Raw genomic sequence first — 144,179 nt, forward strand, 5'->3', positions numbered from 1 at the left:
TGGGAACTGTCAAAGGAAGCAGTTGGAAGAGGCTTTGGAAGAATCCCTGTGACATGCAGGTGAACCAGGATGGTGACACATGCTTCCTATAAATGCAAAATGGGTTGTTAGTGAGGTATGGAAAAGGCAAGCACAGGCATCTTCTGCAAGCTGCTTCTGGAAAAAGTCTGCACCAGGTCAGAAAAGATAGGGGCCCAGGTATGGAGGGCAGGCAAATCTGCCCAGACATGACTTTCACTGCAGGAATAGAGTGCTTTAAAAAAAAACAATCTGGGGACTGGAGAGATGGCTCAGCAGTTAAAGCACTTACGGTTCTTACAGATGATGTGGGTTCAATTCCCAGTCTCTACCTTGGGTGGTTAGTTCTAGTTCCAGAGGATTCAACACACTCTTCTAGCTTCTGTGAGCACTGAACACGTGTGGTACACACACAAGCAGGCACACAAATGCACATGAATAAGAAAATAAATTGAAGTGTTTGGTCTGGAGAGAGAGCTTAGTGGTTAAGAGCACTGGCTGCTCCAGAGGACCCAGGTTCAGTTCGCAGCACCCACATGGCAGCTCACAAGCACATGGCACCCACATGGAGCTCCAAGCTCCAATTCCAGGGGATCTGGCACCTTCACAGACATACACACAGGCAAAACACAAATGCACATAAAATTAAGAAGAAAAATCTGAAATCATCAATTGTATCCTTCTAAATTCCAACAGTGCTTGCTGTGGAAAGAAGTTTCTGAAGGGCCAACTTTTGGGCACTGGTTCTCTCCTTCCATTTTAGGTTCTAGGGACTAGACCAGGCTTACACAGAAAGTGCTTCTGTCCGGGGAGCCACCTCCATGGCCTTGAAGTTTGAATATCTAGGGAGGCGAGTTAGACGTGCAACCAGGAAGTGGCTTGTTCTAATCCTTACACCATCACATCTGGACCTCAACCTTCAGTCTTTCTTTCTATATTCTATATTCTGTCTTGTGGTATGAGGCCCAGGACCTTCTCTTTCGCCAGTGGGCTTCCTGTGAGTTCTGTCTAGGGAGGATTCTTAAATTGGCTTCTCCAGAGAAAAAGAACCAGTCAGCTATATAAAGCAACACATGCTAGCCTTTGTTAGGGAACTTCGCTCGTGCTTGTGGAGGTTTGGTGTTAAACAAACTGTGTTGGCTGAAGAACTTGCTACACCAGTAGCCTGCTCAGTGCAAATTCACAGGTGTTTAATAAACATGGGAGCTGAAGGGACAGCTCTCACCGAAGGCCTGAGAACTCTGTGAGAAGCTGATTGAGTCTTAGATCCAAAAGGACAGAGAGCTGAGGACATTTCCTTTTTCCTTTTTTCCTCCCTGCCTTTTGCCAGCTGGATGGTACCTGGCCACATGGAGGACACATGTTCTCTGTGTACTCCACTCAAATGTACGAACTAACTTCTTCACAAAAAACATGCACTCATGCTTCACCAAGTTTCTAGGAGTTTCTACATCCAGTGAGTAGGATATGTAAACACTGTGACTTCCCTGTTGTGCACGCCATTTTAATCTTCACAGTATACAAATGAACAGGGTGACAGGCGACAGTCCCACCAAATATGATGCACCTGTTCCAACCATCAAAGTGAACTAATCTCACCCCCCAGAACAGGAGATAGAGTCTTGGGGTGATGTTTACTGTTGCTTGATACCTAATGACTTAAATGTTAATTATATAAATTAATAATGCCTAAATATTGATAGGAAGTCCATCCACCTTATGTTATAAGAATTAAAAGCAGAGGGAATGCAAAGGGAGTTGCATAACATACATATATGGATGCATTCTTAACAAAATATAGAGGAAATATTCGTGATAGTCCTCATTTCTGTAACTGGTTATGTGCCCATAGCTCATATTTATAAATAAAATTTTCAACTATCCATTCTAATTCTCTGCCTACAGCAAGCATCCTGGCTCATCACTGTTAGTTACCTTGAAAGATGACCCAAACCTTCATTTCTGAAGTGTCTCTATGCCCTAGCAGTTCAGTGTAAACTGGTTTGTTATTGTTTCCCACTGGAAGTAATCAGCAAATATGGGATATTAAGGGGCATCCTATGAAATAATTTGTACTCTAAACATACTCTCTTATATTCACTGTGGGGTAGTAGAGTAGCTAGCTCTAAGTAGCCTGGATCAGTTACCCCAGACAACACACTATTCCTTTAGCCTAGAAAGGATAAGGATCCCTAGGTTGCCTTGACTTCCAGCTCAATGAAAGTTCAATATGTTTCCTAGACGACGAATTCTTCCCTCTGGGCTAGGACATATGTGGGGAACTATCCCACCCCCACTTTTCCCCAGGGTACTCTTGAGCAGGAGCAGCAGGAAATATTAGATAGAAGTATAGAGGGGGAGAGAAACAGAAAATACAGGATAGCCTCGAGAGGGCCTGGATCCTAATCCATCGGGTCCTAACTGTATCTACCAAAGGGCTTTTAAAGGAATGCCAAGGAGTGGAGCAAAAGACCTCCCCCCAGCACAGCCAAGTGCAGACCATTTCAGACACCTGCACTCAGGCCTGTGGTCCTAATCATCCTCTATGCAGACCTGCTGGGTAAAGCCACTAGGAAACCTAAATGGGCTCCAACAGACATATAGGTCATCAAAGCAATTAAGCCATAGGAGCTGGAATCAAAACTTCTACTAATAGGTCATTGGGGTAAAGTTCAGTGATAGTGTTTCTAGAAACACACACACACACACACACACACACACACACACACACACACACACAAGCAGTTTTTAGTGGATAATGGTGGCAGAGCTTCCAAAAATTTCAAGTACCTATGCTGTACGCCTGCCAAAACCTCCAAGTAGCATTCCTATCTACCAAGATGCTTTCAAAACCCATTGAATTTACTGGACCATATTTCTCAAGTGGCAGAGCATCCTGCACAGCCATAGGAATCTACTTTGGAGCCTTCCTTCTGTTCTAGGCCTCACTCAAAGCCAGCAGCTTAGGTCACTTGTAGTTGGGGCAGATGAAAATGCTACAACATTCCGAAATCCAAAGAGGCCTACCGGGTATTATCTCTCTTTCTTGACTGTTGTGCAATAATCTTTTTGTATGCTGTGAAGATGTGTCTTTGCCAAGGCACCTTCCGATTGGTTTAATAGAGAGCTGAATGGCCAACAGCTAGACAAGAAGAGGTTAGGCAGGACTTCCAGGCAGAGAGAGGAGAGATGAGTTGAGGTATGGGAAAAGAAGACACAGAGAAGAAACAGGAGGTACAAGATGGAAGAGAGGTAAAAAAGCCACCAGGCAAAACATAGATTAGTATAAATGGGTTAATTTAAATTACAAGAGCTAGTGGAACAAGTCTAAGCTATAGGCTGAGCTTTTAATAATAATTAACAATATTTTCTTTTTTTTTTATGAGCTGGTGGCCCAAAGAAAAATCCATCTACACTTGGTTTTCTTGTCAGATGCAACAATGAATCCTCTACCTTACAAGATATATCTTCCCATAGCTACACCACTGGATCCTAGAAATTTTATTGAGTGAAAAAGACCCTGCTTATTCCGTAGCTTCTGATATAACAAAATCTCACCAAAATCCAGAATAATCATCACTTTTTATCACTAAGTCTCAGTGCCATAAGGTAATTGATATAATAGAACAGTGTGCTATCTTGTGGAAGAGAAGAGTGTTCAAGATATAAGCAAACCGAATAGTGCATAGGGATGTAAAGTTGATGCAATATTATTACACTGTATTCCTGGTCCCAACTACTGGAAGCAAGCTGCTTTGGATGGGTCTCGTGGAAAGGGATGAAAAAAAGGCATTGTCCAGGTCAATGGCTGCCGATCAGTTGCCAGTAAATGTGTTGATGTACTGAAGTAATGAAAATATATCAACTAGTAGGCCCCCAGAAGCCATGATAGAAACACCATAGAACCTAGTCAGAGCAGGAACAAAGACCTAATCCATCAAAGACCTAGTTCACACTTCCAGAATCCAAGAAAGTCCTTAAATGTACTAACCTTGCTTTGGGGCTTCTGTAGTTTTATTTCTGTAGTGTTCTCGCTAACCGAAGTGTGTCAACCAGGATGTGGTATTTTATTTTTGTCTTTGTTTTGTGATAAAAGACAAAGAACAGTGAGGCTTGGAGCTGCATGATTTGGGGAAATTCCCATTGCAGTTGCTGGCCGGCAATACAGACTTTCTATTCAGCTTTAAGAGTGTTCGTAGGTGTTCTCCGGTGGACTCACCTTGCAACAGTATAGCACTTGTATTGGAATTCTTTCTCTCTCTCTCTTTTTTTTTTGGTTTTAAAGACAGGGTTTCTCTGTGTAGCTTTGCACCTTTCCTGGAACTCACTCTGTAGCCCAGGCTGGCCTTGAACTCACAGAGATCCACCTGGCTCTGCCTCCCGAGTGCTGGGATTAAAGGCATGCGCCACGACCTCCTGGCTTGAAATTATCTCTTGATTAAGTTTAGGATAACCCATTGTCATTCTCCAGTCCCCATCCGTTTTTTGGCATATGCAAAGTAGGAGAGCAGGAAGATGTCCAGAGGAGCTCTTATCCACCTCCAGTCCTGAAATGCCTTTAGGGATAGGTTTTGTTGTTGTTCGCTCCCCTAGCTGTAGGAAACTCTGCTGGTTCCCATTTGGTTCTGCTTATCATAGCCCCAATCCACAGTCCATGTTATAAATGTTAATATTTTTCTTTTCTTTTCTTTTTGGTAATTGTTAACATTTATTGCTATCTTGAAAGGGTCTAAATGCCCAGGGGATAAGCCGCTGGACAATCTGTAAGAAATTATCTAGATTAGATTAACTGAAGCAGAAAGTCCCACTCTAGCATGGTGGCACCGTTCCATGGACTGGGGTCCAGGACTGACTACAAATGAGAAAGTGAGCTGAGCACTAGAGGTCATCTCCCTCTGCCTCCTGACTGTAGATGCAATGTGACCAGCTGCCTCAAGCTCCTGCCGCCATGCTTTCCCCCATGATGGACTGTGCCCTCAAATGGTGAACCAGAATCAACCCTTCTTTCCTCAAATGGATTTTGTCAGGTATTTTGTTACAACAATGAGAAAAGTAAATTATCCAGACCAGGAAACCAGTGTAGGGTTCTGCCATCTGCTAAGCAAGCATGTTTCAATTATGCGTTCTGAATTGGGACTACCAAATGGAGTTGGGGCTCTTGTGAACACACCGCACTGTGAGTCAGACTTGAGCTAATACTGCAGGTATTAACTCGTTCCTGATTGGTTAGACACACTGGCTTGTTGGTCTCCCGGAATCAGTGTCAGCTCAGAGGCATAGTCCAGTAATCTCCTAAGTGTAGCTAGAGTTTTCCTGCCTGGCCCACAGTCAGGACAAATCTCTCTCACCTGCCAGTCCCAGAGCCACTCAGATCCAACCAAGTAAACACAGAGACTTATATTGGTTACAAACTCTATGGCCGTGGCAGGCTTCTTGCTAACTGTTCCTACAGCTCAAATTAATCCATCTCTATAAATCTATACCTTGCCACATGGCTCGTGGCTTACCGGCATCTTCACATGCTGTTTGTCATCGTGGCGGCTGGCAGTGTCTCTCTGACTCAGCTTTCCACTTCCCAGCTTTATTCTCCTCCTTGTCCTGCCTATACTTAATGCCTGGCCACTGGCCAATCAGTGATTTATTTATTGACCAATCAGCAACACACTTGACATACAGACCATCCCACAGCACCTAAGGTTTAATTGTTCCCCTTTCTATGAACAAGTATCCTGACAAAAGGCTGTAGGCCTCTTTGGGAAAAGAAGTGGGAGAAAGATTAACAGTGTATTTTTTTCAGTGATATTCTGGAGCTCTTGGTGTAGACCCAGACTTGTCTTTATTCATGGGATTGGAGGTCTATAAAGTGCTCAAATCTTGGAAGCTCTAATGGTTTACACTTAGCCCTTCCCATCATAATAGACCTCTCTCTCCATAGCTCAGGGAACCAATATAAAGGTTCTGCTACATGCCAAGTTTGTCTGTTCTGGAACTGGATAAGTGAGCACTGGGTGTCTGTTTTTTTATGAGTGCTGTTGAATGTGTATAATGTATATTCATTTAACCCGAAAGCTTTGTATAGATCTGCCAAGAATTTAGTAGGATGGATTTCTATCTTGGAATACCATGATGGACCAGATAAAGCTATAAATATCCATGGTCCAGATCAGTTTGATTGCTGCCCCTTTGTCTTTGAGTGTTGAGTACTTCCACTTGTCAATGCCATCAGGGCATCAAATTATACCTGTTGCATTTAACCCTTCCAGTTGAATCCCTATGGCACCCTCTGTAAGTTGTTGACTATGGAGAAGAGAAACCAGAGACTTTAACAATGCTGGGGCCCCCAACAATCTACTTCCCAATGGATAGGTGAAAGGCATGTTCCAGATCTTCCTGCTATGGGTAGGTATGTTTTATGTGATGATAGTCCAGTCTCTCATGCCAATTCCCTGAGGCTTTTGCATCTCTTCTTTATAGTAAAGGAAAGGGAATTAGGCATCTCCAATTTGCTTGTGCTGGGCCATCCTTTGATCCATATTGCAGTTAGTTAAACAGATGAATGAGTGAAGGAATGAACAAAGCTGTTAGTACATTACCTAACTCTCCAAGCTAGAATAGTGAATTCAGAATCTGCCTGAGTGGGCCCATACCACTGGGTTTTGCCTGAAGTAGCTTTGCAGTCTTTCCATTACTATTCTCTACCATTAACATTCATTTTCACATTTCCCTGGATTTCTGCTTGTATTAATTAGAAAACTCAAGTAGATTTCTTGTGATGTAATATAGTTATAAGTTTAGAAGCAGAGAAGGAGGTAGTAGTGGATCCTGAGAAGACCCAAAATTCTCTTTCTTGGCAACTGCCTCAGTGAAGGACATTCAGTGTCTTCAGGCAGAGGAAGAAAGGCCTGTGCCATGACAGGAGAGATGTCTGTATGAGAGGTTACTTCAGACAAGGAAGACTCATTAGACGGTAGGAACATAATATCCACGGCCCTGTCTGGTCTTCCCACCCATGCCCATCACAACTTGTAGGATCTCTTTCTTTTCCAGCCAAGTCCAAGTCTGTTTACTTGGACCTCAAAAGGACAACAGAGAACAAGTTGCTGGGCCAGGAAAAAGAATTCATCTGGTAATCCAGCAAAATTGAGAAGATGGTAGATTAGCATTCTGAAAAGACCACTTTAACTCAGCATGAAGTTTTAAAAAAGATTTATTTACTTTACTTTCATGAGTATTTTCCTGCATGTGCATAAATATGTGCAGGTCTGGTGCCTGCAGACACCAGAAGGGGGCATGGAATCCCCTACAATTGGAGTTATGGATGGTTAAGAACACCATGGATGCTGTGAACTGAACACAGGTCCTCTGCAAGAATAAGTGCTTTTAACCAACGAGCAGTTCCTCCAGCCCTTCAGCATAAAGTTTAAGCTCCTTTATCTTTAAGCAAAGATGAAGAGACGGTATAAGGTTAAGAAAGATTGATGGGGGGAAACTTGTCAAGTATCACTGGTGGTTTAGAATAGGTTGATGTGAAATTTTGATGGTTGGCATTCATTTATCAAAAGGTCATGATGCATCTGAAAATATTTATTTATCCCCATCTCTATGTCATCAGTCTAGAAAGGGAAAAAGAGATTAGAGAAACTTTGAGTATATCCATATTGCACCATCAGTTCTGAACCAATATTTGTGTCTATATGCAGAATGGAGAGAGGACAATCCAACCCAAAGCTTAGGGAAGTAAAGGGTCAGAGACAACATGAAGGCAGAGATGTCAAGATTTAGGAGTGACTAGAAACCAAACTCGATTCTTTTTAGTTGTCTGTTGGATCTCCTTCTCTTCCTTTTCCCTCTGTGCCCCCCTGTGTCCCTCCCTCTCCTCAGTGTCTTCCCATTCTCCTTGAGACAGGGCTCAGTATACTGCCCAGGCCGATCCAATAGTCTTCCACTTCTGGGCTCAGTTGATCTGCCGCCCCCCGCCCCCCAGCCTCAGTCTCCTGAGTATTTGAGACTATAGGTATGTGCCACTACACTAGGCTCTTTCATGTTTGGGGAAGACCCACAAACATTGCACATTGCCATTGCCCGGGCTCACTGTCAGATGCCTGTTGAGACTCAGATGATATGGCTGTGTGCATGGCTGTCACCCCAGCCCTTTGGAAGCAGAGTCAGAAGCATCCCTGGGACTTCCTGTTCAGCAACCTCATTCCAAGTTCAGTGAAAGATCTTGTATCAAAGGAATAAGACAGAGAGTGACAGAGAAGGACACCTGTCATCTTCCTCTGTCTTCTGAACTAACGCAAGGATACATGTAGTCACACACATATGTGCATACAACAATACACACTTAAATGTAAAAAAATTTTATGTTAAAAATTTCTCAGGTTGTTTATGTGGATTTAGGGCTAGATAATATCCTGAACAATCCTTTTCTTTAACCATTTAGCCAGTGACAGATGCTAGGAACAACCAGCCAACATCATCTTTCTTGTTTCTAGAAGTGTTCAAAAGTGTCACATATAGTTACCAACCTGCTTATCTCCTAAATAGTGGATTAGGAGAAAGAAATTCAAAAGCCATTAGAAACAAAATGCTGACACTTGGGTGTACCCTGCCAAAGAAGGTAAATAAAGCTAGGAGGTTAAAGGATCTTATGTGTGAGTGCCTTGATGCTGGAACCACAAGTCTTTGGAGAGGCCACCTCAGTCACATGCTGTTTCGAACACAGCCTAGCAGCTGTGTTCAGCCTCAGAGTGACATTGTTCATTGCTAATTACTGTGGCCAAGAATCACTATTCCAGAACACCTGATGTGATCTTCCTTATTTTTGGCATGTTTAATGCCCCTCTTTTCACCCTCCTTGACTGGGCCTTTAATTACTGTGGATGCACGTTCTCACTGTAATGTTTTGCTTTACCATCCTTTCCCCCAAAATGAACATCATTCTTTAGAAAAATCACTCTCTGATCTTTTAAACTTTAAGGCTGATATCTACAAACAGTTCATGACATGGATAGGGCTCTCAGACCTTCTAGAAGTAGAATCTTCAGTATTTTCTGGTCTAATAAGATAAAGCTAATTCCACAAAGCCCCATGTGGATTAGGCAAGCTCAGCCTTAGAGCTCTGTTCTTTAAGTATGATTTCTGGTTCCCAAATCTGTATTATTTGGTGCTCTCCAGAGACACATAGCTGGTAAGATACCTGTCAAACAGATACAGACATAGACAAAGTCACAACTATGGGGCAGGGGATTCACTAGAGAATTGGCTCCCACAATTATGGGCTCCCACAAAGGTGGTTTGCAGGCTAAGAACTTGGCTTGCTGGAAGCATGTCTCAGTGCATTTCTGAGGCCTTGGAACCAGAGAAGCCAACACAGCAACTCTTAGCTTGAGGCTCAAAGCTTGAGAACCTGGTCTGGGGGTGGCTGGCATAAGCTCTGGGGTCTAGGGTTGATAGACTAGAAAGCTAGGGGCAGGAGAAGAGGTGTATGACAGCTCTGGGAGATAGACTGATTTCCTCCTACTCCCCTTCTTCTTCCCCTCCTTTGCCCACTCTCTCTATTTCCTACAGTTGTTTCTTCTAGCCTTCTGCCCCTGACTGACTGGCTGGCCCCATATGCAGTGACATGGATATTCTTCATTCAATCATTTCTGACTCACATGACCACTGCCTCTGGAATCACTCTGATGGACATGTCCCAAACAAGCCTTGCCAAATTGCTAGGTCTTCTTTAAGTTGACATCTAAACTTCTCCACCATAGAGCAAATCAAACTACAGAAAAATGACATTTCAACTCAGAATGGCTATTGCAAAAAAAAAAAAAAGACAAAATTATGGAGAACATGAATTAGTACACCCATTATGAAAAATAGGATATTCCTCAAAAATTTCCAAAAATTAGGACCAGCCCATGTTTCAGCAATCCCAGTTCTGGTGTGCATCCAAGCGATATGAAAGTATTGTAGATAGTCCTACTTGCAGGAAGAATCTAAAAGTCAGACTGAGAAGCAGGAGTAGGAAAGTGTTTTTCAGTGGTTCGAGGGTATGCTGGAGGAATGGAGAGATGATGACCAGAGGATACAAACTTTCCTTTGTAAGATGAATACTGTCTGGGGATCTAATGCACAGTATGGCAAGTAGTTACTAATACTGTAATTGTATATTTGAATATATACTAAGATCTTATGTAACTTTACCCCACACATGGCTTGCACGCACAATACTAAACTACATGAGTACAAGGTTGATAGAGTAATGAGCCTGATTGTGGTCATTTCACAATGAGTGCATATACCAAATCATCTTATTGTATCTATCAAAGTTACAGTCTTCATTGAATTATAACTTCAGTTAAAAAAAAAGTACCATTTTCTTGAAGGGAGGAAAAAAAAGAAAATACATTGGCCAGGTGGCTTAGTATTGTGGCTAATAAGGTAATGGCTTCATCTGTCAACATAGTTCTCAGTATCCCTACAGATATTATTGTATGTGAGGGGGTACAGTAAAGAAACTACTGTCATGAATGCTCCATTATTAGGGGGGAAGGTTTTCATTGTGAATATGAGAGAGAAAATATCCAGAGGCATCTGGAGGAGTCACGAGCAGAAAGAGAAAGAGAAAGCAGACTAGACATGGCCAGGGCTAGGGAAGCATATGGGAGAGAATAGTTGAGACAGTGAGATAGCAAGAGAATAGCTTGACAGTAAGAGGACAGCAAGGGGGAGAGAGAGAGAGAGAGAGAGAGAGAGAGAGAGAGAGAGAGAGAGAGAGAGAGAGAGAGAGAGAGAGAGAGAGAGAGGAGAGAGAACTAAAGACAGAGTTAGCGTATATCAAGAGGGAGAGTATAGCAAGAGATTGAGAGAGGGGTGAACAGGGTGGAAAAATCATGTGGACTATACAGAGGACAAGTAACTGGGGGGTTGGAGGGGCCTAGATACTAGTGTAGAGTCTGAAATCTCTAACAGGTACTTGTGGGACTGAGGGAGCCTAGAGGCCAGTGTGGGCTTTGATATGCCAATATCACATATGTATATGTCAATGGAGAATCAAGAACCATTTCACAAATTTCCGAGGAATACTGGCTTTTATCTAACCTCCAAAAATCACATAGTCCAGCTTGAGCTCATTTCTGGACATAAGGACAGCTTGTGATGTAACAATTATAAACAAATTAAATTGTATTAGGACACTAGTGAGTTTAGAAAGCTCTGCCCTGAACAAAGTTTGTATGCACACACACACACACACCATTTTTTTTTTTTTTTAAACTTGTTTGACACCGGGTTTCTCTGTGTAGCCTTAGCTGTCCTGGAACTCACTTTGTAGACCAGGCTGGCCTTAAATTCAGAGAGATCCACCTGCCTCTGCCTCATGAGTGCTGGGATTAAAGGTGTGTGGTTCTCTCCGCAGCCCCCTCCCCCGGAAATGTTTCTTTAGCTGAGGAGTGACTAATGTACTGGCTAATTTCATATCTACTTTTTACAAGCAAGTCATCAGAGATGAGGGAGCCTCAATTGAGAGAATGCCTCCATAAGATCTGGCTGTAAAGCATTTTCTTACTATCAATGTGAGAGGGCCCAGACCACTGTGAGTGGTGCCATCTGGTGGTCCTGGGTTCTGTTGGAAAGCAGGTTTAGCAAGCCGTGGGAAACAAGCAAGTAAGCAGCATCCCACCATGGCTTCTGCATCACCTTGTCTCCAAGATCCTGCCCTGACTTCCTTTGATAATGAGCAGTGATATGGAAGCATAAGCCAAATGGATTACTATTCCCTCCTCAACTTGTTTTTTGGTCATGGTGTTTCACTGCAGCAATAGAAGCCCTAACTAAGACAAGTAGTAACAAGTGAATGGCTCAGAACATATAACATATTTTAATGGGATACCTAACTGGGGTAATTAACATAAATTAATGATGCCACATAATGCATAATACTCCAAAGTTAGAATATAGCATAGGGATGTATGCATGTATAGCAAAGTGAGGTGATAACACTTACCTGTGAGAGCTGTTGGGGGCGACTTTCTTCTTTGCTTGCCGATCTCTACATTTTTACAATTCAGACAAGACTTGATGGTAAGTATCATCACTTAACTGTTGACATTTTATAACATCTGCTTAAAAAAAAAGTCAAGAATATTGCAAGAGGACGAAAGAAAGTATCATAGTCCACTGTGGACACTAGTTGGGTGAAATGGAGGAAGCCCTGCACACAACAGAGATGATCTTGGCGCTAGACCCACTCATGCTTGCTTGTTCGTGTCCACAAGCAAGCTATTTGGTCACCATCCCGGTTCTTCCAACTGGAAAATTTGGATCTGAGAATCCTCCACAAAGGCTGCCGTGAGGCTCCGACTTCAGGGTTTCCAAGATGATACACAGTATTGATTTCCATGGATGTTGTTAAATTCCATGTATGTTGGGGAAGAACACTGGGTTAACCAGATTCTTCTTACGGTTAAAAAAAAAAAAAAGATTTATTTTTAATTATGTGTATCTGCTGTAAGTGAAGTGCTTGTAGAGGTCAGAGGCGTTGGGAGCTGCCTGGAGCTGGAGTTATAGGTGGTTGTGAGCGACCTGAGATGGGCACTGGGAACCGAATTCTAGTCCTTTGAAAAAGCCCATAGTCACTCTTGAGCACTGAGTCCTCCAGCCCCTGTCACATTTTGTTGTTGTTTTTGAAACAGGGTCTCTTTATGCAGTCCTGGCTTTCCTGTAACTCCCTATGTAGACCAGGCTGGCCTCAAACTCACAGATCTGCCTGTTTCTGCTTCTGAGTGCTAGCATTAAAGGCATATGCTATTACATGGAACTTCAAAGTGAAGGTACTCTTGAAAGCATTATCTCCTGGAACCAGTGTTTTATTTTCTGTCTCCTCCAGCAAATTTCTGAGAAGACGATGTGATAAACATGGTACCTTTGTCTCGTCTTCCCAGCTCAACTTCCAAAATGCTCTTTTCTATGGGTCCAAATTTGCTTGAAACATTCTAGACTTAAAACTTGAACTGCATGGTTGGCCAGGAGTTAGTCCTTTGCCCCCTGCTGTGTTCTGCAGATGTATCTGTATAGCAGTTGCGGCTTGTTGCCACTCCTTAAGCCTTGGGTTCACTTTGGAGTGTGCAAAGTCCTAGAAAGGCATCTACTCTCCAGAAAGGCAGTCTTGGTGGAAAGATGCCTGCTTTAACACTTCCTTATCCTGAGTACATTTGTGTAGGTTTCAAGATGATTGAGCAGTGATTTTTAGAAAATGTGATGTGTGCTTGTTGTCAGGATGAACAATACTTAAAAACAAAAGAAATCAAAGCAAACTTTTTTCGGTCTTTCTATCAGTTAATACTCTCTCCAAGGATCTCAAGTGGGTTGGGTTTCCATCTTTTGCAAAGATGAATGGAAGAAAGCTCTGCCACAGCTGGTCCTGAGGGGAGGGGGCATCTGCAGAAAGTTTAGCACCTCCTTTCTATGGGCAAAGGAAACAACCTTCTGGATTAGGGCTTGGAGATAAGTGTGGTTTCCAGTTTGCATCAGTTCACTATGAGAGATCCCACTAGGAGAGTGGTGCTCCCTGCTGGCCATTCCTACTTAGGGTGAATGTGACTAGGGTCAGCTATTCAGGAAGTCTGGATGGTGGGAGCTATATTTGAGAATCTGAGGAAAGAGTTCAGAAGCAGACATGGAGAATGGTGGTAGGTTAGGAGTAAGCAGGTGTCCTCTGTGGGCCACAGCATCCTGGCATCTTCAGTCATGGGGTTCTCCACTAACTGTGACTGATTATAGCTCTGTGATGGAGAAGCTGATGGATAAAGCTTCTGAAGAAGTGGGGTGGTGGCAACATTAAGGCCAAGAAAGTGACAGCTGTGTTTCATAGTGGGCTAGTAGGAGAAAGTCACAGGGATTTTGAGCTAGACATTGTTTTTTTAAAAAAATATTTATGTGTATGAGTGTTTTGCTTACATTTATGTATGTATGCATGTGCATCATGAGCATTCCCGGTGAATGAGCACCAGATCCCCTGGAACTGGAGTTATGGATGGATGGTGGTGATGGGACTTGGGGCTTCTGAAAGAGCAACAAGTAGTCTTAACTGCTGACCTGTCTCTCCAGCTCCTGAACCAGGTAGTCCTCAGGATTCTGGGATTACTAATGCAAATTAGGATATCTCATGTTCTGAGCTCCTCCATTTTGCTAAACACTTTCAGCATCAAATCACGACTAAGAACTGCTTCTTCATACCTGCAATATCTCCCATCCCCCAAGTTTGTTTATCTTCTCAATCTGGGCTTCAGAACCACTGGAAGTTACGAAGAGGTAGCTGACTACCCCACCAGAACATGCCTGATACAGTTCTACTGCTTGGTTCCACATTAGAAGGCAGCTTTTCCCCGAAGATCCAACTCAGTCCCCAGGCATCTCTAAACTAGTGAGTGCTGGCTTCACAATGAGATTGTGTTCAGGTGTGCACTGCTAATGACCCAATCAACTTAACATTGTTACTCTAGGAAGCAGGACTGCTGGAATCCAGTCTTACTTCTAACTATAAGTGGCTTTTAAGACACCAGGAAAAAAAATTCTTGTCACTCAAGTTTTAGGGAAACATTTTATAATTTATATATAAAATTTCAGTAAGAAACAATGTAAAATGACAAGAATATCCACCTTACATTAAGAGTCAAAACAATAAAATAAAACCCAAATTTAAAAAAAAGAAAAAAAAACCCAAAACAATGAAAAACCCACACAACAATGAATGTAAATTTTAATTATAAAACAAGACTATGAACAGAGCATTTAAAATGATCTCAATCATTTGGCAACTCATCATATCATTGCAAGAAACAGATCTGATCTTAAGAAAACGTTATTTTATGAAAAACTTAAGTTGGACAGTTTGTTCATTATGGGAGTTAAAACATGTTTAAAAAAGAACCTGGTGATAAAACCAGTTTCCTATCCTGAAATAACTGTATAAAAGAACATGACATCTTGAAGCTGAGTAGACTGGGGCAATCTCATCTTCACAGACAGGATGGAGACGGTGGCAGAGGCTTGGGAACAGCACAGAGAGGAATGGACCCCCAGAGGGTGTAGGATGCAGCTTTACCTGAACCAGTCATTTACGTTAATGGAGCTGGTGGTAAAGCCACAGAGCAAGGGTTATTGAAAAACAAGTTACATTCTTAGAAAACAGTCACGACTGTGGACGGAAAGCAGCGGAGTCCGTTCTTCACCTAAACTACTTTACTTGGATGCATGCGTGAATTTCTGCTTCCTGCCAGGCCATATGCAGATAGTTATAGGGCAGGCAGAGTCCTAGAACTCTTCTACTAATGACTGCATAGCATTTAAAACCCTCTTTTCATTAAAAAAAATAATAAAATAAAATAAACAGATATATAGTAAAGTTCACAGATAAGATTTCTCTGTAAAATAAATAAAGTGTTCATTGATTAGCATCATACATTGAGTAAAATACAGCCTATTTTTACATGTTTATATACTATACACAGATCCCCAGGGGGCAGCCTGGTGTCTGATGGGCTGGAAGGATTGCATTAGTGATGTGTCACATTGGGGAACCCCAATTTCCACTGTTAAAATATACACCTACTTTGCTGAGTTCAGATACAAAGTAAACTTATTTTCCTGTATCTGAAGTGACTGTACATAATACCGTCTATGAACAATGGTTTATAAAGCTGTTTAAAACATAATAAGAACAAGCTTGCACCTAGGAACTTACAGCACATGCAAATCCTTTTCTGGTTTTAAAAAAGAAAAAGCCCATGGGGCGAGGCTTGTCCCTTTTCTCTCCACTGGGTTGTTCTTCAGGAAGCCAGGGCCAGGGCAGTCAGCATTACCGCTTCGCCTTTTTCAGAGGGGTTTCGTCCACTTTCTGCTGGCCTCTTGTTCGAGCTCCAGGAGGGCTGACTTCTCTCTTGCGCTTGACAGAAGGAGAGAGCTGCACCTTTGATCTGCATTTAACAAAAGCCAAGACAATGAGGAGAGTTCAAATAGGTTGCTTCAAATAACTTGGGAGTTCTTTAAAACATGACACCGGTATTTAATACTAGAAGTGCCTGGAACGGTCTGGTTCTTTACCAACCTTAAGCAGAGCACATATGGGGCTCTGTAAGAGCACAGAAGCCTGCACTCTGTCCCAGCCCTACCACCCTGAGGTGCTGACCTTGGTCTTGTCACCATCCTTTCCTAGACCCTTGTTCTACTGATATACACAGTCCCCACTTGAAACAATGAGCAGGAACATAGCAGGATGTCAACCTAGCATCCGACAGTTTAAACCATACTGCACAGGGTAGTACTAGGGAAGCCAGCTGGCATGGTAGGGGGTTTCAAGGAGCATGGTAACTGAACTCAATCATGCCACCATCCTCAGACATGTACAGCTCTTGTTGGCTCTCGGAAGCTTTGAGGAAAAAGCAATCCAGTGCCCAGTGCATGTCTTCACACAGACAGCTCTCTATTTTGAGCACTCCAGACTGCAGTGCTGTCCAAGCACTGCTATGCTCAAACAAATAACTCATCTTTCTCCATGTTTTGACAAGTGATTTCTTTTTCCTTTTTGAGATAAAGTGTCATGTAGCCTAGGCAGGCCTTGAACTCCCTATGTAGCATAGGAAGCATAAGATGACTTTGAACTTATGATCTCCCAGCTTCTGATGGTGATGTGATTACATGCATGCACCATTATGCCCAGTTTATGCAGTGCTGGGAATCCAACCCAGGACTTCATGCCCTCTAGGCAAGCCAAGCACTCTACCAACTGAGCCACATGCCCATTTCTTCCCTTTTTCTTATTAGTCTATACAACCCACCTGACCAAATTTCTTTTTTTTCAACTCCAGTTCAAAAGCCCTCCTCTGGGAAGCCTTCCACAGTACAGAGCCACAACACAAGCAGCTTCCTCCCTAGAAACTATACAGTGCTTTGGACTTTTACCATAGCACTAGCCATTATAACTCATCTCCTATGCTTTTTCAGACTGTAGGTTACAATCAATAGTTATAGCAATGTGGTAGTAGAGGATGACAGAAAATGCCACTGTCACCATACCTATAAAATTCTACTAGTGAGCATTTGTCTGTTACAGTAGCTAAAATCTGAGCACCAGCTGCACTGTGACACATTAACTGTGGGTTGCAATCAAAACTTTGAAAGTCTTACACACATTCATTTCTGTCATTAGAAAAGACATTTCTCTGGGCAGCTGCTAATATTAAACATGTTATCTAACCAGACTGCCAGTATCTGCTCATCATATGGTAAGCAAGCAGCAAAATTTTATAGACAAATTAAAGAATTGGAAAAACTAAAGGTGCAGGATAGGAAGAAATGCATGTTTATTGCTGAGAAGACATGCTTGTTGTTCTTCTGACAGCAAAAGAAAACATATTGAGTTGGATGGTGTTGCAATGAATGGTTCTTACAGGTTATCTATGAATGATCTGAGTACAGCTAAGGAAGATGTCCGTTAATAACCCATTACAAGTTGTGATATGGGAAGCCACTGGCCACAAGGAACACTAAGTTACTGTAGAGCTGCTGTGCAACAGAAGCCAGTGTTGTGTTGTGAGTTGTTAGCAGGGAGCAGAATCTCTAGTCAGGCTCCTTCTCTCCATTTGTGGGAGCTGGTATGTTGATTAAGCCCTTTCCTTATACCCAGAAGCCTATTGGAAGTATAGGCTCACAGGCCCAATGCTTAACAGACACACTTGGCATGTCTACCATGTGATTTCTCTGCACACTCAATTCTGAGAAATGTTCATCCAGACTGTCCTGCTACTCTGACAAAATAAGGATGAATATTTCATCTCACCCAACAAGGATGAGAGAATTTTCTTCCTTTCTAAGACTGGTGGGGAAGAGTACACACATATTACAAGTGTGCTATGAGGATCAGACACTGTAAGAGAGTGCAGATCAATCTTTGTATTCATGGAATCATCTTTTGTTTATGAATGTTACCATATACAAAGAGCAAGACAAGTTCCCGACATCAAGGAAGAAATAACAGTTAAGGGGGAGAAGCAAAATTAGGCTACCTACACCATCGCCACCTGCCATTACCAACTGTTTAGTGCCGGCTGCAGATGCAATAGAAGATGAGAATGGGCTGCAGCAGAGAGGAGGCCCTGTAGGAGAGGGGCTTGAAAGGACGGACCTGACTCACCGAGGCAGGCAGTGAGCACCCACTGCCTTAGCACAGCAGAGGCAAAGAAGGAGGACTGTGGGAAGCAGAGGTGAACCAGGCTGCGGTGCAAGGTGCAAGCTGCAGGGAGCTGTTTGAGAGCGCTTTTGTTCTGTTATCTCTACAATACTCTAAACCTGAAATGACTCTAAGCTGTGACATGCTTCACCACACTGTGCAGACTGAACTAAGCATTCAGACATGCAATCACTTGAGAAGAAACATGCCTGACTTCAGTCTCTATATAGGAGAGTTGGCCAGTAAGGCTCACAAGAGTCAAGGACAAACCTGTATGGCTGGGCTACATGGCAAAGCCACTGATGGCACTTTTATTTTAGGCCTTCCTATTTCTGGAAACCCATGATCCCCCAAGACAGCTATCTGGTGAGACAGATACTCTTAGGAAAATAGGAAAAGTGTTACTTGGGAGTTAACAACTTGAAGCGCAGGCAGGGACTTACCTTCCTAATGGGGGAGATTTACTAACTTTTTCGATGGTAGGTAACTTCTCTTTTGCTAAGTTTTGGCGATTTCTAGGAGAAACTGTTTCTGGGATGCCAAGTTTGGATGTTGCACGTGTAGATGGCTTGCTATGATGCTTTCTGAAACACATTATAGAGACACTGGGCAATGGTAGCACTGGATTCTCTAGGCCATGGACTACTGGAAAGGAAGAGACTTCTCACAGGCAAGACAGCTATGGATACTCAAAGAATCAAAGGGACAGGGTCTCTTGATCATTGCTAGTAAAGACTTCAATGCCAGCCAGGACTAACTCTACCTTCAGGGCACTGTCTCTGCTTTTCCTTTGCATATTTTACCATAATTTAGAAGATGACTCTGAAAATAGCAAACATATTGGCAGACAAGGGCACCAAAGAGCTCATTAAAACAGAGTAAGACCTTGAAGTTATTGAAAGCATGGCACACAGCACTAAATGCTGATGCTCCAAGTAGTCAGTTATACAAGAAAGAAATCAGATTAGAAAGAGCTGACTTTCCAGAGAAAAGGAAGAAAATGGATTTACTTAGTATACAAACTAAGAACTAGAAACTCCAATTTGGATGCATACTGAAATCAGTATCTATAAGATCAGAAGAAGCCTTCTGGATTATTTGGTCCACACCTGGTGTAGAGCATTTGTTTCTTAGAGAGAGATAGACTAGAGAGCAAACAATGATAAGATGACAAGGAAGCTCAGGACAAGAAGAAGGCCTGGAAACTGCCCTAAATATGTAAGGGGAATCATTACGAGGGACAAAGATGAACTTGAAACAAGAAGTCACAGGGAGGCTGGCTTCTATAGTGCACAGGAAGAGAAGGCCAGGGAGGAAGAGGTTCGACTGCCCCTGAGGTCTGTGCAAGAGCAGGACCAACACAGAGGAGCTGCTGTGGCTTAGGAGCCCAAGGTTAGCAGTACTAGAGGATCAGAGTGTAGATCCCACACTGAAGACCCAGGAAACCACAAAGATACCAGAGCTCTGGGACCAACCAACAGATGTTGAGAAATTTAAACCAAACAGAAAAGCATCTGTTAGTAAATCTCATGTTCCTAAAGAACATTGACAACACTGATAACTCATGATCACTAACCTATAAATTACATGACTTATTCTTTTAGAAATGTATTTTCCTTATTCTTAAAACAATACCATACATGTATATAATGCAATTTGGCTATTGTTTTGAAGGCAAACCTGCTAGAGATTGTTGGATATAGTCTGGAAGACAGAAAGTCTAAGCAACGCTCTGTAGTTGAGCCCACTACACTGAAGGACATCTAGGATTGTGTAAGAGGGAAGCAGAGGTACTAATGAGATAGGGTGCTGCACTCCGGCATGTTCACTCTCTCAGCAGAACTCTTGGTTCAGTGACTCCTATTCATGTCAGCTGTCCCTTCTCTGCAACCCCTCTCCCTCCAAAAGCCCAAACATTAGGCTATTTTAACTTTAGTCATATGAGCTCCTTGACTTTTGTCTTTTGTCTTTAATTAATCTCACTCTTTTGAGAAATCAAACCATGTTGCTAAAGGCTAATAATGTCTAAGTTTGGATGCTTTAGAAATGGGATGAATTTAAATCTTTTTGTTATTTTATTATTATGGGGACAGATGTTAATGGTAAATCTTCAAAGTAAATATTTCCGACCTTTTTGATTAGTTTTGGAGAACAAAATTACAGAAGACTGTGCCAAGGTCAACAGTGTGTGAATGACAGTAAAACTGGAATACTCCTGCTCTGGCAACAGTGGTGAACACTAGGGAGAACTATGCAGTGCAGCCACACATTATCTCTCAAAGAATGCAGTAGGAAGGGGCACTGCTGGTGTTAATAGGTGCAGTGGCAGGGAGGAGCTAGGGATGAGGCTTGTGGGCAAATACTACAACAGGTTTCCTTCCTTTAGGACCTTGTCAAGCCTAAAATAATTCATTTTATTTCATATCCTTTAACTTAGAAGAAGCAGAGAGAACTCACTGGCTTCTTCAAACTCATGTGACCACATGCTGGGTCCTCCCTCCCCACCCCCAAAGTTTTGTGACTCTACTAGGGTTTGAGAGAACATACTTTAGGGGAACACACAAACTCAGGCAGTTCATCAGGGTCAGCACAGGTGATGGCTGTGTGTGGGCCTCTGGGCTCCCTCATGGTCCTCAGCACAGTGTCTGAGAAAGCAGATGCTTAAAAATGTCTGGAGAGAATTGACAGGTTTCATCAAACAAGCTCTTAAACCAGGCAAAGACTTTGAAGTAATCTCCCAGCAACTGAGACAGAAAACACATTCTCCATGAGATGATACAGTAGAGACGAGAACACGGAAAGGAAACGGCTTCAACAGAGTCCCATGACACCCAGAGCTGCTTCCAGACAGAGCAGCTGCTGAAGGCTCTGGAGGCTCTTGGTTGTTCCCATTACCTCTGGGCCTCTGATCTAGTGGTAGATCTCGTGGTGGCTCCCAAGGGCTCATCCTCCTCCTCTTCTTCCTCTTCCTCATCAGACTCCTGATCTTTTTTATCCTCAGATGTTTCAGAAACTGACTTCTGGCGCTTTCTTTCTGGCTCTGAGGATTCTGTTCAGACAGAAGGGTAACACCTGGACTATACAATTCCCAAAGACGCTTCCCCAGGACAGTCATGGAGTAGAACTCAGGGTCTTAGCAACTTGGAAGCAGAAGAAGTGCTTTTCCACTTCCTTTTGGTCTCAGTACTTGCAATTCACAACTGTTTACCTTAATCTCAAACACATTTGGGATAGTTTACTTATGCAGCTCACAGCCAGCATTTGCAAAAACTTCACACGAACTCAGGAAAGCATCTGGCTGTGCCATTTCTGGCAGGGATTAGAGCCATTTCACACACATTTATGCAACATTAATTCTAGTTGCATCCGGCGTGATTTTTCATCTAAAAAGTACTTTTTAAAAAAGTGTAATTTTTGAAAAAATAAGACTGTAATTAACAATGTATAGATGTATCTATTTCTTGTGCTTTTTGTTTTTTCCTCTATTTACTTTGTTCCATTTTTCACAATAAACCTATCTATCTATCTATGTCTGTCTGTCTGTCTATCTGTCTGTCTAACATCCTGGCCACAGTTTCCTCTTTCTCCTCTTCTCCCAGTACCCTTCCCCCTGCCTTCCTTCTCTGCAATCTACTCCTCCTCTGTTTCTGTTTAGGAAAGGGCAGGTCTCCCATGAGTATCAGCAAAACATAGTATATAAGTTGCAGTAAGACTAAGCACCTCCCCCATTTCTTTTTCTTTCTTTCTTTCTTTTTTTTTTTTTAATTGGCCTGTTTTCTAAAGAGAGAGAGAAAGAGAATTAGACTTATACCAGCATCATCTGATGAAGTCAATGAGCGTTTGGGCTTTCTTCCTCTCCGCCGCATACTTGCTATTTTTTCTTCATTATCATCCTAGAAACACCATATTAAAGTTGAAAGGGTGGTTAGGTGAGCATTTATTAAGTTTATTTCTACAAGAGACACTTTAATTAGAAAACTAGCACTTACATTGCTTGTACTTCTTTCTTGTAGGCTGGCTGTTTCTTTATTGGTCTCATCTTTAAAAAAACAGAAATTAAATTTCAGCAGTAGGTCTGACCTGTTTTATCTGTCATTATTCCAGCTAATACACTGTTACACAATTAGTTATTTTGGATTTTTAACCCCAGATTTGGGAATATCAGAAAATACCATAAAGAAAGATCTTAGGAAGGTGACCCACATGTAAAGATAAAATTCGGGGTTTGGGAGGTAGCTAGCTCAGTCAGTGCAACGCCTGCCTTGAAAGCATGAGGACCCGATTTCAGACCCTCGAACCAACATGCTGGTGAGGTGGAGGGAATGCCTGTGGCTCGTGGCCAGCCAGTCTACCCTAACTGGTGATTTCCAAGCATATGACATTCTTGACGATGACACTTGAGGCTTTCCTCCAATCTCCATGTGCAGGTGCAGACATACATGCACACAAGTACATCACCCTGCCCTACTCTCACACATACATATTAAAAAAAATATAAAATGCACTTATATTTCCTATATACCTCATCCACGTGGCTAGAAGGTAATATTATGCAGTATTTTTAGTGTGTCTGTATTCTGAGAGCAATCCACAGGGCAGCTATGGAAATTTCCACTTTATCATGTCAACACCGGAAAAGTTTTGGATTCTGAAGCATTTCAGATTTTTGAATAGAGATGCTTCTTCTAAATCTCAGTACTGCTCTATAAATACTTCAACCTCAGTTTACAGTTTGGAAAAAGAGGCTTGAATAACTTGGTTTCTATAACTTGTTCAGTCATGCAATTCATGAGTAGAGTGGTATTTGGACTCTTTTCACTCCAGATACACACATCACGGAAACAAACAAAGCAATAAATGCATTATAAGTCTGTTGGGAGACTATACTTTATTCTTTAAACATCTGTCTTATGTAGATGTTACAATTTTCTGAGAACACATTATGGTAAGGAAAAAAAAAGATAATGTAGTATATTATTTCAATATAAAATTATGGGCTAGTACTCAAAAACTCAAGAGTATTTTTTGGGGGATGGGGATAGTGTCTAATTTTGTAGCCTAGGCCACCACTCTGGTCTTCAAAGGGTCTATTCCTCATAGATGAAGAGTGTTTTCTCTTTTCTGAAGGTTCATTACACTAAGGAACATGGAAAAGTTAACCCAATAAGATCAAAGAAGTCTGTCCTAAGCTGGTCATTATTACCCAGACTCAGAAAATAACAAAAAAGCAAAATCACCACATAATCACATAGATCACAATCTTTATAATGAGTCCAAGGTATGAAGACTTCTCCTACGGATTTAAATACTATAATAAAAGCAGGTTACAAACTAAACAGAAGCAGATTGTTCCTCTCTTAGCAAAACAAAAATAAAAACAACAACAAAAGCAAAAACCCACAAAAAACAGAAAACCCAAACAACAGAACCTTCATTTACCAAGAGACAAGAAAAAACACGAAGCATGATCAAAGCTTATAGATAAGTAGGTGTGTAAAACCTGTATACAGGCTTATGTACTTGCTGTATCTTGATGACCAGACTGTAAGCTTTCCCAAGTTACACAAACAGCTGCCATATTCACCCCTTTTCATATTATCAACCTTAAGCCCACTGACAGTTTTTTCTTTCATTTAAAAATCCTTATGCTAGGAGATTAAAATGTACAACCCACTAAAAAATCTGAACAAGGCAGACTAAATAATAAGGAATGCTTCTATTTCTATTAGCCTCCCATCCAGGGGCAAGCAGTATCAATATTTTGTAATATTTTTCTTCCCTTTGGAATGAGGACAAAATACTTGAAATGATTTCATCTTTTTAAGATCTCAAGTCTGTAGGGTACAGAGGGTTCTTTCAGACATTATTATTCCTCTGAGCTTAGTTTCTTGGGATGTGCCTCTGCTTCCATGGTAACAGTGCTCCAAAGAGCTACTTCTTCCATTTCACCTCAATCTACAGCTTGGCCACTGCAGTGATTTCTCTTCAGCCTTCCTTCACTATTTTGCTTTCTACAGTCTTGCCCTTTTGTGATGACAATGCCCCAGACTAAAATTCCGACTAAAGAAAAAAAAAGTAAGTATATGTAACTTTCTTTTTTAACCAAAAGTCAACTCATTTCATGGAGAAACAACAAAATCTCCCCTAACATCCAGGCTTGATTCCCTGCTCAATTAGGAAAAACCTCTTATTTAGAAAACTACTCTGAACAGTCCTTGTGCATGAACTGAAAACATAGTAGCTCCTTAGATCATAGGCTGAGGAATTCTTGGTACATACCTGCTTGGCTGGCTTTCAGTTTGCTGCTAGGTGGAGATTGTTCTACCTAAGTTTAAATGAGTAAAAATTAAAACGAACAGTTTGTCATTATCATATAGGAAGGCAACCAGTAAATTTTAAGACATTTACTTAATACATTATCAGAAAAATGGGGACCTATTTCTTGTGGCTGGTCCAGCAGAGCTGGCACGTATGGGTGCCCATGTTTCCGAATAATCTCTGACGAGTATACTCCCACCACTGTGCTGCAACTCTGGAGACTGCCAGAATAGTGAAATGTCCAAACTGTCAGTTTTCCCTGAGGCCAACAAGCGCTTTCACGTGTGGTTCTCGCACTCTGCAGTCTTAGATACTATGAGAGAAGTACTTTAGGTACTACAGCACTGTGCTTCTTCATAGCCAAGAAAGCAGTCTTGAAGGCTTACATGACTGGCTGCAGGCCACAGGTCTGGGAGGAAGTGACAAAGCTGAGGTTTAAATCCAAAGTGATGTTTTCTAGGCACTACTCACTGCCATTCAAGTACATGGAATGAAATCCTCATATAATGATTTCACCGGGTATGTTCTTCAGAGTCAAAGAGAAGAACATTCAAAGATAAAGTAGCAGTACTGGGAGATGGTTGACTTAATAAAATGCCTGCTCTATAGGTTGGGATCCTAGCACCTGTGTAAAGAGCTGGGTGCAGTGATGAACATTTGTAATCCAGAGTTAGTGGGAGAGGCAGGTGGATCCAGGGAGTTCACTGGTCAGCCAACCTATCTGAATCATGAGCTATAGGATAATGGAGAGACCCTGCCTCAAAAAACAAGATGGGAGTTGTAAGGAAGACACCTGATGTCAATCTCTGGCCTTCATGTGCACATGCACATGCATGCATTCACATATGTGTGCTCCCACATGAACACACACTATACCCATACCCACACAAATAGCATTAATAATTCCCCTGCTCTAAAATCAGTGTATATTCAGTCTAAAAACAATTCAAGAGAAAATCATAAGGCAGCAAAAGTCATCAGAAACTTCCCATGGAAAGTCACTACTCAAAACCACACAAAACAGTGAACTTCTGTATTTTAACCAAGGCTCTCTAATTTTACATAACTGAGCTTCTAGGAATTGATGGAACAGGCTTAATAATGGCTATTAAAACTCTGTCCATAGGAAGATACTACTAATCAAGGCATCATCTGAATGGCTAGCCCACCTTTTAAGAAAGTCTTTTGAAGTACTTAAAGTAGTTTACAACACTAGATGTTCACAGGCCAAGAGCACATATTTGAATGTTTTTTTTTTTTTTTTTTCTCATCTTTTGCAATTACTTACAGAGGTAATGCCAGTCTCTGTTTTGGAATCTTCTTCTAAAATAATAATAATAAAAAAAAATTACTTAGATGGTCAGTTCAGAAAGTTCTTGTGTATGACTTGAAAATGAGCCAAACACCTACTCGTTTTCAAGGCTGTTTCTGTCGGGTATTTTCGAGGTCTTCCTCTTCTCCTTTTAATAATTATCGGCTGATCGTCCTAAGAGAGACATGAGAAAAAACCCCCAGTAGTAAAAGAATAACTTACTCCCCACTGTATCAATTCAGAGTTCCGTTACTAACAGGAATAAAACCCAGCTTAGACAGGATGTTGAAGGTCTTGCATTTACTCTCACTGCAGTCCCCCTGCTTAGTGAGTGTGACAGTCCTATGAGTCCAGAGTCCCACAGGAGTAACAAGAGCTTAGTGAGTGTTGTCCCAGACAAGAACTATGTATGTCCATTTAAACTGGGATTTGGTTCAAGCTACTTGTGGTCAAATGCTATCTCCTACAGGAAAAAAAAAAAAAAATCTAGTGAGTTTCTCACAAGGAACTGTTAAAGAGTTGGTAAACTAGCAATGGCTAGTCTGGACTTAGAGGGCTCTCTCAGGCCACTGTCATTCTCTGACCCAGAAGCTCCCTGTGAATGACTAGGCTGGAAGCAGGCACGGCTGGCACAGACTTGGTGAAGACAGCCTCCTGTGAACCCGTGACTTTGCCTCACCATGCTGGGTCTCCTTGGCCCTCCTCCTGCTGCTCCCATTTCCCCATTTGCTCCTGCAGTGCTAAGCTGCTAGGCCAGGAACCTGACAGTGTCCCTGTAGAGTATTGGACTGACCCTATGTAATGATGACATAAGTAGGTTTCACATAAACGCTTTGATGAAATCAGACAAAAAGAACACAATTAATCAGAATGACATTAATAAAGCATACTGTTGGAACAGTGTCCTACTGCACTAAAACTGGCTGAAAAGTACTTATGAAAAACTCATGTAGAGGCACAGGACACATTTGGATGTCATTTTGGAGAGAATCAATAGGAAAACCAATTCTCACCTCCTGTGACTTGATATCATCTTCATTCAGCTCAATCTTTTCGCCTGTACCCTCACTGCCGCTAAGGTCATCTGGGGGAAAAGGCAGAGCTCAATGCAATGCTGGTAACCAGATAAGCTTTCATCACACCCCAGAGGATCTGCACAGTCTCAGACACATACATGTGCACACGAGATGCACATACACACACATACTTCATTTGCATACCTTCATTATTAAAACTAATAAGCCTGATTATAGTTATTTAAGAAACAGTCCAAAAAAAAAAATAGCCGGGCGGTGGTGGCGCACGCCTTTAATCCCAGCACTCGGGAGGCAGAGCCAGGCGGATCTCTGTGAGTTCGAGGCCAGCCTGGGCTACCAAGTGAGTTCCAGGAAAAGGCGCAAAGCTACACAGAGAAACCCTGTCTCGAAAAACCAAAAAAAAAAAAAAAAAGAAACAGCATACTTTGAGAAGAAGATTCAAATTAAAATGATCCCCAACTTTACAAACTTAAGCCTAAGATACTGTACTATCTGGGGGGGAGCAAATGGGCAAAAGGACATCCCAGCAGTTCTCCCAACCCCACAATTCTCCAGAGTTTTCTTGAGTGAGAGCAGCAGGAAATATTAGATAGAAGGATTTAGAATGTGGAGATAAACAGACAGAAAATACAGGATAGCCTCAAGAGGGCCTGGAACCTATTCCAACCAGCCCTGACTGTTTTTGCCCCAGGGTATTTACAGAAATGCCAAGGGGTGGAGCAAAAGACTTCCCCCAGCACAGTCAAGTGCACACCATCTCAGACACCTGCACTCAGGCCCGTGGTCTAATCATCCCCTCTATGTGGACCTGCTGGGTAAAGCCACTAGGAACCTGAAAATGGGCTCCCACAGTGATGTTTAGCATTGGCTGAGCCCCCAGCACCCACAAGCAGGACTTTCACCCACCTCTGTCGTCCAGGGCAGTACTGGTTTTTTTTGAACTTGTTTTAGAGAATTCCTCCAGATCCCCAGAGTTCTCTTCCTGTGGAGAAGTTGAACAAGACCAGAGACTTCATTTTCAAATTTAACTTTGTCTCCATTCATACTCCCCTGAGTCTCTCTCAACAACAATGTCCTAGTTGTCATGTAGAATAGTTTGATAAATGTTTTTAAAAACATAACCATTATTGCAGTTAGTGCAACTGTTAAAAAGAGATTAAAAAAACTGAAGGCAGAAAAGCAAGTTTAGATACAAAATACCCAGGTCAGGGTTAGTTTTATTTTCTTCCTCTAAAATGTACTTTTTCTTTTTAAGAGAAACTTCAAAGGAAGAATTATTATAAATTACAATTCCTTATGGAGTGGTAGAGGAGAAAGGTATAGGGAAGGAGTAAGGGAATATGCCAAAAAGAACATCTGGGGATTCAGATGAGCTAATTTAGAGTAGTAATCCCTAACAGTTAACTTATTCACGTTTAATTGAAATAAGTTTTGAGCATGAAACATCAAGTGAACCCTGCCAGCTACAACAATGACCGGCCATAAGTTGCAACAGTGGCATAAACATCACAGAAGCAACCAACCACCTTCTGATTAAAGTCCCACTCCATATGACAAAACTCATACCTGGACTATTGCCGGGCCAAGAACTTGTGACTAGAGAACCTACTACTATTTTTGCTAAATGGACACAGTATTAAACTGACTCTTAATGACTTATTTATTATACCCATAGATGCACCTCTTAACCCTCATCAGAGAAGCTTCTATTTGTAGTAGATAGAGAGCAACACAGAGATCTACAACTGGCCAAGGTGCAGAGAATAAAAGACTGTTGACTGCTTAGCCCTCAATGGGACATCTACATCATATCCCCTCCTCCCAAGGCTCAGGGATCGTCACAGAAGAAGGGGCAGAAAGATTGTAAGAGCCAGAGGTGGTGGATCGCTATAGGGAAACAGTGTACTTCGGACACAGCAGGGAAGCACCACATATGAAATTATAAGCCCTGTGGTGCAATCTCAGGCCAAATAAAATCCCAGCATGGAGAGGGAAGACAGATCTGAAGTCCAACTATTGGCAACTAATAGCTACTGGGAGAGGGAGAGTCAGTTTTCTTTGAAGTGTTTCCCCTGGTAGGTTTATCATGCTCCAGTGGAAGGCCATGCATTCAAGAATATATGGGTAGTACAAATTGAACTTGATGGGTTAAAAAAAAAAAGCTGTTTCTGTTGAGTAGGAAAGGGATGAGAACAACAACAAATCTATTTCTGGCATGTGTTTTGAAAATGTCTTTTGATTAGTCAAGTATTACTAAGTAATAGGAAGATCAGTTCTGGTGTTCTACACAGCAACACGGCACAGATAGTGGCAATGTATTATATTAAAAACGGGAAGACAGAATGCTGAGTGTTTTCTACCACAATGAAGCAATAATATTTAAAGAAACAAATAAGCTCATTTTTATTTGAACACTGCACTTATATATGTACCACGCTGCAACACGGTATCTTACCATACATACACTCACACACACACACACACACTCTCTCTCTCACACACACACACACACATACAGTTTTTATGTCAACTAAAACCTAAGTTACTGTTTAAACAAAACAAAACAAAACTCCACAAAATGTTGACAGCACTAACATGCTCAAAAAAGTAGCCAAAGTAGGAGGAGATCAAGATTAAAAAATTCAAGTTTCAATTTTACTGCTTTAATGGTCTTTTATATAACTGTAAGTAATTTCCATTATTTTAAATTTGAATTACTTTTTGAATGACCCATTATTATCCTCATTTCTTTCCTTTCTTTTTTCTTTGTGGCACTGGAGGGTCGAGGATTGCCTTACATCCCTCCCTTCACAAAGGCAGTGTCACCAGGTGTTTTATGTTATTTATTTTTTGCATGTGCTTAAGTGCACACATGGCACATGTATGGAGGTCAGAGTCACTTCCCCCCTTGCACTGTGTGGGTCTTGGGATTTGAATTCAGGCTATCAGACTGGACAGCAGTGCCTTTACCCACTAAGCCATCTTGCTGGCCCACTTTTCAGAAACTTAAGGAGGTATAAATACAAAGCAAAAATATCCACATTATACCATACTTAAGGCTTTCTAAACATTGGAGTTTCTGGCCTACTTTGAGGCAGATCCCTTCTCCCTAGTAATAAGGAAGACAAGGAGCTTGTGTTATCTCCTAGTGATAGCAGTGTGAGTTTAGGTGTTTCTCATTTGTCTGTGACTACATAATGAATGGCTTCTTTGTAGGAGCCCTAAGTATCCAGTGTGGAGGGTCATTCCTGTTAACACTAAGCTAACAGATCCTTAAGTTCTCTTAACTGATTACCTGTAAATTCTAATCACATGATGCTAAACGCAGATCATTCTCAAGTTCTCTCACCTGCGGAACTCCCAGCTTTCCCTAGGGTATCTTGAAAACACTACATGACCAGGACCAAGACAAGGAGTTACAGACCATGACTGACAATGTAGCTCAGTGACTGCAGACACCAGGGCTAGTTTCTGTATTATTCACAGAGAATTTTAGAATAATTTTAAACAGAAAGTAGAATTAAAAGCCGTTCTGTCATTTAATTAATATTCTAGAGTAGTGGTTCTCAACTTTCCTAATGCTGTGACCCTTTAATACAGTTCCTCATGTTGTGGTGACCCCCAACCACAAAATTATTTTCGTTGCTACTTCATAACCATAATTTTTTCTGATGGTCTTAGGCAACTGCTGTGAAGGGTTATTTGACGTCCCCAAAGGGGTCGCAACCCACAGGTTGGGAACAGCTGTTCTAGTGGCTTATCACTCTTTCAGCTTGGGAGGGCACAGGCTTAGAATATGGAAGTTCAGCCCACCTAAGAACGCCTAACAGCTGTCTCTAGAGCAAGCTATATAATTTGCCCTCATGTATCTATCTAGTGACTTCCAACCTTGACCCTTTTCAAGTGCTGAAAGGTGGAAGGACAGAGGTGTGTCTGTGTTAGTTGGTGTTTGCTCCAGTTCACATGTGGCTGAAGATGCTGTCCAGTTTTAGTGTCTAGGATAGACTATATATCCGGTTAGGGATGATTCTTACAGAACAAGCACTGGGTCCCTCAAGAATTCTGCCAGCTCCCAATGACATGCAGGAACTCATTTTTATTCTGTTTTCCATTTCCCCAGTGCCTGGAATTTTTCCAAATTAAATTTTTAACTTCTTTTAGTCTTGCTATACCAACTTGCCAATGACTTATTGCTTTTTTTTTTTTAAAGATTTATTTATTAATTATGTATACAATGTTCTGCCTGCGTGTACGCCTGCAAGCCAGAAGAGGGCACCAGATCTCATTACAGATGGTTGTGAGCCACCATGTGGTTGCTGGGAATTGAACTCAGGACCTCTGGAAGAACAACCAGTGCTCTTAACCTCTGAGCCATCTCTCCAGCCCCCGACTTATTGCTTCTAAAAGTGATACATCTTTATTTCATGAGCTGTCATAGGAAAGGTAAAATCACTCCCAACCTAGTAGACTAGTCTACAGATCAGCATTACTGTAAAATGAGACATTAAATAGCTTCTGAATATAGCTTCTGTGCAGGAAAATACCATTTCATAATATTGAAAATATTATCTATGGATGCTTTTTTATGTTGAAGGACTGAAGATAGAGTCCAGGGTCCTATACACTCTATGCAAATGCTTTCTCGCTGAACTATCAGATTTTACTTAAATTCATTATTTAAAAACTTATATGAAATTGGGGGGGGGGAATCTCCTTCAAACTGCTTCTCTATTAATTTAAAAGTATTACCTTATCATCTAGTTGTGAACAGGGCAATGAGGAATGAATTAAAAGCCTATTTCTTTTCTAGGTACACACCCACTGAAATTCATGGTACTATGCCACTTTTCCTTCTTTGGTTTTTAAGAGTCCTTTCTTTTTATTTAGTTCACCAGTTCTTGCAGACACAAGAATTCCTGTAGTGTGCTGGAAGTCAGCTGTTATATTTGCATAAAACTAGAACTAGGTGGAGAAAAATAACATGGGCAAGAGAGACAGAAGATATCACTCAAGAGGTCCCCAGCAGGAAATGTGCAAATCTGGGACAAGCAGGATGGGGAGCAGAGGGAAGGCAAGGACCCACAAGCTGCTCCTCTAAATCCCGACACAAATGTAAGAGCTATGGGAAAAGTGCAGATCCAGGGCTGCTGGACTTGAGGCAGAAAGTATTCAGAGGTAGCATATCAACATTTCTAAGTAACACATATCACCACTGGTGCAAGTACATCTATGCTAAAAGCACATCAGAGCTGGAAGAAAGCATCTGGAAATGCTGAGAAATAAGCAAGATCACTGAACAAAGTTATAAGTGAACATCAAATCTAACTGTCATATTACTACAATCTTGCAGTTTATGATTATAAAGTAGCAAATTTATATATCTTTTATAACAAGCTGGTTATTGTTTAGATACATGATGGAAGGATAATAGAATAAAAATTGTAAGTATTCACAGTGATGCAATTAGGCTACCTCCCTCCCTCCAAATTTAGAACTAATCAGTAGAAAAATACCTTTGTGTCATGTGGCTCAGTTTCAGAATACTGTCTCTGTGCTGTTTCTATTCTGGAAACCAGGACATCTGGGCTATCATCTGTAAATCACAAAAGAATCACAAAAGAACAAAAACTAACTGAAAATGAAATACAGTTCTATTTTAGGGCAGTTGCAGATTTTTTTTAGGTCTGTGATACACTAAAGCCAAAAGTTATTCTAAATATATTTAAAATGTTTGAGATTTGAGCACTCAGCAATGGTTGAACACTCAGCATTGGTCTTTGGCTTGCTGAAGAAAGGGAGTATAAAAAAATCTCCAAAAGTTATCAGGGCATGATAGTTTACCCCTGAACTCAGGAATGGAGGCAGGGAGGAGTATTGCCAGTCCAGGGCCAGTCTAGGCTAAATCTCAAGATCTTGTCTCAAAAACAAAAAACAGTCCCACCCTGAAGTCCACATGGTACCATGAGGTCTAGTAGGAAGGGCTGGGCACATGGAGTCCCAGGGACACTGGTACTTCACTTCCTTGAAAAAGCTCAACCCAAGAAGCATGGCCTTGAGCGGGACCTGGGCTGTGCGAGCAGGCTGCTTGGGGGAAGTAAAGGAAACCTCTCAGCTTTAGCCTATATTTACTAGATGCTATGAGGATAACCTGGGACTGCACATAAAGAACCATGTATAGTATCCGAATGTAAAATGTGAGTTATTTATTACTATAAAATAATCACATGCTTCTACTTAAAAAGGAGAAAATTCTATTTTCTCATATGTTCACTTAAGTATTTAATGAATTTCTACTCCGTGTCAGGCACTGTCTAACATGGCAGTCACTAGCAACATGTATTTCAGTCTTACTCTGTAGCTGCTAGGCCTGGACCTAATGTCCTGCTGCTCAGTCTCTTGAGAAGCTGAGCTTCCAGGTCCATGCCATCAGGCCCAGCATTAAGACAGAAAGCATCAAGGTGCTGTGCCATTATGTATTTAGATTTATTACTGTGGCCCATGCTAACTAATACACTGAAAAAAATATTAATGAAAAAAATTCAGTCTTTCATCCACACTGACCATATCCAAATGCCCACCATCCTCTAGTACCCACTAGCCATTATACAGATAAATAACTATGGGACAGCCACTAATGTAGCAAGTTCTATCATCTGGCTGTGTTACAGGCCATAACATCAACAAGGTGACACAGAGGCATTATCTCATGTGCCTTTGCTAAAATATCTCACTAGCTTTGCTTGGTATCTGCCCACAACAAAAATCATAGCATTCAGTGCCACTTACGTGCCCCTATAACAAAGATTTGTGACATGTCCTCAAGTTGGGTTTTCTCCCGGAAATAGCCTAATTTCTGGATCTATGTCTGAAAAGATCCTATTGGTGTCTCAAATTAGCCTCAAAAGTATTTATAAAGCAAAGTTACTATCTTCATGGATTGTTTTATTGTCCCACGTCATTAGCTATGAATATAACTTTTTGGACATCTAGTACAGAAGCTCACGTGAATACCTAGTTCATCTTCTGAGGAGGGGTAATCCTGCTTTCTGTTTCTTCCAGACATGTGTCTTTCTTCCTCTTCTTCAACCTGGAATTAACAATGGCCATGTTACAGGCAGCAGGATCTGCATCCAATCAGTTAAAGTAGGACACATAGTAATAATTTCTATCATTTGCAGTAAGTAGGTACATTAATTAAAAAAAATGTTATTAGAAATTCTGGCACCTGGTGGGTGGTGGTAGCGCATATCTTTAATCCCTGCACTTGGGAGGAAGAGGCAGGTGAATTTCTATGAGTTTGAGGTCAGCCTGGTCTATAGAGAGAGTTTCAGGACAGCCAAGGCTACACAGAGAAACCTGTCTCAATAAAGCAAAACAACAACAACAAAAAAAAAAGAAAGAAAAGAAAAAGAAATGTTGGCACCTTTACTTAGACTGAGGTAATCACGATGAAAGGTAGTGCAAACCAGTGCACTTTGAACACACAACAGGGACACAGCACCTAAGCATTACAACAGTGTAAGCAAGCACAAATGGTATGTGATACACACCACTCTAACATCCATTTAATTTATACAAAGAAATAATAATTGGGCAGCACAAATTGGTTTTGAAGAACTTTTAGGAGAAGACAGGTGGGCGGGAAAGAAGTGGGGAGGGCAAATACGATCAAAACATACATGAAACTTTCAAATAACTAATCAAAGTACAAACAAAACAAAAAGAAATAGAACCTTTCTTTTTTGAAATAAGAATCTCTCTAACACCTTTGCTCACACAGAGAGAAAACCCTACATACAACACACAAACACTTGAGTAAGCTATGCAACACACCTCTTCAAGATCTGCTTCAATGCTGCCACCGCTTAGGGCTTCCGTGCTGTCTTTTTGACCACTGAGCATTTCTGAATAGTAAATACAATTAGAAAAACCATCGTAAGTCTCAGAAATAAAACATTTGGGTGTTTGTGCATGTGGTTGGGAAAAACTGTCTAGTCATCCCTTTGTGTAGCAGTTGTGTACTAGGCACAGTGGACGACAGTTCAGGTGGTTTTTGAGGTATTCTCCCAAAAATGCTGTTAGGGAAGTTCCATTGTTTATCAGTGTTAAATGTGAATAAACAGGCCCAAGCAGGAACGGACTATGCCAGTGCCACAAAACTGAATTTTGCCCAGCAGACTTTCAAGGCCTTCCTTCAGCTTTGTAGCCAAACAGTGTTAGGAGTCTCCAAAGAATCCCCATGAAGTACTGCACAACAGCCATCAGATCAGCAAGCATCACAGCCTAACAAGGTCAGCACAACACAAGTGTGAAGTGACAACTAGGCCACTTGAAGAAAAGCTAGCATTCGGTATACTGAAGATATGCTCATAACCGAGCAAATCTAGAGACACAGGACACTGCTCATATTTTGAAGGACAGGGACATGCAAAGTCGTACTTTGTAACTAAGAAAAGCTGCAAAATATTGGAATGTTCACCAGTAACAGAAGCAAAAAAAAAATAAAATAAAATAACCATGGCATATTCATACAATGGAATACTAACTAGCATTACAGTAAAGTAACTGGACTTATGTACAATAAAGAGGACAGAACCTCAGAACATACTGCAAAGTAGGCAAATAGAAAGTGGAAATGGTTTATAAAATGTGGTTACCATTCACCTAAACCAGGCAACATATGCTATGTATTTTATGAAACTAAAACCATACCTAGTAAATGCAGAACAGTGGTTCCCTTTGTGTGGGATAAAAGAGAAAGAGATTGTGACTAGGAAATCCTACTATGGGGACTCACTACATCTGTAACATTTTAATAGGTGAGTGAGACAAATATGCTAAATCTTAAGGTATGATAAATGTGGTGATGTGCACGAGTGTCTATCAATCAACGTCACTGTTTTACTGTTATCTAAAATACAATTCAAGGCAATTATGAGAACTAAGTGTATAAAATATAAATCTTTCTCCAATCTTGGATTACAGAACCAACAAAATTAGCAGAAACCAACAAAACTTCACATGCTGGTTGAGAAAAAAATTCTCTCTTTGAGAGCTAGTGGCCTTCAAAGGTTATGTGTGACAAGGACTGACTCACATAAATGCAACTTCCTGATCTGTTGTTACATTAAGACAGTGAGAAGTTAATTAACAAATGCTCAGCCAGAAGTATGGCATAGCATTTCATATTTCTACCATAAAAATCACAGGAGACTATGTACTTTGCTCCAACACAGGACTGAACCCACTGTGAGGTTACTGGTAAAGGTCTTGTAGTTAGTTAAGGTCAAATACCACTTCTTAGTTGTATGGCCAAATTACTAAAGCTCTCTAAGCTATTTCCTTAACTATAAATGTGATGCTTAGTGTTCACTTTATTGAACTGCATAAACTACACAAGAACAACTGTGAAGTAAGAGCATAGAAGACTCTCAATAAATGATAATTATAATTAGTACTAAAATTACCACTGTGGAATTCATTAACTTACCTCCTTTGTTTCGAGATTCATAGTGAATTTCTTCATTGATCTTTGAGTCTGATTTTTCAACCTAAATATACAATAAAAGGATTCGTTATGGATAGTCTCAAGTAAACTTAACAGCAGATAAAAAGGCATGTGTGGAACCTGACTGTTTACGACAATACTGCCGTGTTTTCTTCAGTTTACCCAGAAACTCAAGGATACAGAGGGTCTTCTTTGTGAAAAAATTCTAACTTAGTAAGTTATCATGCTTTAATGTTTATTCTCATGGTCTTTAAAATGATTTTGGAAAAAGCAAAATAAGAAAGAAAAAATTAAAGTTCTGAATTCTCTTCCACTCAAAGAGCTCTCACAAGTCCTCTTTATCTTTAAAAACTCTTGAGCTGTGTGCAGTGCACACATGTGCAATCCTAGCACTCGGGAGGGTGAGGCAGAAGGATTGTCATAAGCTTGAGGCCAGCTGGTCTATATATCAAGTAACAGGTTATATAGCAAGATCGTGTCTCAAAAAGTTAGAAAATCTCAAACAACAGCAAGACCCATCAAAACTCTGAAGTGTTTTTTGGTCATAAAATTACCTATTTGGCAAATTTTGTCAACCATACTTTATTTTAAACTACACAGTCTCGATGTCCTACATTTTACAACCCTAGCTACAGACCCTCATGACTACTGGAGGTTGTACTCCGCTGAGGACTTGGGGTGATGGGGTGACACACACTGTCTGGTGCTGTAGGTTTCAGCTTGGAGGGCAAATCAGAGCCCCACCACAGGGGCTTCTCCTTTACAGCATAGTCTGTGAGCGTCTAGGTACAAAGCTAGGCAGTTTAATGAGTTCAGGTAAAGACTCCGATGACGTCACAGTGCCTAGAAGTAAGCAAAACTCTCCATTTCTTCCAGAATACATGGATGTTCTGGAAAGCATGGCTAAGGGAGATTTGTGAGCATTTTATCAAATGTTCGCCTCTGGTGTCATGTTCCCTACATATACACTGAGGCAAAACAAAAACAAAACTTTCAAGGGATTCAAAGCAATTATGAGAATTACAACTGGGAAAAATGTTTATTACAATCACAGTTCAATCTCTTCAGACAAGCTTTCTACCAGCATAAAGTGAAGTCTAACTCTCAAACTAAAAACTCTTTTGTCTATAGCCAGTAAGATTTAAGATATTACAACTGAATGTGCAATTCTATTGTAATAGAAAGCAGCAAGCTCAGAGTTCTTTAGCACAGCATGTAGGTGACTGTGGAAGAGGTCAAGGGAAAGCTGCTGTCTGCATGTGAACTTGAGTGGAGAACATGCTACCAGATGGCCTCGGGTACAGACTCCTCACATGCTAGTTCTCCTCTCTCCTCACCCTCAAACAAAAACGAACCATCAACAGACCAAACTTTTACAGTTACTTACATTTTGTGATTCACTCACCAATGAAGCTTCCTTCACCTGCTCACCTGTTCAAAAACAAGATGAGACACGAGGAAACAACACTGTGTTTGAAATGTGGAGCAACACATTTTATTAAAGAGTTCCAGAGCAGAGGAACTGAATAAGACAATGTCAAGTGACCTGTATTCTTGTGGATCATAAAACTCTAACCAATCAGTTTTTACAATCTGAGTTCTGCATATTATCAGAAAAACAGCTTGTGTTTTTATAATAATGTCTGTAGCCCATTAAGTCATGCAGTGACTTAACTATTTCAGTCATCTGGAGCTAAGGAAAAGGTGAAAGACCTTAATGTTATCTGCTAAGCTGCAGCTAACACTGGCTCATTTAAAAATAATGCCATCAGATGAAAGGTTAGAGCCTTTCCCCTCACACAGCAATGGTCTGTTTATAATCTTTGGAACTTGAAGTACAAAGCCTACTGTTTCTCCTCAACAATGACAGAATATACATTTTTTTTTAAACAGCTTCCTTCTAAGTAAATAGATCTCTTATTGAATTGTACCTAAACACAGTAAAACAGTCTAAAGCTAGCTATGGGAACCAAAGACTGAGAATGCACAAATATTTCCTTCTAGACAGTGAACATTATGCACTATTGAAACAGCCATACACACTGAACTAATTTATTCATGTTTTGGATTATTTAACTTCAGCATGAATGACTTAGCATCTGTTGTAGTCTTTGAGGATTATGTGAATTTCTGTTTAGAAGGCTCCTAAGGCCATTTCCTTTCTAATTCTGAGACTTTCCCCTAAAAGTATTGTGGCTTAGAACAGAGAGTGCTGTAGACTGAAAGGTGATGCAAGCTGAGAGTGGTTTTGTGTTGTTACTAGGGCAAAAGACAGAGTTCTAGGGCTGAGAGCCAAGGTGGTCAAGTGGGCACGTGATTGGTTGTTGGGAACACGCTGCAATAGTCCCCGGAAGGGCAGTAAGGGCATGGAGAAACATGCAGGAATAAAGCACCTGTCCCCTGACACGATTATTTGGAGAGGTCATATTTAAACAATAACCCTCCATAAAACAGGATGAGAAAAGTGTATGTTAAAAACGAAAGAATGTGTGTGGCTCAAGGGAGAGTTCAACAGTTATGTGGTGTACTGCTCTTCCAGAAGAACCAAGTTCAGTTTCCAGTGCACTTATAAAATGACTTACAAGTGCTTCTAACTCCAGCTGGAGAAGATCTGACAGCTCTGGCTTCCCAAGTCACCTGCATGCATTCATGTACACACCCACCCATCCACATCAACAAAATTTTAAATAAATCTTTAACAAACAAAAGGAAAAAGAATGAAGAATTTTCTCTGAACTATTTTAAAAAGTGAGAGGCAAATTCATAGTCTGTCAGTGTTTTACTATAAATCTACCAACTTTAAGCTTCAACGAAAGATCAAAATACATGCAGGGACAGACAGTGTGAACAACTGCTAAAAGCAGCCTACCTGATCCATTCGGCCTTCCAACACAGGGGTTTTCAGACACTGCTCCAACTTCATGATTTGTATTTTCCTCTGAACGTACAGATGCCTACAAAATCCAAATCACCACAAAAATAAGTGAGGTGAGACTAGCTGGCAACTGTGGTGACAATACTCCCCCCTCACCCAACATCTAGAAACAATTTAAAATCTACCTTCCCATGAATTGAAAACTGAGCACATCAACATTTAAAAATACAGGAATGATCAGTCTAATCTCACATTTCACCCATCAATATTTCTCTTACTGCAAAAGATAAAAACTATAGTTTATCACAATACATGTGGTCCTTCCTGATTGGTCCCACTACCTTGCCAGACAGCTGGGAGCCTGGTGTACCACAGTATCACCCATCCCATCTCTTTGCCTAGTTTTTCTCTCCTTTCTCTTCCAATAAACTTGAACTGTACTTCCAGAACTCTGCACCAATGTCCTTTTACAAATGCTCCTTATTACCTGCCCAAAGCCCTTTTGGGGTAACCCCCCACTCACTGCCAGCTTGTCATTCATAAGAAACAAGAGTGCAAATTGTGTATAGTACAAGTATAATAAAAATAAGAACAATTTTATTCAAAATATGAAACCATGGAAATTTAAGCAGAGCTACGACAAGACCCAATTTCTGTTTTGAAAGACATTGTGCATGGTATGTCAACCATAAGATGGGCTGGAACAGAAGTCCAAGTCGAATGGGAAGCCATTAAAGCAGTCACTGAGGTGAGGGTGGTAACTATGGGAACAGAAAGTCATGGACTCATGTTTTGTTGACAGCAGATTAAACACAGATGACAGAAAAACTGAAGGTGACTCCATGTTTGCCTTGAGGAGACGGAACTGACAATGACACTTTTCACTAAGATTACTGAAGTTCTTAGCTTTTTACCCATAGGGTGACAATAACACCACCATGTGTCACGAGTATGAGAAAAGGCTGAACACTGATTATGTATGCATGGCCAACAGCACACACCACTTCCAGTCAAGACTTACTGAGCTAATGGTCTTACCTCAGTTGTCAAATTAGCTGACAGTCCTGGTTCTTCGATAGCCTTTGGTGGTGACTCCATATTACCTAAGGAAACTCAAAGAATTAATACAATTTAAAAATGTGGATGCAAAATACATCTCACCCAGAAAAGTAAAGGTGTGTTACCTAACACTCAGAGCTGCCTACCCTTGCTGATTTATTTCACTGTAAGCAAAAAAGCAGAAAAAGGAGTACTCTGTGTGTAAAAGGGGCTGGAAAAAGAGAGTGGCTATTTGCTCATTTGTGGGAAATGGAATTATTTCTTGCTTGCATAAAAAGTTAGCTGACCAGAAAGGGAGATAAAATATTATTTATGGAGCTATCATATTTCCTAGTATTGTTCTATAGCCAGCTCCATCAAATTTGTCCCTAAAACTATATATGCAACATTGTGAACAACAGAGATTTATAAATGCCCAATCAAGAGGTGATTTATAGACCCACTTTACTTCCTGCCACAGTGAAACTGAATACAAAATTAAAACCTGTCAGGTAGACCCCAAGACAATGGGGTCTTCTCAGGTGGGCAATTTTATCACATCCCTTTGTAGCTGTGGCTTCTGGTTCCCTTACCTCACACAGAAGCTAACAAAGAAAAGCCTTCATTTCCCCAAGAGCCTGCAGCTCTTTTCTTGTTAAAAGCCCTTCTATTTGCCCTTCCAAGGGACAGAAAACAGATGGAGGAATAAGAGTGCAGAAAAACAAAAACCTTCAGAGAACTCAATTCATTCTAGGCTAAATGCAATGGAAAAAGTTAGTTATTTCAACCCTTAGGATACTTCTTTTCTTCCATTTTTTTCTTTTATTTTTGGGATTTTAAGTACATAATTTTTTCTCTTCACTTTCCTCCCTCCAAGCCTCCCATATATCCCTACTAGCTCTTTCAAATTCAAGTCCTTTTTTTTTCATTAATTGCTGTTACATCTCTCTCTCTATGTATGTATGTACATATATATATATTTCCAAATATATAATCTGCTCAGTATGTATAGCATTACTTGTATGTACATTTTCAGAGCTGACCATTTGGTACTAGATAACCAACCAACTGGTGTGCTCCTCCCTGGAGACAACTCCTTAAGACATTTCTTAATGCTGCTTTAAGTACCTATAACAAACAGGGCTAAATCTACTAGCATCAGTTTTCTGAAGCTAGACTAAGTGCAAGTAAGGTTGGTTCCATTTAAAGGTCCAGGATGCCATAGTTTATAAAGCTAGAATGGAGATGAATCAAGGTCCATCGGCCCCTGCAAGTCTTATCAGAAACTCTTGAGTTTGTAGAATACACTATTCTTCACTTCACACTAAACACTTGTCACACTTGAATCACACTGCCAATGAGTGTTACACGAGGCAGAATTCATAACTGTCTTCCCACTGGTTCTCTGCACCCCTAGAGCCTAGCATAGTAGTAATTGTGCACGGCATCTGAAACTGGATAGTATAACTGCAACTATACCTTTGAAAGTGATTACTGATTTCCACAAGACCAGCACTCTGAAATCTCTCAAAAAGGAACAGGTACCCCCTCCCCCAAATATTCTAAATTGTAAGTTAATGCATCTTACTCGAACAGCACTCTCAGGAATAAACATAGGAGCTGGAAGTGTATGTAGCTCAGTGGTAGAATACACAAGAGGCCCTGAGTTCAACCCCCAAGATACTGCAAACCAAAACAAACCAATACCAAACCAAAGCAACCAACCAACCAAGGCACAAACAAACAAGAAACCTGAAGAAGGCTCAGAAACTTGCCAGTCATGAAGATAAACACGTTGAGGTGCCTACCCTCAGCCTCCTGCCTCTTCTACACTGACACATGAGCAATGGGTCTAGTTTTAATATTTAAAACACAGGATGTTGTAAAATCACCTTGGTTAGGTGTTAGAATATATAATTATAAATGGACTCTCACCTATGCCACATGCATTCTCCTCAGGAAGAACAGTGACATCAAGGTTTCCTTTCCTGTGGAGTGACTGCCTTGTACCAGGAACATGTCCCGTTTTTTCAGCAGACCTTTCACTAGTCCATGTGCCACTGTGGTCACTTTTTGCAGTCAAGCCCCCCTCCCGTTTTGGAGTAGATGGAGTTACAAGGCAGGTAGTTGGAAGGCCTGCTGTGTGGGAAGGAGTCATTTTTGCCTGTTGGCTCGTAATACATTTGGTGGTAGTTTTCAAGTTGTTCTCAGGTGCCTGCTGGTCAGAAGGATACTCCGATGCAGCATCTCTGATGGGCAGCACGTCATCAGTTTTAGCACCAGTATTTACTGCTGCCAGACAGTGACTACTGCCAGAGGAGTCCTCAGATGTCTGTTCTGGTCCTTTCAGACAGTTAGTCTCAGACAATTTGTCAGACACTGAGTTTGCATTCCTCTCTGAGCCCCTTCTTGCTAGACCACTAGCTGTGCTGTCTCCTGCTGCCTCTGCCTCTGCACTTTTGTTCTCCCTCTGAACAGAGCTCAGCAATGCATTCCTTTCTTTCGAACTGGGGTCTTGGCCAAGGCAGTCCTTGCCATGTCTCTCTTCCTCTCCTATGCATGAGGCAGTACCTGGCTGGCCTTGCCCTGCAGAGGGCTCACAGACCGGTAGTCTATCATGCCCTACCCTGGTGCTCACTGCCATCAAGGGGCTCACTTCTTTGACTGTTGTGAATGGCCCAGGGCACTGACAGTAATTCTCAGCCATGAGGCTGGGCATGGGTAGTTCACACTTACTTTGCTTTGTAGCTAAATGACCACCATTTCCTTCTGGGTTGTGTGTGGCTGGCTGACTCTCTTCATGTCTGCTTAGGCTAGTGCACATCAGCACACACTCTGTTGTGCTAGTGGAGATAATGGCAGCATCACTCAAATCTTCCCCTCTCACAGTGGTGGCCTGGTCTTCATCTGCAGGGACAGTACCAATCATGGCTGCTTCACGTCCTTCAGAGGTGCTGGTGGAAATCATGGCGGTGTCACCCGTCTCCTCTACTGGTATGACTGAAGGACAGATTGTTTCCTGAGGGACAGCACTGGACACAGAGCCTTCACAGTCTTCCACTGAACTTGTTGAGATAACTGCATTCCCATCTGTAACAGAGGGTGCATTTTCACTTACACCGGAGACAGAGGCTTCACATTCTTCTGCTATGCTTGTTGAAATGAGAGCACACTCATCCTTTTCTTCCTTGCTGGTTGAGGCAAGAGGACTTGCAGCTTCCGTGGGGGCACTGGGCATAGGCACCTCAAAGTCCTCGGTGCTCACCAAGACTGGACCTGGAGTGCTTTCCTCAGCTGCGGCAACTGGCTGCCCACTTTCAGCACATGTGATGGTAGCTGCACTGGAAATGGGAACTTCCAAGTCTTCCCCTATGCTTGTGGAGATCATGGCGCACTCATCCTTCTCCTCACTTCTGCTAGCAGAAGTGAGTTGGTTCTCATCACCTGAAATTGCACTGGGCATAGGAGCCTCAAATCCTTCCATGTGTATTCTTGTGCCTTCCACATTTTCTTCAGTGTTCAGAGTACACAAATGCCCTCTTCTCACATCTATAAGTGCACTTACCTGAAGGGTGCAATCGTTTGTACTAGTAGAAATCATCAAGCCATTGCCTTGACTTTTACTCCCAGCTAAGCTGTCCTTGTTGGAAATATCAGAACTGGCTGTAGAAGCCATAAGGCCATCACAGTCTTCATTTTCTACAGAAGTGATGATACCTTCATCTTTTTCCCTGGGTGACATGTGGCCAACTTCACATTCTGGAACTGCACCAGATACAAGAACATCATCACTGCCCCTAACTAACCCAGTGGAAATAGTTGTATCTTCCACCATTTCTTTCCTGGTAAGCTGACTATCATTGTGATGAGAAGTTGCACTAGCCACAGGACCTTCACTACCACCTAGAACTGGTGGCCCATCACTGTTTCCTGCAAAGGCACTAGTCACACTGCTTTCCACAATCCCTTTGGCACTGGAGCAGATATCAGTGTCTTTGCTTTCCTTTTCTGCACCACTCATACTATCAACATTACTGTCATTTGGATTCATAGTGGCTGCCCCAGCCTCAGCACCCACATGCTCCATTGTAGGGCCACTCTGACTACCCCCTTCTCCACTCTCACAAATCAACATTCCTTCACTTTCTTCTAGCCCTGTGCAAGTTGAGGCATGTCCAGTTTCATTTCCTCTTCCAGTACTAGTCACAACACCTTCCCCCTCATCATCCTCTTCTTTTGCACCTGTGCTGGTCACAATGTCTTCATCGTCACAGGGACCAGCAGCCACCACAGGGATGGTAGTAATGTCTTTGGCCTCTGTGCTGTCCATTGCACTCTCGGCATTTTCTTCTGTTTCAGAACTGATGGCACAGCCTTCACTGCTGTCTTCTGAGCCTGTGCAATTTGCTGACCCTTCCCCATCTTCTTCAGTAATGCCTGTGCTGGTGACGGCACTCTCACCTTCTGTACCATCATTTCCAGAACCGTCTCGTTCTGGGTTGGCACTTGCCTCTCGAGGCTTATCATCATTTACTTGGACCACATCTGCACCTGTAACTACACGTTGCTCTTGGGTTCCCACTCCAGTTACCAAGCAGAAAAGGAAGTTATCACTTCTTCCTTTGGCTTCAGTACATGTCACAGTGCCTTCTCTTTCTTTTTTAGGATCAACTTGTGTCCTATTTTCTTGGGAGCCAACAACATCTTCACTGCTCACAGATCCTGCTCTTATTTCTGTTCCAGCACTTGTAACGGCTCCATCGCTTTCAACTTCACCAATAAAAGTCACAGTCCCCTCAACTGTGCACGAAGAACCATCACACTTTTCCTCAGAGCCTGCACTGGTTACTGCATCATCTTTTTCCTCTGTTGTAATACTGTTCACATTGGCTTCAGTTTGAACTGTATGAGCTGCCAAGGGGCCTGCTGCTCTGTCTTCTGATTCAGCCACAGCACACTCTCCACTTTCTCCTTCCTTGGAACTTGTGAGCAAAGTCTCACTTTCAGCAAATCCTTCTGTGACAACACCCCTCCCCTCTTCAGCTGCAGCAAAAACAGTGCACTCACTGGCTTCTGCCCCAACCTGAAGAGGATGGTTTCTAGGGCATGCACCCATTATGAAGCCTTCGTCTGCCTCAATACTGGTGCAAGGTAAGGTCATCCCCTTCGCTCTTGTTTCTGATGAAGTGGTCGTGGCATCCCCAGCCTTCACTGGGTTTAACGTGATGCCTTTGTCCTTCCCTTCAGTACTAGTAGCAATGAAAGCTTTGTCTCGTCTACCAGATCCAGCTGCCACCCTCTCCATTTTCCCATGCCTTTGCTGTGACACGGAGGCATTATCACGCCTAGCACTGGTGTCTACCTCATTGTTTTCAGTCTTCCTTTCAGCATTAGTTGGTATTTTCTTACTTTCGTCTGGATCTTTGTTATGCTTACGTCTGACTGTTTCAGCCTCCTTTCTTGTACTCAGGTCTACCACATTCTCAACTGCAGCACTGTCCTGTTTTACATCAGGCTCTGCGTTCAGATCACTCTCTTTTTTGGCTGTGCCCATCAAGTTCCTTTGCTTGCTAATGTTCTTACATTCCCCAGTCATGCCCGTTGACTTGCCAGCCAGAGGTATGCTTGCTTTGCCTTCTTTACCGTACAGCAATGTGGCCTGGCCATCTTCAGAAAGGTGCCTTTTGCTACCGACGTTTGCTTTGGATGGCATATCTGCTGTGGAACCATCACTACCTTCTTTGCTGCCGTTGGTCTTATGGACTTCTGACTTCTTAACAGTCAAACTTTGGTGAGGGCTATCAGAATGATTTACAAGGGAGGCACCAGCTGTGCCACCTTCAGAAATGGTTTCTCTGTCAACTAGAGGAATTGTACTTGAATCATGAGATTCTTTCTGAGGTACAACAGTAGAGCCTGAGGATGATGAGAGGTCTGAGTCTGCAGAGCATTCACAAGAAGCATCCCCTTGAGTGCCACATTCCTCAGTGGCTCTGGATGTGCCTTTCAAATTCTTCTGTACCCTCTCATTTTCCGATGGGGCCCGAGAGAGCACTCTCGGACTCCCTTCAGAGTCTACATTTACGTCACAGGCTCCTCGCTGAACTGGCTCTCTCTCCCTAGTTGCTTTTGATGTAGCACTTTGGACATGCACTTTCCTGGTCAAGGTGCTTTTATGGTCAGCATGCTTTTCAGAATTGCTAGTAACTGCTAGTCCACGCCCTGATTTACAGGCCACAGCTACTGGTTTTGAATCTACCGTGGAAGCTCTTAGCTCATCCTTTAAAACCCCAGCAACAGCTTTATGTTTTGTAACATTTTCAAAGTCAGTATCTTGCTGAGAACTATTACTGCTGATGTCCCGGGATTTAGACAGTTCAGACATATTTTCGACAGCTGCCTCAGAATCAATTTCCATTGGCTCTTGTTCAGGGATCAATGTGGTTTCACTGCTTTTTTTTGGTCTCTGCAGGGAAGAACTAGTGGCAGTGCCTAAAATGGTCGCTGCTAACTTATCTTCCTTGGTCATTTCCTGGGATATGCTTCCTCTTCGGTTTTCACACAGCCTTCTACTTAATTTCTTTTCTATGACTGAGCCATTCCCTCTGCCCTTTTCATGACTGCTGTCCACTTCTTTACCGTCCTTGTCATCTGGTTTATTTTCTTCTTTCTTTTTCATGTCTTTATTACTGTGCTTTAAGCTTCTGCTTCTGTGCCCATCTGAGAGCCTCCTCTCAACTTTGGAGGAGGTGGAGTCTTTATCGGCCTTATGCTTCTCTTTTACCAAGGGTAACTTAGCTCTGTGCCCAGAGTCCTTCTGAGCACCATGTGCTGAAGATGCAGCACTCTCTGATGCAGGTTCAACGACAGTTTCTTCTAAAGCTCTGTCTTCAAGTTTGGACTTGCGCTGTCTTTCTGGGTCACTGTCTTCTGTAGTCTTCTCCTTGTCAGGCTTTGGAGTTGTCCCCTGCTTTGTGACACCTTCTTGTGACTCTGTTTCGGCCACTTTTGTTTGTTTGCCTTGACCTTTGGATTTAGACTTTAACACGAGCTTCTCTTCCAACAAGCTCTTCACTCTCCGCCTCTCTTTATGAGGCTCTTCTGGCTTTGAACTGCTATCGGCGCTGGTGGAGTCTGTGTCACACTTGTCCTCAGGGCAGCTCTCGCTTCTTTTCTGCAATGTAACACCGTGCTGCTTGGCGCTTACGACCTCTTTCTGCAGTTTGGAGTCACTTGACCTTCTTGACTTGTGCTCTGCCTTGGCTTTTTCAGACGGCAGGTGCCTCTCCTTCCTGTTATCTTTACGTGCATGTTCATCTGTTTTTATAGTGTATTCAGAAACTGGCCTTCCATCTCTACCCAGTACTGACAATCTCCTTTCATTCCTGTGTTTACTTTTACGTTCAGTTTTATCATCGGAAGAAAGTTTGGTTTGCTGACTTTGTTTCTGAGCATTTTCTTCTACTTTTACACCTTTCTCAGAAGAGTGAAGTTCAGTCTCATCACCTATTTTATGCACACCATCACCTTTGTATTTGTGTTTTGAAGACAATTTTTCTTCTGATTGAGTTTTCTCTTTCTCAGGTTTCTCCTTGGTGGACTTGGCCTCTTTTTTAGGCAGGCCTTTCCCATGTGTTTCAGGTTCATCTTTCTTTTGAGACTTTTCATTTTTAAGAGTGCTTTTCTGTTTCTGGGGTTCATCCACATTAATTTCTGAGCGTTCTGCTTGCTTTTTTCCATCTCTTGTTTCCGTTTCTTCCTGAGCTCCTTCCATTACAACGGGGGTAGATGTTCGTCTTTTATGTTCTCTTTCTATCTTCGATTCAGTTTTGTTTTCATCAGCTGGATGCAGAGATTCTGAAAGTCTCCGGGCAGGTTTACTTGGTTCTCCTTTCCCATGAGCATGTTTCAGGTCCTTGGAGGAGGCCTTTTCTTTTTCACAGTGCTGTTAGAAAGCAGAGGGTTCTTATGAGACACATTTTATATACAAACTTACTATTGGATATATTTAGTATGTGAGTGCTAGACTTCCTGAGGCCCTTCCTGTGATCCATGGATGGTGGATGGATCCATGGATGATGTTGCCCGGTAGGTATTAGACATCAGGAAGCTGAAACTCACTGCAATGGGAGTGTCTAGATGATCACACTAAGTCTTGAATTCTTCCCAGCTTTATAGAACAGTTATTCCATCTAACTGGTCCATGCATTTAGGAAGTCTTCAATTCTATAAATGACTATAGTTCACTAATACCCAGTGGTTCTTTTTTTTTTTTTTTTTTTTTTTGGTTTTTCGAGACAGGGTTTCTCTGTGTAGCTTTGCGCCTTTTCCTGGAACTCACTTGGTAGCCCAGGCTGGCCTTGAACTCACAGAGATCCGCCTGGCTCTGCCTCCCGAGTGCTGGGATTAAAGGCGTGCACCACCACCGGCTGCAGTGGTTCTTAATAAATGCAATCTAAGTGTTCTTTTCAGTATAAGAATATACATGTTGATGAAGAAGTAAAGGCTTATTTTTAAATCTAGAAACCCAAAATCACTTACAGAATCCACGTGAATTTAGACTATTTGTATACTCTATAAAATCTCAAATGTATGCATAGTAACATGAGTAACAGTGTAAGCATATACATGTGAGATAAGCATATGCACACATATATGTTCATGTGTTATGGGGAGATGCTGGGAACATGCACAGTACCTGAACTTTCCTCTCCACTCCAGTTTTGACACTTAGTACATTAACATGTAAAACTTCATGAGATAATTTCCACAAAAAAACTATCACAAAAAAGTTAAACATTTAAATATATATAGTAACATATCAGGATGTATGCTTAAATATGATTCTAGTTTCTAAATAAAGAAATTTACTGGCTATTAACAATTACTAAGCTATTAGTGTCTCTATCCCAGAAACATCATGAATTGATTAGCTATAGAACTATGGATATATTTAAACTCAGTTAAAGGCAAAATCTGTCCCAAGAAAATAAGCCAGGGAAGAAATGTATTCACTATATGTATTTTCACCCTAAGACAAGGTTTCTCTGTGTCGTCCTCACTGTCCTGGAACTTACTCTGTAGAGCAGGCTGGCCTTGAACTCTGCCTCCTAGGATTACAGTGTTAGTGCTAGGATTAAAGGTATGCACCACCACAACCAGGCTTATTTTCACAATTTAAAATCAGCACATTTTGGAACAATCTTAGTGTCAAATACAAGTGCTAATATAAATGAGAATGTATCCATTCAGTATGACAATAATCAATTCCTAGACGAAACAAAATCACATTCATCAACTCATCGCAACAAGGAATTCAGGCCAAGATGGGACAAAGCTTAAGAATGCTGAACAGAGTGGTTTTTAAGACATAATACAGAAAAGATCCCATTATGCTGTTTTGCTGCAAAGGAACATGAATGACCCACCCCTAACAAAAGGGCAAATAACAAGGGTTCCATTAAGACGTACCTCAGTAGTTTTGAGGGCTTCTTTGGACTCTTCCTCAGTCTGCTGTTTCTTTCTGGAATTCTCATCAACATTCCTGAGGGGAGTATATCAAACATGACTTTCCAATCTGAATCTAAGAATCTCACAAGAAGTTGACAGAAAATCTTTCCTTTGTTGTGACTTCTCACTTCATTTAAACTTTACTCTTAGTCATCAGAGAGCACAATCCAATCCAATTGTGGCAGGAACTGCTCCTGGTGCTAAAGGAAAACATGCTACAAGGACAATTCCTAATGTGCTGCACTGTGAACACTACATCCGCTATGCACTGTGACCACTACATCCACTATGCAGACATTTGAAAGCCTCTCCATCTTTTGAGTAAGCAGGGAGGCTGTTTTGATTTGGAGCAAGATGAACAGGGAACAATAAAATTGAGAACTGACTCCTCTTCTGAGTTCTGTAAATCTGCTTGTCTTGAAGTTTATGACCAATTTACATCGTTGCAACGATGGGCTGGAAAGAGAGTTCAACCACTAAAAGCATCTGCTGTTCTTTTTTTAGAGGACTTGGGTTTGGGTCCCAGCACCCACATGGCAGCTCACAACCACTTTAACTGCAGTTCCAGAGGATCCAACACCATCTCCTAGTCTCCATAGGCTCCTGCACATATGTGGTACATATAAATGCATATAAACATATAAAATAATAAAAAAAGTAAACTTAAAAAAAGAATTATAATTTAATAAAACAGTAAAAATGTAGCCCATCATTCACATCACATCATAGCTACTTTCAGGAGTCTCTCTGCCTTTGTAATTTTTAAACAATTAGCAATGACAATGGAGTGCTTCAAAAATTAAAAGAACCTGACTTTATGTGAGAGAGAAAAATGATGGGATGATGTTAAAAAACAGATGCTGAAGATTGGTGAACAGATGCAAGCATGGTTAGTAAGTGGTTACCATAGACCCAGACAAGATACTTCTCCAAGTACTTCCAGGGGCCCATAAACTCCACTCTCTGATACTCAGGGGAAGTTTCATGTTTATGTCTGTATACTTTCTGGGGCAGAGTCTAAAGCTTCTATCAGATTTTCACAAAATTAATTAAAACCTTACTTTAAAATGCGATATTCTTAACACAGTGAAAGAAGATAAAAATGAACTCCAAGACTATCATAAACATATAGGAACATCTCTACTCAAGGTGAGACTTTCTATGACCACTTTCTTTTTTTCCTGACAGGTTGTTGTTTTCCTTATTCTGTTTTTCTGTTACAGTCTTTTTTTCCCCCACTACAATTATTTTCTATCACAAAGTAGTACAAATCATTCTCATGAGTGCATCAGTTTCTGTTTTTCAATTAAGCAAGATGGCCCATCAGGTAAAGCTCCTTCCTGCCAAGACAGGTGGCCTGAGTTCTATCCCTGGGATCCACAGAGGATAATGCTCCCCCTAAAAGCCACAGGTTGCCAAATAAAAACCTAGTGCCAGGTATGAGATGCCTCCCCTCAAGGTGTTGGTTGGGAGGGGGTCTCAGAGATTCCCAATAAAATATAGGCTACTGCCAACAATCTTAGTGGCCACCATAACTTGACAGTAATATCCTATTACTGAAAACACCACACACCTTGGTCCCAGAACATGGAGACATCAAGCTGGTACTACTCTGAAAACATCTTCTCTGCTGGTTAGATTTCATAGTGCCAGAAGGTTCCTGGGGATGGAGGGAGTCTTCTACAGTCCTACAGAGTTGTGGACCCTGTGAGCTACAATAATGACTAGTGTGGCAAGACATGCTTATAGGTGCAATAGTGGCATGAATGTTCAAGGTGTAACTAATTTCGGCTGGATTTAAGGCCTGATCTATTAGAAGAAACACATGCCTAGTATCTGACTTAAAAAAAATGCATGATTGGGGAGCTCATGGGACCCAGGGGTGAACATACTAGCACTATTTTGCTAAATAGATACAATACCAAAGTACCCTATAAATTCTTATCTCTAAAAAAGCCAGGTGTGATGGCACACAGCTTTAATTCTAGCACTGGAGAGGCTAAGGCAGAAAGACCTCTGTGAGTTCAAGGCCAGCCTGGTCTACATAGACAGTTCCAGGGCTATTTCTACACCTATAGATTAGTGCAGTTCTCAGACCTCAACAGAGATGTTTCTTTGCACAAAAGATGGTAGTTAACACAAAAACTCACAAACCCATCAGAGTCGCAGAGACTAAGTGAAAAGGACTTTTTTTTTTAAAATGGAGAGATAGGGTCTCTTTCTAGAGCCCTGGATACCCTGAAACTCTCTATGAGAACCTGGCTGGCCTCAAACTCACAGAGATCCCATTGCCTTTGCCTCCTAAGTGCTGGGATTAAGGGTGTCCACTACCATACCTGGCTACTTTTTAAGACAGCCTATGACCACATTCAATGCCCTCTTCTGGAAGTACACCACTAATGTGACAATTAGAACACAGCAGATATGGGCTGGAGAGATGGCTCAGAGGTTAAGAGCACTGCTTGCTCTTCCAAAGGTCCTGAGTTCAATTCCCAGCAACCACATGGTGGCTCACAACCATCTGTAATGAGATCTGGCGCCCTCTTCTGGCCTGCAGGGATATGTGCAGACAGAACACTGTATACATAATAAATAAATAAATCTTTAAAAAAAATAAATTAAAAAAAAAAAAAAAAAAAAAGAACACAGCAGATAAAAATGTACCTTGAATCTTTTCTTCTTCTTTTGCTTAAGGCTACTTTTTTCTCTAAAACTTTCCGTTCTTTAAGGACTTCTTTAATTCTTGGGGCTTTCAGTTCCAAAGTCTTGGTTGACGAGTCTTCTAGGTCCACACTACTTTTGCCTAGAAATAAATAAATAAATAAAATAAATACAGAGATAAATAAATAAGCTTTACTTTAGAAGACAGCTTTGTAACAATGCTGTATTTACTTTTCATTAAGGTTTTATAATTACTTTAAAACACAAAATACCTTTAATGGGTCTCAATTTCTGCTAGGAAAAACAGACCTCAATTTTGTTCTATTTACTCTGCTAGATAAATGTCAGCACAAAGGCTGTAAGTACAGCTCTAGCAAGTTTGTGGTCTTGAGTTCAATCCCCAGCATCAAAGACAAGAACAGAAAAGGAAAGAGAAAAAGCATAGATGATGTAAGGTATAGGCTAGCTGTACGATCTTCACCAGAAACACTCAACTACTCTTGCCTGAAATCCATTCATTCACTACTGCAGGATAAATTGCTTCCACACTTAGGAACAGATCACTTTATTCTATGTGCATATGCCACAAGCAATATGAGACTAACTAGAAGATGATGGTGTGCATAAGATACTCTCAAATAGCAGCACTATCTGCTATACCTTGGCTCTTCACTTTGGAAGACTTCGTCTTCTCTGCTTTCTGTTTTCGTTTTTCTTCAAGTTTCTCTCTATTGATTCGCCTTCTTAAAAGTCTCTCTTCTTTTTCTTTAGCCTAAAACCATAAAATTGCCTGACACATTACCAGATAAAAGCAAAGGCATTCTGAGAAAACATACGTGAGAAAAACCTGAGAGTGCACCTCTGAGGTAGCAATCCAAGTAGTCAAAGCTGCCCCTGCTAACAAAGTTTTAGTTTGCTCTTCTGATGGTCTTGCACATCAATGGGATATGCACACATACATAAGGCTAAAGAAATGGCTCAGTCATTAAAAGCACTTGTTCTTACAGAGGACGACCCAGAATCAGTTCCTAGCACCCACATGATAGCTAACAACCATCACTAACTCCAGTTCCAGGGGATCCAACAACTTCTTCTAAATTCTACAGCCACTAGGTACACATATACATAAATCATTAAAAAATAAAATAAAAAGGAGACATACACTATGTGTACATAAGTACTGGTATGACTGTTCTATTTTGACAGCTACCAGATGATAGAAGGCACAGATAAGAAAACTTTTAATTACTGTTTTGTTATTCTTACCACTCCTTTCTGGCTCAGAGCTCAGAGCCAAAATTTCAAAAATCCTAAGCAGGTGCAAAGCTCTTATCCAATATTCTCTCTAAGAAATAAGCCTAGAAGGAAAGCCAGCTAGCAATCACACTTTGTAGTGTTTTCTGCAACATCCCCTCATCTTGAAATAAGAAATTTTTCCTATTTTAATGCTTCTTAAATTGTAAGCCATTTAAGAACCAACAAATTTTGTTTAAGAATCTACCATTAATTGAATGGGACTTGATAGTTGGAAGCATTTTCAAGCCCAGGGAATCAGTGAACTGCATTTTCCTCAATACTATACTAGTTGCACACTGTATCTTTATATGAAATGAGCCATATGGATACAAGCATTTTCATAATATGGAACAGACTGCTTCATTTTTTCTCTTTTGACAGTAACAATGATATAATCACCTTTGTGTCTAGTCTATGTAGTTCCAAGGCAAGCTCCCTGAGGGCAAGGCAATGTCTGCTCTGTGTATACTTGTACCTTGGACAGACTATTACTCAAATTTTGTCAACCTGGTGCAGCAGGCTAAATCACAGCATTTCTCAACCTGGGCATCGTGATCCCTCTGAGGGTCAAACAGTCCTTTCACAGGGGGTTCATATTAGATATCCTGCATATTAGATATTTACATTACATTTATATTACTGCTGTGGGATGTTTTTCTGTATGCTGTGAATATGTGTTACCCTCATTGGCTAATAAATAAAGCTGCATTGACCTATGGCAGGGCAGGATGGAGCCAGGTGGGAAAACGCAGGAAATAGTGAAAGGAGAAAGAGTAGGAGGAGACACCAGCCTGCCACCCAAGGAGCAACATGCCAGCAGACCAGTAACACCACGGCCATGTGGCAATACATAGATTAATAGAAATGGGTTAATTTAAGATGAAAGAGCTAGCTAGCAAGAAGCCTGACCCATAGGCCATACAGTTTGTAAATAATATAAGCCTCTGTGTGTTTACTTGGGACCAAGCAGCTACAGGACATGAGTGGGAGAGATTCATCCTGATTGTGGGGCTGGGCAGGACTGGAGAAACCTCTGGTTACACATTACAATTCATAACAGTAGCAAAATTATAGTTATGAAGTAGCAATGAAATAATTTTATGGTTTGGCTGGGAGTCACTAACATGAGGAACTGTATATTAAAAGGTCACAGCACTAGAAAGGTTGAGGACCAATGCTAATCAGCAAGGGATCAACTGGACTTACAATGGACTGCCGCCGTTGTTCTACTGTGAGTTCATCATCAGAATCACTGTAGTACTTTGAGTAAAGATAAGGTTTGTGAACATAAGCATGCCGTACACTTCTGGCTTTTCCATCACTAGAATCACTGGTTTGAGTTTTTGTTTTATTTTGTTTGTTTTTCTCTTCATCTGGAAAGAAGTCAATATAAAGAATGAGTGCTTCTGTAATTAGCAACAGCATCAACATGTCACATAAGCAGTAAAAAACACCAATATACTTCAAGTATATTTAAAGGTCCAAAGGGGTGTCTGCATGAGAAAGTTCAGAAGTTGACATTTTAAAAAACTACAAATCACTTCACATATAAAGTCAGACCAAGAAAAATTAGACACTGTAAGTACTTGTGTTACTAAAAGAAAAATGAAGTATAGACGAAAGTTGCCAGAACTGATCTTAACAAAGAGCAAGCAGGGCATGCTGAGAACTAGGTTCCACTCTGCACCTGAAGCAGCGAGCTTTTGCAGGCTCAACATGGAAGCCAAGTATCACTTTATTGGACTCACCACTGCGAGGCCTTTACCTGAGGTATGATCTGATGGGAAGGACCCACTCAGAGGTTACTGGATGGTTCCTGCTAGTCTCAGCTGAAGTTTCCCTTTCCTCTTTATGCCATTTGGGTTTATTAAGTCAGGAGCCACCTTAGTCTTTTGCCCCTTCCAGTTATTTAAACAATGTATTTTGACAAACAGTTAATTCTCATTTGTCAGTAGACTGGATATGAATGGTTTTGTCCTTGTTGAAGAAATTCACTTGAAGCTGCACTTTAAAGCACACTGGAGCTCTTATTTATTTATTTTAGTTTTTGGACGAAGGGTCTTCTGGCTGTCCTGGAATTCATTATGTACACCAGGCTGGCCTCGAGCTCAATATATCCACCTGCCTCTGCCTCCCAAGTGCTGGGATTAAAGCTGTGCACCACCTCACCCAGCTCACACTTGACATCTTAATGCCTACTTGTGAATTTACGGAAAAGGCAGGAGTCAATCACAGTTCTTATACCTTAAACTAAAACCTCTACATGAGGAAGGCAATCTTTCCATCTGACACAGTAGAAATGGAAAAAAAGGAATGTTTTCATTTCCTATTACTTGTTGCCCTTAGTGAGCTTCTTAATTTTAGAACCTATGCACATAAAATCTAGCCCCAACCAAGAAAGCATCCCAACAGACCCTAAAGCATCAGCAGAGTAGAGAAATCACTCAGGAGGGGAAATTCTCAGGATGGGAACTAGTCTTCCCTCATGGGCAGTACAGTGAGGACCAACATCAGTTAGGGTGCACTGCTGGATCCTACTTTGATATTATAACTTGGTTTCTCCTGGAGAAACACATAAAAGTTAGACAAGAAGACTAAGAAAATTATCTGTGGAGTTAGCAGGTTCTACTTTTTTCCCCGAGTTTCTCCCTTGGTATCTGTTAGGATAATCTTTTTGTACACTGTGTGAAGATGTGTCTCTGTCCTTCCTCACTGCCTAAGGCAGCTTCTGACTAGTTTAATAAAGAGTTGAATGGCCGATAGCTAGGCAGGAGAGGATAGACAAGACTTCCAGGGAGAGGTAGGAACTCTGGGAAAGAAGACACAGGAGTTTTGCCAGCTAGATGAGAAGGAAGTCGGATGTACAGTACTGAGAAGAGGTAACGAGCCATGTGGCAGACCACAGATTAAAATAAGTGGGTTAATTAAAGTTTTAAGAGTTAGTTGGGAACAAGCCACAGCTGAGTCCAAGCTTTCATAATTAATAAAAAGTCTCTGTGTCATTATTTGGGAGCTGGCTACAGGCATCCTATGCAAAGCTAGCAGGAAACGTAAAGAATGCTCCCTACTAGCAAGAGTAGGTAAAACTTCAATATGCAGGGCAAAGAGCAGCATGATGTACAAGCTTCAAGTAGACTCAGGTTTGGATTCTGCCCTGGCTAGTGGCTTTGTGACTTTGGATTGGACATATTTCAGCTTTGTTCCCTTTGCTGTGCCTCCTGCCAGCGCTGCAGGAGCTAAGACACTGTCTCTGGACTGTGAGCACTTAGGAAGGGTTAGCTGACAAGCAACTGAATAATAAAGACTTCAGCTTTGCCCAGAGAGAGCTGACATTTGTCCTAGGCTTCTGAGAGGTCATCTCTATGCTCTCAGGATGCTGCACTTGACTGGTGTGTTTCTGCTTGCCTGCTTTTCTTAAGGTCAAATCAAAGTCTACTATGGTTAGGATCGGGGAATGGGGGTTGGATCCTGCAGCAAGTCCTTCTGAGGGTCTAGAGACACAAGGGCAAGTAAGTCTTTATGACTATATCCTGGAGCCCAAGTAAGAATTTCAAACTAAAGTACTGGTGAACTTTTGTGGTTGATCATATATTATTCCTATTATAGAAATGCATGTCAAGGAAGTAAAATTGCCCACAATTCCAGAGAGAATATGCATAGAGCTCCTGTTTGGGACATTTCTGGACTTTAGCTCTTTATTAAACCAACCAGAAGGGGTCTTTTAGGGCTCCTGAATTTCTAACTGGTGCCAGAAGTGAGGGCAGTCTTCTAGCTTGTACTTCTTCTGTTAAGTGTCATTTACACATAAAAAAAAGCAGCTCTGTGTGCACTATCTCCTCTCACTCTTGCAATAGTCTCAGATGATGGTCCTGGCCATGGAGAACTGAAGTTTGTAGTAACATGTACAAGGTTGATTAGACAGAAACCCTACAGTTCAGTCAGAAGCCAATCTTGCAATTACAAGGTAGCAGGCTCTTGCTAGGCCACACTCTGTCAAGAAGTAGGCACTAGAACACAAATAATGCTTAATAGAAACATCGCAGAGACACTGAGAAAAGTGCATTACCATCTGATGTAATCTCGCCTTCTTCCATGCTATCAGACATGACAACTTCCTCTTCTGTGTCTTCTTCAAAAGATGAAAGGTCGCTGGTGTGGACAGAGCTAACTGTGATGTCAGTGAGGCCATCTACATCAGAATCCATCAAAGAGCAATCTTAAAGAAGAAAATGAAACAAACAACTGATCATAAGAACACATTCAAAACCTAAGCCCTAAATATTAAAAATTTCCTGCTTTAAATAGATGTCAAAGAAATCAGCTATCAGAAAGGCAGCTATCTTAATAAAATACAAAGGTAAAATAGTAACTTGCAAAAATAACTTTTAATTTGCAATGTAAAAATATGCACAAATGTAAATTTTAAGTAACTGATTATTACTACCTGGTATTTTGAAGATTAGCACATACAGCTTAAGCTGCTTGGAACAGTGTGAATAAATGATAAAACAAATTACAAAGTTTGTAGCTTTTCTTTTAATTTTCTTTGTGAACAGACACATCAGTATAGTAAAGAAATTATAAATATTAATTGCCTCTTTTCCCCCTAGCCCAAATGGGGCCTGATTATTTAGGCTGGCCTGGATTCTGCAATCATCATGTTCAATGCTGGGATTATTGCTGTGTGCCACCATGCCCAGCTTATTACTTTTATAGTTTTACAAGTTTTCAAGTCTGACATGGAAGCATCAAAACAAATCATTAAAATCCAAAGCCAAATGTGACATTGTCCCTGTTCCCCTAAGGAACAGTCTGCTCTTGAAAGAAACATGGACAAGTGCACACACCTTCTCTTGTCCCTTCAGCAGCCCTGGCTCTGCTGTTGATCTTTTCAGAAGGAAGCTTCATGCTCTCTACGTCTTTGTCCTTTGCTTGTTTCTCATCTTTTGCTTTCTGTGTGTCTTCGCTCCTTTTGGAGTGATCAATTTTTTTCTCAGTCTTTTCTTTCTTTTCTTTCTTTCTTTCTCCTTTCTCATTACTATCTGGTTTCTTTTCCCCTTTGTCCACTGATTTATTTTTTTGGTCACTGCCTTCCTGCTGAGCATCCTTACTCAGTAAAAGTAAGCTATTCTCTTTCACATGATTTTTAGTTTCTTCCACTGGACAAGGAAGATCACTAGGTTCTTCTGACTTGGGAGCAATTTCCATGCCCTCGGCTCCAGAATCAGGGGTAGCCTTTTCTTTATCAGCTCCATCCTCTGCGCCTCTCTCTTTGTCAGTGCTGATGTCAGTGCTGGGCTGAGATGAGAGTTTTCTGAGTACTCTCTCACTGGCCTTGGCATTTGACATCTCTGTTGAAGCTCGGGCAGCATTAGCTTCTTGGTTAAGAGAAGTTATGGTTTCTAAGATTGACATGGCATCACTGGCTACATTAGCACTGGGCCCAGGAGCAGGAACACCTTCAAGGAGAAGAGAAGACTTGGAATAAATTCATTCAAAAAGCACACCCATCCACTTCATCTACATAACACACCACTGTTAGAAGCTGGGCAGAAATGCATGTTCCTGTAGGTTTTCAGGTACAGCGCTGGCATACATACTCACAAATTTCAATCTCCTGAGTACAGTGTCTTATAGGAAGGGCACCAACACATCTGAGAAAATTCTAGTTGTGAGAAGAATGTCTTCACTAATTTTTTTCAGTTACTTCCTCTCTTACAGTGATCATGCACACATAAACTCGTTATTATTAAAGTGCTTTCTAAAATTAATTTCAAAAAAGAAATGTCATGCCAGTTGACGAATCTGAGTAATATTGAAGGTACATATAATTTCACTTGAGCAGCTAAATGGAGCAAGGTGTTGAAGAACCAAATATCCCTAGGTAGGCAATCAGATCAAGGAGAGCACAGCAACTGACAAGAGTAAAACCAAAGCACCTTGGGTAATGACGGAAGAGTCCAGCTTCTCATCATCAGGAGCTGTGCTGCCAGTCGCTTCCTCCTTGTGATTCAGTGTGGCCAGAAACTCATGCACAGCCTTTTCCACCTGAGGCCTGAACGTGTGGTTGATCTTTGGATCCACAACCTGAGAAATAATTCGGTCGATACCAGACTCCAGCATTCCTGATCTGAAACACAGGTAATTCACAGAAAGGAAAAGAAATAATTTATATTATTTGCATAAAATATTTTAAATAAAATAGTATATACTATAGATATGTTCCACCTTCAATAGTCTATTTGGGCAGTTTAATACAGTAGTGGTTTTAGGTATGCTATACTACAAAGACATTTGTAAACGATCCACCAATGCATCACTGGTGGAAAAACTAACACATATAAAAGGCCTTTGAAGTTGCTTCAGCACTGCAGAACACAAGAGAGGTGGTGCTTCTCTCAGCCTCCATCCCTGGAACACAAGAGCACCTCACGACTGATGAGTTCCAGGCCTAAAGTAAATCTCTCAATGTTGAAACTTTCTTTTTTTAAAAATAGAAAATATAAACTTTTTTTATAAGTCTTAGAGTTTCCAGTTAAAGTGAAGAATATACACAAAGTATAATTTCATCAAATTAAGAAACAAGAAACAAGGAAAACAAAAATAAAACTCAAGATGTCTGGCTTTCTTTTTATTACCTTCCTGCTATAAAACAGGATGATTTAGTCATTCAAGAGGTAGGTTATGAATGCCTTCTACATAAAAGGCACCATGCTGGCCACCAGGCAGCTACAGACCAGACCTGGGCCCTGGACACTGGTTAAAGATACAGAGACAACTAAAATACAAGAAGCTAGGCATGAACTCACACCATGTCCTGAGAGAGAAGAGTAAGGGATTATTGGCTATGTCCAAGATAATTTGGGACACTCCACTAAGAGAAGACATCTGAGCTGAGTCTTGATTTGTATAGAAGAGGAAGGAAGGAAAGGGGCTCCACGTTAAAGAAACATCACAGAAGGCAGACAGAGGAGTGACAAGGACAGAAGCAGCACTTCTTGTAAAATGACACCTGAGCACAATAGATTTAAGAACATGTTATTATTAAGAACATTAGAATGCACCAGGAGGAATCAAAGACCCAGGACAGCACTGGGAGACTGAGGTATTAGTCACCTCCTGCTTCTTGGCCTCCATCTTTAGGGATAGAATAGGAAAGGAGTTGGTCCTGAAACTGTCAAATGCTGTTCCCGAGAGTACCTGTCTGAAGTGAGGGTGGACTGGATTTTCAATTCCTAAGGCACTTTGCAGCCATGTGGTACTATAATTCTATTTATGTGGGACATAAAGAAAAATGAGCTGACATGCAACAAAGTAGGTTACCTGCCTTTAAAGTTCCAAGATTAAAAAACAGAACACAAACCTTGAAAACAGTGCTGTATCTTAAAGGTGTCCTTTTTGTCCCCTTAAAGGTGACTTGCAAATGTAGCAGAAAGAATCATTAAAAAGTTCTGCTGTAAGGCATAACTACAAAGGCACAAAATGAAAGAATAAACCCACTGAACCTAAAAATACTGCTTCAGTTGCCTTCTCTGTTTGCCTATGTTTTGGCTTCTTGTCCTGTAAGCAAAATACTCCTAAATGTAGTCTTCCTTCCCACGGAGATCAGCTCTGATCTTACATAAAAATTCGGTCCAGAGGTACTGATCCACTGCTCTTTGTAGGCTCCCTGCCTTGGGTCATTCCCTAGCTGCTTCCTCAGACAGGAAAGTCTCAGCTCTAGGTCCATAGGTAAAGACAAATGCTGACAATAGATATGTTCCTGGTTAAAGTTACTTTGCTGCAGGCCTGGCAGTACATGTCTATAATACCAGCTACTTAGGAGGCTGAGGCAGGATAGTCACAAGCTTACTACCTGCCTGAGCAACAGGGAAAACTCAGGGTAAGAGTTCAAGACCAGCCCGGGTATTTAGAGAACTTTTCTCAAAATAAAAAGAAAATAAAAGAGGTCAGGTATGACCTGAAGTCAGGTATGGTGGTAGTTCCTGTAATTCTAGCACTCTAGTTCCAGGCCAGTCTAGGCTACATACAGACTTTGAGACCCATGACTACATACTGAGACCCTTTAAAAAGAAGTAACTCAGTGACAGAGTGCTTATTTTGCATTTATGAAAACCTAGATCCAACCCTTAGTACTGGAAAAAAAAAAGTAAATACATAAATCAAATCAAGTCCTTCTCTTTTAAAATTCTGTCAAGGTCATTACAGAAAGCTATCCAGCATTTTCAGATTCTGCATTGTAAATGAATACGTAAGCAGAATAAAAATTTCCTTCCTCCTGAATCAAAAGATAAGCGACTATGTTGATCCGTCTTAAGTTGCTACACAAATGGCAACTGCAATGTCTTAACCTTAGTCAATCAGCTGAGTATTTTCTCCAGTGTGTTTATGAAAACCTGCTTCAGATTAGTTATTTCTATAGCTAGTCCATCCATACAGGATTCATTTGCATGCAACTAAAGAATCCTTTTCTAAGCCAGATGTAATGATGCACGCTTTCAATCCTGGCACTCAGGAGGCAGGGGCAGGCAGAGCTCTGAGTTCGAATCCAGCCAGGTCTACAGAGTGAGGTTGAGGATAGCCAGAGTTACATAGTGAGACCCTGTCTCAAAAAAACCCCACAAAAAACAAAAAAACCACAAACAAAATAAAACAAATCCTTCTCTAGGGAAAAGGAAAACTTTAATATGTTACTATCACTAACATAAAACTTTGCAAATGGGGCAAGCAAGATATTTCAGGGGTTAAAAGCACTTACTGTACAAACCCAATGACCTGAGTTCAATTCCTGGATTCCATAGTAGAAGGAGAGAACTTACTCCCAAAGTTTTTCTTTGAGCTCCATAACCAGAGGATAACAAGAGGAAAATTTACAGAAATCTTAGGGGAGTAGCAGCTAAGTTAACCAGAATACAGCCGTTCTCCTTCTCAGTCTCCAGTCTAGAGGAAGCCAGCACCAGTGTTCACCACTGCCATAATCATTGGCTTCCTTACCTTTTACCAGGCATGAAAATGTGGTAAAGATGTCTGTTATTGGTATTAGGATTGTAAATGATTTTTACATTTCTCTTTCCTTTGCCTAAAATAAAATAAATGACAGCTTCCTCATCTTACAGATTTTGAACACCAAAGTATACATGAAACTTCAGAAAACCAGTCTTCTGCTTGAGACTCTCAGCATGAGACAATAAGATAGTGCAAGATTTGTAGCATCCTGTGGCCTGGATCAGCACAAAGGATGCCAGAGCCTTCTAAACAGATGGTAATGAAGCAATGCAATCATTTGTGAGAAGGGCAGCAGCTAGGAAGCGTTGAAAGGGAGCCCCGGATTATCAGCAGCACTGCATATAAATGTGCCCCCGCCCCCACTCCAGCTCTCACTGCGGTGCTGCTCTGCTCACTGTTCTACTGAAGGCCTTTGTGGAAAGAAGGGGCCTTCTTGCCCTGCCACTCAATAGACTCCTTCTAGCATCTTCTTTTCAGGAAACAGCTTTGACTTTTTACCAACAGGTGGTATTAAGCAGCCTTCCGATGGCATCGTTTGATCTCACCTGGACTCTTTTACAGGTTCTCAAACAGCTTTTAAAAGATAGACAACAAAGCTGGTGCTATTTCCTTTTCTTATACACAGGGAGACACAGTCTAAGCTCCCAGGCTCCAGGTTTCTAGTATTACCTGGGGCTAAATGGACTTTTTAGTGAATTTTTATTTCTGGGGCTTGGAACTATCACACTACATAGGCTTGAGTTAGACTGCTCACCTGTTTAAAGCCATATTTTATAAATGTTCTTGAGTATAAATATTTGTCAAAGCAGGAAGACTAGGCACTCTTTAAACAACTGGGATAGAAAGTCTTTTTGTCTTAGCAAATATTTATATTCAAAAACAAGTAAAAGATTGTAAATCAAGTTTGTCCCTTTTTAAAAGTAAATATTCCAGACTTTTTCAAATATTGCAGCTTTTATTCTTTGTTTCTTATGCTGATGCAGAAATGACCAGACAGATCAAACGTATTTTCTTTTGGCCACATACTACATATTTAGAAAACAAAACACCTTCAAACAAGCAATTTTTTTTTTTTAAATTTCAGGGTTCTGTCATGTTCTGTTTACTAAACAAAAAAACTGTTATGAGTATAACTGTCTAGGACATCATAGCATTTGCATCTATTAATATTTACATAGAGACTTTTCTTGGATAGATTTTCTCAAGATATGCCACTACAAGGAGCTAAAATTTATAGGAGAAATATGAAATGATGAGGCCATACTCCAAAATTATACTAGACCACGGCACATCAACATTCCAAAACTACCATCAGGAGAATGTACTTCTGTTTGCTTTCAGACAAAGTAAGTAGCAGCATGTTAAATTGAACCTGTGCACTCCACTCAGACTTACTTCAGAACTTGCTGTCGGATATTGTTTCTCAGTTGGTTCTTATTAAGGTGCGGACTCCATGTATGAGTTGCCAAGTGGTTTGCAACAAAGTTGTCAACTCTCTGCCTCAGATTCTGATAGGCAGGCTAAAAGGAAGAAAAAAAAACCATAAATGCTAGAAACCTTTAATTCATACAATATTGATAACTGGTTCAATAATTTTAGTACATTTAATAGGCCTAAGGTTTCTTACAGTGTCGATGGGAAGTTTCTCAGTTATAACTTTCAAATACTGCCTATTTTGTCTAAGACAAGCTGTTTGGAAATAAAGTAAGATAGAGAAAACAAATTTTTTTTGTAGACAAAAGAGGAGAAACAAGACACAAATGTTAATGTTGGGGGATTGGAAACAAAGAAAGGCAGCAAAGCCCAAGAAAGAAGTCTTGAGTGATAATGTGGCATTTGACCTGGAAAATTGGTTTCAAAGTTGCATGATGTAACTAGGGAGGAGACTGGCCTTCTTTGTGGCCAGAGCCAACAACAGAAGAAAGTAATAATGGGACTAGAAAACTGTAAGGTCAGAAGCATTGGGACCATATACTGGTAGTCTTATTTAGTAGCTGAAGGGGGCACAAGGGGCAACAGGAATGAAGACACAGACTGGGACCTGGTGCTGGCACAAGGAGGTTGGAGAGTGGGAATTCATTATACATATGAGCACAGGGATTCACTAGCTGAGCATAAACAGATACACGACTCACCTGGCAAAGTATGCAATAATTAAAATAATGGAAGTCTGTGATGGTAAGATAGGAGGTAAAAGTTATGGACTCAAGGGAAATTACTCAGGGACAGACCACTGAACTATAATCCGAATCTGATGTAAAAGTAGTTCTCAAGCAGGAGTGATTTTAAACTCTCTTCCTGAAAGCAAGCATTTGGTAATGTCTAAAGCATTTTAGATCTTAACTGAGGAGGAGAGGGCAAGGATGCTATTGAATATTCTACACAGCTCAGGACAGATCCTACAGGAACTAATCAGCTCAAAAGGTGCACAGTGTCCAAGGCTTAGAACCCCTATCTCCGCATCCCCCCCAAAAAAGAAGGAAGAGGAGGAGGATGAAAATGAAATCAAGTCATCCCTATTCAAGAAATGGTTCTGAGGGTGGTGGTGGTGCACACCTCTAATCCCAGCACTTTGAAGGCAGAGGCAGGTGGATCTCTGACTTCGAGGTTAGCCTGGTCTACAGAACAAATTCCAGGACACCTAGGGCTACAAAGAGAAACCATCTCAAAAAAAAAAAAAAAAAAGACAAAAAGGAAAGAAAGAAATGGTTCCGAGTTAGTGCCTCAGTCAGTCCTGTTACCTACTCATTCAGGGTTATCTTTCCTCTCTCTGTCTTTTTTTCCTTCAATATAGGTGGGTGACCTAGAATGATTTTAAGAAAAAGAGCACAGTATCACCCTGTGCCACTTCTCCCTCTCTCCTTTAAAAGCATATATCCCAGCAACTAATTTCCATATACCCACTCCCTCTACCTGTCCATCTGACAAAGCTCTCACCTTCAGAGTTTATCCTAACACAGTCATTCTGACATCCAGTGCAGGCTTATTATACAGCCATTCTTTGACAGTTCCTGCCATCTTCTATACATACCACCATTCAACAATTCTTGCAGGGCACTGTATTTTGCAAAAGCAGAAATTCTTATCTCCTTTGCAGTGTAGCCCTGCTCTTGTCCACACTGCTTGGCAGATAAGTAATTAAAACGCTGTCCTCCAATAACTAGGTACCTACCTTGCAACAGAATTGAAGATCCTAGCCTTATGAGATGCTCTTTTATCACTTCCAATTTCCAACTCTTGCTGTTGTCTACTTTCTCTTTCCCAAGGAAGTCGCCCAATTATTTATTTATGGCCTTCTCCACTTAGTCATGAAATTTTCAACATGAAAATTTCTTTCTCCCTAACATTTATAATGTATATTTCTTCTTTTAACAAGTGTTTATTAGACTTGAATATATTTAGTTTTTTAGTCCCCTCAAAATAAATTCAAATTTCAACTTCCCCCAAAGGAAAAATTTTCTTTTTTTCTAAGTTTTTCCATTAGCAGAGCATGATAGTACATGTCTGTAATCTCAGCAATTGCAACACTGAGGCAGGAGGATGGCAATTTCAAGGTCTACTTGGGCTACACACTGAATTCAAGGCTAGCCTGTGCTACATGGCAGATCCTGCCTTAAATTTAAAATCAACAAGTTCTTCTGCTAAGCAAAGTCTGCATATGCCACCAGAAGCTCCAGCATCAGAGGGTGTTCAGAACCTATTTCTACTACTCTTTCCCCGATGCTCCAAGGCGTCTCATTTCCTGATATTCCTGCCTACCCAAGCCCAACTCACATCCATCTTCTAAGAAAGTACGTTAAATGTTCGAAAGTTAGGGTCATCAAAACATTTGTCCAAAGTAGATCATGAATTATCACTTCATCTAAAATATAAGTCAGATCATGACCCTTTGCTCAAACTCACTACTAATTTCTCAGTACTAGAAATCCCCCAAACAATTATGTTGAGATCCAAAATTTACTAGACTGTATTTTATGGCTCCAGGAGTGGCAGTAGACATTGGTACATCTCATCCTCGTGTAGATACACTGAGGTGGACACTCTGTTCTTGGACAGCACCTGGAAGCTATCAAGTGTCTTGATTCTTACACATGTATGACTGACTGACTGTTAACAGCCTATGCACTACATGTAAGACTTTTAGGTAGAAAGCAGGACAGTCTTTTGGGTTCAATTGTGAAGAATATCAGACTTCATGAGTGGCAGATGAGATTCAAGAGTTCCATTAAAGTGATAGTCCTTTGTATGAATAGGGATTATTATTCTCTGTGTTGGCCTACTCATTGTAATGTTATAAATGTTACATTCTTAAGTAGTATTCTTTTTCTTTTTATATATTAGAAAAAATAGAAATGTGACTTAATTACAAATATTTTAAATTAAAACCAACACAATTGTTATCTAAGGGAGAGGAAGGGAAGAGAGGGCTAGAAGGGAGGAGAAAGTCAAGAACGGAAGGGAAGAGAAACTGAGTGATTATGGAAAGTTCCAGTAACTATGCCCTCCTGTGCCCACTCTCTGAGAAGAAGCTGTCATTTCAGTTCTGCTCCTCTCTAGCTTCAAGCTTCTCTTTCCTAGAGAAGAATGTTCGGCGGACCTCAGCCCTCTATCCAGAGCATGAGGTTGAACCACATGAAATTGCCTCTAGTCAACTACTGTGAACTACTGAACACAGCACTTTAATGTGTGTATTTAAAGAGAAGGGCCTAGTTTTTCTTAGACTGTCATACCAACTTCTCTTCTTTCCCCCAAGGAACATTTTAATAATCTACTTTTGAGAGTTTTGGCAGGGATACTACAGACACACAGTAGTAACAATTAATGGGGATGGGATAAATAAAAGGTTGAGTTGGAACGACTGCACCTCCTTCATCAGTATATTAAAACTTAACTTTTATATTCAATATACACAATGACAAAACAGACACTCAGGTTTCTGAGAACATCAAAGTGTAATACCCACTTGCTGCTTGTAAACAACTAGCTTTATATGGGGAAATATTTACCTAACCATGCCTAATATTTTCTCATCAAAATATTTTTCAAAAAGCAATAGCAATGACTTTAAAATATGGCCATGATAGTCCCTAAGTAAAATAAGATTATATTTCCTACACACAGCCCAATAAACTAAAGTCCCTGTGAATAAAACCTCTAACACCTTAGAAAGGCTAAGGGAATAGGTCCAACACCAGAGTCCTTGAAGGAGAAGATTTTTTTTTAGGTACTTAGGAGGAATTTCTCTAGAGGAGATGGCAGAACAGTGAGCAGTCGACCTCAAAGCTGAGGATTTGCAGGTGCTATAAACACCCGAATTTTAAGGGAACCAGGTTCTTCAGACCTGCCAGTCTGAAAAAAACTTTCATCTTCATAGGTCCAATCAAATGGACCCACCCACTTCAAAGCAAAACCAAATACATACACTAAACCAAATGCAAGCCGCAAGAAGCCCACACTAGGAACCAACACCTCTCCCGTCACCTGCTTCCAGACACACTTCCCTAGCTTTTCACCAACTTCACTGACTGCTCCTTCCTGCACCCTCGGTTCACTCCGTTAAAGCCCCTTTCTGGGACAGTGCCGGGTTCCTCCCTTCCCCTTCTTTTTGGATAGGGAACCTTGTTGCTGGCTCTTGGCTTACCGTGCTCACTCTCCTAACGCACCCCCCCCTCCATCCCGTTCTTCTTCCACTTCAGCATTTGCTGTCATGTCTCCTCCACGCTTTCCCCACTGAACGGCTCCATTCTCTCTACCTCCATCTCTCTCTGCCTCTTCTCATCTTAGCAAACTGCCTTGACCTAACTACTAAATCAGGCAGTCACTGCTAGAGATCAAACGACAGTCCTATCTCCCAAGCCACTTTTTTGTCTGCCCAGGTTTGCCCCCCAACATCCTGCAAAACACATTGCAAATCACTCCATGACCACATTACGACTTATGCAAACGCCAAATTTGTGGCTTTTTACAACCGAAGAAACTTTAGGAGGGCAAAAACCAACTTGGGTGCAAAGTTAATAGAGCGATAAATCACGAGAAATAAGAATGAACATTAAACCGAGTCCCGTTTTCCCTAGTGCTTCCAAACCAGTTTCCCTAGGAACAATGACTCGGTCTTGCTTACCACCGCCGTGAAATTGTAGAGGCCAAGCAGTGCCTGGCACACAGTAGGTATTCAAGAAACACTAGCCTACGAAAGGAACACAAGGGCACGGGGATGAATGAACATTGCAAGCCTTGCCGAGTGCATGGCACACCGCTGCAGGTCAGGAAAAAGGAAGCGGCTGCAAAGGGAGCCCTGTGAGCCAGACAGTCGCGAGGGTCCGGTCTGGGGAAGCCGCCCCTCCGAGCACGCGGGACCCCGCTCCCCGCGCCGCCCGCCGTCCCAGCCCCGAACCTTGGTGTCCACGTCCGCCAAGCAGTCCCTGCGGAACTGGTCGAAGAGCCCCTGGCTCTTGAGGTGGTTCACGATCATGGCAACGAGCTGCGGGTCCCCGGCGCCGGCACCCGCGCCGCCCGGCCCGCTCGCTCCGGGGCCAGCCCCGGGGCCCGGCGGCGGCGGTGGAGGCTGTGGCTGCGGCGGCGGCGGCGGCGGCGCGGGCGGCGGAGGCTGCGGCTGCGGGTTGGTGGCCATGGCGGCCCGGGCCGTGGAGCGCGCGAGCCCAGGCGGGCAGGCGCTCCGGGGGAGGCGACTACACAGGTCCCGCCGCCTGAGGGAAGCCAACGGGATGTTGTTACGGAACCAGCGGATCTAGAACAACCCCGGAAGTGAAAAGGAACTGAGGGAAAGGAGGAAAAGGCGGTGACTGCCGCAACTATGGTCTGGCTACGGGGGCCGCCATGGTCCAATTCCCGCCGCCTGGAGGCGTGAGCGCCCTCGCGAGGCTGAGCGGGGCTGGAACTGGCTGTGGTGGCGTCCGCCGCTGGAAGGCAGGGCAGCTGAGCGCTGGGTCGGAGCGGAGCGCTGGTTGGGAGCTTAAGCCTGCCTGCATGGCACCTTCAGGGTCTGCACAGAGTAGACAGGAGGAGGGAGGGGTTGCCCTAGTTTTACCTGTTTGTCTGCCGGCCCCACGGCACTTGCTCCTTTTTCTCCGGGTGGTGGAAACCCGTAGGCATTTATAGTGCGAACCGTTCGTGGGACTGCGGGAGAACTCTCGGGAGTCTAGGATTCTGTTTCTTTCCAGAAGGATAACTTCAGGGTCTTCGCTTTTCTCTTCCACCCACCCATCCCATTTTCCCGTTGACATCCCTTGCTACTCTTCTGGTGTGGTTGCCTCCCTTGCACTAACCTAGCGGCCTCCCATTACTGTCTCTTAAGGCAGAATTTTAGCTACGAGGGTTTTGCTGCTCGGTATGGTAATAGTGGGTGAAGCTTATGTAGCATTGTGTCTCAGGCATGGAATGTACTCACGATAAGGAGTTTAGTCATTGGAAGACACTTAAAACTAGGTCTTTGTATATTCTGGCTTTTTTTTTTTGTCAACTTGACACAAGCTAGAGTCATCTGTGAGGAGGACACCTCAGTTGAGAAAAGTGCCCCCATAAGATCTGGCTGTAGGCAAGCCTGTGGGGCGTTTTCTTAATTATGATTGATGTAGGAGGGCCCCAGTCAATTGTGGGTGGGGATATCCATGGGCTGGTGGTTTTGGGTTCTATAAGGAAGCAGGCTGATTGCAAGCAAGCCAGTAAGCAGCACTCCTCCATGGCTTTTGCGTCAGCTCCTGCCTCCAGATTCTTGCCCTGTGAGTTCCTGTCCTGACTTCCCTTGATGATGATGAACAGTGATGTAGAAGTGCAAGTGAAATAACCCAATCCCCACCAAGTTGCTTTTGGACATGGCGTTTCATCACAGCAATAGTAACCCTAACTAGGACACTCTACTAATTTCAGTTTGCATATCAGGAAACGATGTAATTATTTCGTTATTTATTATTGCCTGTCCTGGGGCCGAGTCTTTAAAGCTGTTCTTAAAATTGTTCTTAAAGCTGAGCAGTGGTGGACCATGCCTTTAATCTCAGCACTTGGGAGGCAGAGGCAGGCAGATCTCTGAGTTTGAGGCCAGCTTGGGCTACACAGAGAAACCCTGCCTAAAAAAACAAAACAAAACAAACAAACAAAACCAAACCCAATCAAAACAAAACAAAAAACCTTAAAAAAAGATCAGTCAAGTTTAAATCGGTATAAAGTATAATTTCATTTCTTTCTTTTTCCTTTCCTTTTCTTTTTTGTTTTGAAACTAGGTCTAGCTATGTAGGTTTCACTGGCTTTGAACTCACTGTGTGGGTCCACTTGGCTCTACATCCTGAGTGCTGGGACTAAGGATGTGTATACCATTTGAAAATGTAATCCATTTTCAAAATAAATTTTGGTAACAGGATGAGATTATAACTTGTATTTCCTTAGTGTACCAACAGTGCAATCCAATATGTTGTTAAGTGTATGTTATCAAGTGTGTATATAATATGAAAAGACTTAGTGTTTATTTGGTATGTATATATATAATTTATACAACTATTCTGAAATAGCTAAGTGAGAATCATCCATAAAACTGGAAAACTTGCCAGGTAATGGTGGTGCATGCCTTTAATCCTAGCACTCTGGAGGCAGAGGCAGGTGGATCTCTGTGAGTTCGAGGTCAGCCTAGGCTACAAAGTGAGTTCCAGGAAAGGTGCAAAGCTACACAGAAAAACCCTGTCTCGAAAACAAAACAAAACAAAAAACAAACAAAACCAAACCAAACCTGAAAAACTTAACAAATTTAATTAGGCACAATTACTAATCTTTAAAGATTAATTAAAAAAAGGTATTTGCTGCTAAAAGAATTTGTTTAGTGGCTAATAAATAATATTATTTATATAATATATATAAAAGGTCCTGAGCCTTTTTCAAAATGTTTGAAGGTATGAATTGATAATAATTTAGAAAATTCACAACTGATATCCTAAAATATGTGGTGGTTGGCTTGTTGAAGAAATCTAACAAGTAGCATGTTTGTACACGGGAGTTCCAGTTATACTGATTGCACACACTAGATACAATGTAGCTTGCGCAATACCATAGCCTTGAAAAACCTCCCAGATACATTGAAAAGAATTCAGGTCACTGATCTGTATTGTTGGCCTCTTTCAAAAGCACTTTTCTTTCTGTTTGAGGACAGAGTCTAGGGATGAATATTGCAATTACATGGAGAAAAGGGAAGGGGGGCACATTAACAGTTTTTACTTTCAGAAATCTTTTTAAAGTAGTGTTTCTTGCCAGTGACCTCTTTTGCTTTGTTTGCTCTGGATTATTTCCTTAGAAATGATAATATAATTTTGACCATAGTGAGTGCAAAAAAAAACATGGCGTCTCCCGCTCCCCGCCCCCACACGTGAACACTGTGAGCAGCCACTCTGTGAACAGCTTCTGTGAGAACACTGAAGGCACAAAGATACATTATTTGCCTTTCCAAGGTAAGTGCACCTGTTGCAGCCATTTCTCTGTTTCTGTGGCAATATGAAGCAACCCATGAAGGTGTACCTACCCTTGTGCAGGCACTTTGCAGATTAGTTTGATCTTCTATATGACCCAGCCATATCATTCCTTGGCACATACCCACTGGAGTCTACAGCTTACAGAGACACTCTCACAACCACGTTTATTGCAGCTCTATTCACAACAGCTAGGAAATCGGCCAACAGGCCCGTCAATTGACACTTGGTAAAAGATGTTGTCTTGGTCGTTGTTCTATTACTGTGAAGAGACACCATGACCACAGCAACTCTTATTAAGTATTTCATTGGGGCTTGCTTACAGTTTCAGAGGTTTAGTCCATTATCATCACGGTTGAGAGCATGGCAGCAAGCAGGCAGGCATGGTGCTGGAGAAGTAGCTGAGAGTTCTACATCTCAATCTGCAGGCCTCAGGGAGACAGAGCCACTGGGCCTGGCTTGAGCTTTTGAAACCCAAAGCCCACCTCTAGTGACATACTTCCTCCAACAAGGCCACACCTCCTAATCTTTCTTAAATATTGCCACTCCCTGATCACTAAGCATTCAAATATATGGGGGTCATTCTTATTCAAATGTGATGTGATGCATATACATAATAGGATGTTATGTAACTTCAAAGAAAAATGAAATTATAAAATTTGCAAGAAAATGCATGAAACTGGAAAATACTGTACAGAGCCAGTTGACCTGGGCTCAGAAAGACAAATGTTACATGGTTTCTTTCATAATGTAGGTTCCATTTTACTTTTTTGTGTGCTCATTTTGGAGTACCCTGGGAATCCAAGAAACTAAAAATGGACAGTATGTGTGGGATGCTTTATAGTGGGGTAGATAGTACTATGTAGGTTACAGGAGGATAGAGAGCAGGTGTATTGAGGGTGAGAAGGGTCAAATGAGGAGGAATGGTAGGGATGGAGGAGACAAAAAGGATAAAGGGTGTCAAGTCAAAGGAAGACAGCTAGGTAACCTACTGTGGTAACCCAGTTAAAAAACATAGAAGTGCTGGGTATAGTGGCACATTTAATCCCACATTTAATCCCAGCACTCAGAGGCAGGTGGATCTCTATGAGTTTAAGACAAGCCTGGTTTACATTCTACATAGTGAGTCCCAGTCCCAGGGTATGCAGTTAGACACTGTCTCAAAACAAAATAAAAGAGAACAAAACACAAAAGAGAGTTCTAAAGCAGATACCTCATTTATGTGCTATTAGTATTGTTTAGCTTCCCCCCTGACACCCCAACTGTACTAGGGGATACTTTGAAAACTCACTTTAATTGGGGAACATGGATTCTTAGGATATAGTCTGTTAGGTTACAAGTTCCCTAGCTTTTGAAATACCATTTTTCTCTATATGCATTAACTATGGTCATGACTTCCATGGCCATTTGAATAAAAATAGCCCCCAAAAGCTTATAGGGAGTGGCATCATTAAGAAATATGGCCTTGTTGGAGTAGGTGCAGCCTTGTTGGAGGAAGTGTGTCACTAGAAGCAGGCTTTGAGGTTTCAGATGCTCAAGCCAGGTCCAGTGTTTCACTTTGTTTTCCTCCTGCCTGCCGATCCAGATGTAGAACTCTCAGCTTCTCTCCAGCACCATCCCTGTCTGCATGCCACCATGCTTCCAGCCATGATGACAATGGACTAAACCTCTGAACTGTAAGCCAGGCCCCAATGAAATGTTTTCCTTTATAAGAATTGGTGTGGTCACCTAGCTTTTGGGAACCTGTTCCCATGTTGGATTACCTTGTCCAGCCTTTATGCAGGGGAAGGAGCTTAGCCCTACCTCAGCTTGATAAGCCATGCTTTGCTTAAGCCCATGGGAGGCCTGCCCCTTTCTGAATTGGAATGGGGGAGGAGTGGATAGGAAGGGAGTAGATGGGAATCAGGGGAGGGAATGAGAGGAGAGGAGGGAGGGGAAACTGTGATTGGTATGTAAAATAAATGAAAAAAATGTTAAGTAAATAAAATAAAATTAAAAAAAAGAATTGCTGTGGTCATAGTGTCTCTTCACAGCAATTGAAACCCTAAGACACCTTCCTTTTAAAGACATGTTTTTATTGATTTAAGTAAGTTCAGTTTGTTCTAACATTTCTAGTTCAACATTTCTACCTCATAGAGTTCACATGAATTTCACCAATTTTGACAAGCCTACCATCAACAAGAAGTGTAAGCATTGAATATTATCTAGGAATGTGTTGTATTTTACTATTTCTAAAATCAATAGCAATATAGTAATCCCATTGGTTGGACCTAGTTACTATTATTATCATCTTAGTCTTAAGGGTTTTGTGTCTGAAATCAGGGTATCCCCATGATCAAGCTTTGTACTGGAAGATTTAAAATCTACCAATTTAAAAGCAAGTGTTTTAAAATTCTGAACAGTGAGAGAATCCATTTAATGAGGATAGTGAGACTATTTCAAATCTTTTAAACATGAACGTTTGAATCAAATAAAGAAGCCTGGACCATAAAATCATGGCTGTTGAGAGAATATAATATCCTCAGTTACAGCTTCATTGCATCAAATGTCAGCAGTACTCTTGTCAGTAGGAAACTATATAAAGCCAAATTCCAAATGTCTTGGACAGTTTTTTGAAGATTTAAATATAAAAGTATCCCTCTGTCAGATGTGGGGTTGGTGAAGACCTTTTCCCATTCTGTAGGCTGTCGCTTTGCCTTGTTGACCGTATCCTTTGCTCTACAAAAGCTTCTCAGTTTCAAGAGGTCCCATTGATTGATTGTTTCTCTCAGTATCTGTGCTACTGGTGTTCTATTTAGGAAGTGATCTCCTATGCCAATGCGTTCAAGACTACTTCCTACTTTCTCTTCTAGCAGGTTCAGAGTAGCTGGATTTATGTTGAGGTCCTTGATCCACTTGGACTTAAGTTTTGTGCACAGTGATAGATATGGATCTATTTGCAGCCTTCTACATGTTGATATCCAGTTATGCCAGCACCATTTGTTGAAGATGCCCTAATCATCAGGGAAATGCAAATCAAAACAACTCTCAGATACCACCTTATGCCTGTCAGAATGGCTAAGATCAAAAACACTGAAGACACCTTATGCTGGAGAGGATGTGGAGCTAGGGGAACTCTCCTCCACTGCTGGTGGGAATACAAGCTTGTGCAACCACTTTGGAAATCAATATGGCGTTTTCTTAGAAAATTGGGAATCCATCTCCCCCAAGATCCAGCTATACCACTCTTGGGCATATACCCAAGGAATGCTCAATCATACCACAAGAGCACTTGTTCAGCTATGTTCATATCAGCATTGTTTGTAATAGCCAGAACATGGAAACAACCTAGATGCCCTTCAACTGAAGAATGGATAAACAAAAGGTGATACATATGCACAATAGAATACTACTCAGCAGAGAAAAACAATGACACCATGAGGTTTGCAGGCAAATGGATGGATGTAGATGTATCCAACCTTCCCATCAAACAATAAACACAGAACCAATGCAAAGAAGAAAGCCAAGAGGTCAGAGCCAAGAGCCAAAACCTTACCCTTCCTCCTGCGGTGGTCCTACCTCTCCGAACCAGAGCTACCCCTGTGTTAAAGTCTTTATATAGAGTTCCTGTCCTGCCTTCTCATTGGTTGTAAACCCAACCACATGACCGCCTCCTCACAGCCTGTCTGTATAGGCCTCCAGGTTTTCCATGATTGGTATTAAGATTAAAGGCATGTGTATCCAATAATGGCTGTATCCCTGAACACACAGAGACTTACCTAGCTCTGCCTACTAAGTGCTGGAATTACAAGCGTACGCTACCACTGCCCTGCTTTCCTATGGCTTGCTAATAGCTCTGACCCCCGGGCAACTTTATTTATTAACATACAAATAACATTTTAATACAAATAAAATATCACCATATTTCCCCTTTTCTATTTTAATAAAAAGGAAAAAAAAGAAAAAGCTTATAACTAATATAAGAAAAACTATATACAAAAGGACAATAACTATATACAATATATACAAGTAATAAATACCTAAACAATGTCTAGTCCATTTGTATTTGACAAATTCAGAGAAAATAATTTCATTATCTATCCTATTTTGGTAAGTCCAAAATGTATCCTAATTAATCTTCAACTATAACTAACTAACCTTCAACTATAACTAACTAATCTTCAACTCCCTCAGAGACCCAAGAAGGAAATAATATTAGCTAACAAAAATAAAAACAGGAAGTGCACATAAGCAACCTCCAAAAAATTTGTGAGTTGACAGAAACAGACAGCTGTCTGGACAGTCACCTGAGGTTTCTCCGAAGTGCTGGGGCATCATCTTCAGCCTATAGGCCCAGCATATCCGACAGACTCATTTGTGAAGCAGGATGTACACAAGGTCAACAGTTCAACCTCACATTGAGTGAGAGTAGTCCATGTACCAGAAACACCTGAATTCCACCAGTGTCATGTCATGATTCAGGATTTCAAATTCTGGAAATTGCTGATGGTTTTCCAACTCAGCTGTCCATTCTTCCTGGCTGTGTATATATGGCTTCATCTCAGCATCCCATTCTTCTCCATATCCCTCCATCAAATGCCAGTCTACTATTGAGAGGCGTGAGCTTAGTTACTCTTCAAGAATAACTGTTTCAGCTGCTGTTCCATTGCACATCAGAGGCCATCGGCCCACTGCCTGTTCAGCTGCCTTCGAAGAAAAGGGCACTGTACCTTTTTCGAATTGCGAAGGCCACTTCAGGGATGGTGCCATATTGTCCTGGCCTCTGAAGATGCCTTTTGATAAAGCCATAACCACACTTGTTTTGGCAAGAATCAGTAATCCTTTGTTTTATGTCCTGTTTGTCCATTTTGTCCTGTTGATTCGAGGATACTTTGTTGTCCAGTGGCTAACTTTTGCCACAATGAAAGTTAACTCCATATGCAGTTTCTTCAATGCCCATATTTTCTCTGAAGTAGATTGGTACTGCCAGGAGCCGACATGTCTCATAGTCATAACAAAAAAGAAAAATTTTCTAAGTTATTAAAACATTTTAAATGCCATATTCTGTAGATCTCTGAAGGGTTTGAAGATAACCTGTCTATCTAAAATATATCTACTCAATCTTGAAAACATACCTAATATAACTACAAGTTCTATTATAATATCTAACTACTAACTTTCATTTCTTTATATCCTAATAGTTGGTAATAACATTCAAGGATCAGAAAATTGCATTACATTGTTAGATGAACGGTACAATTAGAAAAATATATATAACATTTTCTAACAATATCAATTTCAATATATATAATTTGTATACAATATAAAACAATCCAATCCAATGTAAAGTATTTACATTTTTCTTTTCTTTCTTTCTTTTTTTTTTTTAAATAAGAACCTTAAATCTAATCTCCTTTGCTTAGCCTTTTTCCTAACCCTTGACAACAACTTGTAACCAACCCCCCTAATCAATGAAAATTATCCCAGACCCAAAACCCATTAAAAGACCAAAAAAACCAACCGCCCCACACCACCTCTTTGGGAATGTGGGCGTCGTATTCTTGAAATTGCTTCCTACTGGGTATGGGCGAAGGTATCTTTATCCTGAAAGAAAAATTTTAGGTTAATTGTCAAATTCTAGGAAAGGTAAATATATCCTTCGTTATCCAGTCTGTGTATAATGCCAAAATTCAGGGTTTATCTCAAGTCCTTATTCAAGTAGTCTTTGAGACTGGATCATCTCAGCTAGCTCTTCTCAAAATTGCTCTGAGCACTTTGTAGTTCAAAGCTGATCTGTAGATGATGTTTGTCAGCTTAGTGATGTTATTATTGTCCACGTGGAATTGTTGTTGTTGTGGGGCCCCATCTTCTTCCTGGAGACTTCAGTTGATGTTAGGCCTAACCGTGATTTCCTGCAAAAAAACTGATAAGAGACTCGAACACAAAGACTATATATGCGACTTTTTAGAATTAGTTAGTACTCTATATGACCATTTATATCTTAACAAAGTTTAAAATGTATATATATCTATATATATTGATCTTGTAAATTTTGATATAAAATTCATACTTTAAGAAAAGTTTAAAGAATCAGAATAGAATCAAAGAGTTGAGATTCGTAATAGAATAGTCCCTTAATTAATTTGGCTTTTCTCCTGTCCCATAGCAGAAGATGGCTCTTTTCCTCTGGCATGATACAGGGAGTTTGCATTTTCCTTTTAACAACATGCTTGAGTTTAAAGAAGGAGAGAGCCATTCTCCAACTCCAAAGTCAGCTTTAAATTTTAATTGAACTGGGACTATTAGAAGTTAAATAGTGTTAAATCTTTAAAGAAAAGCAGAAACAAACATTTAGGAAGACATAAAATTTTTTTTTAGATAACATACCCATACGCCATTTCACTCTGTTTCTTAGGATAGATGATTTGTTCCTTTTCTTCAGTTGTCTCATTTGTCCAGTGTTCTTCAAATTCGTTAACCTTCATTCTCCTAAAAGACAAAAACAAAAACCTTTCCCCAAGGTTTTTTGGGGATGTTCCTTTTTGACAAGTTATCTGATTAAATGAAAAGGCATGTGTTACTGGTGTAAGTTAGTTTAAATTGGATGTTTACGATAGTTGATGAACTATCACCTCCTCTAATTAAGAGGTCTCTCTTGTTCAAATCGAACCTTTATCAATTTTGATGGTACCCACAGCTTATCTTCTCCTGTAGAAATAAAAGCAAAACCTCGTCCCCAACGTAACACATACCCTGGTTTCCATTCTGAGGTCAGCACATCCTTAAAGTATATAGGTTGATTTAATTCTGTAGTTTTTTCTATTATCCAATGTCTCTCTGCAGCTGTTGTTCCTTTCTCATTGGCATTGAGAAAATTCAAAGTTAATAAAGCATTATGTAGTCTATTTCTGGGGGTTTTTGTTACTCCTTTTTGTTTATTTAGCATATCCTTTAGAGTTCTGTTTGATCTTTCTATAACTGCTTGACCTGTAGGATTATGTGGTATACCTGTAACATGGTTTATATTATAATAAGCAAAAAACTGTTTCATTTTAACAGAGACATATGATGGAGCATTATCAGTTTTGATTTGTGCAGGTATACCCATAATGGCCATAACTTCTAGCAAATGAGTGATTACAGAATCAGCTTTTTCAGAACTCAAAGCAGTTGCCCATTGAAATCCTGAATAAGTATCGATAGTGTGGTGTACATATTTCAGTTTTCCAAATTCTGCAAAGTGAAACACGTCCATCTGCCAGATTTCATTCCTCTGAGTACCCTTTGGGTTACATCCTGCTGGTAATGGTGTTTGATTGTAGAAGGAACAAGTAGGACATTTCTTTACTATTTCTTTGGCTTGTTGCCAGGTTATGGAAAAATCCTTTTTTAAACCTTTACTATTTACATGATGTTTTTTATGAAATTCTGAGGCCTCCAGCACATTTCCTATCAATAATTTATCAATCTCATCATTGCCTTGTGCTAGAGGGCCTGGCAGACCAGTATGGGATCGGATGTGAGTTATATATAAAGGATGACTCCGTTTTCTGATTGTATCTTGTAATTGAATAAATAATGAAGTTAATTCTGAAGCATCGTGGATAAATTCTGCAGTCTCAATATGTAATACTACTCTTTCAGCATACTGAGAGTCAGTTACTATATTGAGAGGTTCTGAAAAATCCATTAATACCAACAGAATAGCATACAATTCTGATTTTTGAACTGAATTATAAGGACTTTGAACCACTTTACTTAAATTTTCTGATTTGTAACCTGCCTTTCCTTGTTTGTTGGCATCTGTATAAAATGTACGAACTCCAGATATGGGTTTTTTCCTCACAATTTGAGGCAAGATCCAATCAGCTCTCTTTATAAGATCAATTCTATTGCTTTTGGGATATTTGCTGTTAATTTCTCCCAAAAAATTACTACAAGCTTTTTGCCAAGCTTCATTTTCTATCCATAATTTTTCAATGTCCTCCTTAGTTAAAGGTACGACAATTTCTGCTGGGTCTATTCCTGCTAATTGACGAAGTCTCAATTTTCCTTTCCAAATCAAGTCAGAGATTTTTTCCACATAAGTTTTTAATTTTTTATTTGGTTTATTTGGTAAAAATATCCATTCCAATATAATATCTTCCCTTTGCATTAATATTCCTGTTGGGGAATGCCTAGAAGGTAAAATAACCAAAATGCAATCCAGCTTTGGATCAATACGATCTACGTGCCCTTCATGTACTTTCTTTTCTACCAAGGCCAATTCTTTCTCAGCTTCAGGTGATAATTCTCTTGGACTATTTAAGTCCTTATCACCTTCTAAGGTTTTAAACAAATTATTCAGTTCATCATTTTTTACCCCAACAATAGTTCTTAGATGAGAAATGTCTCCAAATAATCTTTGAAAGTCATTAAGAGTCTGTAGTCGATCTCTCCTAATTTGCACTTTTTGAGGTCTAATTTTTTGAAGTTCTATTTTATATCCTAAATAATTAATAGAATCTCCTCTTTGTACCTTTTCTAAAGCAATTTGTAATCCCCAGCAAGGCAAAATTTTCTTTACTTTTTCAAACATTCTTTCTAAAGTATCTGCATTTGAATCAGCTAATAAAATGTCATCCATATAATGATAAATTATAGATTTAGGAAATTTTTTACGTACCACTTCTAATGGCTGTTTTACAAAATATTGGCACAAAGTTGGGCTATTCAACATTCCCTGTGGGAGAACCCTCCATTGAAATCTTTTAACCGGTTGAGAATTATTATAAGTAGGCACTGTGAAAGCAAATCTTTCTCTGTCTTTTTCTTGTAAGGGTATTGAAAAGAAACAGTCTTTTAAATCAATAACTATGAGAGGCCAGCCTTTTGGTAACAGAGTAGGTAAAGGAATTCCAGATTGTAAAGAGCCCATTGGCTGAATTACTTTGTTAATTGCTCTAAGGTCTGTTACCATTCTCCATTTACCAGATTTTTTTTTTATAACAAATACAGGAGAATTCCAAGGGCTGGTTGATTCTTCAATATGATGAGCATTTAACTGTTCTTCCACCAGCTCTTGTAAAGCCTGGAGTTTCTCTGTTGTTAAAGGCCATTGCTGAACCCATACAGGCTTGTCTGTTGACCATTTTAAAGGTAGAGCTGTTAATGTTTTTGGAAGATTATCAGTTGTTGTGCCCTGTTCTTGTATGACATGGATGGCTGGTGAGCACTCATTAGAATAATATCTTTTAATATTTCTCTCAGAAACATGTACTAATTTATGATTTGTTTCTGAGATTGGAGGGATATTAATCTGAGTATTCCACTGTTGTAACAAGTCTCGACCCCACAGGTTCATAGCTATGTTAGCCATATATGGTTTTAATTTTCCTTTCTGTCCTTCTGGACCTATACATTCAAGCCATCTTACACTTTGTTTCACTCTAGATAATGTCCCAATTCCTAAGAGTTGAATGTTTACCTCCTGAAGAGGCCAAGTTGGATGCCAAAATTCTGGTGCAATTATGGTAATGTCAGCACCTGTGTCTACCAGACCAGACAACAAAACACCATTTATTTTTATTGTTAGTTTTGGTCTTTGTTCATTAATAGAAGTTTGCCAAAAAATTTTCTTTATGTTTTTTCCTGTATTTCCTATTTTCTCTGTTTCATCATCTCGACTAACATGATTTATTCCAATAGACATTTGGTTATTTAGTTGCTTTGAGTAGGGGTTTCCTCTACAACTGCAGGAAAGGTTTGAACTGGATTTACTGTGGGGGCCTGCCTGAGGCCCCTCTGGGAGTTTCCCGAAGCTCGAGGCAGAGGGTTACCCTGTCTGTCCCTTGTTGATCTACATTCGTTGGTCCAGTGTTTTCCCTTACCACACCTTCTGCATACTCCAGAAGGAAGGGGCATTCTGTTGCCAGTGTTCCTTGAATAAACATTATTTCTAGGAATGACCTGTTTACAATCCCTTTTCAAATGTCCTTGCTTTCCACATCCAAAACATCTAACATTGCTCAAACCTTTTGAAATTGCTTTTCCTACCCACATATCATCATGGTCATAAGCCTCTACATTAACTGTATCTCTAATCCAATCTTCCAAAGGTGCAGATCTTGCCTTTAACGGCCTAATTATTCTTTTGCACGCTGCATTTGCATTCTCAAAGGCTAAAGATTCAATTATTATCTGACTAGCCTCTGAATTCGGGACCATTTTTTGTACTGCTGAAGTCAATCTTTGTAAGAAGTCTGTGAAAGATTCTTTGGGGCCCTGTATAACCTTTGTAAATGACTCAGTTTTCTTTCCTGGTTCTTCAACTCTGTCCCATGCATTCAAAGCTGCCGTTTTACATAGAAGTAAGGTTTGGACATCATATGAACATTGTGTTTGTACTGAAGCATATTGGCCTTCGCCAATAAGCTGATCCTGGCAGACTTGTATTCCGCTATCCCTCCATTGTCTTTCTATATTTTTAGCCTCATTACTGAACCACATTTTCCACTGGAGATTTTGTCCGGGTTCAAGAACAGCCTGTGCCAATTCCCGCCAGTCCTTTGGTATAATCCTATTACAAGTTGACCAGGTGTTTAACATTTGCTTTACATATGGGGAGTGCATGCCATAAGATGCTATTGCCTCTTTAAACCTTCGTAAGTCTAACATTTCAACTGGAACCCAAGTATTTTGTTCATTCTCTTCATCAGGTAGCTGCTGTACGGCTACTGGATAAATTAAGGGTGATTGTGTGAAAACTGGCTTTCTTTCTGTAACCTTACGATCCAATTTTGAAACAACTTCACTATTTATTTCTTCTGTCTGAATTTGAATTTCTCTATAATTCATTTTTACCGGTTTAACAAGTTTTTCTAAGACTGTTATCCTGGCACTTAAGTTGACGATCTTTTTAAATAGTAAAATGAGGATAAGAAAAGTAATAAACTGAATAATTCGATCAATATTAATCTTTTCATATAGTTGTTCCATTGTCAGAGTGCCTAAAATTTCAAACAAAGCCCAATTTTCTTCCAATGTACACATAAAGCCCATTTTTTTTTTTTTAATGTAGAAAAAAATTCTCTTTTAAATAGATATGTTAATTGACTTACCAAGTCTGGGTAGAACAGTAAAATCCCAGGGAATTTCACAGCCACCTGGTGTTCGAGGTGTGAATCCAGCGAGAGAGAGAGAGAGAGAGAGAGAGAGAGAGAGAGAGAGAGAGAGAGACAGAGAGAGAGAGAGACAGAGAGAGAGAGAGACAGAGAGAGAAAGTGTAGCCGCACAGGCAGGGGCCCTGTTCAGCGGGGCAGGTCTGAGTTGTTTGTAGCAGTTCCAGCTGCGGGTCAGTCAGGCCTGGGCCCAAGCTAGGCAGCCGGGCCGCCCAGGCTGGAAACCGGACCTGCCGCCAAGCCAAGCCAATCGGTTTTTAATGAATTCTTGTCACGTTGGGCGCCAAATGTAGATGTATCCAACCTTCCCATCAAACAATAAACACAGAACCAATGCAAAGAAGAAAGCCAAGAGGTCAGAGCCAAGAGCCAAAACCTTACCCTTCCTCCTGCGGTGGTCCTACCTCTCCGAACCAGAGCTACCCCTGTGTTAAAGTCTTTATATAGAGTTCCTGTCCTGCCTTCTCATTGGTTGTAAACCCAACCACATGACCGCCTCCTCACAGCCTGTCTGTATAGGCCTCCAGGTTTTCCATGATTGGTATTAAGATTAAAGGCATGTGTATCCAATAATGGCTGTATCCCTGAACACACAGAGACTTACCTAGCTCTGCCTACTAAGTGCTGGAATTACAAGCGTACGCTACCACTGCCCTGCTTTCCTATGGCTTGCTAATAGCTCTGACCCCCGGGCAACTTTATTTATTAACATACAAATAACATTTTAATACAAATAAAATATCACCATAGATGGATCTAGAAAAAATCATCCTGAGTGAGGTAACCCAGACTCAGAAAGACAAACATGGTATGTACTCACTCATAGGAGGATACTAGATGTGGAACAAGGATGACTGGACTGCTATTCACATCACCAGGGAGGTTACCTGGAAAACAGGACCCCAAGAAAGACACGGGGATCACCCAATGATGGAAAAATGGAATGAGATCTACATGAACAGCCTGGACATGAGTGGGGGTAATGAAGGGCAAGGGTCAAGGGAAAGAGAGCTTGGGGGACCGGGAGATCCCAGCTGGATCAACAACAGAGAGGGAGAACAAGGAGTAGGAGACCATGGTAAATGAAGACCACATGAGAAAAAATAAATAGATAAATATAAAAGTATCCCAACAAATGTGCACTCATTGGACTCAGTGGATTTAGAAAATTTTTAATTATAAGAGGAGGACATGAAGTTGGGAGGGAAATAAGATGGGAGAACTAGGGGAGAGCTGGAGATGGAGAATGAAAGTGTAGATATGATTAAGATACCTTGTGTGCATATGTAAAATTTTCAAAGAATAAATAAAATTTAAAACTAGGTAATAATACTTTCCTTTGGAATAGAGTTTTGTTCCCCTTGGCGATAGCTAGAGAATAGAGTAGAAGGAGAGGATGATGAAGAAGGAGGCAATGTTGGAACAGGATAGAGTATATGGCTGAAAACAAGGTCTTTGGAATTCAGAGTCTGACACAACTTATAAAATATAATTCTTGTTTTTATACATCTTTTAAAAATTGACATAGTCTGGGTTACCTCACTCTGCCTCACAAGTGCTAGGATTAAAGGCGTGTTCTTGACATAGTTTCTTAAACTCTCTTTCATTTTTGGCAAATTAGCAATTTCGTCACTTCTTATCTTAGAAGTTTCTAAAATTCAGTTTAAATATGCTGCCTGTTTGTTACCTCTAGTGACAAATACCTCTATCAGGTATGACTCTTAGTTTAACACAGCACACTACACACACACACACACACACACACACACACACACACACGACAACAACACTCTTAAACATCTGGGAATATCATTTCCCCAAATTGTGCAAGTTGAATTACTACAATTATGAAACATAAAATTAGCTGGAGTATCAAATTATGTTTTTTTTTCCCTTTGCACCCTTCTTTCCTTTAATTTCAGTTTCCTCTTTTAGTGCCTCCTTATTTTTCTCCTTAAAATTGTAAACTTTTATCCTACTTGGTTGTGGGAGCCCACAAGTGACTCAGTTTCCTAGTTTGAATCTGAAGTCTATTCTGAGTCAATAGAGCTCAAGCTTGCTCGCTCCAGGACTGTGAGAAAGTCCTGATTAGCTCACAACAAGGAACACACTATCTAGTTAGACGCAGACTACTGATGCCAGCTGGAGGTACATCATGGTAAAAAATGAAACTACCTGCTCCTTGACCCAAGGACAGGATAGATAGTGGTTGAATGCCTGTGCTGTGCATTGTTTAATAGCTGTCCTTCAAGTTTGTATATAAGCTGGCTGTGAAATAAACTCAGACATTGTCTGGTATTGACTGGCAGTCCTCTTGACTCTGTTCTGTCTTCTTCATTGTCTCTACAGTCCACACGCCTCCACCCAGCTACCCAACTCATTGTCAGGTTCTGACACTTGTTGGATCTTGTGTTTTTAAATGAACTTAGTTGATGTGGGATGGTCTATATGTCAAATGTGTTGCTGATTGGTCAATGAATAAATCACTGATTGGCAGTGGCCAGGCAGGAAGTATAGGCGGGACAAGGAGGAGAATAGAGCGGGGAAGTAGAAGGCTGAGTCGGAGGAGACACTGCCAGCCGCCATCAGGACAAGGAAGATGTAAAGTACTGGTAAGCCACAAGCCACGTGGCAAGGTATAGATTAATAGAAATGGATTAATTTAAGCTGTAAGAACAGTTAACAAGAAGCCTGCCACGGCCATACAGTTTGTAATCAATATAAGTGTCTGTGTTTACTTGATCGGGTTTGAGCGGCTTGGGACTGGTGGGTGAGAGAGATTTGTCCTGACTGTGGGCCAGGCAGGAAAACTCTAACAACAAATGGCGTCCAACGTGGTGGCAAGAGTTTCCACCTAAAACCTGAAAAAAAAGATTCTAAAACGGAGCTAAAAACAGCTTCCTAATTGTCTCTCTCAAATGAGCGGCAGCTGCCGGTTTGAGCTACTGGCGGGTTCCTAGCATGTGCGCTCGACCTGCCCCTGTATGGCGGGAATGAGGCCTCTGCAAGTGGCACATTAAGCTGCATTGTGGATTTAGCCTTTGCTAGTACAAAACAAAAAAAGAGGTTTCTGGGCTACATGCTGCTTGGATAAAAGCATAGACCCACGATGGCTCCCAGAGCTGGCGGTAAGCATACTGCCGCCATGTTGGGAAGCTGAGGTGGGCGGAGCCAGCAGCCACAGCTGCAGCAGCTTAAAGCAACAGATTCACAATAAGACAGATTCAGATGTAATAGTTTAAAATGTGTGTAAAATATACGTAGGCTTAAAAGAGACAAAAAAAGGTGATATATACAGTATAGAAACAAATACATGGTTTTAAAAAAAATAGTCTTTAAAGAGACAGTAAAATTAATATAAAAAATAAGCCACGTAGAGATGACTATTACACAGAGAGTCTGGATTGTGTTGTCTTTGGGATTCTTAACTACAGAGAGATATTTGATTGTAAAGGAAGCTGAGTTAAACCAGTATGTATATTTTAAAGATACTTTGACTTCAAAATTTGGATGTAAGGATATGTTGTTTTGGAAAAGAGTCTCTTTTGTTTCCACAGAAAGCCAGAGGCTATGGATTTGCTCAAGATTAAGACACATCAGGTTTGACCAGCCAAGACCACCTGAAAGGTCTCCGATGACACCTTGGCCCAGATGATCCAACATCCAGAACTGTTTCAAGACAACTGACTCAGATGATACAGCCTCACGGACTACTCCATGATCCTAAAATTTTCTTTGTTTCCCCAGAAGATACAGCGCCCCCCTCCAGCAGGAAGTAGTAAGAGAAGCTACGCCCAAATTCCCAAATATACCAAGCTAACTTTGGAGATGTGTAAAGGTTAAAACCTTCCTTTTTAAGAAAAGAAAAGGGGAAATGATGTGGGATGGTCTATATGTCAAATGTGTTGCTGATTGGTCAATGAATAAATCACTGATTGGCAGTGGCCAGGCAGGAAGTATAGGCGGGACAAGGAGGAGAATAGAGCGGGGAAGTAGAAGGCTGAGTCGGAGGAGACACTGCCAGCCGCCATCAGGACAAGGAAGATGTAAAGTACTGGTAAGCCACAAGCCACGTGGCAAGGTATAGATTAATAGAAATGGATTAATTTAAGCTGTAAGAACAGTTAACAAGAAGCCTGCCACGGCCATACAGTTTGTAATCAATATAAGTGTCTGTGTTTACTTGATCGGGTTTGAGCGGCTTGGGACTGGTGGGTGAGAGAGATTTGTCCTGACTGTGGGCCAGGCAGGAAAACTCTAGCAACACTTAGTTGGTAGATTTGTTCAACTCTTATAAACTAAAAGGAAGTTGGAGTAAGTGTTGGAGCCCACTAGGTTTCCTAGTGGCTGTACCCAACAGGACTGCATAAGAGGTTGACTGGACCACAGGCCTGAGTATCAGGTGTTTGTAAGGGTCTACACTTGGTTGTACCTAGCTAGGGGGAGGTCCTTTGCCCCTCCCCTTGGCATTGTTATAAATAGCCCTTTGGAATAAAGCTCTGGGCCGAGTCTGTCCTATATTTTCTTTTTCTCTCCTCTCTTCATTTCTAACTAAGTCTCTTATTCCTCATTCCTCAAGAGTACCTGGGATAAATAAATGTGGGGGCCAGTCCTCCACAAGTAAGATTGTCTAAGCGTTATGTATTAGGGAGTTTGATTGGAATGGAACCCTTTTTTGAGGTAGGGGATTTTATCATATAAGTATACCATGTAACAGTCACAGAAACGTACCCATTAGGTACAGTGATATAACCTTTAAGCTGAAAGCTCAACCTAAGATTTATGTGCTGCTTATGGAAATAGCTCACTTGAGTGTCACCCAAAGGTTGATTCCTCTCATTGCATCTTGCTTTATCCTGCAGTGTGTGGGTTTGAGTTCATGTCCTTACTTCCTTTAATTATGGACTACAGTGTGGAGGTAGGTATAAGCCAAATAAACCCTTTCCTCCCAACTTGCCTTTGGTCATGGTGTTTCATTACAGGGACAGTAACCCTAATTAAGACACTCGGGAAGAGGGAATCTCAATTGAGGAATTGCCTACATCAGATTGGCTTGTGGATATGTCTGTGGGGGCAATTTTCTTGATAGAAGACCAGCTGGTCTTCCTCAGGTACCATCTAATTGCAATTACCAATATTTTAATTGAACTTGTGATAATTCAGTGGTACCACAGCTCTTTGTAGAAAACTAGGAAAAGTTTGTTGATATTAGTGAGTAGGCTGGAGGCAAGAAAAAGACCCAGACTACACCAATTGAACTCTCTCTTTGGAAAATTTTAAGGTGACTGGTATCCTTCTCCAAGGATCACACTGTAAGCAGAATTCTGGAGTATTAAAAAACCAAGTCCTCAGCCACATAGGTAGAGCTGGTTGTGGTGGTATTGTGTTCCCCAAAACATTGTTCATGATAATAAACTTATCTGGGGTCAGAGAACAGGACAGCCACAATATTAAATATAGAGGATAGGCAGTGGTAGCACATGCCTTTAATCCTAGCATTCCAGAGGCAGAAATCCCTGTGGAGCTCTGTGAGTTCAAGGCCACATTGGAAACAACCAGGCATGGTGACCCACGCCTTTAATCCCAGGAAGTGAGCCTTTAATCCCAGGGAGTGAGGCAGAAAGCAGAAAGATATATAAGGCATGAGGACCAGAAACTAGAAGCATTTGGCTGGCTAAGCTTTCAGGCTTTCGAGCAGCAGTTCAGCTGAGATTCATTCTGGATGAGGACTCAGAGGTATTCAGTCTGAGGAAACACGATCAGCTGAGGAACTAGCAAGGTGAGGTTGGCTGTGGCTTGTTCTGCTTCTCTGACCTTCCAGCATTCACCCCAATAACTGGCCCCAGATTTGATTTTATTAATAAGAACTTTTTAAGATTCCTGCTAAAGCTGGTCTTCTAGGACAGAGTGAAACACAGGGGAAGAATAGGCAAGCGAGTGCCCTGCCTGCACAGCAATGCTCTAGTTACATTTGTCTCTAGACATTGTTTGGTTATATGGGAAACTTTCTCAAAGGGGATCCTACCTGAAATGAGCAGTGTTGTTTGTATGGACTGTGCATTTTTACTGTGACAGAAGGGTATTCAAATCACAAGAGAGTGTAAGAAACACACAGCATGAAGCGGAGACTGACAAATTTCACATGTGGCAATGTTTACCCCCTTTGTAAACAAACGGAATCTTGACTTGGCACTTCCTATTAATTGATGCTGGCTTGCATCAAAACGCCAACATAAATCTGATAGTCCTCAAGACAGTTGGGTTGCTTTTTTTTTTTTTTTTAATCAGGGCTTTCCTTGCTTCAGGGAGGCCATGAATTGGTTAGTTAGGAATTTTTAAAAGCTAGAACCATTTTGCTACAAAGATTTAAAGAATGATTCCCATAGAGTTTAACAGTGTGCCTCTAAAGGGAGCAAGAGAGAGTTGAAAGGAGACTATGGCCACTTCCTTAAAGAAACTTGCATAAATAGTAATTACTAGACAAGGAACACTAAATTTTCAATCATACTTTTTTGATATTGGGTAGAATTTATTCTAAGTGTTTTTCACACCAATTTGTGACCTGAGTAAGAGACAATTAGAAGGTGAGATTCAGAATACTATTTTTAAAAATGTCTGAATAGCAGCCAGGAGTCTTCTTGGTTGAACATGAATTTGAATTTTCACCATGTTAAGCTATTAAAAATGCATGCATTTATTCTAACATAGATTTAACCCAATAAATCTTTTCAAAGAAAGATGAGTTGGTAATCCTCTAGGTTTAGAATAAATCTTTGAAAGAGGTATTCACAGGGTAGTTACAGAAGAAGCAACCTCCATTCCCAAAGACTTATACTCCCAAAGATAGCTAAGAAAAAAACAGTAAAGCCTTGACACAAAAAGGCTGCCTGGGACCTAAAGAGAGCACTACTTGACATTTTCCTATTTCAGACTCCCTGCCTAGCATGTACCATACAGCCAGTTCCCTGACTACAAGGACCTGAAATCTCAAAGGTCATAAAGTCAAGTTCTCGGACAGGACAAAAGATGACCTTTATCCACCTTCAACAGTAGACTTTCTAGGATCTTCTTCTTTCTGCTCTTACCCTTTGGTTCTCCTCACGGCAAATGATACAAAGGACAAGTACAATATCTGGAAAAGTAAAAAGGCTCAACCGAGAGCCCTCATGCCAAGTCACGCTCATGTCACTATACCCAAGTGAACTACTTCAAAAACTACCTTTCTCTTTGGGAAAAAAGAAGAAAAAAAAAAAACAAGCATAGGCTTGTATCACTTGTCACTAGGTTTCATAGGCAGGGACCATGAAGATGGGCATGGGATATGAATTCTTACCCATGTTGGCTTGGTTACTGTCCAAATCCCATATCTACAGCCACAAAAACAAGCAGAGTGATCTTGCTGTCTCTTAGTAGTACAAAACTAGGTAAATGTTACTTTTCTGTGTGTTTTACTGTGGGATGTCCCTCTGTACACTATGAATATGTATTGCTCCCATTGGTTGATAAATAAAACTGCTTTGACCCCTGTCAAGGCAGGATAGAGTCAGGTGGGAAATCCAAGCAGAGATACAGGAGAAGAAGGGCAGAGTCTGGGAGATGCCATTCAGCCGCCCAAGGAACAACATGCCAGCAGACCAGTAATGCCACGGCCATGTGGCAATACTTAGATTAATAGAAATTGGTTAATTAATGTAAGAGTTACCTAATAATAAGCCTGAGCCATTGACCGAACATTTATAATTAATATTAAGCCTTTGAATGGTTATTCAGGAACTGGCAGGCAGGAGAGAAACTTCTGATTATATTTTACAGTTAATTATTATTGTTATTATTACTATTATGTGTGTGTGTGCATGTGTGTGTGTGTGTGTGTGTGTGTGTGTGTGTGTAGGGGTCCATGTGCCACAGTGTAGGTGTAGGTGTATCCTCTACACACGTTAGAGGACAACCTTGTGGAACTGATTTTCTCCTTCAACCTTTGCATCCAGGACTGAACTCAGGTCGTCAGGCTTGCATAGCAGGTATCTTCGCCAACCGAGCCATCTCCCTGGTACTGTATAAAGGTGTAAAATTTATTATTTTCCTTCTGCATCTGTCTCTGTTAGTTTCTATGTGTCAATCTTGTTGATTTTAAGCAGTTGAATTTTTGATGTCCTCCATCCCCTCTAGCTCTTATGCTCTTTTCTCCTTCTCTTCCTTGGGGTTCTTTGAGCCTTGATTGGGAGGGACTAGATAGAGTTATCCTTTTTAGGGCTAAGTGTTCCAAGGTCTCTCACTCTCTGCATGATATCTGACTATGGGTCTCTGTGTTTTTTCCTATCTGCTGCAGGAGGAAGCTTCTGTGATAATGGCTGAGTATAGCAAAATATCGTTGAGTCATTTTTATTGCTACTATTTTTAATATTAATTTTAATTCCTTTTAGAACAGTAGTATTTGGTTTACCCTAGGATGCTGAGCTATCTAGTCTCTTGTTTTGGTTATCCAAGCAGTGTTGGGCATGGGTTCCAGCTTGGGAAGTGGGTTTTAAGTCAAATCATATGTTGGTTGGTTACTCCAACAAACTTTGTGCCACCATTACCCTAGCATATCTTGCAGGCAGGACAACATAGTAGATGAAGGGTTTGTGGCTGGGTTGTTGTTTATGTTTCTATTTTGGTAGCGTACAGAGTACCTTCCTGTACCAAAGATGCTAGAATATAGGGATAGAGGCTCTATGTAGGTGTCAGCTCAATTTCTCCATGTTCAATGAGTCCTGTAGATGTTGACTTTAACAATGGGGCTGTGCTGTCAGTTTGTTGAGAAAAACCTATAGTCTTGGCAACAGCCTGGGTTGTTTGGAGATTCCCATGCATCCTTTTGACCAACAACTCAATTAGATGCAACTCATTCCCGGTACTGGAAAGCTTCATTTGGTGACAAGAGAAGAACACCTGGAACTCTGTCTCTCCCATTATTTGGTGATTTCATTTAGATTTTTTCATATATGTATATATTTTATGAAGCTTCTACTGTATTAGGTTTCCATGCTACCCCTTGAATGGCCCTTAATTTTAGCCGTCTCTCCCTATATTTACTCCCTCATCCACCTCCATCCTTCCCTCCCCACTTGATCCCTCCCATTCCAGCTCCCCATCCATTCAGAACTATCTATTTCACTTTCCTAAGGAAAGCTATCTCTACCTCCTAGCCTCTTACTCTATACCTAACCTCTGTGCTTCTATGGATTATAGCTTGGTTATCATTGACTTCACAGCCAATATCCATATATAAGTGAATACACACTATAATTGTCTTTCTGAGTCTAGAATAGTTTACTCAGGATGATTTTTTTATAGTTTCATTCATTTACCTGCAAATTTCATGATGTCATTTTTTTTAATGGTGAGTAATGCTAATTGTATAAATGCAACACATTTTTTAAAATCCATTTTTCTGTGGAAGACATCTATGTTGTTTCCAATTTCTGGCTATTATGACAAGAGCAACAGTGAATACCATTGAGCAAATGTCTTTGTGATAGGATGAAGCATCTATTTGGTATATGCCCAAGAATGGCATAGATGAATCTTGAGGTAGATTGATTCTCATCTTTCTGAGGAACCACTATACTGATTTCAATAGTGGCTGTACAAGTTTGCACTCCCACCAGCAATGGAGGAGTGTTCACCTTTTCCCACACCCTTTCCAACATGAGCTGTCAGCTGTTTTATAGATCTTTGAATTCTGGTGGATGTAAATGAAATCTCAAAGTAGATTTGATTTGCATTTCCCTGATGGCTAAGGATGTTGAACATTTCTTTAAGTGTCTCCCAGCCATTAGAGATTCCTCTTTTGAAAATTCTTTATTTAGATATGTACCCCATTTTAAACTGCGTTATTTGGGGGTTTTGATAACTAGTTTCTTGAGTTCTTTATATATTTTGGATATTAGCCTTCAATCAAATGTATAGTTAGTAAAAATCTTTTCCCATTCCATGGGCTGCCACTTTGTCCTAATGCTGGTCCTTTGATGTGTAGAAGTTTCTCAGTTTCATGAGGTTCTATTTATTAATTATTCATCTTAGTACCAATGCTTATGATGTTCTGTTCAGAAAGTCTTTTCCTGTGCCAAGGAGTTCAAGGCTATTTATAATTTTCTCTTCTATTGGGTTCACTGTATCTCATTTTGTATTGAGGCCTTTGATCCATTTAAAGTTGAATTTTGTGCAGGGTGATGTGTATGGATCTATTTGGAAACTTCTAAGTGCAGCCATCTGGTTTGACCAGCACTATTTGTTGAAGATGCTGTTTTTTTTCCAATATATGCTTCTGGCTTCAAAATTTTTTTAAACAAAAAATCAGGTATCCATAGTTGTATGGATGTATGTGTTGGTCTTCAATTTAATTCCATTGATCAATGTATCTGTTTTTGTGTTATTACCATGTTATTTTTATTACTCTAGTGATGTAGTACAACTTGAAATCAATCAGGGATAGTAATATTTCCTGAAGTTTTTTTTTTAAATGTTTAGGATTGTTTTAGCTATCTTGGGGTTTTTGTTTTTCTATATGAAGCTGAGAATTATATTTTCAAGGTCTGTGAAGAATTGTGTTGGGATTTTGATGGGGATTGCACTGAATCTGCATGGGAGATCTTCTAATCTTCTGATAGCTTCTTCAATTTATTTATTCAAAGACCTGAAGTTTTTGTCATACAAGTCTTTCACTTGCTTGGTTAGAGTTATCCCAAGATATCTTATGTTATTTGAGTCTATTGTGAAAGGTGTTGTTTCACTGATTTCTTTCTCAGTCCATTTGTAATTTGTGTATTGGAGGGCTACTGATTCTTGTGAGTTAATTTTGTATCCTGCATCAACTTGGCTGAAGGTATTTATCAGCTTATGCATTTCCTGGTGGAATTTTTTGGGTTACTTTTTTATTCTATTGTATCATTTGCTAATAAAGATACTCTGACGTTTTCCTTTCTGAAATGTGTCCCTTTGATTTCCTTCAGCTGTCTTATTGCTCTAGCTAAGACTTCAAGTACTATATAGAAAAGAGTATAAGGAGAGTGAACAACCTCATTTTGCTCATGATTTTAGTGGAATTGCTTTGAGTTTCTCTCCATTTAAGTTGATGCTGACTATCGGCTTTCTGAAAACTGCCTTTATTATGTTGCAGTATCTTTCTTGTATGCCTAATCTCTCCAGGACTATCATGAAGGGGTGTTAGATTTTGTTCAAGGATTTTCTTGCTTCTAATGAGATGATTATGTGGTTTTTTTCTTTCAGTTTGTTTATATGGTGGATTAAATTGACCAATTTATATATGTTGAACCATCCCTGAATCTCTGGGATGAAGCCTACTTGATGATGGTGGATGATCTTTTTGATGTGTTCTTGGGTTTGGTTTGTGAATATTTTATTCAATATTTTTCATCTATGTTCATAAGTAAATTTTTTCTGTAATTCTCTTTCTTTGTTGGGTCTTTATGTTGTTTGGGCAACAGGGTAACTGTGACCTCAATTAAATTGGTAATGTTCCTTTTGTTTCTATTTTGTTGAAAAATTCAAGGAATATTGGCATTAACTTTTCACTGAAAGTATGGTAGAATTCAGCACTAAAACCATCTGTCCCTGGACTATTTTTGTTTGGGAGACTTTTAATGACTACTTGTATTTCACTAGGGGTTATAGGTCTGTTTACATTGTTTATCTGATCTTGATTTAACTTTGGTAAATGGTATGTATCTAAATGGTATGTATGTAGAAAATTATCCATGTCTTTTAGATTTCCAATTTTGAGGTTTTAAAAGTATATACTTATGATTCTCTGGCTTTCCTCTATGACTATTGTTATGTCCCCCTTTTTGTTTCTGATTTTGTTAATTTGGATCTTCTCTCTCTTTCCTTTCCTTTAGAAATGAAAAGAACCATCTTAGAAACATCTTCATTGTGTCTCATAAATTTGAAAATGTGTGTTCATTTTTATTCAGTTCTAGAAAGTCCTTAATTTCTGTCTTGACCAGTTTTTCGTTCAGTAGTGAGTTATTCAGTTTCCATGAGTTTGTAAGCTTTCTGTTATTTCTGTTGTTGATGATATTCAGCTTTAACCCATGGTGTTCAGGTAGGATTCAGGATATTATTTCAGTTTTCTTGTATCTGTTGAGACTTGCTTTGTATCTGAGCATGTGGTTAAATTTGGAGAAAGTTCCACAAGGTGATGAGAAGATGGTCTATTCTTTTGTGTTGTGATAAAATGTTCTGTAAATATCTGTTAGGTCCATTTGGTTTATAACATTAGTTAGTGCCAACATTTCTCTGTTTAGTTTCTTTCTGGGTTGTAACTAGAGTTTTCCTGCCTGGCCCACAGTCAGGACAAATCTTTATCACCTGCCAGTCCCACAGCCGCTCAGACCCGACCAAGTAAACACAGAGACTTATATTGCTTACAAACTGTATGGCCGTGGCAGGCTTCTTGCTAACTGTTCTTATAGCTTAAATTAATCCATTTCCATAAATCTATACCTTGTCATGTGGCTCGTGGCTTACCGGCATCTTCACATGCTGTTTGTCATCATGGCGGCTGGCAGTGTCTCTCTGACTCAGCCTTCCACTTCCCAGCTTTATTCTCCCCCTTGTCCCGCCTATACTTCCTGCCTGGCCACTGGCCAATCAGTGATTTATTTATTGACCAATCAGCAACACACTTGACATACAGACCATCCCACAGCACTGGGTGACTTGTTTTATGGTGAGAGTGGGGTGTTGATGTGTCTCACTGTTAGTGCATGGGGGTCAATATTTAATAGCAGTATTCGTAGCTGAAAGTTTTCCTGTGTTCCGTCTGGCCTGCAGTCAGGACAAATCTCCCTCACTCTCCAGTCCTGCAGCTGCTCAGACCCAAATAAACACACACAGGCTGATATTATTTTTAAACTATGGCCATGGCAGGCTTCTTGTTAGCTAGCTCTTATATCTTAAATTAACCCATTTCTATAAATCTATACTTTGCCACATGGCTTGTGGCTTACCAGTATCTTTACATCTTGCTTCTCCTTGCGGTGGCTAGCAGCGTCTCCTCTGCTCTTCTTTCTTTCTTCCTATATCTCCAGTTAGAATGTCCTGCCTAACCTTATTCTGCCTCATCATTGGCCAAACAGCTTTATTTATCAACCAATCAGAGCAACACATATTCACAGCATACAGAACGACATCCCCATCAGTGTTCATTTCACTAACTTGTGTGCCCTTGTGTTTGGGGCAAAGATGTTAAGAATTGCAATATCTTCCTGATGGATTTTTCCTTTGATAGTGTCCTTCCTTGTCTCTTCTGATTAGTTTTGGTTTGAAGTCTATTTAGTCAGATATTAAAAAGGACACACCAGCTTGCTTCTTAGGTCTATTTTCCCAACCCTTGATGTTAAGGTGTGTTTCTTAGAGACTGAGGAAGGATGAGTCATGTTTTGCATCCATTCTGTCAGATTGTGTCTCTTTTTTTGTTTGTTTGTTTTTTTGTTTTTCGAGACAGGGTTTCTCTGTAGCTTTGGAGCCTGTCCTGGAACTCACTCTGTAGACTAGGCTGGCCTCAAAGTCAGATTCTGTCTCTGCCTCCTGACTGCTAGGATGAAAGCCGTGCACCACCACTGTCTGGCAGTTTGTGTCTTTGTATTGAGGAATTGAGACCATTGATGTTGAGTCACATCAATGAATAATATTTGTGGGTTCCTTTTATTTTGTTGTCATTGTTTTGTCGTGTGTGTGTGTGTGTGTGTGTGTGTGTGTGTGTGTGTGTGTGTGTATGTGAGTACGTGTCTTTCACCTCTTTCCATGTGCTGGTCTAGGGTAATTTATTCCCTATGTTTTCTTAGGTGTGGTTAGCCAGTTAGCCTCTTTTGGTTGGTGTTTTCCTTCTAGCACTTTCTGTAGGGCTGGATTTGTAGACAGATATTGCTTAAATTTGTTTTTTTTTTTAAATTACAGATTATCTTATCTTCTCCATCTATAGTTAGTGAAAGTTTTGCTGGGTATAATAGTCTGGGCTGGCACTGTGGTCTCTTAGAGTCTGTGGTACATCTGTTAAGGCCTTTCTGTCTTTTAGAGTCTCCATTGAGAAGTCAGGTGTAATTCGAATAGTGTAGCTAGAGTTTTCCTGCCTGGCCCACAGTCAGGACAAATCTTTATCACCTGCCAGTCCCACAGCCACTCAGACCTGACCAACTAAACACAGAGACTTATATTGGTTACAAACTGTATGGCCGTGGCAGGCTTCTTGCTGACTGTTCTTACAGCTTAAATTAATCCATTTCCATTAATCTATACCTTGCCACATGGCAGTTGGCAGTGTTTCTCTGACTCAGCCTTCCACTCTTTATTCTCCTCCTTGTCCCGCCTACACTTCCTGCCTAGCCAATGGCCAATCAGTGTTTTATTTATTGACTAATCAGCAACACATTTGCCATACAGAACATCCCACAGAAGAATAGGTCTGCTTTCATATGTTACTTGATTTTGTCCCTTGTAGGCTTTAATATTATTTCTTTGTTCCGTGTATTTAGTGGTTTTTTTTTTTTTTTTGGTTTTTTGAGACAGGGTTTCTCTGTGTAGCTTTGCGCCTTTCCTGGAACTCACTTGGTAGCCCAGGCTGGCCTCGAACTCACAGAGATCCGCCTGGCTCTGCCTCCCGAGTGCTGGGATTAAAGGCATGCGCCACCACCGCCCGGCGTATTTAGTGTTTTGATTGTTATGATCTTAGGGGAATTTCTTTTCTGGTTCAGTCTGTTTGAGGTTCTGTATACTTCTTATACTTTGATAGGCATCCCCTATTTTTTAGGTCAGGGAAATTTTCTTCTATGATTTTGTTGAATATATTTTCTGGGCCTTTGAGCTAGGATTCTTCTCCTTCCTCTATTCCTTTTATTCTTAGATTTTTTTCCCTTCTTATAGTATTCCAGAATCCCTGTGTGTTTTGTGCCAGGAGTTTTTTAGATTTAACATTTTCTTTGACCGATGTATCCATTTCTTCTGTCATGCCTTCAATCCCTGAGATTCTCTTTTCCATCTCAAACTCACAGAGATCCACCTCCCTCTACCTCCCGAGTGCTGGGATTAAAGGCGTGCGCCACCACCACCTGGCTAAGGTCTTTTTCTTGTGCTTCAGCTATGTTGAAATAGCTCACAGCCTACTGAGGCAGGGTTACTGGGCAGTAGTGAAGACATATTGTCTTAACTATTATTGATTGTGTTTTTTTGCTAGTGTCTAGGTATCTGGGATTGGGAAGATTAGTTGCTGATATGTGGTCTTGTCTTTGTTGGATGGATGTTCCTCAGTCTCTGTTGCTTTCTCTGGTTCTTAGGAGAGAGTGGTGGCTGTGTGTTGCCTGGTAGGAAACTATTCTGGGGTCCTGAGAGGTGTGGCCATTGGGGTTTCCAGGTAAAATGTGTTTTTGGGTACTAGGAGATGACACTTAGGAATTCAGATGGCCTGGGTTGGTGTTAAGGGGTCCACAGGAGTGAGGAAAGCAGAGTATTCCATCAAGATCTGCCTAGTGCACTGGGGATGAGGGCAGAGTGAGGAGAGGTCACTGCACAAGGTCTGTTACAGAGCTGGTGATGAGACTGGGAGATTCTACTTGTAGGAATGGAGAAAGAGATGCAGATCTGCAGTTTAGCCTACTTCCTTTCCTGGTCAGAGTGACCTGTGGGTTCCCAGGGAATGCTTGCAGGAGTTGGGGTCAGGGATAAAGCAATGAATAGGGGGAGAAAGGTCAGGAGGGGAAGGTCTGTCTGGTCCACTGGAGATGGGGGCAGGTGGGTGGGTTCAAAGGGAGGCCTCAGCAGGTGTTCTGCTACAGAGCTATGGATGAGACTTGGGAATTGGATTTGGAGAAGCTGAGGGAGAAGTTAAAATCTGGAGTTAACTGTTGGGGAATATTATTTTAAGCTGTGTTGCTTTTGTTTATGTTGCATTTGTTTAACTCTGTGAAGCTGTGTTACTTTGCCTTTCTGAAATACCTGATCTAATAAAGATCTGAATGGACAATAGCAAGGCAGGAGAAAGGATAAGTGGGGCTGGCAGGCAGAGAGGAGATATAGAAGGAGAATACTGGGAGGAGAAAGAGCTAGGAGCCAGAGGAGGCGGCTCCGGGGGCCAGCCACTCAGCTACACGGCAAGCCATGGAATAAGAGTAAGATTTACAGTGAATAAGTGAATGGGAAAAGCCCAGAGGCAAAAGGTAGATGGAATTAGTTAAGGAAAGCTGGCAAGAAAGAAGCTAAGTAAGAATAAACCTCCGTGTGTGGTTTATTTGAGAGCTGGGTGACAGGCCCCCCAAAAGAGTAAAAAACAAACAACAACAGTTAGCCTACCTGTTTCTTTGGTCAGAGTGTACTCTTCTTTTAAAACTGTAGTCTGGTAGTGTTCATTCAGTTATCCTTGTTTTTCACCCAAAAGAGAATCTTTTGAGGTATTACTATTTGTTTATTTTGAAATCATTCCCCTACCAATAAATTTGAAGTAAAATGTAAACTGATACTCCCAGCTAGTTTGTCTGAGGAAGTATGATGCTAATGTCATCCACATCATCCACAGACATGGAATCTGATGCTTCAGATTGCTAACTTGGTCAGTGCTGCAGGGTTCCATCTGCAGCCAGCACAGCCCCCGGCATCTCCTTCAGGAAGTCCAAACTGAACTCCGTGTTCTCAGGAGCAACAAAGCACATCTTGGGCTCACCAGTCACACACTTTCTCTTTTGTTATGTCCCTTTGCCCATTTTATTTTACCTTGGATATTTTTTAAATCCCTATAGCACATCCTTACTAGCTAGCAAGTGAGGTTTGGTATAATTTCCACTGCTGATACTGATTCCCAGGTCTATCACTGTTTTCTTGGTGGCTTGGGTTGACCAGTTGCCCATGCCTCTAGGTCTCGGTGTCCATAGCACAACATTAAGGATAATACAGCCAGGTTTATGTGGGGACAAGGGGGTGGGAGAGGGAGCGGGAGCGGGTGAGTGAGACGATTCTTATTAAAGTTCTTGCTTAGGACATAGTGTATAGGCTCTCCATTAATAATAGTTAATGATTATTTACTGAGTATTTAGAGATAAATAACACTGTGAAGCACTATTTCATAGAGTCCATTATGGTGATGTCTGAAGACCTTTGCGTTGCCAGCTGGTATAATTCCCACCACAAGGTGGCTCCCCAACCTCCACCCAAGAGACATTCAGGTAAGTGACAAGCATACAGAAGCCTTATTCTTCTCTCTCTCTCTCTCTTTCTCTCCATACACACACACACACACACACACACACACACACACACACACACACACACACACACCCCTCAGGTTAATTCTGTGCAATATAACCTGTCCACATATAATCATTTGGAAAGATTTTCAGAAACAGTTGATTTCTGGGCTGCACTCTAAAAGGCAGATTCAACTGGACTGCTTTTCAGCCCAAGCATCAGTCTGTTCTTGAAGCACGCCATGTGCGGTGAACATTGGATGCTAAGTTCCTTTTTTTTTAACCCTCTGTGAGCCTCAGTTGGCTCCCACGTTTAGAAGCTGGGCTAAACCTAAACCTTGATAGCTCATATAAATACAGGAGGATTCTCCAGCCCTCCACCTGTTCAGATTAGCAGCAGTCCCCATCTCTTGTGTTCAGGAGCCTTTTCACGAAATGCTCAAGAATGGCCCCTGGGAATCTGCAGGTGAATAAGAATTCTGGGGATTCTTCTACCCTTGCTGAAGTGGTGAAGTTCCTGTGTTCTGGACATCACTAATTCCACCCCTTGAAGTGGTTCCTCAGCACAGTAGATGGTAACTATTCTCTTGGGTTGTTCTTGGTTAAGGACACTCTTCTATAAAACAGACCTGGGTTACCAGGGTCGCAGCTCATAAAACGTCACCTCCTCGACTTCACACACATGCAACTACACTTCCCAAGGTAGAGGCCAGAACCCAGGAGAGCCTCTCACAATGGGCTACAGCATCTCTGTCAAGGTGGAATACTCTGTTTCAGCCATGTAGACCTGGGATACCCAGCCCTCAGTCCTGTTTCTCTACTTTTCTTCTTGGACTTTGTTCTATTTCTTCTCACCAACTGACACTGAATGGGTCCATCAGATGTATTCTAGCAGAGGTAATGTGGTAGTTTGAATGTAACTGGCCCCCATAAACTTATAGGGAGTGGCACTATTAGGTGTGGCTTTTTTGGAGTATGTACGGCCTTGTTGGAGAAAGTGTGTCACTGTGAGGGTGGGCTTTGAGGTTTTCTATGCTCAAGATACCGCCCATTGTCACCATCTACTTTCTGTTGCCTTTTGATCAAGATGCAGCCAGCACCACATCTGCCTGCATGCCTCTAGGTTCCCTACCATGGTGATAATGGACTGAACCTCTGAAACTGTAAGGGAGCCACCTCAATTAAATATTTTCCCTTGATAAGAGTTGCCGTGGCCATGGTGTCTCTTCACAATGATAGAAACCCTAACTCAGACAGGTAATATGTACCAAAGCCTCTTATCCCAGGATATTCCCTCTCTATAGGTATAGATTCACATTTAAAAAAACTATTTCTGAGAGAAGATTTGTCATGCATCCCAGGACCCATCTTCTAGTCCTCTAAAAATGTCCTTATCCTCTAATCCAGGGGTCAGAGTGGACTTCCTTTACCTAGGTGCAACACAGAGGACTGTTGGGATGGTTATTTCTAGAACTAAAGACCAACTTGGTGCAAAACTAAGTTCAAATGTTATCAGAACTACTCAGAACTCTCAAGTTTTCTCACTTTCAGCCCATTTTAGGATCTCATCCATACTGTTCAGTCTGTGACCTGTGGACAAGTTCGATATGAATGCGTGTCTCACAGGACTGGTGAGAATAATCAATGAGATAAAATGTGGGGAGAGATCCATTTTATAGTGGATAATGACTGTCACCATTAGTAGTTTTGCTGATTTGATCTAATTAGAGTTGTTCCATGGATCAGTGAATGTCCTGTGGCCTCCTTCAGCTCCTATACTGATTTCAGTGTGATGGTCCTGGTTCCTGGTCAGGACAGTTCAGTAGGTTGTTCCAGGATAGGGCCACAGCACCAGTTGTACAAGTCACACTGACTAGGGTGCTGGGACCTCTGCAGGACATGCAGGATGTGGGCCAGTGTTACCCACTCACTCCTCTCCTGCTCTACGTATACTGGCCAGGCGCCCTTTGGAATTTTTTCTCCTGTTTTTCCCTGGATGGAGTCAAAACTTTTTAAGTATCATAAGAACATTGAGGAATGTCTATATTAATGCATTGCCCCCCTGAAGTAAATAGAAATCATTAAATGCAGGAGTCATGAGGTACTTGCTTAGCCATAGCAGCATACAGCAGTGTAGCATGATTTTTCTGGTGTGCCTTGCTCTGTTAGGTACCTGTTATTGAGGAACCTGGAAGAGAGGAGGTCAGTACTTAGCACCACTAAACCTACAAAGTGACTTGAACGGTGAAAACACTTCTGCTTTAGGGCTTTAGCAACACCCAGCATTTCAAAAATTACATGCATGCTGGTCTGCCCAAGGGAAGATCAGGTTTAGGGTCCTTTCTTAGTCACCAACCATGGATGATGTTGAGAGGGTACTTCAAATAGTTTTAGATTGAAAATGGTGGCCTGGATGTGCTTAGATGGCAGTGGACTCTTCTCAGTCATCCCTGGGAGAGTTCTTCTTTGTCCGGTGTGGCTCTGTTTTCCTTCTGTCTGTTTTTGATGAAGTCCTTGGAACAGACAGGAGGAAAAGCCTAAAGAAAAGCCGGAAAAACACAGCTCTGCAGAGAAGGCCCGTGTGCACTTCACGTGGGGTGCGGGAGGGCACTATTGACTCCATTAGCAGAATACCTAATGTGCTGGTGCTTGAGAAAGAAAATCTGCAGCATCATCAGCCAGTAAGCTGTTAGCCTTGCAGACCAACGATTCTGTCTTACCCTCTTTTGGCCATCAGATGACTCATTTTTGTTTATTTCTTGGCATGTAATCATTTTCTACAGTATTTAAAAAAAAAAAAACTAACCTGGGATGAGATAATTCATGTCTCTTTCCTTGTTCTGGATGATTTGTCTGTAGTTGTTGAGAACTCAGATATGACATGTCTATTTCTATTTGAGACATTCTTCAATATCCCAAGCAGTCTTCCAACTCCCTGTGTAGCTGATGATGAACTTGAACTGCTGATATTGCTGCTGTCAGGTCTCTACTGCTGTGAGTACAGGTGTATGACGGGTTGTATGTCTATGTCCCCAGGTCAACTATATATTGACTATCCACAGTTGATGAAGTGTGACCTGTGATGTGGACAAGCTTGGATTTTAACTTGGTTTGAAATCCTGTTGGATAAAACCCCAGCTGAGCTGCGTATGACCTATGTATTGTTATTGCTTACCAAAGGAAGTTTGTGTCTCACTTTTCTTGGCTGCTTAATGCCATTTAGACTTTTTCTTCCATAAGGTGTTTTGGTTAAAATGTAAAAGGTACTATGCAATAAAAGCTTCAGTTTGAGTATGCTGAGTTTTAAATGCTAAATAAATACCAGTTTTTTCCATTAAAAAAAAATCTTGACAAGTCCTTGCCCATAATGCTACACATAACACAAAGATAATAGAAATAGGTTAGGATGTCAAGTTGTCTTTCATGTGGCAGCTCTCAGAGAGTGGTGGGGCCTCAAGGAGCGTGGTGTACAAATGGATTTTATGGGTCGTCAGGGATGTTTGTTATACTTGCTTAGCTGTCTTCCAAGGCTTGGGAAGGGGCAGTTTGGGAACAAAAATGTCACATATTTACCATTGTGGTCACAAACCTGCTTTGAAGAAGTCAAAGATGATACAGTGTGAAATTCATCTAGAAGAAATGAGTATCTAGAAGAATGAGTATCAGGCTGTTCATAAACATGTTTATATGGTACTTCTTGAATCTTCTCAGCATCTTGGAGAGAAATGAGCTACTACTATTGGCTGAGTAATTCTTTGGGCGGCTGTGAACTGACCCATTCTTCCTCCCAAGGCTTTAGAAATTGTGGTATAGTATGCTGGGAAAATAGTAGATGGGCTGTCCTAGCCCACTTCAGAAATAGGATGTCCTTTATTGCATTTCCAATGTGATTCCCTGGAGTCATGTGTTGGTAACTTAATCCCTGATGGAGTGGCATTGAGAGGTGTGATCTTTAGGAGGCTCTGCCCCAAGAATAGATGAATACTTGCCTTACAGGAGCAAGTAAACTATTATAATAATTTTATTAGGATCCTAATAAAAGGGTGAGTTTGGGAGTAAATATGCACAAAGTACATGATATACACTTGTGAATGTATTATAATTAAATCCATTATTTTGTATTCTAATTTTAAAAAGATTGAATCTCTAACAAAACAAAACTATAAAATTGAAACCTCTGTCATTTATAAGCATATATTTCAATGATATTAGGGATATTCATATTAATTTGCAAAACCCACCATCATCCACCGAAAGAAGTTATTTTTATCTTCTCAATATGAAACTTTGTGCACACGAAACAATGAATACACTCTAGTTACTGTCTCACACTCTGGGAAACACTCTATTAGCTTTTGACGGTATTAATTTGTTTGCTTTAGGATACTTAAGTGGACTTACTCAGTATTTTAAAGATTAGCAATATTCTTACATATGCTGTGATAATGAGTTTTAATTGTCAACCTGACACAATTTAGAATGACTGGGAAGAAAGGCTCCATGAGGGATTGTTGTCTAGATCAGGTTGGCCTGAGGACATGTCTTTGAGGGATTGTCTTGATTATGTTGAGGTGGGAAGACCACCCACTGTGTGTGGCATGATCATAGGCAGGGATCCTGAACTGTCTAGGAAGAAGGCAAGCTGAGCATAAACCAGCCTGCATGCATTCCTCTCTGCCTTTGACTGTGGATATAACATAACCAGTTCTCTCAAGCTTTTGCCTTGGTGACTTCCATAATATGACAGACTATAACCTGGAATCATGAGATAAAACAAACCTTTTCTCCCCTAAGTTGCTTCTGTCAGGGTATTTTTGTCACAGCAGTAGGAAACAAAACTAAGACTCACACACCACATTTTACATCCACAGTCATTCTTTGATGAAAGCAATTGGGTTCTTACTGTGGTTGTTATTAGTGTTGTTGTGTTAGTGGTAAACTCAAGAATGGGAAGGCTATATCACATAACAGTTCTGTTACATGTTTTCAGGAACCTTATATATTTTGCTACACTGCTTCTACCATTTTCCATTCCTACCAGCACCATATTAGGGCTCTACATCTTTCACAACCTGTCCAATAAAAAAACTTGGCCTTTTCATAATGGATATTATGACCTTTGTAACATGTTATTTCAAATCCTGTTTTCTGGTGGTTATATAAGCATTTTTCATATCTGCCAGCCATTGGTGAATTCTAAAGAAATACTCATTCAGTCCTTTCCTCATTAATTTTCTTTAAAAATTATATTTGTTTTTATTTACTTGTGTGTGTGTGTGTGTGTGTGTGTGTGTGTGTGTGTGTGTGTGTGTGTGTGTACCATGATGTATGTGTGGAGGTCAGAGAACAGCTTGTGGGAGTCAGTGTTCTTCTTCCATGGAACCTGGAAATGGAACTCAGATTGTCAGTCTTCGTGGCAAGCACCTTCATCCTCTGAACAGTCTCTCCAGTCCATTTGCCCATTTTCAAATCACTTTTTTTAACTGATTTTTTAGCAATAGGATTTTGAAAATACATTATTAATCTCCTTTATTTAAAAATCATCATACAATATATTTTTACTTATTTTCAAATTTTTAATATTTATTTTTTAGTTTATTTTATTTTCATACAATGAATGTACTTTGTTCATATTCTTTCCCTTCCCCCAACTCTTCCCAGATCCTCTTCACTCCCACCTACCCAACTTCATGTTGTTTCTTTCTCTATTTCTTAAAAAAAAAAAATAAACAAAATCTCCAAGAAAACAACAAAAATCAACACAGGAAAACAAACTAAGAAGAGGAAAATCAATAAGGTATAAAAACAAAAAAGCCAACACCAACAAACCCACCAAAACAAAACAAAAGAAGAAGCATAGAAAGAATCAGGAAGTCCTTTTTTGTGTTGGCCAACTACTATTGAAAATGAGGCCTGCTCTGGAGTGTGGTTGATTTATCTAGTGTTATTCTATTGGAGAAAACTCATTTCCTTTTTTCCCAGCAGATATTAGTTAAAAAAAAATTGGGTGGAACTTTGTGTTCACTTCCCCTTTTCAGTGCTGGAATTTTGTCTGGTTTGAACCTGTGAAGGCCTTGTGAGTTTATATGTGTTTCAGTCCTGTTGTGTCCAGAAGACAGTTTCCTTGGAGTCATCCATCACCTCTGGCTCTTACAATCTTTCTACCCTCACTTCCACATAGATCCCTGAGTCTTGAATGGAGGGGTTGGATGAAGACATCTTATTTAGGGCTGAGTACGCCAATGTCTCTCTTAAGAGATGCTTTGCAAATATTTGTTCTCTGTGAGTTGCCTTTTTACTAGGTTGAGACAGTGTCCTTCAAAATATAATACATGTTAATGCTATATAATTAACCTGTCTTGTTTTTTCTTTTATTACCCATCCTCCTCCTATTTTATGACACAAGATGGCCCTGACCAGATATCAGCATCTTGATATTAGACAAGAGGTCAAAACTTTCCCCGTGCCCTGAGTTTCCTCCTTAAAACAGATGTTCCATAGTGCCTCCTTAAATGTCTTGAAAAGAGGTTCACAGATCATACAACTTATTTGTCAACATGCTTTAATTTTAAGGTCAATATGATGCCCATTCTACAAAGGGAAAAGAAAAAGAAAATAATGTATAGTAAGGCAATGAGTATTTCAATGCATAAATGTGTAGGAGCAACTACATTTAAAGGCTCCATGAAGCACACAGGCTTTTGGAAATACTCACAGGATTTGTACACATTCAGAGGGGAGGTGGCAAGGTATCTTGTAAAATCATGTTGTCTGTTGTACTGTTGTCAGCGATAAGGATTTCTACATGGTGACCAATTGTTGGTACAATTTCTTCCCTCAGTTGAATCTGGAAAATTCACTGTATTAGCATGTAGGACTTGTGATGTAGTTCAATAGTAGATGCTTTTCTAGCATCCATTAGGCCATGGTCTTTAGTAACTGCTTGACCCCCTCCCCCAAATAAAGCACTCCACAAACAACAATAGCAGAAACAAAAAAAATCTGTGTAAATATGCTTTGGTTTGAGGTGTAAGATGGAGCTGCAGTCTATCCACACATCTTTTTCTACTATAAGAGTACACTGTGGTATATGTGGTCTATGTAGCATATTTTTCATGATGAAGGACTGTCCCTGGTATCACTGTTACAGGGTATCTGCTTTGCTTACAGTGCCAGCAAGTGCCCTCTCGTCATTGAGGCAACCATTCCACATATTTCCAAAATATCTTAGAATTGTCCCTGGGGTTCCCCACAATCCACTGATTTCTGCATTGTGTTCAGCTGTGGCTTTTTATAATAGATTCCATTTACTCTAAAGAGACATTTCTTTGACGAAGTTATACTTATATATTAAGATTTGGAGCTAGGAACCACAGATGAGAGAGAACATGCAACATTGGTCTTTCTGGGTTTTGATCAACCCCACTCAATGTAATCTTTTCTAGTTCCATCTATTTACAGCAAAGTTCATGATTTTATTTTGTTTTACAGCTGAATAGTATTATATTGTATAAATATATCACATTTTCATTATCCTTTCATCTGTGAAGGATATTTAAGTTATTTCCATTTCCTACCTACTGTGAGTAGAGCAGCAGTGAACACTGATAAATAGGTAACTGTGGATTAGGATGTTAAGTCCTTTGGGCATATGCCAAGGAGTCATCTGGGTCATAGGTTCTAATATCTATCTATCTATCTATCTATCTATCTATCTATCTATCTATCTATCTATCTATCTATCTATCTATTTAGCTATTTGAAGACCCTTCATACTGAGTTCCATTGTGGCTGTATCAGTTTATAATCCCACATTCTCACCAGTATTTATTAACCTTAGCCATTCTGACTAGTATGAGATGGAATCTTAAAGTTGTTGTAATTTGTATTTCCCTAACTGCTAAGGATGATAAGCACTTTTAAAAATTTTATTCTTCTCTCATATAGCACATCCTTATAAGTTTCCCTTCTTTCCCCTCCTCCCAGCCCCTCCCCCACTACATCCCCTCTCCCCCAGATCCATTTCTCCTTTCCCTTCAGAAAAGGGCAGGCCTCCCAGGGATATCGATCAAATATGGCATTTCAAGTTACAATAAGACTACCAGGCACCTCCCTTTGTAGTAAAGCTGGATGAGACAATCCAGTAGGAGGAAAAAGTTCCCCCAAACAGGCAAAAGAGTCAGAAACAGTCCCTACTCCCACTGTTAGGAATCCCACAAGAAGACCAAGGCACTCAGCCATAACATATATGTAGAGGACCTAGGTCAGTCCCCTACAGGCTCCCTGATTGTCAGATCAGTCTCTGTGAGCCCCTGTCAGCTCAGGTTAGTTGATTCTGTGTATTTCTTGTGGTGTCCCTGACCCCTCTGGTTCCTACAATCCTTCCTCCCCTCTTCTGTAGGATTCCTGGAGCTCTAATGTTTGGCTGTGGATCTCTGCATCCCATCAGTTGCTGGATGAAGCCTCTCTGATGATGATTATGTTAAGCTCCAGTGAGTATAGCAAAGTATCATTAGGAATCATTTCACTGACTTCTTTCTTTGCTGGTCATGTTTGGGTGCATCCTAGGTCTCTGGGATATCTATTTGGCCTCTGGTTCCTAGCCCTCCGAGCAGTGCCAGGGGAGCTCCCTCTTATGGCATAGGTCTCAATCTAAACTAGTTATTGGTTGGCCACTTGCACAATTTTTGCACCACCTTTATCCCAGCACATCTTGCAGGTAGGACAAATTGTAGATTAAAGGTTTTGTGCCTGGGTTTTTTACCAATTCCCCCCACTGGAAGCACTGCCTGGTTACAAACAATGGCTGGTTTAGGTTCCACATCCCTTATTACTAGGAGTCTTGGCTAAGGTCACTCTCATAGATTCCTGAAAGTTTCCATTGCACTAGGTTTCTAGCTCACTCCTGAAATGCACCTCCACTTCCAGTTGTCTTTCCCAGTACTCTTTTCCTCCATTCTTCCCCAACTTTATCCCTCCTGTTACACCCCCCCCCCCCCCCCAGTCCAACTGCAATATCTATTCAATTTCCCTTCCAAGGGAGATTCATGTGTCCCACCTTGAGCCCTCCTTGGTACTTAGCCTCTGGGTCTGTGAATTGTAGCATGATTATCCTTTACTTTACAGCTAATGTCCACATATTAGTGAGTACATACCATGTTTGTCTTTCTGAGTCTGGGTTACCTCATTCAGGATGACTTTTTCTATCCATTTGTATGCAAATTTCATGATGATATTTGTTTTTTAACAGCTGAGTGATATTACACTGTGTATATGTACCACATTTTCTTTACCCATTATTTGGTTGAGGGACATGTAGCTTATTTCCAGGTTTTGGTTATTACAAATAAAGCTGCTATGAACACAGTTGAGCAAGTGTCCTTGTGGTAGGATGGAGTGTCCTTGGGTATATGCCCAGGAGTGGTATGACTGGGTCTTGAGGTAGAGTATTTCCCAGTTTTCTGAGAAACTACCATATTGATTTCCAAAGTGCCTGCACATGTTCGCACTCCCACCAACAGTGGAGGAGTGTTCCTCTTGCCCCACATCCTCTTCAACATAAGTTGTTATCTGTGTTTTTGACATGGAATCTCAGAGACATTTTGATTTGCATTTCCATGATGGCTAAGGATGTTGGACATTTCTTTAAGAGTTTCTCAGCCATTTGAGTTTCCTCTGTTGAGAATTCTCTGTTTAGATCTGTATCCCATTTTTTTTCAATAGGATTATTTGGTTTGTTGATGTATAGTTTCTCGAGGTCTTTATATATTTTGGATATTAGCCCTTTTTCCGATGTGGAGTTGGTGAAAATTGTTTCCCATTCTCTGGGCTGCTGTTTTGTCCTATTGATGGTGTCCTCTGCCTCACAAAAGATTTTCAGTTTCATGAGGTTGTATTTATTTATTATTTATTCTTCTTATCTCATATATTATATCCTGACTACAATTTCCCCTCCCTCCCCCAGTCTTTCTCTCCCTAACCTCCCTTCTCCCCCATATCCATGTCTACTCCATCTCCCCTTAGGAAAGAGCAGGCTTCCCAGGGACATCAACCAAATACCATACAATATGCTACAATAAGACCAGGTACATATCATCACATCAAGGCTGCATGAGGCTACCCAGTAGGAGGAAAGGCATCCAATAAGTAGGCAAAAGAGTCAGTGGAGGTCCTATTTATTAATTGTTGATTTTAGTACTTGTACTATTGGTGTTCTGTTCAGGAAGTTGTCTCCTGTGCCAAGGTGTGATGAGCATTTTTTGAGGTACTTCTTAGCCATTTTTATTTCTTCTTTTGTGGATTGTCTGTTCAGATCCCTTGCCCATTTTTTTAATTGAGTCATTTGTTTTCTTGACTCTTTGTATTTGAGTTCTTTGTATATTATGCATATCAGTACTCTGTCAGATATATAGCTGGCAAAGATTTTTTGTGACTCTGTGGGTTTCTTCTTCACTTGATGGATTATTTCCTTAGCTGTGCAGAAACATTTTAGTTTTATGAGACTCATTTGTCAATTGTTGACTTTAATTCCTGGACAAATAGAGTCCTATTCAGAAAATCCTTTCCTACATCTGTATCTTATAGGGACTGCCTATGTTTTCTTCCAGCAGTTTTAGAATTTCAGGTTCCAAATAGAGGGCTGTCTTAGTTAGAATATCTATTGCTGTGAAGAGACACCATAACCACAGCAACGCTTATAAAGGAAAATATTTAATTGAGGTGGTGGCTTACAGTTCAGAGGTTCAGTCCATTATCATCATGGTGGTGAGCATGGTGGCATGCAGGCTGACATCATGCTGGTCACATCTTGATCAGAAGGCAACAGGAAATGGACTGAGACACTAGGTAGTATCTTGAGCATATATGAGCCCTCAAAACCTGCTTCCACAGTGACACACTTTCTCCAACAAGACCATACCTACTCCAACAAGGTCACACCTCCTAATAGTGCCACTCCTTGTGAGCTTAGGGGGGCCAATTACGTTTAAACTACCACAGGGGCTTTGATCCACTTGGAGTTAATTTTTATGTAGGTGATAGATACAGTTCTAATTTCCTTCTTTTGTATGTGGACATTCAGTTTTCCCAGTACCATTTGGTGAAGGTGCTTTCCTTTGTGTAGTATATGTTTTTGGTCTCTTTGTAGCTTTGGGTATCCATGTTTGGGTCTTCTGTTTTATTCCATTGTCCTACATATCTGTTTTTGTGCTAGTACCATATTGTTTTTATTATTATATCTCTATAACAGATCTTGGATTCAGGAATGGCCTCTACTATTATTCTTTTTTGCTCAGAATTGTTTTTGGCTATTCAGGGTTTATTGTGGTTCCATATGAATGTTAAGATTTTTTTCTATCTTTGTGAAGAGTGAGATGGGGACCTTGATTTATTTATTTTGCTAGGATGGTCATTTTCACAATATTAATTCTGTCTAGGCATGAACAGGATAGCTGACACAGTTTTCAATGAACAGCAGACATTATCATACTTTTGATACCCTTTAAAACTTATCTACTTATGTGCCAATAGAGATTCTCAGGCTGGTGAGATGGCTCAGTGGTTAAGAGCACTTGCTGTTCATACAGAAGGCCCAGGGGTTCAGTTCCCAGTACCCACATCAGGCTGCTCACAACTGCATGCAACTACAGTTCCATGGGTTCCATCATCCTCATCTGCCTCTGTGGGCATTTGCACCCATGGGGTTCACAGACACACATGCAGACACACACGCACACACACACGCACACACACACACACACACACACACACCCATAAAAAAGAAACAAATGTCAAAACGTTCTCAGGCTATTATCTTAGAGAGTGTCTCCCTTTGAATTTTCCTCTAAGACAAACACTTCTTTGTTTCCAATGCGTCAGTTTCTTTTAGAGCAAAGTGTCCTTCTAACCACTTTCCCCCTCTTGGGCACTGGGCCACATCCAAGGATGAAATGTCTTGCATTGAACAGTTCAGACACGCTCCTAATTTGGCTCTTACGGGAGGACGTGAATTGGTTTGAAAAGAAGGAAGGAGGTGACAGTTTTTGAGCATTTGCATTAGATGCATTTGAAAAATGCATTGGACATTGGATTTGTGTAGTCTATTAGAATCCTGTGAGTTATAGATTGCATTTATCACGTGGACTTCACAGGCAAAAAGAGTGGGGACTGCACTATGGAGATTCTTCCTTCAAGTTACCCAAGCACACATGGCAATCATGTCTGATAGACGTCGTCTTGTTTTGCAGACCCTACGACAAAGATTTGCGTGCAAGTGGTGTTTCTGAGGTCCGCGTTTACTATCTTTTGCCTCTCAGCGCTAAACACACCCTTCAAGATGTGCACTATGATGAACAAAAGGATTCTTATTTTGATGAACATTCATTATTTATAGCAAGCGCGGTGCTAAACTCTCCCGGTAGGGGGCGCTGGAGGATACAGCAGTCGGCCGAGTCGCTGGGGTTCAGGAGCTGAACGAGGTTCAGAGATCTTTGAGAATGCAGGCTCCCCCTATGACAGTGAAACCAGCCTTGAATGGGTGATAATCTTTGTATTGCTTCCTCAGCAGGGACTGCAGAGCCCCTAGGTGGTCTGTGCTCGTTGGAGGGCTTCAAAAAGGCTTGTGCCTGTAATTAATTACACGCCCTAGTCCATGTTTTGCAGGCTGCCTGCCATCAGGGGCTGCACTGTGGACCAGTCAACCCCCTTCGCAACCCTGATGCGCTGCTGCCTTTGGCTTGGCTTGGAGGGCTGCACATTGTGCTGTCGCTTCCAGCAAGCTCGAAAGCGCTCCTGCTCTACTTTATAGGACCCTAACCACGCACCATTAAAAGCTTAATGCCTCTCTTGCGGTCCTCGATTCTAGACCACCTGAGGTCGATTAAAACAGTAACTTCGCTGATATCTTGTGGGCAGAGTCAATCTTATCCCAAAAGGGAATTCTTTTTAAGTTTGTATTTTGCTAGGGAGCTTGGAAGAGTTTCGTTTTACCATCGTTGGTTAACGATTGTGTGTGTGTGTGTGTGTGTGTGTGTGTGTGTGTGTGTGTGTGTGTGTGTGTGTATGCGCGCGCGCTAAATTTCTATTTTAAACTTACTTTGTGCTTTGTTTCTTAGCTAGCCTATCTTAGCAGACTATCCCAGGAAGATGGTGAGAGAAAAGCTAAGACACAGTGTGTTGGGGATTGAGTGCTGCTTTTTAGTGCACGAGGCTGTGAGTCTGGGTGCCAGCAAAGAACAATGACCTGACTATTTATGCAGTGCGTTATCACTCTGGGGATTCTTTTGGGGACCACAACTCCCATTGTATCTCTGTCCTTTCTTTAAGACACATTGCCATTCAAGGAACAAACCCTCAGGCAGACCAAAATATCTTTTCTTCCTTTCTTTCTCCCTTCCTTCCTTCCTTTCTTTTTTTTAAAGAGGTAAGAAGAATTTATTTACTAAGTACCCCAAGTGATTCTGAAGATATCTAGTTTGGAAATCACAGCAATTGTATAAACAGTTGACTATGATGGTATAACAGAAGAGGATGATGATGGGCAGTAGAGAGGGGGGTAATATTGGTTTTTAATTAATATTTTGATAAATGAAAATTTCCATTTTTTCAGTACCACCCTGATTCAGAGTGTCTTAAAATTTGCCCATCCAACCACTCTGTCTTGAGGCATCGAAGACGTTGATAAATGTGGAAGATGCCTTTTATTTCTATTTGAGTGGGGTATATTCAGAATTTAAAACTAATATTTCCTTTCACCATAATTTTTTTTTTAATGGTAAGAAATCTATTTGTGGAAATTGTCCACTAAGGCCGACAAGGTGGCCACTGGGGTGAGTCAAAGTGGATGTGGGTGGACAGAGACAAGTCTTCCTGACACTGGCTATTGGAAGGAAATTGGTCAGCCGGATGCTGGTGAGTGGCTCAGAGTGATTCAAAGGTGAGTTTTCTGGAAAAGTCAGTTGCAAGATCAAATGTTTTCCTGACTAGTGTAATTTGATTGTATGGTGAGTGTTCGATGTGGGTAATTGGATTTTTCTTTGACCTTGGCAAGCTTGCTGGCTCACTATCTACATTGGAAGACAGTTTTCTAACTCCCTGGAATACAATAAGCCAAACCTGGATTACATCAAGGGCTGGCAGACCCGCCATCTTCAGGAGGTGTTTGTGGCAGTGGCATCCCAGCAGCAAAAAGTCAGTGTTGTTAGAATTTCCATCTGCCCTTTACAAGAATGTTTCAGCAGAAGCAAAAGGCTTTTCCCTTCTCCCTCGGCTTTTTAATAGAAACCTTGGAAGCATTAAGTCCTTCTATTTCTGAACACTAGCCTATATGTTCAGTAAAGTCAAAGCTTGGCTCTGCCGCAGATCACAGAGACAAGACTCATAGCAGGGACACGGGGGTGGTGGGGGTGATGGGGGGTGGGGGTGGGGTTGGGGGATGTAGGTAAGGGTCAGTTGCATTCCAAAGTGTCTTGGGTAGAAACAAGAGTTTTAATTCATGGTGGTTATGTCATTTTGATAACAAAACAAAACAGTTTTGTTTTTTTGTTGAAATAATGAAATAAATAATAAAATGTCCTCAAAGAGCATACTCCTTGTAACATCCTTTCATAATTAGTACAATCCTCATAGGTATCTTTCCACATGGACAATGTACTACATAAGTTCAAACATTCGCTCAGAAGGTATCCTCTGCAAACATTTAGGGAGTGCTTTTTCCTGGGATGTTCGATCCTCCCCCCCCCCCCCCATTTTCTTTTTTTACATCTATGCTGCTATCCAGCATCCAGGCAGCAGGGGGAGATGTTTCTCTATTTTTTCCTACACACTGTTCCTACTCCCCAACTTGGCCAAGCAAAAGAGACCAATAATTCTTTAATTCCAATCTGTTTGCAAATGCACCCCATTAGATAGAGTCTTGTCGTTACTCTCTTGTCCCCCAGATCTATAGGGGAGACCCTCGCTTCCAGCAGTCAGCTCATGATTGTACGGAGGGGGCTGATGGTTGGCTTTGCTGCTGTGGCATCCCCCCTTCATCCATGCTCCCTCCTTGTCATTCGGCTCAGCTCCCATACATCACTTGCCATAATCAAGTCATAGAAAACAAAAGTAAATTATGGAAATTCACAGCTTTTTTTTTTTCATTTTGCAGATGAGATTCAGGGTTTGGAAGGCAAACAAACAACCAAAGAAATAAAAAGAGGTTTGATTTTGGCCCTCTGTAAAGGATGCTAAAGTGAATAAAAGAAATAAAGGTCGGAGAGGAAGTGACTGGTTATGGATGAGTGTTTATTGATGTGCCTAGGACTATATCTTCTATAATTCCTTATGTCCTTACAGCACCATGGTAGACTACAGGTCGTTAAAGCCTCTTTGCTAATGAGGAGATTGATGCTCAGAGGGGGTGATCAATTTGTCCAACTTTGCATTGCTTGAAAATGACAGAGGGAGAATTGTGAGCCCAGAATCTATCCAAAGCCAAAGCATTTACATTTCTCTTGTCCCCACCTGCCGCTGAATCTGAGGAAGGTGGCATGTCTATTGTGTGTCTCAGTCATTCCTCTCTCGACAGCAGCCCATGTACTTGCTTTCTCACAGGGTGTCCACCTGCTCCCAGCCCCACATGCATGCCTATAAAGACAGGAAGGGAAGAAAGGACAAGCCTCCCCCAAAGCTGCAGGGGCACACAGTGGAAACGGCTCTTTGTTGCTTTTGATTCCTTTAGAAAAGGTGGTTGCACAGAACTGCCCAAGGTCAGGGATTCCTAGAGCTGTGAACTTGGGGAAGTGCCAGGGAAGGCACTGCACTCTTAAAAAAAAAATCAGAGCACTAGACGCCTGTGAGTGGGTATGTATTTCTGAGTATTCACTTTCCTAGCCAGGCTTCCTGGTCATGTCCACAGGACAAGGTGATGATGAGGGAGATGGTAGGCCCTGGCAACAGTGAACATACAGAGCAGCCACCAGGACATTTTACCAAAGTAAATGCTCCTGTCATTTCTGTTAAGTGGTATCACCCTTTAGGAGAGAGCATAACCCTTCTCAATTCTGAGAAAGTCTCCTTTGATGAAATCACGACTCCAGTACTTTTGAACACTCGCTATACTGTCGTTTCAACAGAAGGACAAATTCCTCGTGGAGCTATCATCTGTTTCCCCTTCCCAAGGCAATCTATGTGTTCTTCTTAGGGTCCTCCTTGTTTCCTAGCTTCTCTGGAGCTGTGGGTTGTAGTCTGATTATCCTTTGCTTTACATCTAGTATACACTTATGAGTGGATATATACCATGTTTGTCTTTCTGAGTCTGTGTTACCTCACTCAGGATGATCTTTTCTAGTTCAATCCATTTGCCTGCAAAATTCATGGTGTTATTTTTTTTTTTTACAGCTGAGTAATACTCTATTGTGTATATGTATCACATTTTCTTTATCCCTTCTTCAGTTGAGGGGCATCTAGGTTTTTTCCAGGTTCTGGCTATTATGAATAATGCTGCTATGAATATAGTTGAGCAAGTGTCCTTGTGATATGATTGAGTATTCCTTGGGTATATGCCCAAGAGTGGTATCATTGGGTCTTGAGGTAGATTGATTCCCAATTTTCTGCGAAGTTGCCAAACTGATTTCCAAAGTGGCTGTATAAGTTTGCACTCCCAACACCAGTGGACTGGGAATGAGGTGGGGCAATGGAGGGGAGGGCATGGGGTATGAGAACATGAGAGAACAAGATGGTCAAGTTCGGGGAGGGACAGAGTGAGAGAGCAATGAAAGAGATATCTTGATAGAGGGAGACATTATGGGATTAGGGAGAAACCTGGTGCAAGGGAAATTTCCAGGAATCCATAAGGACGACCCTGGATTAGACTACTAGCAATAGTGTAAAGGGTGCCTGAACTGGCCTAACCCAATAATCAGATCGGTGAATACCCTAACTGTCATCATAGAGTCTTTATCCAGTAACTGATGGAAGAAGATACAGAGATTCACAGTCAGGCACTAGGCTGAGCTCTGGAAGTCCAGTTGAAGAGAGGGAAGAGGGATTATATGAGCAAGTGGGGTCAAGACCATGATGGGAAAATCTACAAAGACAGCTGAACCAAGCTTGTAGAACTCATGAACTTTAGACTGACAGCTGTGGAACCTTCATGGGACTGGACTAGGCCCTCTGCATATGGGAGACAGTTGTGTAAGTTGGTCTGTTTGAGGGTCCCTGGCAGTGGGATCAGGATCTATCCCTGGTGCATGAGCTGGCTTTTTGGAGCCCATTACCAATGGTTGGATGCCTTGCTCACCCTTGATGCAGTGGGGAGGGGCTTGGTCCTGCCTCAAATGAATGTACCAGGCTTTGCTGACTCCCCGTGGGAGGCCTTACCTTTTTGGAGGAGAGCCTCACACTCCATAGAGATCTGCCTGTCTCTGCCTCCCAAGTGCTGGAATTAAAGGCTTGGGCCAGTCTGCCCAGCAAGATGTCCTATTTAGATAACTGTATTTAAAATTTAGAATGTCATCTTCAAGAATGGTAATTGAACAGTGATGGGATAGATGTGTCATAAATGGCGAAAGTGGGGTAAAATGGTAGAAAGATGGGGATACTGTAGTGTATTATCTCTAAAAATGTCCTTCATCTCAGACATTTTATAACTGTCAATCCATCATTTGGGAATGCTGAGACCATGAGGTCTACTTACCCCACTTTACATAGATGAGATAGCTAGTTGGGTTGCTATGAGGTGACACAGTGCCCACTGGCTCACATTTTGTGTGTGCACATGGGCATATGAATGTGTGACTATGCTAGGGAAGAAGCAAAGCAGTATGAGGACTTAGATATTGAATGCCTTAGGGCCTTGAGCAATTTGGGGTAGCTTGGCACTGGAAGCAGGAATGAGGAAAGAAGGAAATGGCTTTACATCAAATGAGAGTTCCTAGACAATAAGAGGGGGAAAGATTCTTAATTTCTCCCTTTCCTGTGTTTACTGCGGCAGACAAGGGAAGAGCTGGTTGACTTCCTCCAATAAACAGAGCAGCAGATCTCGGCTGCCTGCAGAATGTGGCGTTAAATACAATAGGTCAGCATTAAGCTTGAACAAAATGTGATGACTAATTAGGAAGTGAAGGGTAAGCCATGGACGACAGATCCTGATTGTGGTAATGGTTATTAACATACTTACTGGAACAAATGCAACTGCAAGCCATACCGTCAGATTGACAAAACTGGACCCACATATCTTGGTCTTAGGCAGTTTAATTCTGGCTGGAACGGTCATCGATGGGGAAATTAGGGGTCAGTGGCAAAAAAGACATGAACATTCTTAGACCTTGCTCTTTGAGGGCTTGTAGCTCCCAGCTTTTCTTCAGTCTTAGGTCTGAGCTGAATCTTGCTTTCCTTTGGGCATATGGAAATGGCAAATGTTGGACATAACAAAGGGTAAAAGGCAGCTCCTCTTTTCAGACGGTAAGGCAAAGAGCAGGAACTTAGTGCGTATTTGTGTAATGGATGACTAGCAGCCTGGACATTCAATCGGTCGTGTATGATGATGGGTGCAGAACCAAAATATGTTAAGCGTTAATCTCCACTTCAACCCTCATCCCTGTATAGACAAGTTTGGTCATTTTTCAGTGTCATTATTGCTCCAGATCTGAAGTTCAAAGAAACTGTCCCACACAACTGTTCTTGGGATATGGAGAATGAGTCTGATACTGGTGAGTGTGTTGGTTGCCTGTTTATTAAATCATTAATTAATCCTGTGTGCTTGTGAGTGCGTGCGCGCGCGCGCGTGCGCGCGCGCGCGCGCACACACACACACACACACACACACACACACACACACACACACACACACTCCTCTTTACAGATGGAATCTCATCAGGCAGGTCCAGTTGAATTTCAGCTCCTTTTTCAGCTTCTAAAATGCTGGAATTCCAACCTGAGCCACTGCACTTGGTTGCCAGCTGATATACATTAAATACTCAATGAAAATGTAGCTCAGGCATTTCCTAAGATTGAGTGAGGAAGTTAGATAATAACCATGTACATAAATAGATAACCAAGATCCCATTTTCTAGATATTACACATGCCACAATCAAGTAAATCATAGTAATAACACTGAAAAAATGTGACAACTATGAAATATGATGAGTTACACGTCATTTAAAACATTTACTTGTGTATTTAAACCTCACCACCGCCCTAAATGATAGGTATAATTATTGTGTTTTCCTTTACAAGGGAAATAGTGGCACAGAGCTGGGAAGGAGTAGGAAGGCTTCCATTATTTTAGTAACAAAGTCTAGGAAGAGGTCCCTGGGAGGTGACATTCAGGCAATAGTCAAAAATATGTTTCCTGTGTATCTCTAGAATGCATGCTTCCCTTTCTACTCTCTCCTTCTCTGCACCACTACTGTTTGGTGAAGGTCACCAAATTGCTTATTGTCCTTGCAAACGTCTTCTTCCTGGGTGCCCTTCCCAAAGCCTGAAGTGTGGCAGGACCTAGAAGCGACAGACAGATTGGCTAGGTGTATTTGGTCTGCTTACTTTGCTGTGGACTTTTTTTTTTGTATGTAGCCAACTGACACTCTTGGAGTCTGAAGGACACAAAACTCAGACCCGTAGGATGACATGGCAAAGGGCAATGACTCATCACATGCATTTGCCCATCAAGAGGGTGGTTATGTTTCCTGTAGTCCATCAGATATTGTTAGGCTGTTTGCTGTGGGAAGGGACAGAATACGACCCAATGGTGGCAGCAGGAATCAGAACAATCTCTTCTATGCACAGGGCATAGTGACTTTCACAGTCCTTTGCTTCCAGTATCTATGGAACCTCCCTGGGTCCTCCAACAGTCTTGCCAAGTGGAGATTGTTATCCATGATACAGAGACCAGTGACACAGAGGCTGAGCTGCTCCAGAAGTTTGGTCAAGTTTAGTGGGGACAAAGCGAGTCAGTGCTTACACTTTTGGGGGTGATGAAAAACCTGTTAATCATATAACTTCAAGCTTTAGAAATACGTTTTATAACTGTGAAAATAGTCACTACCACAGCAACTTTAATTTTCACAGTTCACCCTGTACCAGTGTCTTGATCTGTTCTGACTGCTGTTAGAAAATACCACAGAGCATGTGGTATGCAAACAACAGACATTTTTCATTATCTTTAGACTGGGAGGATGAGATGAAGGAGCAGGCAGATTTTGTGTCTGGGAAGGTGTTTGCTAATGACATCTCCATTAGGTCCTTACTATTGGAAGAGGTGAAAGGTCGCTCTTGGTCCCCTTTAATAAGGGAACTGATTTCATCCACCAGACTTCTTCCTCCATTACTTAATCATTCTTCAAAGACACCGCCTTCTAATACCATCCACTTGGTGACTGAGATGGCTAATCTTGACTGTCAATTTGATAGGATTAGGAAATGCCTAGGGAGTCAGTGCAGCCTACATCAGGGTGTATCTGTGATGGCTTCTCCAAGGATCCTGAGGAGGGCTAATGACCTAATGAATGGCTTAATCCCCCAGTGAATCCATAATCTGATGGCAATATATTAGGAAACTGTGAAAGGTAGGAGGTGAGGTCTAGTTGGAGGAAGTAGATTACCTGGGGTTAAGGAGAGGGGTACGGGAGGGAACATGTCCCTGGATTTTATATCTTGCTCTGGCCTCTTCCTAGGAACCAGGAGTGAAGATTTTCCTTCAGTACATGTTCCTGCTGTGACAATTTCTGACCAAGCACACAGGGCTAAGTAACCATGGATTAAACCCTTAGCAACTGAGCCGAACATACCTAAGTTCCTTTTAGTTGTTTCTGCCAAGTGTTTGCTTCACAGTGCTGGGAAAAATGACTTAAAGGGCGAGGATGTTCACATATGAACACTGAGGACACAAATATCTGCATCATAGATTCCTCTTCTGGAGCATCCACTCTAAATTCAGGTCTGTCTTACATTAAAAATACATTCGTTTCGTTTCAGTACACCCCCCGCCCCTGCAAAGTCTCCACCAATTCCAGCACCAACTTTAAAGTCCCAAGTCTCATTTAAATATGATATTTAGACATAGGACATGTGATTCTCAAGATGTGATTCACTAGGACATAATTTTCCAACCAGCTGTGAAGCTGTAAAATCATACAAGTTATGAGCTTCCAAAACACAGTGGTGAGATGGTACAGGACAGGGATTGAGATGATAGGTTCTGAGTGAATCCTAAACCTTCAGACTGGAATCATCTGTCATTGGAGTCCTAGTGCTGTGGTTTTGGGAAACCCAGCCTATATGGGTCTGCTGGGTATTGCCTAGTAGGCCATTCTGGGCTGATCTCTAGAGCAGCTCTTCCTGTATCATGACCAAGGCTCTAGATAGTTCCATCGCTCTCAGTTTTTTAAGTAGCCATGCCCTTTTACACATGTTCTGTGTCCTGGCAGATACATCTCATGGAGGCTGCTGAGGTTTGCTTAGGTGCCTTCTACACCTGGGCACTTTGGAGCCACAGCTGTAGTGGCTGAGGGTTGTATGAATGTGGAGAGAAGAGCTTTAAGGAGGGGCCAGGCAGCCCATGCTAAGTTTCTATGGGTACCATTGCCCGTTTTAATAATTGATTCTGTCTTCCAGGCCTTAGATCTCTGGGTCTGAAAAGGTATGAACAGCTCTAACAATCTTTGAAATACCTTTGAGGTAATTATTCTATTGTCTTGGACAATAGATCCTGGGTAATCCATATTAATCTTTTAATTAAAAGGTTGCTTGACCCTAACTTCATTCTGTGTTTGATGGTTCATTTTTTTGAGTATGGAGAGACTGTGTCTTTTCTAATCTTTAAACTTTTCCTTTCTTATGATTAAAAATTCTTTCTTTAAATCATTTTTCTCTTGTATTTTTCTAGAAACATTTAGGAACAGCTAGACTGCACCTTCAACAACTTGCTTAAATATTTCTTTAGCCAAATATCCCATTTCATCATTTGAAGGCTTTACCTCCCACAAAGCATGGCTAGTCATGTTTATGAAACTTAATATTTTTGCATGGTGATGGTCTCTCCTTTAGTTTCCAGTGGGATCCCCATCCCTGTCTGAAACATCATCAGGACGCCCTTTACTATCCAGTTTATACCACCATCCCATTCAGAGCCATTTAAGTATCTTCTAGGGAGACAGAGGCTTCTCTGTGGCTCTTTTTTCTCCATCCTGGGTCCTCATAAGAATTACATTTAACAATTCTTTTAAAGTAAAGTCATCTTTTTCTAGCATGCACCTCAAAATATTCTAAGCTTTTCCCATTACCCTGTCCTGAAGCTGCTTCCCTATTGTTAGCTATTTGCTACATTATCTCCACTGTTTTGTTTTGTTTTTCCCTGTGGTTCTTCACTGTTTTGTTTTGAGACAGAATTTTATTATCCAGGTTGCTGGGGAAAGACATTCCATGCTCCTACTCAGCGTTGGACCCTGCATGCATGTAATACTGACCTGTTGGCAAGATGTACCTTTTGGTGAAATAGTGGCATGATGGTTATGAGGGTAACCAACTCCATTCTGATTGGATACAAAGTCTGCTGCATAAAAGGGATTTAGTGCCCGGCACTGAAAACCTTGTCAGAAGTCCATGGATCTGGAGATCACAGGCTTCAGTGGGAAATCTAATGTTGTTTTGTTAAATTGTCATGCTGTCAAACTGCATTAGAAATATTTATGTTTATACCCATAGATTTGTGTTGCTCTTAACTTCAGTTAGAGAAACTCTTTTTTTTTTTCTAGTGGGTAGTGGATAAGAAAGATGAATAACTGATCAAAAAGCTGAATGTATGTAACCTTGAATGTTCATCTGTAGATGGGTCACCTTCTTCTATCCAAGGCTCTGGGAACTTCATGAAAGAAGTGGGAGGAAAGAGCTGGTGGATGGGTAGGAGATCTGTGAATTGCTGACTTCTGGATGTGATATAGCTATTGCATTGCATCAACTCACAGCAGTGGTGGTGTCTTAGGGTTTCTATTGCTGTGATGAAATACCATGACCAAAAAGCAAGTTGGGGAGGAAAGGGTTTATGAGGCTTACACTTCAGTATTGCTATTCATCACTGGAGGAAGTCAGGATAGGAACTCAAATGGGGCAGGATCCAAGAGACAGGAACTGATGCAGAGGCCATGAAGGGAAGCTGCATACTGGCTTGCTTCCCATGTCTTGCTGAGCCCACCTTCTTATAGAACCCAGGACCAACAGCCCAGGAGTGGTACCACCCACCATGGGCTGGTTTCTCCCCATTGATCACTAAACAAGAAAATGCCCTACACCTGGATCTCATAGAAGCATTTCCTCAACTGACGCTCCTTCCTCTGATGATTCTAGCTCGTATCAAGTTGACACATAAAACCGGTCAGTATAGGTGGTTACTCACACAAACCTGCATAAGGCAACCCAGTCAAAATTCTAGCATGGATGGGGGAGGGCAAGGCTCCACTTCTATTAGTGGAGTGATTGGCTGTTATGTGATATTTTGTTTGTGTTCTGACAAAGCTTGCCTGGAGATCAGAGGGCAGAGTTATCCACTAGTTAACCGTAGATGCTAGGCAGTAGTGGCTTACACCTTTAATCCAAGCACTTGGGAGGCTCATATGTTTAATCCCAGCACTTGGGAGATGGAGACAGGAATATAAGGTGGATAGAGACAGGATCTCGGCCCCTATTCGGTCAAAGGATCCAGAGAGGTAAGAAGCTCCTTTGCATCTCTGATCTTTCAGGTTATTATCCTGAAATCTAACTCCTGGTTTTTATTGATAAGACTAATTAGGTTCACGCTTCAGTTGGCTGTTGATATCTGCTGAAGGACATGAATGATGTAGGTTGCTTGTGTCCCAGTTTATGGCCACGTATCTGTGTGCATATGAGCAACACTAATTAGAAGAGAACATGAAGTTGGAGGAAGATGGATTGAGAGGGCATTAGGATGATTGAGGTGGAGAGAGGAAGTAGTAGGTGGATCTGATCAATATACATTGTATAAATATATAAAATATTCAAAGAATAAAATATTATTTTAAAACAGGTCTGGAGAGATGGCTCTGTGGTTAAAAATATGTACTTCCCTTGAGGAGGACCCATAGTTGTTTCCAAGAACCACATCAAGTGCCTCACAGTTGCCTATAACTCCAGCTCCAGAGGGATGCATTGCTTATGGCCTTCATGAACACCCCCACACACATATACCCACACAGGCATGCACACATACACATAACTAAAGATCTTAGAAAAAGCACAGGGACAAATAGTCAAACGAATGGAAACACATGAACTATGAACCAATGGCTGAGGGGCCCCCAACTGGATCAGGCCCTCTGAATGGGTGAGACAGTTGATTAGCTTGATCTGTTTGGGAGGCATCCAGGCAGTGGGACTGGGACCTGTCCTCAGTGCATGTGCTGGCTGTTTGGAACCTGGGGCTTATACAGGGACACTTGGCTCAGCCTGGGAGGAGGGGACTGGACCTGCCTGGACTGAATCTACCAAGTTGAACTCAATCCTCAGGGGAGGCTTTGCTCTGGAGGAGATGGGAATGGGGGGTGGGCTGGGGGGCAGGTGGAGGGGGGCCGGGAGGGGGGGAGAACAAGGGAATCCGTGGCTGATATGTAAAATTAAATTAAATTATTAAAAAAAGAAGACTCTAATTATTCAGATCTTAAAACAAAATAATACAAAATCACATGAGAAATATATTTGTGAAAGTTTAGGAGGCCAGGATGTCTAAGGTCTAGGTGCTGGCAGATTTAGCATGTGGTGAGGGCCCATTCTCTGGTTCATATGTGACACCTTGCTGTGTCCTGAAATGGTAGAGTAGATGATAAATCTATCTTGGGCTTTATTTATTTTTTCCTTTTATTGAAGATGGATTTTTGTAACATGCTATCACATGTCTCTAGTTATGATCCCTTCCCCCTTCTCCTCCTAGTTTCTCCCTACCCCCCTCCCATTTGAACCTACTACCTTTCTCTGTTTTATTAGAAAACAAACAGGCTTCTAAGGGACAATAATAAAAAATAAAAGATAGTAAGATAAAATAAAAAGCTAACACATTGAAATAGGACAAAACAGACAAAAAAGAAGGAAAAGTACCCAAGAAACAGATACAGATGCAGAGACCTATTTGTTTGCACACTCAGGAATCCCATAAAAACACTAAACTGGAAGCCATAATATATATGTAAAGGACCTGTAGGGTAAAAGAGAAAATATTTAAATGACATAAAATAAATATAAAAAATACAAATAAAAATTTTAAAGGGAAAAACCCTGATACAACCTTATGAGACAAGGAACCTCTAAAGATACCATTGAGTTTGTTTTCTGTTGGCCATCTGCTACTAAAAATGCAGCCTACTCTAAAGAATGGTTTGTTTCCCCATATAGACTCCCCTGCAGAAAACTAAAATCTCATTTTAAGTTATTATCAATTGGAGACAACTTCTGGGTTAGGGATAGGGGCTAGTGTCCACTTCTCCTTTCAGCTCTAGGACCTCATCTGGTGCGGGTCCTGTGCATGCTGCCCCAACCTCTGTGCCTTCATATGTGTATCAGTCTTATTGATTCAGAGGGCCTTGTATTCGTGGTGTCCTCCATCTCCTCAGGCCCTTACACTTTTCCTGACTCCTCTTCCGTAGGGTTTCCAGAGCCTGATGGGAGGGATTTGATGAGACATCCTGTTTAGGGCTGAGTGTTCCAAGGTCTCTAATTATCTGCAGAATGTCTGCCTGTGGATCTCTGCATTTATTCCCGTCTGCTGCAGGAGGTTGAGCAAGGCACTGATCTATGAGGATAGTGGAATGTCATTAGGAGTCATTTTATAGCCTTTGAAAAGAACAATATTTGGTTTTACTCTAGGTCCATGGGCTATCTCGCCTCAGTTTCTGGATCATTCAAGCAGTGGCAGGTTTGGGTTTCATCTCATGGAATGGGCCTTAAGTCAAATCAGATATTGGTTGGATACTCCCACGAGCAGTGTGCCACCATTGCTCTAGCATATCTTGCAGACAAGACAGCATTGTAGATGAAAGGGTTTGTGACTGGGTTGGTAATTACATTTCTCACTTAGTAGCATGCAGACTACCCTCCTGTACCAAAGACACTAGCATGTAGGGGTGAAGGCTCTGTATAGGCACCAGCCGAAAGTCTCCATGTTCAAGGAGCTGTGTGAGTATTGTCTTCAGTAATGGGTCCTTGCCTTCAGTTTGTGGAGAGAAACCTATATATAGTTTTGGCAATATTGTGGGTTGTTTGGGGGTTCCTATGGGACCATTTTGTCATCTAAATTAGATGTAACCCAGTCCCAGTACTGAAAGCTTCATTTGGTGACAAGAGATGGTCAATTGGAGCTCTGTCTCCCTCATTATGTGGTGATTTCATTTAGATCTCCTTCATATAAGTATATATTTTAGGGAGCTTCTACTGTATTAAGTTCCTATGCAACCCCTCAAATGTCCCTTAGTCTTAGCTGTCTCTCCCCATACTCACTCCCTTGGCCCCATCTTCCCTTCCTTTCTCCATTTGATCCTTCAGTTCCAGTCTCCACCCATCTATCAATAACTATTTATTCTATTTCCCTTTCCTAGGGAGGTCAGTCTGCCTGCCTCCTCACTCCCTTATTGTATACCTAACCTTTGTGATTCAATAGGTTGTAGCTTGGTTATCATTGACTTAACAACTAATATCTCTATATAAGCAAATATATACCAAATTTGTCTTTCTGTGTCTTGGTTACCTCATCAGGATGATTTTTTTCTATTTCCATCCATTTACCTGCAAATTTCATTTTGATTAATATCCCACATTTTCTTTATCTATTCTTCTGTTGAGGGACATCTAGGTTGTTTCCATTTTCTGGCTATTATGAACAGAGCAGCTGTGAACATGATTGAGAATGTGTCTCTGTGGTAGAATGAAGTGTCTTTTGAGTATATGCCCAAGAAAGACATAGCTGAATTGAAGTAGATCTATTTGCATCTCCTTGAGGAACTGCTACACTGATTTCCACAGTAGCTGTACAAGTTTGCACTCCCACCAGAAATGGGGGTTAGAGAGGAAGGGGAGGCTGCATCAAGCCATTTCCTAAGTAGACGGTGTCTTGGCATTGTCCCATCACTACTCCAAGTTGTAGCTTTATGTTCTCTTAGCCTCATTCCACAAATATTCTATCTGTTCAGCAACACAGAGGAAGCAAACTGGGGAGGGGGGTCCTGGAGTCTATTTCAGATGCTACAAAGAAAGGACAGATGCTTCCTAGGGTGCAGTCTCATCAAGGAGGTAGGACTTTAGTCAGGCCTTCCTTGGAAGACACTGAGCTTTTGAAAGAAGATTGAAGTATAGGTTAGAAAGTGACGGTAATGAAGGTCAATGTGAGATAAAGCAATCATTTCAGACAAGCTGGAGACCTATGTCTTTAGCAGAGGAAAGGGTGATATCTTAGGATTCTCATTGCTGTGATGAAACACCACGGCCGAAGCAACTTGAGAGAAAAGGGTTTATTTGGTATACATTTCAACAGCACTGTTCATTGCTGAAGGAGGTCAGGGCAGAACTCAAACAGGCAGACAGGAGCTGACACAGAGGGCATGGAGGAGTACTGCTTTTTGACTTGCTCAGCTTCCCTTCCTTCTTTCTTTCCTTCCTTCCTTCCTTCCTTCCTTCCTTCCTTCCTTCCTTCCTTCCTTCCTTCCTTCCTTTTTTAGTTTTTAGAGACAGGGTTTCTTTGTGTATAGCCTTCACTGTCCTGGAGCTCTCTCCATTGACCAGGCTGTCCTCAAACTTACAGAGATCCACCTGCCTTTTCCTCCAAAGTGCTGAGATTAAAGGTATGTGCCACCACCATCCAGCTTTTTTTTCCAGCCTGCTTTTTTTCCCTTTTTCTTTATTAAGAAAATTTCTACCTACTCTACATACCATCCACAGATCCCACCTCCTCACTCCTCCCACCCCCAGCCCTCCCTCCGAAACCCACCCCATATCCCCACATCCCCCAAATCAAGGTCTCCAATGGGGAGTCAGCAGAGCCTGGCACACTGAGCCTAGACAGGTCCAAGCCCCTCCCCACTGCACCAAGGCTGCGCAAGGCATCACACCACAGGCACCAGATTCCCAAAAGCCTGCCCATGCACCAGGGATAAATCCCGCCTCCCCTGCCTGGGTGCCCCCTAAACAGTTTGAGCCAAACAACCATCTTCTGTAACCAGAGGGCCTAATCCAGTCCCATGGGTCAGCCTGCTTTCTTATAGAACTGAGGACCACCAGCCCTGGGATGGCACCACCCACAGTGGGCTGGGCCCTCCCCCATCACTCACTTATTTAAGAAATGCCCACAGGCTTACCTATAGCCTGATCTTAGGGAAGCATTTTCTTAGTTGAGGTTCCCTCTTCTCAGATAACTTTAGCTTGTGTCAAGTTGACATAAAACCATCCAGAATAGATGACTCTTCACATTTTTGCTGATCTTTTGCTTGCTCTTTGTTTGCTTGTGGCTCCAACATGGGGCACTCATGTGTTCCTTCCATGAGAAGGCAACACCTATAGCATCATCAAAGAAGATGATGGGACACTTTGTGTGCCATGAGGCAGCAATAGGAGTCATTGGTATTGTTGTGTGCTGTCATAGCTCGTTTAGGCTTCTATAACAAAAACACCTAGATTGGGTAGCTCATATACAACAGAAAATTATATCTCACAGTTGTGGAGACTAGGTAGTCCAAGATCAAGGTGCCAGCAGATTTTGGGTGTGAAAGGGTTGGCTTCTTGATTTGTGGATGATACTTAAAAATTATAATTCCACATTCGTGTAGTAGAAGGGATGAGGGGACTCCCCAAATCTTTTTAAAATCCCATTCACAGGGCTCTACTTTAATGATTTTATCAACCCTCAAGTGTCCTCAGATCCTGATACCATTATTGTTGTTAGGATTTCAATATATGAACTTTGGAGAAACACAAACATTCAGCCTGAAGATTTCATTTATTGTGTGCCTAGAACAATGGTGAACATTTTGTCTATCATCAAGTTCTGTTTACTGTTCCCTTCATCTAGGAAGCTACAGGGAGACCCAGAGAAATGTCACAAGCTTCAGGTCATAAGCAAGTTAGCACTGGACTTGCTTCTAAGCCCACGTGTGCTGGATTTCAATCCTTCTCTTTCTTGAGTTTTGTGTTGATACTAGGAGGTTCTCCAAGGCCTGCAGAGGGAATGCTTCTCTTGGCACTAGAAAGCAAGAGTAGGGTTGTGGTGGTGATTGCCCACACAAAGCTTTATATTCAGTGCTACCCACTAGAAATATGATGCTAGTCGTGTAAGTTGAAATTCTCTGTTAGCCCCATGAGAATAGGAAAAAGAAACACATGAAATTCATTTAATAATATAGCTGAGGTAACTCAATTCATCCAGCATAGCTCGGATTTAGCAGCAGTCAAAAAAAGTTATTTGGGAGATATTTATGCTTTTTTCCCTTTTAACTCTATGTATTTTGTACTCACAGCTCATCTCAGTTTGATTAATACATTTCAAGTGCACAGTATATTAATGTAACCAGGAGCTGCCCTTCTGGGTCCATAGGTTTGGAGAGAAAGCTGTACCCATAAGAGTAAAAACAACAGCAATAGGTAAATATAACCTTGCACTTAATAGATGCTGGCCCTTCTGTTAGCTTGCCAGGTATGCCAGAACAAAAGGTCACAGACCCAGCTTAAACAACAGACATTTATTTTTCACAGTTCCAAAGATGACAGGACCAAGACAAGATGCTGCAAGTTCCTGGCTTATCTGTGGCTTCCCTTGTTTGCACTTGGAAGACTGTTTTCTCAGTGTAGCCATGTGAAGTCTTCCCCATAATCACACCCCTGGTTTCCCTGTGTGTGTTCGAATTTTCTTTGTTTTTGAGGACACCAGTCACACTGAACTGTGGCCCACTGTTTTGCTCTGATTTAAACCCTCCTTCCAAATGCAATCACATTCTGAAGTATTGGGATTAGGATACTAATGTTCTGTCTCAGGAGAAGGAACAATTTAGCTCCCAATTAGACACCAAGCTAAGGATTTAAGATAATGAATTTAACAAAAAGGCAATCATTTGTGCTGTTAATAACACTAGTTCACACATGTAAAGTCTAAGGTAAAATAAGCTAGGTATGGTTAATAATTTTTGCTGTGGTTGTTGTTTGAGACAGTGTCGCATGTATCACAGGCTGGACTCACACTCACTAAGTCAAGGATGACCCAGAACTTCTGATTCTCCTGCCTCCCAAGTGCTACAATTATAGGTGTATTGCATTATATCCAGATTTGTGCAGTTCTGAGGGATCAAACCCAGAGCTTTGTGCTGACAAGAATTCTACCAACTGTCCTACATCCCCAGGCCTAGGCATTCTTTTTCTTATTAAAGTTTTTTTTGATGATTTCCTGTTTTTATACAAGCTATTATGATTACATGTACCCAAATTACCTTCTCATCCCTTCTTTCTAACCAGCCCCTTCCTGCTTTGATGTCATGGTGGGTGGGTACAACCGCTGTGTTTCTGATTGCAGTGGCCATGTCATATCCAGAGGACAGTTTCATAGAGCTCTTCCCCATCTTCCACATCTTACAGTCTTTCTACTGTTTTGTTTTCAACTTTACCTGGGCCTCAGAGTGTGTGGTATAGATATCTCACTTAGGGAAGTAGTTAATCACTCAGTAGTAACCTAATCTGTGTTATGATTAAGTGGGTCCCAGGGATAGAAGTGAAGTCACCAGGCTCAATGGCAGACACTTTTGCCCATTGAATTAATCTTGTCAGTCTGAGAAAGAGGTCTGAGTGATGTACCCACATGCCAAGGAACACAGAGGATTTCCACCAACCTCCACAAATTGGCAGAGAGCCATGGGGAATATGACTGCTCAAAAACTACAGAAAGAACCAGCTTACCTGCATCTTGATTTGCACTGGTACCCTCTAGAACTCTGGGATAATACAATTTTGTCTTTTAAAGTCACCAGGCTTGTAGAGATTCATAAGCACAGCCTTAAGAAACTAATACAGATGGAAAGTGAGAAACATTCATGAAAATAATTGCTTCGGATGATAATAAGTATGATTCAGAGAGAAGAACGGGATACAGTCAGTGTCTTGGGATTTCTAGCAAAGAAAAATTTCAGGGGAGGATAGAATTATGGTCTAAAAAATCTCCATGTAAATGGGAAGCCTAAGAAATAAAGGAAACTAATGAGAAAAGGTGGCAGATAGGATATTTTGGACTCACCAAGCGTTGGGCTGGAATTCAGTATTATAAACTCAAGTAGAGGGAAGATAGTTGACCTTCCTTATTCACAGGTTCTGCTTCTACAGATTCAGCCAATCAGGGGTAGGAACTATATGTGAAAAGTGTGTCTGTAACTGAACATTCACAGACTTCCCTCTGTGCTATTTATTCCATAAATAATACAGTATAACAGCTATTTGCATATAATCTACACTGTATTGGTTATTCTACATAATATAGAAATGATTTAAAGTATTTGGGAGGATGTATTACTTTATATGCAAATATTGCACCGTTTATATAGGGATTTGAGCATTGTGTGTTTTGATATGGGTGTGTGTACTGGAACAAATGCTCCATGGATACCCAGGCACTACTGTACATTTATTATAAGGGGAGAATTTTTGTATTAGAAAGAGTCAGACAGATGAATGGAAGTCAGAGGTCTCAAAGGAGAAATAGGCTAGTAGAGTTGAGGATGAAAGTGTATATAAAGATACAAGGGAGTGATAGTCCTAAAAAAAAAAGTACATGGGAGTGACTAAAATTTAAAACATGAACCTGTAGGAAGACATTTCTTATTAAAAACTTAGCATTGCACCCTGGCTCCAAAGGACTTATAGCTCGATCATAGTATGAAAAGCATTTAATCCTTCTCCAAGAGTCCTCAGGTCTAAAAGATTTTTGACATTTTTCTAAAGTCTAAGTCTAAAACATCTTCTAAGACTCAAGGTAATTTAGCTGTGAACCTTTTTTTAAAATTTAATTATTTTTGATAGGATCTCATTATATAGCCCTGGCTGACCTGGAACTTGTTACATAGTATAGACTAGTCTTGAACTCACAGAGATCTACCTGCCCTCTGCCTTCCAAGTGCTGGGATGAAAGGCATGCACCATCATGCCAGGTAAAATTATAAAAGGAAATTATGTACCTCTAACATACAATAGTAGAATCAACATTTCCACTCCAAAGGGGAGGGGCAGGAGGACAGTAAAAAGGAGTCAGACTAAGGGAAGACCAAACAAAGCCCAACAGGGAAAACACTACATTCTGTAGGTCCATGTCTGACATTCTGGGCATAAAGTATCCTAAGACTGAGTTCCTTTGAGCCTGGACATCCTTGCTCGTGTGGTCTGGTTATTTGTATCCTGGACAGCCTTTCTATTGGACTGTTTTCACTCTTTGCTTGTGGCTTTCCTCAGCAGACGTTTCATGACTTTTGCTTATCCAACATCCTTGAGCTTCCATTATAGCTAAGCTTCATTCACACAGCCTTATGCATTGCCCTCTCAGCTCCTTTTGGAGAATCTTATTCTGGCCTTACAGACTTTGCTTAAAGATATCAGTGGAAGCCTCTATGACCCTATGGCTCTTCATTGTGCACACCTGCAAACCTAGCTTCATGATGATGATGCCAGTGCCTGTCACCAGCTTGAGCAGTAGCAGTGGAGTCCCCTTGGATCTTGGTTGTAATGATCTCTAAGTGCCTGAACAGCACAAGCCAGGGACTCTTCCCTAAGTGGCCCCATATGACCAGGACATCCCTGTGCGTTCTCTCTTCTCAAAGGGAGAGCTTTCAAATTAGTTTACAATTTGCACTCTGGAGCCTGCGGTGGATAGTGTTAGGCTAATTCATCTTTACTTTTTGCCCAGTACAAAATGGTTGTTCGTGTGTGTGTGTGTGTGTGTGTGTGTGTGTGTGTGTGTGTGTGAGAGAGAGAGAGAGAGAGAGAGAGAGAGCGAGCAAGAGAGTGAGTGAGAGAGAGAGAGCGAGAGCGAGACCACTGTTGATGATGAGGCCGGTGGTTGGTGTTGAGTATCTTGCTCAGTTCTCTCTCTCTCTCTCTCTCTCTCTCTCTCTCTCTCTCTCTCTCTCTCTCTCTCTCTCTCCCTCCAGTGTTTCCCAATAAACCTTTTCAGATAGACTAGATGCCCAGAAAGTTCCAGGGATCCTTTGTCTCTCCCCTCCTCATTCTTTGCAGGCACATGGTACTGCACTGGTCCTATTACGTGGATTTTGGGCATCAAACATAGGTCCTCATGCTTGCATAGAAAGCATTTTACTGACTTAGTCATCTCCCTGGTCCCACTGATTTTTTTCCCTTAATTTTAATTTTTTCCTGATGTCACCAGTCTCCTTAACTATGATACCCTCCTTGTTCACAACATCCCTTGCTTCCTTTTCTGGCCAGACCAAATATTTGTAAAAGTCACTTTGCTTTTCATTTAGCTTCTGTCTATCACTGTAAATCTGGCTAAAATCAGCCTGCTATAGTCATTACAAAAGCTCAAATTTCCTGCTGTCTTAGTGTTTACTCTGCTAAGATGATTATCCCAACACCTTTAAACTTAGCATCTCGAAGTTTCAGGATGTGTATAACGTTTATAGAAAATCTTTGCTAGGATGTAAATCCTAGTCTCTGGTACAATTCCTAATGGTTCATTTCCAGCTGAAAGCGATGAACCTGGCTTTCACTATCTAATATTCCTTTTGCCACTATAATCTTTGTGGCTTCCACTAGAATCACTCATTAAACTCTGCTTGTGGTATTTTAGGTCTTTTTAATTCTACTTATCCAAACTCTTCCAGATTCCTCCCACAAACCAGTTCTAAAGTCTAAAGAATAGGATGGCCATGTTTAATCATCACTCCACTTCTCTGGTGCCAATTTTCTGTGTTACTTACTTTTCTCAATACTGTGACCAAATACTCAACACAACAACTTAAGGGAAGAAAGATTGATTTTGATTCATGGTTCCAGAGGAGTTGCCTGGAACTCTTGCCTGGACCCTACTTGGGCAGAACACTTTGGCAGTAGGTGTGTGCAGTGGAGCTGTTCACACTGTAGCTGACCAGAACCAGAGAGCACAATGCCAAGGATAACACATTCCCAAGGACCCGTTCCCCAGCACACAATTCTTTTTACTCAAGTCTACCTAAAGTTTTTACATCCTCCCCAAATAGTACTATCAGCTGGGACCAGACATTTAAAACATGAGCCTGTGGGTGAGATTCGATGTTCAAACAATAGCACGTGGAATAGTATTATTTATGGTGTTTGATGATATCTCAAGTAGAAATTAAGTATAACTACCATTTTCTTTTGCATATCATAAATCATTATGTGTTCTATGTAGATCAAAGCATTCAAAACATTAAGAGGTGTATTATATATGGAAATCTCTATCCCTTGCCCAAACTAGGCAGTTCTTCAGACAAACTAAAATTATCCCAACAGTAAAACCTTAGGAAATAGAGTTTGAATCAAGGACTCTATCTGAAGATAGATCTATCTAAAGATCCATTACACATTTCTTTAACAGATAAGCCATTTTTGAAATTGGATTTTCAAAGAGATGGCTTGCCCATATTTTAAAATGAGTAGCTTATGGTTGTACTTTCAAAAGGTAAAAATGTTAATTTGGGGAAAAGCCATTTTTCTGGAGATTATATTAAACAAATTTAATGATTATTAACTACCAAATGTTAGACAATTACTAGATACCTGACCCAGATACAATTTATAAGTCCTTCCTGAGAACATCTTCTGTCTTTTGTGCATATTTCAGGCATGAAAATGGTCTCAACCACAGAGCATATGTGCTCTTTGACTTACTGGTGAGCAACAACTTTACTTCTTTAAGCATTGTTTTAGTTAAAAATTTTATTTATGGGACTGGAGAGATGGTTCAATGGTTAAGAGTATTTACTGATCTTCTGGATGACTTGAGTTGAGCTCTCAGCAGTCATATTGCCCTGCTCACAACTGTCTATAATTTCCACTCCAGGGGATCCAACACCCTCTTCTGACCTCCTTGGACACTACCCATGTCACACATATATGCACACATACAATACGCACAAATAAAAATGAAATAAATCTTTAAAAAGTCAGCTACTGCCATTTGTCTTTTGGTACCAACTCAAAGGCAAACAGAGGTGAGAGCAAGTTTTGGTACTGGAAAAAAGAGGGGAGGGATGCAGATGCACCTTGATTGGAGGTTGTTGGTTTGGGGATGCAACAGTCAGCTGAGCAGAAGTGGGACATCTTACGTGTTTGGTTAGGGATGAGTAATTGATGTCCTTTGTTTGATACTAAGTTGGGAACAAGGGAAAAATTTAGGGAGCTGTCAGTTAATATTCAAGTCTTGGGCATCTTGTGACATTCCCGGGTTTTTATTTGACTTCCTGGGCCAGTTTCTAGAGAGAGCATCTATCTTTCTGTGCTGGTTGCTGCAGGCTGTGGTTTGGAGTTCTCATGGTCCATGTTCATTATTTTTATATATGATGTGACCATTGGGTGTATTTTCAGTCTGCCAAGACCTGGGATCAGCAAGGTTTCTTTAAAGAGCCAGATATAAAATAGTAGCAGCTTTGCTAGCCACATAGTCTCTGCTGCAATTACTCAGTTCTGACATTTCAGCATGAAAGCAGCCACAGACAACAGGTAAACAGATGGACTTGTCTGTGTTCCAGTAGAACTTTATTCTCCTCAAAACAAGCAGAAGGTCATATTGGCTCTCCAGCCCTAGTTCTCTGTTTCCCGTTCTAGAGTGTGGTCCCCAAGTGTATGAGTGACGTTTATCCCTTGTTCTGTGCCTCATCCCCTTTCTCCTGTTGTAGAGTCATGGAAGTGAGGATCACCAAAATCATTTGTGAGAGGCACCCCATTGCAGATTGGCAACTAAAACATTTGAAGAATTCTACTCTTTTTTTCAATCTCCAAGGATATCTAATACTAACTGTTTAATACCTAGAGCGAAGTTTTTATTCTGCTGTTATTTTTTCTTTCTGTTTTTCTCATAGGACAAACTCCCATTTCAGAACCTCTTAGTTGCCAGAACTCTTCCTCAAAGCCACTGTCACACAAATCGTGGCAGCACCATCTTCTTTTCCACCCAGCCCATGCCAGGTAAGAACAGCATTGTCAAATTGGCAGAGGTGATTGGTCCTTGTTTATAACGTGGCTGTCACATTTCTAGGTATTACAACAGAATAGTATCCAGAGGAGGTAGAGGACATTTATTCAAAGAGTGACAAGTCCTCTTATAGACTATTCTCAACAGACTCACCCTTATATCTAATTGGCCGGACTGTATTACAGCTATATCAACACTATTAAGGGGAAGGAGGACACGTCTTGTCTTTTATGATGCTTCTAACCTTATAGGAGAGAGTGGATACAAATGAAATAATGTGAGGTTTTGTAGAAACAATTATAGGGGGATTTTTTATAAAGAAGTAACTAACAAGAGGTTGGAAAAGAAGTGGACACAGAAAAGGAATCAGCAGAAAAGAGAGAGCCTGCAAGCAATATGTTGCTAGGGTCTAACATTCTTTAAAGTAGAGGGTCTTCCTTCTTGTGGAAGATTGTGGCTTGGGTTTGTTTATGAAGGAGTTGTTTATAATCTCCTTCTCAACGTATCATATGCAAGGCCAGGAGAACTTGCCAACTTGATAAAACTAGTCAGTCTTCCCTTCAGCCCAGTGTGCATGTCACTTCCAATCTTCTCACAAATCTCACACTCATGTTCACTGAGAATGTTGTTTACTTGATCATGAAGGCTGTGAGCAGAAGGCCATCTAGGTGTGGGGACAGAAACCCTGTGGCTAGAATTCTGACTGCCAGTCACTAGCCACCTTGGACAAGATACTTGGCTGTGATTCACATTGGTTATATGATTTATATTAGTTTTATTATAAGGAAGAAAGATGCTGCCTTCCTATCTCAGGTGGTTGTGGAGACTAATCCATGAGATGATTTTTCAGGCAGCATCAGTACTGTCTGAATAAGTACCACATTCTCCTCTGCTCCTTTGAATAAACCAAACCAACCAGTCTATTCATTGTTCCCTGAACTTTTATACTTTTCTGCTATCCCACTGGGCTTTATGCTATTATTCTTATTCTGCCTCTCTCCACATCAGCAAGACCCTTTTTCTCCATTATAGACCTTCTGTATTATTCTAAGTCAGACTTGATGGCAAACTACGTATGATGTCTTCTCTGATACAGACTCAGGGTGACATTCTCTGAAGGAGTCATCAGAACCTGCAGGATGGAATGTATGGCTGGTACACCATCATGGGCCTAGACAATCAGAAGAATAGAACTAGAAAGCTATGAGTCTGAAATAAGGGGCTACATGAAACAATGGAGTGGAGGCCAGGACTAACCAGAAAGAATTAAATTATATTGGGAGTTTTGGGCTGGAGTCCTGGTGCCTACATTGTCACTTTTCTTGAATTGTGCATGTTGCATTGGTGTCAGTTTTTAATTTCCAAAGGGGAGTGAGTATACACCTAAATCTTCTTCATGGCTTTGTTTCAGGAGGCAAGAACAAAATTTATTTTTTTTCCATGAGTCTATCAGTTACATCCACCTTATAATGAATAACTTTGCAAGCATTAAACTTAGTAAGTAAAATTTGAAAAACAATAAATTGAATGTAAAATAAGAGAGCACAGACATTGCTAATTTAACAACATGCTTTTCCACTGAGCCCAGGCACGGCCTCCATATTTTTGAATATTTATTTGTTGCGTATGCCTGTGTGTATGTGAGTGCATGTGCCTATCTATACGGGGCATGCAGAGACTGGTGCATCTGTGTCCTTTTGCATCACTCTCTGCATGGTCCTTCAAGACAGGTTCTCTTTGCAAGCCCAACGATCCTCTTGTCACCACTTCCCTGGGAACTGTGGTCATTGGTGTTTGTAGGCACTACCTGGCATGTTACACTTGTGCCAACAGAGCCATCTCTTCAGACCTGGCCCTGACATTTTTAAAGAACCAGATTCCTTTATAAGCAGATATTACCAAGTTTTCATAATTGGCGCTTAAATTGAAGCTTGCTTGCTATTACCAGGTTTTACTAAAGAGTACTCTGTTTGGCTTGCAAATTAGTATTCCTAAAGGTCCCCACGGATGGAGGCACCACAGTCTCTAGTGGCTCTGCTCTTTATCCTCTTCTTTGGCTCCCGGGAAGTCTTTATATCCAAACGCAACCTCACCTGGAGTGAAAATTGGGCTGTGTCCCTATCCTTCAACTGGAACAAGTATTTCAAAGATATATGATTTGTTTTTGCTTCTATGAAATGAGAGAAATACCAAAGGAGAAATGAATCAATCCACCTTAGTGAGGTTTCTGTGAAATTTATTAGAAACAAACTCCCATGCATGCAGAAGGCATACCCAGAGCAGCAGGCTCACTTTTAAGTACACTTCTCTCTGTCTGTAATATACAACTCTTGTGCACACCTTTAATCATTTACAGCACTTTTGAAACGTTTCCTAATTGATTTATTACCCTGGAACCAGTTCAAAATCTAGTAACAAGAGTGATTGATTAAAAAGCTATGATGAAAAAGCTTTTTATGATGAAAGATTAAGAACCAAATATGATCAAAACCTTGACCAAACAAGGACCCAGGGACAGCTGTCTTATCAACTATAATTACCTAGCAGGGCATGAACTCCAAAGCAAGAGACAAATGATTTTGCCTGGACATTAGAGATTTCAAAAGGGAAAGTTTTATCATTTATTTTTAAATGATGTAAAATTCAGTCAAGTTGGTTATTCTCTTGAACCAACGGCTCTTGGAGATTAGGTAGGACCCTAATCTCAGAGTGAAGAACATAGAAGTGTGCTTTGATACAGTAGCAGGAAAACACCCCAATCCTCTGTCTAATCTGCTCTTCCTGGCTTCTTTTCTCTAGTGGCCCATTTGTTTTGCATGTATTGTTTTAAAAGGCTTCACTATCCTTGCATATTCAGAAATAAATTTGAGAAATAGTAACTCTAAACCTAAGAAAAAACAATAATTTAATCTGCTGTGGAGAATGTTCCCTGGCAAAAATATTGTCTCTATTGATTATAGGCATTCATGTGGACATTTCCATGATAAGCCTATCTAGATTTCTTATTTAGCAACTTTTCCCAGGCTGGCAGAAAAAGTGTAGAAATAATATCTATAAAAACATCTTATAGATTCTTTGTGTTTTAAATATTATCTTTTAGTTTTACTTTTGCTGTTGTTTGAAGGACACGGTACAGTATGGACATCACTATGTGGACACCAGGAGCCATTGCAGAATTATACAGCAAGGTCCTTGGTCAGAGAGTGGGTTGGAAAGGTCACATTGTCAGTGGTATAGGATACTGGTGAGACTAGTGGTTACATTATTGAAACAATCTGAGTAAGAAGTAATGAGGATCTGAGTCCTCAGTGAAGCCACTGAATGGAGCATGGAAATGCATCAGGGAAGGGATACCATTGCTATTTACTCTCATTATTCCTAGTCTGTCTTCTTCCAGAAGAATCAGGTTTGATGTATTTCATATTTGTGCTGTCATGATCACAGCTGGCTAACACATGGCAACATCCACAAATGATTTATTTCTAACTTGCTTAGGCACAGAGATTGACAAATATCTAGAACAGTAGAGCTTGGCACATTCTCCATCATTTGCAAATGACTGTTTTATTAATAGTAGGATTCAGTTCATAACTCTTTGTCACATTGACTTTTCTCATTAATATACTAGTATGTTTCATTTGTATTTACATAATATATATATATATATATATTAAAAATTTAGTTACCATAGTTGAGAATATGCTATTGCAAAAGAAATTTTGTATTCTACTATCCACCTTTAGCCTTCTATTAAAAATACTTTCCTTTCCACAAAAATTGTTAGTAAACATAATTTTGAATAATTACATAGTTTCTATTGCATAGTATCCTTAGTAATATTATACTATCACTAGTTTAATTCTGGACATGTAAATGAGTTGTGGCTATTATAAATACTATTATCATGTACATTTTTACAAAGATGTTTTTAGTAGTTTTATAAATAAAAACCCCAAACTGAAAACAGCCCAAACAACTATCCCCAGAAGAATAAACAGATTACTATGTTTTTATACAGTGGAATACCATTCAGCAATATAAAAGAAAGAAGTAGTAATAAAACACAAATCAATCACAAAATGGTATATTGACTGAATGTACTAGAAACAAAAGAGGACTCACTGTTTGGTTTCATTTACATGTCATTTTAGAATGGATTACAAAGAACTATGGAGTAGAGATTAGAATGGTGGTTATTTCTTGGAGATGCAACTAACTAGGAAAGATGGAACTTTCTGGAATGATGAAGATAGTTGGGCTTTGATTGGGATGGTGACAATATGGGTGTATTTGTCATAGTTTATCAAACTAAACATGTAAAATTCATGAGCTTCACCTTATGTAAATTTTTTATCATTTACTTATTTTTTGTGGTGCTGAGGATTGAATCCATTGTTTCATGCATGCTAGGCAGGTATTCTATCTTTTCCTTTTACTTTTTGTTTTGAGGGAAGGTCTCATTAAATTGGCTAGGCTGGCCTTGAATTCATGCTGTTGTCCAGACAGGCCCTGAATTCGCAAATTTTATGACATTAACTTCTCAAGTATTTGGGATTGCAAGCCTATGCCACCAGGCTTGGCCAGTCTCTAAAATGTGTATAAGAAGAACTTCTTGTTCTTTGGGTTTATAAATTTGAGCAAATTTGGAGTTCTATGAAGAGATTATGTAAAGCATGTCTCACATGCCATAATGTGAGAACCCTGGATTTTAAGTTGTATATTCTAATACTTCAGAGTACACAGAAAATATCACAGCAAGAGCCTAGCATTGGCACATCACAGTCTCTTGAGCTTATGGGTCTGCACAAGACACTCAATATATAAAACTTATGTGCAATGCTATAAAAGAACCTCCAGGCTCAATTCTGAAAAGCAAGCCCTTCAATAAATAAGATGAGTGGAGGAGCAAGGACATAAGAAATATAAAAACGTTTAGAAGGTCAGGGAAGCACAAGAGATAAAACTCAATAGTACAGGGACCAATAGACAGGGAGTTAGAGTCTTCTGTGTTTTAGATAGAAAATTACAGCTGGAGTTGGAGTAGGACTTTGAAGGAGTATGTTTTATCAGCTAGGTACAAATCTGACTCCACTTGCACAAAGGGAAGTGATAGATAATTCTTTCTGGCTTTTCACCATGCTAAGGAGTGTTTCCCCAGCAAGGGAACTTATGACCGTGTGAGCTATGCTTTGTCTTGTTCAGGGTGATAGTTGCATGAGGCTGTACAATTGTTACGATTCACTAAATTTAACACTCAATTATCAGTATGTTTTATTGATCTTAGGACCTTGACCAAAATCAAATAAACAATAAAAAAATCAAAGAAGGAGAAGTATTATTCTCTTAGTGGCAGACTCACATCTATGTGTTGCTGAGACTTATCAGTCACGGAATTTTCAGTACAAGACCTATTGTTTGGAGAAGGGGACAATGTATCTGGACAGTTCAGGGCTTCTTTGAGTAGTTGGTGACTCATCAAAGCAGAGGCACCATCAGTGTTAGTAGTCTCTTCCTGGCCAAGGACAAAGTAAGAAAATCCCTCTGTGAATTTGGACCACATGTGGGGGCAATGTACAGGTTTTGTTTCTCACCCATAAACTTTGGTAAATATAGAAACCAAGACCTTACCCTTCTTCAAAGAAGATACTCTATTGGTGAAATTGTTAAGGCCACTCCACGTAGTTAAAAGGAGATTTATTTAATGGCGTAACTTACAAATTAAGGAATAGGTAGGTCGCGGAGTCTGGGGAAGGTGTATCACAGTCCAGCGGTGTTCTCTGGAGCTCTGCTCGGTCCACCTCCACTGTCCAGGGTCCCGCAACAGAGAGAGCGCCCGCCGATCCTGATCTCGGGTCCCCTGGCGCCTCCCTTGGCCCCGCCTTGTAGGCGTGACAGTTGCCGAAGTCTCAATGGGGGTTGGAACTTCCAGATCAAAGCTGGAATGGCTACCCACTACAATACTCAGCATTGGTTAGTGATGTCTGCTGAGGTTGAGATAGGATGTATTGGAGGTATACATCCAAATAATTTGTTTGCTACTCCTAGGTGAAGTTTTTGCGTGAAGAATGAGAATAGGAACTGGTTTCTCAAGAATGCTGCGATTTTTCTTCAGTAGTGAGAACAGTCACCATAGTGGTGCTGAGAATGTTGAACTGGAGAGCAGATTCCATTTCTCCCTGAAGCCCTCAGGGGTGCAGCTGCCTCAAGAAGAAACAAACAGATATTTTGACTGAGGCTTCATTCTCAGGTACTGGGCAGAAGTGGAAACTAGGTCTGTGAAAACATGAGTGGAGCCAGATAAAACCTGGGCAGAGGAGGTGAGAACTGACTGGTTTAGGAGGAGACCCTGAACTTCCTGATTGCACAAAAGTCTAGAACTAGGGGCTTTGTGAAGGTTGTTCAGCTCTCCAAGTGTACAGATCATGGATAAAATGCCGTGAATAAGTGAATTCTAGCATTCTGTAAAAAAACAAAAGTAGGTTTTTTTTTTCATATAGTATTTTCTGATTATGGTTCCCCTCCCCCATCTCCTTCCAGCTCTTTCCCACTTTCATACCCAACCAAATCTACACCATTTCTTTCTTTTGTATCAACAAAATAATAATAAAATAAAATAAGATCAAATAAAACAACAAAAACCAGGATAAGATAAAAAATAATTAAACAAGAAAAAGAGCCAAAGAAAAAGCACAAGAAACATACGCATATAAATTCATACACAAAAATTCCATAAAAACACAAAACCAGAAAACATAATATATACACAAAAGACATGTAAGGTAAACAAACAAACAAACAAACAAAATCCCCACTTTAACCATGTATTATGAGACAAAGAAGCTCCAAAAATGCCATTGAGTTCATTTTGTATTGGTTATCTGCTGCTGGGCATGGGTCTGCTCTTAAGAGTGGCTTGTACACCCAGTGAGACTCCCTTGGAGAAAACTTAAGTTTTCTTTCGTGAGTGGTTATCAGTTGGAGAATTCTAGCATCATTAATATCTTGCCTTCCTTGAGGTCAGGCCTGGTGCCAGGACTTGGGGTCCAAGGGTTAGATGGTCTGCATTTCCAGCCTACTCTGTGTTTCCCTTTGTGACAATGCCAAGTCCCTGTTTATTTCTGGGATAGCCACTATAGGGACTAGCCACAGCTTACCTGAGATCACGTTTCTACCGCAGTACCCACAATTCTGACTTCAATTATCATTGACTAATTTTGCCTGACTTGAACTTTGTTTTATAGCATCAAACAGAACATACTTACTCCTTTACATTTAGCTTCTATTATATACTATCTTATCTATGTGAGTCTTATCTTCCCTATTGATATACATTGCAATTGTCCTCTGTTAGGTTCAAAGTGGTCCCCCCAAATAGTT

At 41.0% G+C, this 144,179-nt stretch overlaps 1 protein-coding gene across 9 annotated transcripts; it reads right to left on the reverse strand.

Annotated features, from left to right (window-relative positions):
* Positions 1-14,747: 14,747 nt before the first annotated feature.
* On the reverse strand, positions 14,748-69,445 carry Bod1l1 (biorientation of chromosomes in cell division 1 like 1). Of its 9 annotated transcripts, none has more exons than XM_052734836.1 (27): positions 69,194-69,445; positions 64,195-64,319; positions 59,733-59,923; positions 58,641-59,252; positions 57,860-58,009; positions 55,000-55,166; positions 53,158-53,269; positions 52,501-52,639; positions 49,798-49,870; positions 43,063-48,271; positions 40,327-40,391; positions 39,283-39,367; positions 37,801-37,844; positions 36,396-36,456; positions 34,739-34,809; positions 33,917-33,992; positions 32,419-32,498; positions 27,812-27,887; positions 26,882-26,952; positions 25,967-26,042; positions 25,845-25,879; positions 24,518-24,563; positions 22,228-22,277; positions 22,050-22,131; positions 21,134-21,287; positions 18,682-18,822; positions 14,748-15,986 (listed from the first exon to the last, which is right to left on the reverse strand). In XM_052734836.1, the coding sequence occupies exons 1-27, from the start codon at positions 69,428-69,430 to the stop codon at positions 15,869-15,871; spliced, it is 8,346 nt and encodes a 2,781-aa protein (XP_052590796.1). In that variant the 5' UTR covers positions 69,431-69,445; the 3' UTR covers positions 14,748-15,868. The 9 variants fall into 9 exon arrangements, with proteins under 9 accessions (XP_052590796.1, XP_052590795.1, XP_052590791.1 ...); XM_052734835.1 differs by having other exon boundaries at positions 40,327-40,400; XM_052734831.1 differs by having other exon boundaries at positions 42,262-48,271.
* Positions 69,446-144,179: the final 74,734 nt, after the last annotated feature.

This window comes from Peromyscus californicus, unplaced genomic scaffold (genome assembly GCF_007827085.1).
Source record: "Peromyscus californicus insignis strain IS unplaced genomic scaffold, ASM782708v3 Scaffold_13__1_contigs__length_99412109, whole genome shotgun sequence".
NCBI lineage: Eukaryota > Metazoa > Chordata > Mammalia > Rodentia > Cricetidae > Peromyscus > Peromyscus californicus.

Bases quoted from the DNA above. Each gene is read 5' to 3' on its own strand.
- Bod1l1 (XM_052734830.1), bottom strand. From the start codon at position 69,430: ATGGCCACCAACCCGCAGCCGCAGCCTCCGCCGCCCGCGCCGCCGCCG. The intron at 52,640-53,157 runs GTATAGCAGATA...ATTTATTTCTAG, and splicing joins TTCCAAAGTGAAGAGCCAAG to GCAAAAGTAGTGTGGACCTA. The intron at 26,953-27,811 runs GTGGGTGAAAGT...CTTTTCCCCCAG, and splicing joins TACTGCCCTGGACGACAGAG to ATGACCTTAGCGGCAGTGAG.